We start from the raw sequence: 144179 nt of genomic DNA on the forward strand, positions 1-144179 counted from the left end.
GATATCTTTACATATTCTATCTTTTAGTAATATGGAATATATCTATTTTTGCTTTCTTTCATATTGTCCAGTGGAATTTTATAGTTTCCCTACATTTCTTGTTATGCTTATGTTTTACATTGTTGTTGTTACTGCAAATACTATTCCCTCATTGTTGCTACATAAAGAGTTATAGATTTTTGTGTATCTGTATAGGCAATCAACCAACTGAACATCCTTTTTAGTATAATTATTTCATCACAGTTTTCTTGGGCTGTCTAGATATAGATATATTATCATATTATCAGAAAATAATAACAATTTTGCCTCTTCCTTTCTTATTTCGTTTTATTGTTCCACTGAATTTATTAGTATTTTATTAATGGAGTTTGATAATAGTGGCATTAAGAGGCATCACAATTCATTTCTGGCTTCAGTAAGAAGGTTACCCATATTTTTATACACTGCTCTTTCTCTCCAACTCAGCTCCTCTCCTTCCTCTACTAATTCCTACTTCTTCAGATTTCAGTTCTTCACTTCTTCTAGTAAGACCAACCCTGATGGTCCTAACTAGACCAGGTCTCCTCATTACATTGTGCCAGTGTATCAAGTTGTAATTTTAGACTTATTTGTACGGTTATGTGACTAATGACCATCTTCCTCATCCATCTACAAACTTTGTAAAATCTGATAAGTTGTCTGATTTTGCTCACAATGGTATGTATCCAGCACTTAAGAAAGGGATGGTACTTGACACATTTGCCGAGTTATTTCTAGCATCTTATCATTAAGCATAATGCTGCTCACCTTTCTATTGTACTGCCTATTTTTCTATTGGTATTTTATTATTGAATTTTAGAAACTTTTTGAGTTTTTCAATTATTAACGGTTCATAACTGGAATGATTCCCTCCAATGCTCATATCATGGGAAGTCAGAGCTGCCAATCAAAAGTCAGATATTTGGCTTGGAAGCTTTCCCTCAATATCTGCCATCTATGACAACTTGTCATGGACTGACCCGTGGAATGGAAAGCACTCAGAGTTGAAGTTTCCATCTCTCCCTCATCTCCAATCATTGTCCCTTCGAGCTTGTTTTTCCCAGAATTTCCTCTTTTTATTTCGTGAGGAAGAGAATTCAGTGTTGATTGTTCTTGGAACATGGTCCAAATACCACTGTATCTTGAAAAGCATCCTTGAAATTTGAGGTATGTGGTTGGCACCACTTGAATTCGAGCTCTTACCGAGTATCCTTCCCCTTCCCTTTTATTTTTTTGTGCTCATCTCAGGTCATCGGAGTGATGTTAAGTTTCACTCTTAAATATCTTTCTTGGACGTTTGCTTGTGAAAGTCATCCCAAACCCTTCTGAGAATTAGTTTGAGGATAAAGAAACATTTAACTAGCCATCTGTATGGAAATAGTATATTAGTGAAAGCTAGTAATGTGTTGCCACTCTGTAAATGACTGCTAAATCAATTCGCTTTGGTGGGCTCTAGTATTCTCTTCTCTGAAGATTATTATAGTACCTCCTCATAAAACTGTTATAAAGATTAAATTAATATATAAAGAGCTTAGGACAGTGCCTGGCTATTATTATTGGAAAGATTCTATACTAAGAATCATGTTAAATGGATATTTCAGGAAATAGCTACAGTTCTACACATGGATCTTTGCACAGTAGACAAGTTTGGAGGAAGGGCCATTATAAGAGTAGTCTTACATTTTGGTGTAAGATTCTTAATTTAGAAACCCTTTTGAGAGCACTCTTTATGTTAGTCATGCAGTTTCGGTTTAAATATCTTCTCTGTAAAAAAGTTCACTACTTCTCAAAACCTTATTGGACAGTGGAAATTTAACATTAATATATCAATACTAAGTATGTTATATTTGCTCAAATAGTCTCCCCAGTCTATCATTTTTTTATTTCTATAGAGACTTTATTAAATTTTGTGGAATTGAATATTATAAACTTCTTTCCCTTGTGATTTCTTCATTGCTTTTTACATAGAAAATATGGGCAAAAATAATTAATAGACAACAGAATATGAAGTATAAATGATTAATATATATGAGAGAATGTTTAATTTCATAGTGCTCAAATATATGTGAATTAAAACTATGGATTTTTTTGTATATAGATACAGAAAATATAGGAGAAAGATGATTACTTGTTAGGGTGTGATATGATGAGCTCATATATTACAGAGGAGAATGTAAACTATTACAAATGATTTGGCAATATATATTAAGAACCTAAAACTTAATATGATGATTAATTTTATGCATTAACTTGTCTGGGCCATAAAGTAAAGCATATTATTTTCTATAATGTGAGTGGGCCTCATCCAATCAGTTGAAGGCTTTAATGAAAAAAGACTGACCTCCTTTGAAAAAGAGGAAATTTTGCCATAAGACAGACTCAAGTTACAGCATTGACTGTTCTCTGACCTACCTTGCAAATTTTGAACTTGCCAGCCTCCACTAGTACATAAGCCAATTCCTTAATATAAATCTCTCTTTGTATAAAAATTCTATTAGCTCTGCTTCTATGGAGAAGTCTGACAAATACACTTAATGATAATTTACTTATACTTAGTAATACCACTTATAGGACTTTATATGAAGGAAACAATCATAAATATAGCACAAATTTATATAGCAAAAATAGAAAAAGGAGTAAAAAAGTAAATGTCCAAAATTAAAACCTTGTAATTAAATGGGTATATTATGCCATATATACTCATAGAAGGAATGATACAATCTGAAATCACGGAAAATCATGTGTTGGAATAGTATTTGTTGATATGAAGAAATGTGAACTATCATATCCCTATCCTTATATGTATATATTTATGAATCTATGTACCTGTCTACCTATATTTGTGCTGTCCAATACAGTAGCCAGTAACCACATGTGGCTGTTGGGCACTTGAAATATGGCTAGTCAGAATAAAGAACTGAGTTTTTATTTTTACTTAATTTTAATTAAATTTAAATTAAGATTTCTTGTCAAGATGGTGGTGTACATAAATGCTATGCTCACCTCCTCCCATGACCACGTCAAAATTACAACTAAATTATAGAACAACCATCACTGAGAGCCACCTAAAGACTAGCTGAACGGAAGTTCTATAACTAAGGATATAAAGAAGAAGCCACCACAAGACTGGTAGGAGGGATGGAGATGCAGAGCGAGCAGGTTCCAGATCCATGGTGTGGCAATTAAGAATTGAGAGGTATATCTTAGTTATAAGAGGTCCCCTCTGAGAAGCAGGGATCCCAGCCCTGTACCAGGTTCCCCAGTCCAGAGCACCAGTGCCAGGATGAGGAGTCTCCATAACATCTGGCTGTGAAAACAAGTGGGAATTGCATCGAAGTGAAATGGAGGGCTGTTGAAGACTGAGACACATCATTTGAGTGGCCCACACACAGACCTGCTCTTTCAAAAACTCACTTATTCTGGGCTCTGGTGCAGGGGCAGCAGCTTAAAAAGTCACAGGGAGATACAGGGAGAAACTGAATTGACTAGCTTTAGGACAAAGGTTTGAGGGACAGGGGTCAGGGTAGCTCTCTCTGGGGATGCAAGCACTGGCAGAAGATGCCATTACATCTTTGTTGAGCAGTCCTCTCACCCAGCTGGCAGGTGTCAAAGTTGAACTCTCCATTTACCTGGCTAATACCATTCACCTAGCCCTGGTGAGTCCCTGAGACTCTGACCCATTCAGTTCATGTTTCCTGCCAGGGCCACTTCTAGAGGATTTTCACACAAGCAGCCTGCCTTGACTCAATTGCAGACTTTCCTAAGATCTTCTAAGATCCATAAACCCCAAACAAGCAGTAGATGGCCTTATCGTTCCCTATACCTCTTTCTAAACTACCCCAAGCCTGGCATCAGTGGCCACTGGTATCAATTTGCATTGTACCTCCCATCAGGTGGCTCCAAGCTTGGCATAAGCTGCGGCTAGTGTTGGCTTAGAATGTAACTTCAACTAAGCAGCCCATAAGCCTGGCACAAGTAGCAGCTCACCTCAGCTCACATCGTGGTGCACACCAAAGAGTCCCAAACTCAGCACTAGTGGTAGCCAGGCTTGGTTCACAGCATAGCCTCTTCCAGGTGCTTCCAAGCCTAGTACAAGCAGCAACCAATCACAGATGACTTGGTAGCACTCACCAAGCAACCCCAAGTGGGGCACAACTGGCAGCTAAATTTGGCTTGCACCAGAGCCCCTTCTAAGAGGTTCCAGAAACAACGCATCCTGCAGCTGGCTTCAGACCACACCAGAATGCCACCCAACAAACTCCACAAATGACATACCTGAAAAGTGGACTTAGCTGGCACCAGAGCTCCTCTAAAGTGACTCCTGTGTTGTAGGTTTAGCCCCCAGATTACAGCTTGTGTGCTGTAGTCACAGGCAGCCCTCATAGCCAGTCAGTTTGAGGGTTAACCTCACCCACTGATATGATAACAGAAACCAAGACTCAGCTATAACAGGAGGGCACATACAACTGGCACAAGGGAGACCCCAGAACACTTGGCTCAGGTGAACAGGGAGAAAGCACTACTGTGCTTCGCAGGACATCTACTACATAAGGCCACCCTGCGGAGACCAGGAGACACAGCAGAACTACTTAAATCATTAAATCAGTATTACTGGAAATGTTAGAGGGGCTTCTTTAAGTAGAGAAGATTTTTAAAAATAAAAATAAGAAAAAAATAGAGAAAAAATTGTCACTGACAAAGGCAAACTCTTAAAAGGCAGTGAATAAACCAACTACGAAGCTAGTATAATAGTGAAAAGGCAAAAGTAGGAAGATAATGTATAATTATAATAATAAACTAAGGAATACACACAAAAACACACAAATGAAGTAAAAAATAATGAGAAAAATAAACATGGAGGGGGAGAGTAAAAATTGTAGTGATTTTAGAAGGTGTTTGAACGTAGGTGACCATCAACTTAAAATAGACTGCCAATAGCATAGCTTGGTATACACAAAACATATGATAACCACAAACCAAAAATATACAAGAATACAAGAAACAAAAAGAAACAAGTCCAAACACAACACTATAGAAAGTCATCAACATACAAAAGAAGAGAGCAAGATAATAAGAAAGGAACAGAGAACTACAAAAACAATCAGAAAAAAATTAATAAAATGGCCATAACCACATGCCTATCAATAGTTACCTTAAATTTAAATGGACTAAATGCTCCAATCAAAAGACATAGGGTAGCTGAATGGATAAAATCAAGACCCATAATATGCGACCTACAAGAAACCCACTTCAGATCAAAAGACATACAGAAACTAGAAGAGAAGGAAAAATATATTTTGTGCAAATGGAAACAATATAAGCTGAAGTAGCAATATTTATATTAGACAAAATAGACTTTAAAACAAGAGCTATAACAAAAGATAAAAAAAGAGCATTTCATAATGATAAAGTGATCAAACCAACAAGAGAATATAACTCTCATTAACCTTTAAGTGCTCAGTGTAAGAGCACCTAAATATATAAAGCAAATATTGATGGACATAAAGGGGAAGATCAACAGTAATACAGTATTATACAGTATTAAAGGAGACTTTGATATCCCCATTGACATAAGGATAGATCATCCAGTCAGAAAAATCAACAAGAAAACAGTGGCCTTAAATGGCACATTAGACCAGATAGACTTAACTAATATTTTTAGGACATTTTATCCTTAAACAACAGAATATACATTCTTCTCAAGTGCACATGGCACATTTTCAAGGATAGACCACAAGTTAGGTTCAAAAAAGTCTAAATAAATTTAAGACGATTGAAATCATATAAAGTACCTTCTCTGATTATGACAATATCAATTACAAGAAGGAAATAAATATACAGAAGCACATGGAGGCTAAATAACATGTTACTAAATAATGAGATCAAGGAAGAAATCAAAAGATCCCTTGAGACAAATGAAAATAAAAACACAATAGGACACAGCCAAAGCAGATCTAAGAGGGGAGTTTATGGGAATATAGGCCTATCTCAAGAAAACACAAAAAATCTCAAATAAACAATCTAACCTTACGCCTAAAGGAATTAGAAAAAAAGAACAAACAAAACCCAAAGTGACTTGAAAGAAAGCAATAATAAAGATCAGATGGGGGCGAGGGGGAGTGTCTAAAAAAAACAATGCAAAAGATCAATAAAACCAAGAGCTAGGTCTTTGAAAGATAAAAAGAAAAAAAAATTGATAAAGCTTTACCCAGACTCATCAAGAAAAAAAGAGACAAGGCCCAAATAAATAAAATCAGAAAGGTAAGAGCAGTGACAACCAACAGCATAGAAATACAGAGTTATAAGGAAATATTATGAACAATTATATGCCAACAAATTGGACAATCTGGAAGAAGTAGATAAATTCCTAGAAACATATAATCTTTCAAGGCTGAATCAGGAAGAAACAGAAAATTCGAATAGAACAATAACTGCTAACAAAATCATATCAGTAATCAAAAAACTCCCAACACAAGCCCTGGACCAGATGGCTTCAAAGGCAAATTTAACCAAACATTCAAACGAGAATTAATACCTATCCTCTCAAAGTAGCCTAAAATGAAGAGAAGTCTCCCAAACTCATTTAGTCAAGCCAGCATTACTCTGATATCAAAACCAGACAAAAACATTACAAAAAAAAAAAAAAAGAAAAAGAAAAGAGAATTATAGGCTAATATCCCTAATGAACACAGATGCAAAAATCCTCAACAAAATATTACCAATCTGAATCCAGCAATACGTGAAAAATATTGTACAATATGATCAAATGGGATTCATTCCTGGGATGCAAGTTTGGTTCAATATATACAAATCAATGAACATAATATACCACATGAACAAATGAAGGATAAAAATAATATGAACATCCTAATAGATGCAGAAAAAGTATTAGACAAAATCCAGCATCCATTTACAATAAAAACTTTTAGCAAAGTGGGAATAGAGGAAATATAACTCAACATAATAGAGGCCATTTACGACACAGCCACAGCTAATATCATACTCACTAGTGAAAAGCTAAATACTTTTTCATTAAGATCAAAAAAAAAAAGACAAGAATGCCCACTCTTACCCCTTTCATTAAACATAGTATTGGAAGTAGCAGCCACAACAATGAGACAAGAAAAAGAGAAAAAAAAGACATTCAAATTGTAAAGGAAGAAGTAAAATTGTCATTATTTGCAAATGACATGATACTTTAAAGAGAGAACCCAAAAGATTACACACACACACACAAACTATTAGAACTAATAAATTAATTCAATAAAGTAGTAGGATACTTCAGAAATCAGTTGCATTTTTTATACACCGATAACAAACTATCAGAAGGAGAAATTAAGAAAACAATCCCATTTACGGTGCAACAAAAAGAGTTAAACACCTAGTGATAAATGTAACCAAGGAAGTAAAAGAACTCTCCACTCAGGAAACTTTAAGACACTGAAGAAGGAAATTGAAAAGGATACAAATGAATGGAAGCATATATCATGCTCATGGATAGGAAGAATTAACATCATTCAAATGTCTATACTACCCAAAACAATGTACAGATTCAGTGCAACTTGTATTAAAATACCAATGGCATTTTTTAGAGAGCTAGAACAAATAATTGGAAAATTTATACAAAACCACAAATGACCCCCAAATAGTTAAATCAATTTTGAGAAAGAATAAATTTGGTAGTATCATACTACCTGATATCAAACTATATGACAAGGTTATAGTAATCAAAACATCATGTTACTGGTATAGAAACAGACACATAGATCAATGGAACAGAATAGAAATCCCAGAAATAAATTCACACCTATATGGTCAATTAATCTAGACAAAGGAGGCAACAGTATTCAATGGGAGTAAAGATAGTCTCTTTAATAAATAATGCTGAGAGAAATGGACAGATGCATGCAAAAAAAAAAATGAAACTGAATCAGTTTCTTACACCGTTTACAAGAATAAATTCAAAATGGATTAAAAACTTAACTGTAAGACTCAAAACCACACAATTTCTAGAAGAAACATAGGTAGTAAACTCTTTGACATTTCTCTTAATAATGTTTTTTTGGATATGACTCCTCAGGCAAGGAAAACAAAAGAAAAATTTTAAAATAGGAATACATCAAATTAAAGAGTTTTTGCACAGCAAAGGAAACCATCAACAAAATGAGAAGACATTGTATTGAATGAGAGAAGATATTCGCCAATGATACATTTGATAAAGGGTTAATATCCAAAATATATAAAGAACTAATACAACTTAACACCAAAAAGAAAACAATCCGATTAAAACAGGGGTAGAGGACTTAAATAGACATTTCTCTAAAGAGGACAAACAGATGGCCAACAGACATGTGAAAAGTTGCTCAACATCACTAATCATCACAGAAATGCAAATTAAAACCACAATGAGATACCACCTCGCAACTGTCAGAATGACTGTCATCAATAAATCAACAAACAGATGTTGGCGGGGATGTGGAGAAAAGGGAACAAAGGTGCACTGTTGGTGGGATTGTCAATTGGTACAGACACTATAGAAAACGGTTTGAGGGGGTCTTCAAAAAATTAAAAGTAGAACTACCATATGACCCAGCGATCCCACTTCTGGGTATTAATTCAAAGAAATCCAAAACACTAGAAATTAGTAAAGATATATGCACCCTATGCTTATTGCGGTATTATTTACAAAAGCCAACATGTGGAAGCAACCTAAGTTTCCATCAATAAATGAGTGGGTAAAGAAGTGGTATACATACATACACACGCACACAGTGGAATATTATTTAGCCATAAAAAATAATAAAGTCTTCCTTTTTGCAACAACGTAGATGGACCTAGAGGGTATTATGCTACAGAAACAAATCAGACAGAGAAATACAAATACCGTATGATTTATCTTGCTGCAAAGCCTCCACCCTCCTGAGAAGTGAGGGGTGCCAACCCCACACTGGGTTCCCCAGCCCAGGGTTCCAATTCCAGAAAGAGAAGTCTCCACAATTTCTGGCTGTGAAAACTAGAGAAAGTTGAGGCTAAGTGAGATGGAGGGCTGGGGGAAAAGCAGACATTCCTCTTAAAGGACCCACACCCAGCCTTACTCAATAGATTCACTTGCTCTGAGCTCCCATGCTGAGGCAGCTGTTCGAGGGGTGCCAGGGACACACAAAGAGACAATGAGTTGTCAGGCCTCATGGCAAGGGCTGGAGGGGTGGCTTCCCCGGACAGAAGTGCTGGTAGTATCCACTGTTCTTCTTTTGAGCCTTTGCCCTTCCCAGCATGCTGACATAGGCACCAACATATCTGAGTCACCATCAACCTGGATCACACAGGTCATTCTGCCCACATGATTCCCTGAGACTCCGCCTCTCCCGACTTGTGGGCCCACCTAAGCTGCTTCCAGTGGTTTATTTCATACAGAGGTTCACGACTCTTGCTGTAGACTTTCTTAAAATCTCTCAAAGGCTTATAAAACTCAAAGCAGCAGCATCCGGCCTTGGTGTGCCCTGTACCTCTTGCTGAGCAGCTCCGAGCCCCACACTAGAGGCAGCCAGCCTTGGCCAACCTCGGTTTCTGGCTTGGCCTCTAGAGGCACCTATAAGATCAGTACAGGTGGCAGCCATATGGTATTGCTTCACTCTTACCAGGTGGCTCCAGAGTGCACAAGTTGCAGCTGAACTTTGCCTGCAGCTGGAAACCTCCCAGGAAGGTGCCAATGGTCCCCACAGCAAACCTACTACATAAAGCCATTCTACTAAGACTGGGAGACTTAAAAAAAAAAAAAAAAAAAAAAAAAAAAGACTGGAATATTTAGGATCCCTAGCTAATACATAGAAACACAGGGAGATAGCCAAAATGGGGAGACAAAGAAGCATGTCTCACATGAAAGAACAAAACTAAACTCCAGAAAAAGAACTCAACAAAATGGAGACAAGCAATCTACCAGATGCGGCATTCAAAACACTGGTTATAAAGATCCTTAACGAACTTAGGGAAAGAGTAGATGAACTCAGTGAGAACTTTAACAGAGATTAAAAAAATATAATCATGGAGATGGAAAACACATACGGAGTCATTCAGAAATGAAGACTACAATATCTGAGATGAGTACCTTAGAGGGAATCAACAGAGTGGGTGACGCAGAGGATCTAATCACGGATTCAGATTGGATAGCAGAGGACACGCAGCCAGGACAGCAACAGGAAAAAGGAACCACCACCACCTCTTGCCCCAAATGAAGATAGTTTAAGGAGCCTCTGGGATGCCATCAAGTGTAACACCATTTGCAATGGAGTAGATGATAGAGGCTCTGTTCATCCCTCTGGCGACCAAATCAAAGTTGTGATGGAAACAAGCAGCAGGTAGCAAGGAAAAATCGACTGGGATCTAGAGGAACAAGCCATACAACTAGGGAGAAATCCAAAAAAATCACCCTGCAATGGCAGAAGGTAGGATGGGGCGAGGACGCAGGGCTGCCTGAGTCGAGTGGCCGAGCAGAGGCTGCAGCAGTGGCAGAAGCCTCTTAAAGGGGCCACGTCCATGAGCAGATTTTCTCAGTGACAGACCTTCTTACTCTGAGTGCCGAGTCAGCTGCATGCAGGGAGGAGCAGAGACTTACAAGGAGACATTGTCAGAGTGAGGGCCAAGGTGTGAGACTTGTTCTGTACAGAAATGCCGCAGATATCCATTGTTCCTTGTTGAGCCCTGCCTTCTCCTAGTGAACGGACACAGCACCGCCATAACTGTGACGTCATCAAACTGAATAACGGAGGTTGCTCTGCTCAGAGGATTCCCTGAAACCCTGCCTCCCCCAACTTGTGGCCCCACCCAAGCCACTTCCAGGTATACCTCTAGTGATTCAGGTGGTCCTTGCTGAGCAGTGAGTGCCGAGACTCACACCGGGGGCAGCTGGCCTTGGTTTCTGGTGTGGCCTTTTGAGACAAGTATACGCACAGCATCTGTGGGTTGTTTGCTGAATCTTAACAGGTGGCCCCGGAGGGACAGAGGCTTAGGCTAAGTTTAGCCTGCAGCTGAACCCCTCTCAGGACTGTGCCCCTGGACATCTACTTCACAAATCCACACTAATAAGACTGGAGACTTAGGAGTTTTGCTTAATACATAGAAATAGACACAGAAAGGCAGCCAAAATGGGAAGAGAAAGAAGTAGAAACCATATGAGAGAACAGAGATCCAGATATAATGGAGTCAAGTAATCTAACAGATGCAGAGTTCAAAACAGTGGTCATAAACATGCTCAATGATCTAAGGGGAAGTGTAGATGAACTCAGTGAGAATTTTAACAAAGAGATAAAAAACATAAAATAGGAAATGGAAATTATAAAAGTGAACCAGTCTGAAATGAAGAACATTATCTGAGATGAGAAGTATATTAAATGGAATTTTAAAAAGGAATAAACAAAGCGAATAAAGAAAAGGATCAAATGACCTAACTAGGGGACAGGAAAACCAAGGATACTCAATCAGAATGGCAGGAAAAAAAGATGCCAAGACTATAAAAACAATTTAAGGAGCATATGGGACACTATTAAAGGTCAAAATATCCATCTAGTTGGTGTACCTGAAGGAAAACAAGATGTTGAACAACTGTTTGAAGAGATAATTATGGAAAACTTCCCTAACCTAGTGAAGGAAATGGACATAAGACCCCAGGATGTTCAGAGAATCCCAAAAACCAGAGATCCAAAGAGGCCCACACCAAGACACATCATAATTAAAATGCCAAAGGTTAAACACAAAGAAAGAATATTAAAAACAGCAAGAGAAAAGCAGATAGTTACCTGTAAGGGAGCACCCATAAGACTGGCAACTGATTTCTCAAAAGAAATTATGCAGAACAGAACAGCGTGGCACAAAATATACGATGTGATGAAGAACCAGGATCTACAACCAAGAATACTTTATCCAGCAAAGCTAACATTTAGAGTTGAAGGACAGATAAAGAGCTTCCTGGACAAAAATATGCTAAAGGAATTTATCACCACCAAGCCAGTATCACAGGAAATGTTGGAGGGACTTCTTTAAGAAGAAAAAACATGTATCAAAAACAGGAATAAAGAGTGGTAACAACTATATTCCTATCAATAAGTACCTCAAATGTAAAAGAATTAAGTGCTCCAACTAAAAGATAGAGTAGATGAATGGATAAGAAAACAAGACCTCTACATGCTGCCTACAAGAGACTCACTTCAGATTAAAAGACACACACAGACTAAAAGGAAGGGGATGGAAAGAGATATTGCTTTGATGGACTTAGAAGGTATTTAAGTCAGACAGAGAAAGATAAACTCTATATGCTTTCACTTATATAAAGAATCTAAGGAATAAAAAGAACAAACTAATCAAAAACAGACTCACAAGTATAGTGGGCACTTTGGTGAAGATAGAGGGGAGGGAGATTAGGAGGCTGGGAGAATGAGGTGAAAGGCTACTAAAGAAGTACAAATTAGTAACTGATGGATGGTCACAGGGATGGGGAGCATGGCATAGGGAATGTAGTTAGCATTAATATGTTGGCTAGGTGGAGGGTCAGGGGAGGAAGGGTGCAATTGGGGGGATCATTTTATGAACTATATAGATGTCTAACCAATGTACTGTATACTTGAAACTAATTAAAATAAATAAATTTTAAAAAATAAATTGAAAACTTATCTGAAGAACTAATGATGGAAAACTCCCCTAACTTAATGAAGGGAATAAACATACCACCCCACGAAGTTCGGAGAGTCCCAAACAAGATGAATTCAAAGAGGCCTACACCAAGACACATCATAATTTAAATGTCAAAGGTTAAAGACAAAGAATCACAAAGGCAACAAGAGAAAAGCAATTAGTTACCTACAAGTGAATGCCCATGAGACTGTCAGCCGATGTCTCAAAAAATTCTTTGGACAAAAAGGGCATGGCATGAAATATTCAAAGTGATGAAGACCCCTGACCTACAACCAAGATTACTTTACCCAGCAAAGTTATTATTTAAAATTAAAAGATAGGTAAAGAGCTTCCGAGACAAGAAAAACCTAAAGGAGTTCATCACTACCAAGCCAGTGTTACAGGAAATGTTGGAGGGACTTCATTAAGAAGTAAAAAATATGTATCAAAAATATGAATCGAGAATGGCAATGACTACATATCTATCAACAAGTGTTCCAAATGAAAAAGAATTAAATGCTCCAATCAAAAGATAGGGTGGCTAAATGGATAAGAAAACAAGACCCTTACATATGCTTCCTACAAGACACTAACTTCAGATTAAAAGACACAGAGATGGAAAGTAAAGGGATGGAAAAAGATATTTCGTGATGGACCTAGAGGATATTGTGCTGAGTAGAGTAAGTCAAATAGAAAAAGACAACCTAAAGAACAAAATAAACAAAACAAAACAGAAACAGAAACAAACTCATGGATACAGAGAACATTTTGAAGAGTGTCAGATGAGGGGTGGTTGGGGGATACATGGAAAAGGGGGGAAAGATTCAGAAGTACAAACTGGTAGTTATGAAATAATCATGGAGACATAAAGTATAGCATAAGGAATATAGTCAATAATATTGTAATAACTACGTATGGTGTCAGAGAGGAACTAAATTTATTGGGGTGATCACTTTGTGAGTTATATAATGAATAATCGCTATGTTGTAAACCTGAAACTAATATAATATTGTATGCCAACTATAATTGAAAAATAAAAATATTATTAAAAAAAACTACTTTTTTAAGAACAATTTTAGGTTCCCAGTAAAATTTAGAGGAAGGTATAGAAATTTCCCATATACCTATTCCCACTAGGCATAGCCTCCCTCATTATCAACAACCCCTAGTAGAGTGACATATTTGTTATAAGCTATGAACTCACATCAACACATTATCATCACCCAAAGTCCAGAGTTTACATTATGGTTCATTATTGATATTGTACATTCTGTAGGTTTAAACTAATGTATAATAAGTATTCATCATTATGGTATCATATGGAATATTTTCACTGTCCTAAAAAATCCTCTGTGCTCTACCTCTTCATGCACCCCACAATCTACTTTTTTAACTTTGAATTTTATGAAATCTAAATACAGGATAAGTATTCTTGATGAAAATTGAGCATCCAAATTGAGATAAGCTTTCACTAATGTCAGATTTTAATGTGAATTATTTTTGAAATTATTTTTATATATTAGTTCAAAAATTTATATATATATTAGTTCAAAAAGAAAATATAAGGTCATCTTTAGCAGCAAGAAATAATAAAAATAGTTCCAAATGTGCCTTTCATAGTACAAATATTCATATTTTCATAAATAAGAGTCTCTAAGCTATTGAAGAAATACTATTTCATTGAGCAGTACCACAGAAAATCAGGCAGTCTGGATCTATATGTAGAAATTTGGGAACATGTGTTAATGTTTCAAATACAACAATTTAACACATTTTGTGAGAACCCTTTTCTTGAGCCATGAACATTTTATTACTATCCTTATAAATTCTGGCTCTGAGTTAATGTTTTCTTATTCTTGAGCAAGTTTACAGTTAGATTTTGTAAAAGAGAAACCATCTTTGGAATCTATGTAAAAGACAACTTTTCAATCAGCCCTTCTTGTGGAGAAGTCACACTTTGACCAAAGAAGGAGAGAGTTTGCAATTTTCATCAACTTTTTTCTCCCCTTTCCTTGCAACGTAACAATGTATGAGTTATCTTTGAGGATGATCCTCCAACAGAAAATTTCTGAAATGAAATGATTCTGTTAAGGTGGTTAAATGATCACTCCCGATTGTAACTGTTTTATTCCACACCACGGGGCCAAACACTGAGGATCTAGAGAGATTGCAGAAATTAGCTTACATTATTTGTGACTTTCTTCCTACTTGTGATCCAGTTAACTCTAAGTAACCCCCAAAGTGGAAATCATGAACTCTATGCACCAGTCCTAACTGCTCATAGGTGGGTATTCCTCTATCTCTTTAAAAACAAGGAAGCTGAGTTTCAGGATCATTAAGAATGTGGTAAATATCAGAATTGGTGGCTACTCATCTCTCAAATTCCAATGCCAGTGTTCTTGTTTAACTGGAGGGTTTTCGCTAAACAAAATGATATAATAGAAACATTTGCTGTGTAATTTTACATTAGAAAATAAAGGAAACTTCTAGTTCTGGGAGAAGCACTTTACGTATAAGAAATAGAAATTAAAGTGGCATCAGACTCCTCAAACCAACAGTGGAAACTAACGCCATGGAGCGGTTCTGTCATTAATTTGAAGGCAAATTATGCTCAAGTCTATGGACTTGAATTTTATATCCAGGTAAACCACGTGTCAATTTCCTAGGGCTGCCATACCAAAGTACCGCAAACTAGGTTGCTTAAAATAGCAGTAATTTATTCCTTCATGGTTGTAGAGTACACATGTCCAAAATCAAGGTATTAGAAAGGGTTTTTTTTTTTTTTTTTTTTAAGATTCTGAGAGAGAATCTGTTCCATATTTCTCTCCTAGCCTCTGTGGCTGTCAGCAATTCTGAGCATTCCCTGGCTTGCAGAGGCCACAGTCTCTGCCTCTGTCGTCACATGGCCTTCTTTCCTCGGTGCGCCTCTGTGTCTTTACAGGACTTTCTCATAAAGACATCGATAATTGGATTTAGAGTGGGCTCTAATTTATAACCTTATCTTAACTAATTACATCTGTGAAGATTCTATTTCCAAATAAGCTCATATTTTGAGATTCCGTGGATTTGGGGGGAATATTATTCGACATAGTACAAAAACCAAGTATGAGGGCAGAAAAAAAGATATTTGAGACATGTGAGGACTGAAAAATTATATCTGCGATGTGCTGGTTCTTAGGAAAGTTACTGGAGGTTGTGCTTTTTAAAAACAAGTAAATAAACTAAGAAATAGGAAACCATGGGACCAGATTAAAGGAAATCTAACAAGGAAAGCAGAATTAAGAGTCTTCAGGGAGCAGAAGAATAGGGGGTACTCTGGGAGTGAAGTCTCCCAAAGCAAGGGAGAGAAACTGCCAAGTATCTGCTACATTTAAGTATTTGGAAAACAAAATTGACAGATATTGGCAGAGCTGAAATTTCAAGATAAAATAGAAGTTAAACAAGAAAGAGATATGTATAGTCTTTTCTTGGCTCAATACTAACCAATCTTTACACAGTTATAAAATAGCAATCCTGACTCTTGATTTAACAAAAACTTAAGGGACTATATTAAGAAGGTAAGGATGGATAATTATGTTAGATAAATTGCTAAATATTTATCAATCATTATAAGAAGGCAGTAGATAATGTCTAAAGTTAATATGATATAAAATTGCAGGATTAATACCTTATTTAGAAATGGAGAGGTAAAAACTTGAAGAAGAAAGTAGTAAAAGTTTATATGGTAACTTTCAGGAAATAAATCTGGAGAGGGGAGAGGAGATAATGGCTATCTGTTATTATGAGATTTTTAGTGTTGTTTGATTAATAACAAATTTTGAGCAATATTTTATAGCAATTTAAATTAAAAGAGAAATGTATAATACAATATGCGTAAAAATGACCTAAAGGGTGTGTTAAAATGCAGCGTCTGTGTTTACACCCAGAGATTCTAATATAGTAGGGTTGGGAGGAGGCCTGGAACCTTGCATGTTAACGAGGCTAATGAAATTTTGATGGGAGTGGTCCCTGAACCTTACTTGGAGAAACACTTGTCTGGAAAACTGCCACAACATTGCTGGGACATCAGTTCCAGCTGGTCTCTAATAAAAACTAGGCAAATTCGATTCTATGCCAGTCATGTCCATTCCGTGTTGGCACTGAAGTAAAACAATGTTGCATGTTAAAATGCTACTTAATTGAAAGTTATGTAACTCAGAATAAGGGAAGAAATAAGAGATTTATATTCCGAGGTTTGGAAACGTTTTCAGGCTGTTGGAGCGAGCCTCCCAACCAGGTAGGTTGCGAACATTGGCAGAAGCCCTGAGGTCAGTCACTCCCGTGCTCACAGGAGGATGACTTAGGTCCTGGAAGCACACGCAAGACGGAATGCCATTGATTCTACCCTGCAATGCAGTCATCCCATTGTTATGGAATAGCTGTGGGTGTGAAGGTATCTGAGGTTATAGCTCAGTTTATTTCAAGGAGAATCTTAGAAATGTATCCAGTGAAAATGCTAACGCGAAAGCTGCTGTGAAATCTGCTACTTAAACAGTGACAGAAGAGTCACAGTGACAGCGAATCTATTGTAAAATGCTTATAGAGTCATGATCAGCCCCCCTTCGCACAACCCTGTTTCTTGTTCTACCTCGAGAGTTACCACCAGCTTCCCAAATAGAGTCATTAGGGATGGATCCTAACTTTTATTGTATAGCAGCGCAAACCACACTCTGTATAGTGCACTTTATACATGCCAAGTCTCACCAACCAATTTCACGGCTGAGAAAAATGGAGGTTCCAGAAGTTAGGCCATAAGCCCAACGTTACATAACCAGTAAGTGGTAGAACAAATCTCACTCTTGCCGTGATTCTAAATTGCATCCTGGACCATCAAACAGCCTACAGGATATCAGATAAAGAATAAGATCATTAGCATCTAAGCTGTGGAGGGTGATCCGTTTATCACTGCAGATGTGTTCACCAGACAGAATCCTGTTGGACTGGCAGGAGGACTCTCATGCAGGTGCTGCAGAGGGAGCTGAGCACAGCAACACAGCATGAGAGGCCTGATGCCGATCCTGCAAGAGTCACCAGAACACCGACACAGCTCTCTGTCACAGCTATGAATGAAACCCACAGCAGGCTGGACATCCAGGGATGAAGAGGAGCAGGTGGGTTATAGGAAGGGAGTGGCTGATTTTAGGCAAAGGCCAAATTTTAAGATGAGGTCACTGGTTGAAGGGTTTCGGGGGGGGGGGGAAGCTACAGATACCAAAGAAAGTAGCAAATTCTTAATCATAAAATTTATAAACTGCGGGAATTTTAGGGAAGATCATCCCATTTCCCCTTCTCCATTTTACTGATCGTGATAATGAAAAGAAGGAAGATAATAGGATTTAACATTATCTTCCATATGCAAGGCCTGGTGCTAAGTATGCCATTTAATTCAATGAGTTAGCTGCAATTTTTATTCCCATTTTATTCATGAGGGAATTAAGGCCCAGAGATGTGGCGATTCATTCAAGGTGGCACAACTAGTTAGAGGTAGAGTTACGACTAGAATTCAAGCACCTGATGTCTAATCCTGGCTATTTTTTTCTGTACATTATAGCTGATTTCTCTTCCTATGACAATACGTGTAAAGAATATGGTCTTTGGAAGAACCAGACAAACCCGGATCTAAATCCCTTTGTATCTTGGACTGTGTGACCTTCTCTTTCTGAGTCCTGGATTACTTATTTATAAAATGGAGATAATGATATCTTACTCTTTTTTTTGCTATCAGCTTTAAGTGAAATGATGTATATAAAATACTTATTACAGCATCTGGTACACAGTAAGAACTCAGCATTTTTTTCCCCCATTTTCATTCTTCCTCCTGCCTTAGGTGTAGAAATAGTGTCTATTTGATCTTTTTAGTATCTACCCTTTTAGATAGTAATTGCTATATATCATATTGATCCAAAAAGATCAACTATATATTTGTACACATACGAGGACACACATAATAAAATATTTTAAGGGAACAAGAAAAGAATATTGAGAAATAATTTTAATAAATTTAAGAAACACCAAAATGTCTCCTTTTCCTGTGTCCCTAATATAATGAAGTGGCATTTAGCTGATATTCAACTACATAATAGAATCATCTGGAATTTTAAAAATGCCCACTATCCTGGCTGCACCCCATATCAATTCAATCAGCATCCCTGGGGAGTAGGGACAGCCATCGGTAGTTTAAAAAGCTCTTCAGTGCTCCCAATGAGCTGTCAAAAGTGAGAACCATTGAGCTATACTAGAGCAGGGGTTCTCAAAGTGTGGTCTCTGCACCAGCAGCATCAGCATCAACTGGAAATCTGTTAGAAATGCACATTCTTAGGCCTCACCTAGACCTGCCAGAGCAGAAACTCCGCAGCTGGGGTCCTCTAGAGTATTTAAATGCACACTTTAGAGCATTCTTAAGCACCACTAGTCTAGACATTGAGTCCTCTCCCTTATCCTTTCTCCAAACTAATGATCATGTCCTACTTGTTTTACCTTTTAGATATTTCCCTTATATGTTCATTCATCTCCAACCTGAGCCTCGCTGTCCATTCTTGTCTGGATAACTGATCACCCTGTGACCAGTTCTTCTCTCCTCCAATTCCCTCTTCTCTCAACAGCAAATATCAGTTACAATAAAACCACATTCCTTCTCTGGTGCCTCCAGGATAGACTCTTCGACATGGCGTACAAGGTTCTCTATGGCTGGCTGGCTTGCACTAACCTCCCTATTCGCACCTCCCAATCGCTCCTAGACTCGCTTTAGCAATACAAAATTTGTAGAGTCATTTCCCCTTCTCCATAGTGGAGTTTATGGTTTAAACAAAAACCCATTTTAAGGACAAAGAGCCAAGAGAGACAATATTTTCTGCTAAATTACTCACCCAATTTTCACCTGGCTAAATTGAATCCAGTCATTTTCATTTCTGGGTCAGTCTTCCCAGCTGGACCATAAGCTCCAGACATATGTCTCCTTTTACTTATCTCTATATTCCCTTCTCTGGCATAATGTGTGCTACACAGTAGATGCTCAATAAATGATGCCAAGCTAAACTTAAAAACCTATAAAATGCACCTACTCATCTGTAGAGCTTCAAGCGAGTGAATTCTAGGCCAGCTCCCAGGTGACTGTGATGTTGCTGGTTCATGAGCCATCAGCTACGCTTTAGGTAGCTAGGCTTGTGACCCTCCAAAGCCATGCAATCCTGGGCACGTACAGATCAATTTTATTATACTAGAAAAAACTTATTTACTTCGCAAAAGTGCTAGTAACTGAGAAGATAAAAGATGATTCATGCTGTTTATTAGACTATTCTCATAATATCCATCATCTTGGAGTCTAATATATTCTTTTGTAAGAGATTTGCAAACAGCCATCTGGTGAGCCAGGCCTCCACACAGCTGTTGTCCTCATCACAGGAGGTGAGAACTTCCTTATCAGCAATTGTGTAGAGGACAACTTCTACTTGTTACAGAACTGTTTCTCAACACAGAATCCAAATTCAGTTTGGGAGAGGGAGGCCAAAAGGATAGCAGCCAGGCTCAGCATGATAGGGCGTATTCATTCTGCACGAAGAAAAATAATTATTGAGCATCTATTAATTTCCTAGTGAACTCTAAGGTGAGAGGCACTAGGGTTGTCAAGGTGGACAGTGGGGAGCTAGAGAAGAAATTTCATCAAAAGAATATGTAAGAGTTCTGGGTCAGAGACAGAAAGGTTCCAATTTAGGGTATCCATTAGGGACTGCACATATTACCAACTATGGCTACTTAAATTCTCAACCCCACTGCTCACACTCAGATATAAGATTTAGAGATTATGGATGCATCTTGAGATAATCATGCTAAACAAAATAAGCCAGGCAGAAAAAGTTGAAAATCACATGACATCACTTATATGTGGGATATAAACCTAAAAGCAATAGAGACTCGAACATAGACAGTGGAGTTGTGGGGAGGTAGATAGAGTAAAAGGGGTCAAAAATATGGTGACAGAAGGAAATCTAACTATGAGTGGTAAACACACAATGCATATATTATATATATATATATATATGCCTTATTGTTGAATTGTACACTTGAAACTTACTGAATTTCATTAGCCAATGTCACTATAATAAATAAATATGTAAATACATAAATACATAAATAAATAAATAAATAAATAAATAAATAAATAAATAAATAGTGCTAGACGACATTTTCCAGCGATATCACAGGATTCTGAGTCATCTGTAATTCTGACCAGCTGTTCTGCAGTGCATTGTAATGCCACATGAGACTGCAGCACCTCTGTTATGGATCACACAGCACAGAACGCCTGGGAAAAATGTGCGATCGGTGCCTGATCCACGGCACCTTTTGAGGACGTGCAATTTTGCCTGCAGATCACTCCATATTCAAAGAGATTGGCCATTTTAAAATGGTTCAAAAAAAATTTTTTTTAAGTTTACTGTTTTTACTAAGTTTTAAAAAAGGGGGTTTTCAGCAACTCATCACACTTGCCATGGCCTCAGCTTCTGCTAATCCCCAGATTTCCAATCCAGTTACAATGGCCATTACAAGCGCTGCTCATGCGCTCCTTACTTACATCAGTGCAGAAATACACACATGGGTTTTGCTGGCTTTTGTTTCCTTGTCATTGCTCATGCTAGTTCCTCTCCTCCCCATCGAATGAAACTATATTTATCTTTCATGATGAGTTTGTTTATTCATTCCTCAAATCTTTATTGGGTGCCTTGTAAATGCCAGAAAACATCATGGGCACTGGGGGTACAGTGGTGAACAAATAGGGATGTTCACTTTGATGCCTCTTGGGGTTACTTTGGGAAGTTTATGGATGGGGTTCCCAAGCAGATGAGAGCCAGCTCAGAAGGATGAATAGGAGGTAGGGTAGGAACTTCTGGAAAGAAGTTCCTTGCAGTGGGAAGAGTTTAGGCTGGTAAGATGAACAAAGGTCAGATTTTGCAGGGTCTGTCAAAGCATGAATGGAGTTTGTACTGTTATCTCAAAGGAACTGAAAGGAGAGCATTAAGGATCTATAAGTAAGGACCTGGTGTGAGTCCCATTTATTCCTTGAAGACTTCTCCAATCATTTAAATTCAAAGTGATTTTCTTTTCTTTCTTTGGTTTCCAAAGCAATTACTGGTTCTACTTAATAGCCTTATTCTGAATTCGTGCACAGTATTTTTCTCATCCTATGGTCACCTTCTGCTCCTGGTTCTTAACATTTTTGTGTCCACAGCACATAATCAAGCATTGTATTTTTGACTCGAATGTCCAAAATACATAATACATTTATTAAAAGTTCCCTATATTTACAGTGTAACTGTTCCTCCAGTGAAACAGTGTCACTTAACATCACTCTCCTTGCCTGTTATATGCTCGAACTGCCATACAATCTCAGGTGACCACTGACACATAAAATTCACATCAAAGGTGAATGTACTCTCAATGTTAGGTAACATCAACTAATTTTATACATTGATTAAAATTACGTGTCTAACGCTAAAGGGAATAAGTTTCCCTGGTCCTCGGTGTTCAAGGAGAACCACTGTTCTAGAATGTCACCTAACTCTAGGTGTAATTTGAGGACATGCAAAAAAAAAAAAAAAAAAACGCATAGAAAAAACAGTAAACTTGACAATGCGAACTCCTCAAGAGAAAGGATAGTTATATAAATGTTTTTTAATTCCTCACAATTCTCAACATGGTTCTAGTTGTAGCATAAGGATTTACTTGAATTTTGTATTTATTTCATGACCTGATTTACTCTTTTTTAATTATGAAATATGTTAGGCATCTAACATAAAATGTCGTAATGACAATCGGACCGCTACTTCACCCCTCCCCGCTGTTCTGAATTTGGTGTTTATCATCTCCATATATGGTTTTACTACAGTTGTGGGTGTTCATAAACAATATATGATACTGCTTCTCAGGGTTTAAAATGTCGTTTGAGTGCAATCATAATCTATCCTTCTGTAATCCTTTTTAATTCAATGTTATCTTTGAGATTTGTCCATGTTTATGGAGGCAGCTCTCATTTATCAATTCAACTGCTGTATCGTATTCCATTGTATGAATATACTGAATTTAGGACATTTTGGTTGGTTTCAAGTTTTCACTAAAATATGCAATGCTGTGGAGAATGTGTTTACATTTGGTTCCTTATGTATATGTGTGAGTGCTTCTATAGGCATGTAGATCTACAGTGGGATTGCTGGGTTGCAGAATACGAGGACCAATCAACCTAACCGGATATTGCTAAAATGCTATTCAAGGGCGGAATAATTTATACCCCAATCAGCAGAGTGTGAGTTCCTCTAGCTTCACCTTCTTGTTAACCCATGTCACGTTCAGGTTTGCAGATCTGATACATTTTTTACGTACACATTTACACACACACAAACACAACACCAGGGTCTTTGGGGAAAAATAAAACGATAATTTATTAAATGAGTAGTGTTTGCTTTAGAACTTCCCAGAGACCAATAAACGGCTACTTTAAAATTTTTGACAGCCTAGAATTAATTGATTAGATTATTTTAAAATTATACAAACAAGAGTAAGTTAAGGGAAAATATGTGAAAAAAAAGTACAAAATTGTCTATAGTATTATCCTATTAACATAGTGGCTTTTAAAATATATAGTGATTACTCATTAACTTGGTAATTACTTGTTGCCTTAACTAGATTGAATGATTTTTAAAATGAATTTACTATTGGCTTATTTTACATTTAAGTATGTTTTCCAAATATGTTAAATCCTCTACTGGTGTTCCAATGGGCCTGAGTCAGACTAGTTAAATAAAAGTGAAGAAAATTTAAAGTTGGGTGGTGAATTCACAATGCAACATACATATGATGTATTGAATTGTACACTTGAAATCTATATAATTTTACTAACCGACGTCACCCCAACAAATTTAATTTTTTAAAAAAATTAAATTTAAAAAAAGAAGAATAATAAAATGAGAACAAGTTTCCAGGTCAGATTTGTTTTCATTTTTGAACTTATCTCTTGCTACATTATAATTTCCAAGAACAATAGCTCTGGTCATATAGAATATTCATGCTTTTCCATAATGTTTTGTTTTATTTTGTTGCAGGGAAATTAAGTACACACAAAGCAAAGCATGCTGAAATGTAAAACAAATAATCAGAGCACAAAATAGTAGTTTATCATGTTAGCCTGATTTCATTTTTCTCTCAAAAATTCCATATTTTTGCAAAGACTCTGGCAAAGAGCAAGCATTAACTATGGTGGCAGCAACCTGCCAGGTGGGTTTCATGGGGCCACCTGTGAGAGATGCGACATTGGGGTTGTAGCAGAACTGAAGATCTGGACACGGGTTTCTAGTTCCGTGAATAAACAGAAGACATTTTTAGGATATTCTAAGTCTAACTGCTTTTAACTCGAGTCCAATTTGAGATACAGATGTGATGAAAATGATGACAAAAGTCTTCTTTAGGCAGATACATCATCATAATTAATGCCTGAACTGTACAGAGTTGTCAAAGAAAAGATTCCCTTAACTCTTCCAGGTCAGTTGTCCCAGTTCTCAGGAGAAATGAAATCATTCCCAGTTTCTCAGTTCTGCTGATTGTTTCAAGAAAAAGTTCTGCCACTTATCCCTCCACCTTTAATAGATGATATATACTTTCTGGTTAGAACTACATGAAATTACACATGCCAGTGGAGAGGCCAGTCTTCTTTTCTGCTATGATCATCTTGTGTCCTCACCATCTGCAAAACATAAAAAATACGACTGTTCTTAATGTCACTGGGTTTCTTTAGAATGTTATCTCTGGAGTCTATTCCTTTATATGCCACATATGAAACAAATCTATATGGTTTTTGCCATTTTCAATAGTCAAAATAAAAGTCCGATTCAGGGTGATGTAATAATAGATATATAAATGAGTAACATATAAAAAGAACCAGTATAGATATACTTCTTCCTGGGAAAACACTAGCATATTCGTGATCTGAAATTTCATGCTCAGCACATTTAGTGGCTGGTGTCACTGAACTGAAGCTAGAAGGAATGTGCAGTAGACAACATGAGGACTCTGCCCAGAACCCCTCTGATCTTATACTTAGCATTAACTTCTAGACATCTTCACTTCTCCTGTCCCTTACACCCCCATGTAAGCTTTTGCCTTCACCATCAGCACCTACTATTATTCTTTGGAGGTCTGCTGTCCAGCCACTGAAGTGGTTTTAACCACAAGCAGTACGTGGACCTGGGGTTGGACAGCCCTCCCTAGGGCAGCCCTTGAGCAATCAGTGATCTACAAACGAGAAAGCCCAACTTTTTACAAATGTACATTATAATGACCAAACAGAAAATCTGCACATTAAGTAGATGAATAAAGTGAAAATATCAGAAAAATTGGATACAAAAAGAAAAGCCTACTTTCTTTGGGAAAAGAAAAGTTAAGCAGAGTGATATGAAGGCTGATCTTTCGTCACAATGGATTTTTAGTTTTAACTGTCAAATATATTAGATATTTGACTTAGATAATTCATACAGGGACTTGGATAATTCATGTAGGGATAGTAATATCCCTATACGAATCTCATAAACAACCCCAGCACCACTGTCTTCTGGCCTCCACGGTTTCTGATGAGAAATCTATGATCATTTGAATAGTTGTTCCCTTCTTTTGTCACATATAGTTTTTCTCTAGATGCTTCCAGCATTTTTATCTTTTGCTTTAAGCAGTTTATGATGTGCCTGAGTGGAGTCTTCTTTGAACTTTAAAATCTGTACAGTCATAGCTTTACCAATTGGGTAAGGTTTTGGCCATCATTTCCTTGAAAAACTTTTTTTTTTCTGAATAAATCTAGCTTTCTACTTTCCTTCTAGAATGCCAATGCAACCAACGTTAAACCTTTTGATGTTGTTTCACAAGTCTCTGAGGCTCTGTTCACTTTTTTAAAATCTCTTCTATCTTCAGATTATATAATTAGTCTATAAGTCAACTAACTCTTTGCCATCTTCACTTGGCTATTGAACCTATCTAGTGAATTTTTAAATTTCAGATATTGCATTTTTTTTTTTACTCTAAAATTTCCTTCGGTTCCTTCTTGCTATCTTGATTCACTGCTGAGAATGCCTATCTCTCTGTCCATTTCGGGTTGCCCGTGTTTATGTCATGGAGCACAGTCACGATAGCTGCTTTGCTGCCTTTGACGATGGCGGCACCGGAGTCGCTCGAGGCTGGCATCTGCTGATTGTCTTTTCCTTTGAGAATAGTTCACATTTCCTGGTTCACGCTGTTGCATAATTTTGGATTTTATCCTGAACATTTTGAACATTATGTTGTATAGACTCTAAGTCTTACTAGAATTTTGATTTTTTTTTTTAAAGCAGGCAATGAACCTGTTAGGTTCAGAATGCTGGTGCTGTCTCATCTTTTGCAGGCAGTGGTTTCAAACTCAGTTTAGTGTCCAAAGCCTTCACCGTTCTGTTTTGAGACTTAGGGGAGAGCCCGGGGCTTATATAGTTCCCACAATTAGAATTAGAGGATCTCCTCTGATTCTCCTCTCGCTGAGGTTATCCCTATACACTGGCCTCTCTTCCCAGTTCCTCTGACCAGAAAGACAGGGTTTCTTTTTAATTTTAGACACCTAGCCTTCCACTCAGCTCCAAACTGTAGCCGCCTTTAAAACAAAACCACAAGAGAAAAGAAAAGAAAAATGGGGATTTCTTCTACCACCTTTGACGAACAGGGGCCCCCTTTTTCTAGTTCTTCCACCTAGAAATATGGGGTTCCCACCAAGCTTTCACCATGTGCTTCACCCCTACCATGCAGCTCCAGGACTGGGACCTGCCCTCATCATAAATCTACAAAGGAAAGAGAAAGGAAAGTGGGAAACTCATGCCCCTTCGTAATATATCTATTTTTGTTTACTTTTCAGAGTTCTCAAGTAGTTGCTTTTTGCATTTTGTCCAGAGTTTTCAGTTGTAATTAATCAGTGGGAGAAATAGGCAGTTTGGGCTGACTCTATCTTGATGCTATAGCAGGCTTAGTTCACCTTGACCAGAGCCAGATACTTTATCTATATTTTATTTGCCATTTCTTACATCTTATCTTCTCTCCCCTTTCTGTCTATATTTTTCATGTTTCCTCTATCCTTATCTCTCATATTTTTCATCATTTTGCTGATTTTGCTCCATATCTATAATTATACCGATATCTAATATATATGTGTAATACATAACACATAGTATATATATTGAAGTATACATACATAGTATTTTATGTACATGCTGCATACATACACAGTGTTTTATTATTATATAACTTACCACAATTTATTTATCATATCTACTGTTGGGCATTTTTGTTCCCACTTTGGGGCCACTACATATAGTGCTGCTGTGAACATTCTAGTACCTGAATTTTCATGAATATATATTTTTATGTTGGATATATACATTGGAGTACAATCACTGGATCACAAGATATGCGTATTTTCAGCTTTAGTAGACACCCCAGAACATTTATTCTAAAATAATTTCTCACATAATTTTGGTATAGGTAAAGATTGTGAATAGCTGCTCTAGAGGCTCCTATAGCTTCCTGTTCTCCATCTCCTATTTTTCCTTTAGCCGTAGGTCCATAACCACTTCCTCAAGCAGCCTAAGAAGCTGCATTCAGCCTCCACAGAGATCTCAGAACCACAGAAACCTTGCTCTCTCCAGGCACCACTGAGGCTGGAGCTCAGCTAGGAGCCTGCATCTCAGACCAGGAAAACCCTAGGTGCTGAGGTAGAAAGAAGACCCTGAGTGTTCAAATGTGGAAGGCTTGTTGTACAGTTCCTCCTCACCCCCCTTTTGCACAAGGGTGCAGGGCTCCTCCTGCTTACGACCCGTGGTCCTTACCCTTGTCCCTCTCATGTCTCCATTCCCTGACCCCACACCAAACATTCATATCTACTTCTAGTTCTGGTTTTGTTGATACCACCGATTCTCTTTTTTGCCTTATGGAGTTTTAGCTTCCTTGATCCCTTCTCTTGAGAACCCCTTGTATCCTTAGATGCTAAAGCCCCTCTATCCTATCATCTCTACCTGTCTCAGTGAATTCTTGTTGCTCATCTTTGACCAGGGGAAAATCCAAACAAAGTACTTCATCTTCGCTTCTACTGTACTCAAGGTTACCTTTTTTATCTTGTTGTTTATCATTTGCTGGAGTTGTAATTTTTTCTGAATGTGCTTCTTCCTTGTCTTTCATCATCAGTTCCCCGGTTGAAAAGAGCTTGTATAACTTCTGGATCAAGTCAGTCACGGTTGCAGAGCCGTTACTCTGATTGCTCCCTAATACAAAGATGTGCTGCTCCTGGGAATCAAATTCACCAAACGGCTCACTGCTTCCTGCCTCTATTTCATACACTTCAGGAATAAAGCTGATATGACAGAGAAAAGAGATGAAAAATACATTAGCCGAGTCCTTTACAGGATTAAATGTAAATACAGCCAGAGAATATGACACAAATCAATTTTAGGCATGTGATTAGAATAGTCCAAATGCAGTTTGTGGATGAAATTTGACTGAGAGGTGATTTTTTTTTTTAATATTCCAAAGGAAAATTAAACATTTGTGTCAGTGTTTAGGACTCCAAACCAATATTATTTTCATTACTGAATTTTTATTGAGTACTTAGAATTGTACTTTGCAAACTCAAATTTAAAAGAATCTTTCCTGCCAGTCTTCATACAGTTTCTGTTTACTAAATGGTAAATGTTTTTGCTGCTTTTGTAACTTTTTCTTTTTCATGTTTTCTGCTGCTCTAAAATTGTTACATCTAACATTTGATATTGTAAGCGTTATGTTTTGGCAGTACCCAATATTAGAGCGGTGTTATAGAGTTACTAATAAGGTACTTTAAGGGCCTTGTTTTTATAAAAGCAACAGAAATTAAAACATGATTCTTTCTAATAGGGTCATATCTGATCTTCCATCAACACTAGATCTGCACCGTCATCACAAACCAGGAGCATTTAAAACACACATGCACATGCATGCATGTACACACACACACACACACACACACATGCATGCACACACGCACACACCTGATAACCAACGCATCTTGAAAAACTCAAACACCATTCATTTCAAATTCTTTTCTTAAGAGCTGTTTCCAGCTGTGAATTTGTCAACTCACAATGTAGTGTTTTCTGTTCTAACGTTCTTTGGGTTGGGGGCGGTGATGTTAACACACTTGGGTCTCAGCTCTGCAGGGGGATAGTTGTTCATGGCGCCTGGAAAGAGAGTGGGCTGGTTAATCTAAATTTTACCCTTCTGTATACTGAGTATCACCCAAAGTCAGTTCACATTTTCCTGTGGTTGGAGGTGTTTTCAAGAGCAAATTAATTTCACACGGGCAATCTCTGACACTGCAATACCTTGTTGGCAAAGTCGAAACTTCTGAATTTTTGCCTGAGTCAAAACTTGTCATGCATTGCTATGTCATGGCCTTGTGATATAACTCAAGGACATCTCTTAATCCCTTATATCATCATTTCTCTCCCTGTAAAAAAGAATCTTTCTAGAAGATGTGATTAACTATTGAAATTATCTGGCCTATTTATCTTGGGGTTGGAAGAAGGCACCGATATTTTGTAAGTGATAACTCTGTTACTAACTATAAATCTAAGATTCCTGAGAGTTATTTGAGCCCTGGGGCTTTATCAGGGCCAGAAAATCTGCATCCCTGAGATTCCCTGGTAAACATGTAGGAGTTACGGATAACCATTCAACATGGCCTCTGACCCACTTCTAATCCCTAGCACAGGCCAGGACTTGCCTGATGCTGCAAGCTCTTAGGTATGCTACTATACCCATGTCTAAAATTACAACACATGGAGAGAGGCTGAGGCAGCCACTTTCAAAGCCTCACTGTAAAAAGATACACTTAACTCTCTTACGTTGCTATGCCTAAGCCAGCTGTCTGAGACAGGCTCTAGAAGAGATTTGTGCCCATGACTCATAAGAATTCAATTCATAACCAGAGGTAATTTATAATGGTAAGATAAAATACAAGTCCTTGGAGTAGATGGAAGGTGGTGGTACTGGGGGATATTATTTATTAGAGCAGCGTACCTTTTTAAGAGTTTAGAAATTGAAGTTTACTTTAATGAACAAGAGCAGAGCCCTGGGGTCAGAATGCAAGGAGTTGAGTCTAGAAATTGCCAACTCTTAACTGTTAGCTTTTGAACAATTTATTTAATGTCTCTGAACCCATTTTCTCACTTGTAAAATGGGGATACTAACACTTTCCTTTGAGGGCTGTACTAAGGATACAATTCATTGAAAGAACAGTACATAGCAAAAACACACAGGGTAGGGTTAAAAGACACTTTTACCCATATTGGGAGTTTTCTGGCAAAAACTTTAACAATACAGCAGTAAAGTTCAAGGTTAATAAGACCTGAGATTTTTCTCTGTGGTTTTCTCACTGCCTCCTACTCATCTCTTAAACTCCACCACTCTTGATTGAAGTGAAGATCATGTTACTAAGTCAATTGGTGAATTGTACACAGAGACATTAGATCTATTTATTGCAAAAACATAGAAGAGAAAAGGTTTAATGACTTACGTCTGATCAAATGGACAAATGGCTTGACAAACTTGATGATATAATTCATATCTGGCTTGTGGGTTCGGCCAAGCTGGACTAAGTGATGATCCAGTGGATGGCTGGCTAATTCTTCTAATTCCTTGTAATTGTGTACAGCACCAAAGGAAAACACAAATATGGAGTAGCCCTGACACTTGGCTCTCAGAGATACATTTCTTAAGACTTCCTTGTCTAATGGGTTGGTTTCTCCGGCAGATATAACAAAAATAACTTTGTTTTTCCTCAGGTTGGGGATTCCTGCAAAGACATTGTCAATTGTCCACTGCAGAGCATGGCCAGTAAAAACATCTCCATTGAGCTGTTGAAGAGAGTCCTGGAGATGCTGTTTCATTTGATATATACTGTTATAAGTAACCAAATCAAATTCCAGGGAGACGGGGCATTCTTCAGCGTTGGGCACATAGCCTGGAGGAGAGTAGCTCAGGACGGCCACTCTATCTCCTAAAGTGGAGGTCAGTGGATTGGGGGCAATATGAAAGTAATCGAGCACTGAGGTTATAAAAGTTTTCACTTCCTGAAATTCATCATTTCCTACTCTTTGGGAAGCATCAATAAGGAAAGCCACATCCATGTAATATTCACGAAGAGAGACATCTCCAGGTTCATCAGCAAGACCTGGTCCTTCTTTTCTGCCATGGTTTTCATATCCTGCAACAGAATAATTCAAGTTACTCATTTTAGTAGAAGGATAAACTCAGAACTCCTAGCCAAGGACCACAAATACACAGCATGGGTGTTGCCATGCTTCACTCCCACACCCATGGCAGACATCATTAATCAATTGCAGCACTCGTTCCCAGATTCATTCTCCAATTACGTCTCCACACAGTACATGGAGAGCCATTAACATTCAACAGGCGTTGTCACATGAAAAAAAAACTTATTTGCTACCTCATCTCAGACTTTGTCAAAGAACCGACTGATCCTCTAGCTATTTGCATATGCAAGATAAGAAACATACAGCTATTTTTAGTATACTTCATATGGTTATAAAATTTGGAGTATACATTTGCATGAGAACTGGTTATATGTGATGATTCCAAGAGAAAAGTAGATATGTCAAAGTCACATTTATTGATGTCACAAACACATATACCATTATATACACATTCAAAAAATATACCATAGTGTTATATCATGAAAGCTATACAAATGCTGACTTTAGGATTCTATAATCATTATAAATGCTGACTTTAGAATACAAACTCTGTGCAAGCCATAATATACTCAAAGACTTTGGTATTCAAAGTGCCAAGATACAACCAGTTTATCAGCCCATAGCAAGATAAGAAGCTTGTACCATGATATAAGTCGATTATATTACAAAACACATTGATTAGTTCAGCTAACTTCATTTTTTGTGCAGCAAGACTTTCTCAATGAAAGGAACAGTGCCTTGATTTAGATTCTGATGCTAACTTTTTATCTTGTTATAGATCAGTACTTCAAGTAGCACAGCTCTAAGGCTAAGGGATCATGAAACCATGTCCACAATCATGAGGATGATGGCTGGCTGGAAAGGCCACAACAGGAAATACAAGAAGCAGGTGGCCAATGTTCTTTTATTCATGGAAGAAGAATGTTTGTGAACCAAATCAAGGAAGAAGTAGATTTCTAACTGGCAAAATTTATTAGTCCCTTTTTGTGTTCAACCCATTATTAATGCTTTACATTTATTACTTTATTTAATCCTCATAATAAAATCCTCACAAATCAATTGATTAACCTGTATTAATGTCATAAAAGCTTAAGATTTAAATAGAATGCAAAAAAAACCCCACCATGAGTAATGTTATTAAGAGGGCTAATATTCTATCAGATGTTTGAATGCTCAAAGAAATCTATATTTCTGATGTAAACATCACATTATATTTTTTACCTATTGTTTGTATTTTGACAAATAAAAATTGTATATATTTAAGGTATACAATGTGGTATTTTGATATCAACATACCTTGTATAATAATTGCTACATACTAATAATGGATATTTCATTTGCTAAAATTTATTTAGAATTTTTGCATCTATTTTCATGAGGAACATTGGTGTGTAGTTTCTTTTTCATGTAATGTCTTTGTCTGGTTTCAGTAATCATGGTAATCTGTCCTCAAAGAATGAGTTGGGAAATATTAATACTTCTTTAATTTTCTGTAAGAGTTTGCATAGAATTGATATTATTTCTTTCTTAATGTTTTGTTGAATTCACCAGTGAAGTCGTCTAGGCCCAGATTTTTTTTTATGGGAAGGTTTGTCCTACAAATTCGTTTTCTTTAATAGGCTTAGGGCTATTAAGATTACTTCTTCTTGAATGAGCTTTGGTAATTTGTGCATTGCAAGAAATGTCTATTTCATATAAGCTAATTTATAGGCAAAAATTGTTTATAATATTCCTTGATTATTCTTTTAAAATCCTTAGAACACATTTCTTATTTCCTTGCTGATATTGGTAGTGTCTTCTCTTTTTTCCTGGTGAGTTTGACTATAGGTTTATCAATTTTACTGATATTCCTTTTGTTTTTATTGATTTTTCTATTTCGAGTTCCACTTTAATTTTATTATTTCCTTTCTTCTGCTTATCTTGGGTTTATCTTGTTCTTCTTTTTCTTATTTCTTAAGGTAAAAGATGAGGTCACTGATTTGAAACCTTTCTTCTTTACCAATATAGGAATTTAATGCTATAAATGACCTCTTAAGTACTACTTAAGTGGAATCTCAAAAATTTTGGTATTGTGGTTTAATTTTCATTCACTTCAAAATACTTTCTAATTTCCCTTTTGATTTGCTCTTTGATCATGGATTATTTAGAAGTGCTGTATTCAGCTTATTAATACCTGGGATCTTTCAAAGATCTTTCTGCTATTGATTTTTAATTTAATTCTGTTTTCTATTTCATTGAGTTCCATTTTAATTTTAATACTTCCTTTCTTCTGCTTATCTTGGGTTTATTTTGTTATTTTTTCTTATTTCTTAAATCCCTTAAATCTATTAAAATTTGGAGAATTGTTTTATGGCCCACAATATGGTCTATCTTGGTAAATGTTTCATGTGTACTTGAAAATAACGTGTATTCTGTTGTTGTGTGAGGTGTTCTTTGAATAATCATTAGGTCAAGTTAGTTGATAGTGTTGTTTAAGCCTATTATATTCCTGTCGATTTTGTGTTTACATCTGCCAAATATCAAGAGAGGGTATTGAAATACACTGATGCTCTTTTCATTTTTAAAATGTATTTTTTCTCCTTGAGTTTTATTTTTGGAGAATTTCTATTGCTACATCTTTAAGTTTACCAATTCTTTCTTTTATCAAATCTAATTTATCATTGAACCCATCCAATGTATTTATTGTTCATTCTAGAAACTGCAGTTTTCATCTCTACAAATTCTATTGAATCTTTATTTTCTATCTCTACTTTTTAACATATGAAATATAATTACAAAAACTGTGTTAATATATTTGTCTGCTAATTTTAACATTTGAGTCTGTTCTGGTTTAGTTTTGAGTGCTTACACTCTAAATTATGGATTATGTCTTTCTGCTTCTTAAGCCAGACATTGTGAAATTTTCCTTTACAGATATGGGATACTTTTGAATTTCTATAAATATTCATGTGTTTTGTTTGGGGAAGCAGTTAAGTTACATGGAAACGATTTTATCTTTTGGGGTCTTGCTGTTATGATTTGTTAGGCAAGTCTGGAGCTGTGCTTAATTTAAGGCTTATTATTCCCCATTACTGAGGTAAAACCTTCCTGCGTTTTCTCCCCAATAATCTATGAATCATGAGTTTTTCCAGTCTTCCTGGTGGGAAAAAGGCACTATTCTGGCCCTGTTTGAGTGACTGGCATTATTCTCTAATCCTTTCAGAAGATTCTTCCTCTAGGCTCAGGTCATCTCCTCACAGGTATGTTATCAGTACTCTGCTCAATAATTAAGGAGGACTGTTTGCAGATCTCCAGGGCTCTCTCTTTGTGCATCCCTCTTCTCCCTGGTATTCTGTCCAGTGAACTCTTACTGTCTTGGTCTCCCTGGACACTCAGCTCTATCTCTTCACTATAAGGACTATATTGGGCTCTACGTGGATTCTCCCTTCCTGCACCATGGCAGGAAAACTTCCTCATGGCGGTAAGCTGGAGTAACATAAGTTCACCTCATTTGTTTCCTGTCTCTAAAGGATCAATGCCTTTCATTTCCTGTTGCTTTGTGCATGTGTGCATGCATACTTGTGTGTGTATGTGCCTTTGGTTATTTCACTTGGGAGGTAAATCCAGTCTCTGTTGCCCCATCTTGGTAATTTTGAATAGATAATAACTGACCATATTGTTTGGGATCTTCCTATGTTCTCTTCCTTCTCATGAGGGGCTAAGAACTGGTCATTTATCTAGTAGATTTTTCTTTTTCTTTTTTGTAATGACTGAACAGGATTTGAATTTCCTGTTCAGAAAACTGTTTTAAATGAATAGGCCTCCCATTCTACACTAGAAATCTAGTTTTAAATTCTTCTTAAAATTTTTGATAAAGATGGAGGTTCCTGATTAAACTACTAAATATGAAACTGAAAGTGCAGACAAAAGCATATATTTTATATTCTTCTTTGCTGTGGATGCTATATAATATACTTTAGGCCTAAAAGAGCACCATGAAAAAACATTTCTAGACTTTTTGGCTATAGTATGTTAGGAACTGTGAAGATTATTTAAATGGACGTTTTCATCATTTTGCAGTTTACAGTTCTGGAGTTAACTATTACCTGTTCTGCCACTAGGGTCTCTGTTTTCCAACGATAGCATTTTGGCTTCTTTAAAGAGGATGAGCTGATCAACACATTTAGTTAAAACACAAGAAAGAATATTTCATAAATATTCTAGTAGAAGATGAAAGGTTGACTTACCATGTTAGTGAAATATTTTTTCATGCATATATATCAGAAATGTTAACGTTTTTTCCAGTTTTATCTTTATAAATGAGCAAAATCTCAATCCTTTCTCAAAGTACCCAACAGAACTATTTTCTAATGAGGTGTACTTTATCTACAAAATCTCTTAGAGATATTTTTTTTACCTACTTACAGGATTAGCATAAGATTCAAAGAAGCTAAATGTAGATGATTATGCCTTGAAAACTCTAAAACTTAATTAAACTATAAGGTGTGATTATTTAACTTTGAGTTTAAATTCATCTTATTTAGAAAGATTGGGCCTTCTAAAACATTTCCTTCAAGAAAATTTGGCAGAGTGTGGATAAAATATACCCATAGTTCATAGCAATGCATATATTTTCTGAAAATATCGCCAAGCCAAACTTCTGTCTTTAACCCTAGTTAAGAATTTCCTCAGAATGGCAGAGGAAGAAGGACTGGCTCACTTTATCATGAACTAGACTTGGAAAGAATGAGAAATCCAGCTAAATTTCCAAGGAAACACCCCTAGAGATTAGCCTAACTCTGGCCAAGATTTAAGCCACAATGCCAAGTACACTCCAGTAACTGTAGAGAGAAGCGTGGGTGGAAAGGGAATTTAGGGAGAAGAGAGAATCTACAAGACTTGAGCCATTTGGACTGGGATCAAGTATGCTGCTAAGTAGCTATGCTGCCTTTCATAGTATTTGAGGGAAATCTCAAGATACGCATGAGTTATCCAGTGATTTGCCTTAGATTTTGTCCATGGGTGAAAATTATCCATGTGGTCTCAATTGGTAAGCCACATGTACAACTGAAGCTATGTTATGTGTATATTTCTGTTCAGATAAACTGTAGCAGGTGTTTTTCAAATTAACCTTTTTTATAAGACTTCTCATGAGGTTGGCAATGCTTTGTTTTTCGCTTTCCACCTTCTGAGTACTTAATTGAGCACGTAGGTCACTTCAGATCTTGTGCTCAACCTATGCATGTTTTCTTTCATTTAATCTTCCATGTAACACTATGAGGGTGAAATTATCATCATTACCATTTTACAAATGAGCAAGCCAAGGCTTGGAGAAGATAAATAACTTGGCCAAGAAATGACAACCTGTAAGTGGCAGAGGCAGGATTTGAAACTCACTCCATGTAACACCTTCAGAAGAATTGGTCATCAGCTATGAGGGTAAAGCAGACACATTAAGGGGCACATTAACCATCTCACCAAAGGCCCTGAAATCTGGTTCAAAGAATGAGGGTCTTAGTCAATTGCTGTTACTTGTGAAGCCACTAGAGTAAGTTTTTTTGTTTGTTTTTTTTTGTTTGTTTTTTACCAAAAGTAGGTAACTATAGAAATTAAATAAAATTTGTAATTTTGTCTTCTCTAGGCATTGAAGAGCAGTGGTTATGAGCAGAATTTTTGGAGTTTGAGTCTTGGCTACCTCTGGGATCCTGAGTCTCCTCCTTACTTCAGTTTCATTATCTAAAAAACAGTAGTAATAAAATACACCTTTATAAAGTTTTTGAGAGAATCAAATAAAGTTTGCACGGTGCATATCCAGTATGCTCCACAAATATAATCTTTAGAGGGAAACAAATAGTAAAGTCTCAGACATCTGAAAATCTTGCCCATGATACTATATTCTGCAAACCAAAATTTCCCAGGAAAAAATACAGTCAACTGGTATTAGTATAACACAATTAGGATAACAAATTTTGCATGCATGCTCTCAGAAATGAGAAAATGTTCTATTGTATTTATGCATGCTTAACTGCAGAGGAGTTGGCAATAATTTATACACCTCTCCATTTAACACTGCCATCTCAGGCCTGTCCTCCCTCCTGTCTGGTGAGGTCACCAGTCATGCTCTAAGCTGGAGCAGCAAGGGAAGCAGGTACACAAGTGTGTATCTGACTATGTGTCATTGATTTTATGCCAAAGGAAGTAAAGACACATCTAAAACTCACTTGTTTTGTTGTAAAATTCTCTTCTATGAGGTCCTCTTTCCCGCATTTGCCTGAACGAGTAGAAGTGACTATCTCAAAATAGATTTCATCCTTTTCCCCAAAGACTTAAAATAAATGTCTTTCTTGGCCTAGACTTTTCTAGATGACACTTAAGTCTGCAAGACTAACCCTTGCCATCTACTTTATACTCTGAAATAACAATCTGCAGAAGGTACCAGCATACTGAGAAAAAGCGATGTACATCTTGGGAGTTATTTATACCCAAACACCTGGCACTTTGGTTTTTATGGCATTGATGTGTGCTCTGGTCTCTGGATCACTTTCTAAGCAGGGTTTATTCTTAATGAAAAAATTTTAAAACAAGAATTACACTACCATAATTATTTTTAAATAACTCTCTTAAATTATTCTCAAATTTGGCAATTGGACATATTTCCTTATTTATAAATGCAGCCAATGCCATTACTAGACAACATGGCATACATAAGTAAAAGTTAGTATTTTTATGTGGATGGGCACAAGCTTGAATCTTGTCTCTGCCACACACAAAGTGACTTTGCTTGAGGTTCTTAACCTTTGTATCAGTGTCCTCATCTATAAATATAAAATGTTATAGCAATATAGTTTGGGATAAAGATGAAATGATGTCAGGTATATAAAGTGCTTATCATTGTGTCTGGCACACAGCTGCACTAAATAGCAGTTGCTTCTGTAGCTTTTGAGGTTCATGCATTGCTCAATCATCAAGTGGGACAGTGTATATAACGCTTTAAGAATTGCACTGCATGGAATAAAGCATTCTATCTGTACTTTTCATTAAACTGAACGTTTTCTGACTTGTATTGGGCATTTTTTTATACACACAGAATATACTCTTGTCAGACTACAAGTTCCTTGAAGACAGGGCCTCTGAGTCTTTTTTAAAAACAAGAACAACAAAAAACCACCAAACCTCTCCAAGCCCACCTTCCACCTCCCCCCCCCCACCCCTGCTAAAGAGACTAGATGAAAGTTTAATTCAGAACAGGAGCCAAATACATACTTGCTACATAGAAGGATGTCTAAATATTAATGGGAAAATCCATGTAAATGCTTAAGAGAATCCTTTTATGTAAGAAGCACTCCCCGAGGGCTGCCACTGCTACCTCCACCAACACCGCTATCAGCACTATTCCAGCCTCATACCTTTACTTTCACCACCACTCCCACCCCTATTACTACTGCTGTCACCACCACCGTCGCCTCCCCACCACTACCATTATCATTACCACCATCACCACCACCCTGCCCTCTTACCTCTACCTCCACCTCCACCATTCACGACATCACCAACATCTACTCCACCCGCCTCCACCCTCCTCGGCAGCAGCAAACATCTTCACTGCTGTTGTCTTTACTATTACCACAACCAGCACCAACGTTAGTATCACCATCATCTCTGCCCCCGCCACCACCACCACTGCCACCACCATCATCCAATTATTATTTCAAGTATCCAAGTTTTATCCCACTAGAAAGGGGTCTATATGATAAAAAAAAATGTCACTACAGTCTAGAAGGTTGAGCTATTAATTGCAACAAATAATTACATGGAACATAAAGAAGCAGTCTCAATGTACATTTGAATTCAAATAGTCCACATACTCTAAACTCTCAGTTCACATTAGTTTTGTCCACATGTAAAACCTTCGAGGGAGATAAACAAAATTATAACAACTATATAACACAGTCCATAAAAAATTAAAAATAGAACTACCGTGTGATGCAGCAATTCCACTTCTGGGTACTTACTTGAAGAAAACGAAAACGCTAACTCAAAAAGATATCTGTATCCCCATGTTTGTTGCAGCACTGTTTGCAATAGCCAAGATATGAAAACAACATCCATCCATCCATATCCAACCATAAAAAAGAATAACGCCTTATCATTTGCAACAACTTGGATGGACCTTGAGGGCAATCTGCTAAGTGAAATAAGTCAAATAGAGAACAAATACCATATGATCTTCTTTCTATGTGGAATTTAAAAGAAAAAAAAGGATCATGGATACAGAGAACAGAGTAGTGCCTGCCAGAGGCAGGGGTAGGGGAGGGAGAAATGGGTGTAGGAGGTCATAAAGTAAAAAGATAGATAGATAGATGATAGATAGATAGATAGATAGATAGATAGATAGATAGATAGATAGATAGATAGATGATAGATAGATAGATAAGGTATATTAATGAACAACAACAACCAAAAAAAAAAAAAAAAGAAAGAAATACCAAAAGAAACTAGCCCACACAATAAAAGACTATCAAGATGATAAAGTTTCGCTATAAGTTTTGATTTAATAAAAAAACTAACAAACCATAATCAATATTTTCAGAATGTTACGTCAAATATGAAGCCAATAAAATCTGAGGGTCATGGCAGGGGTACTAAGGGTTGGAGAGAAAGAAAGGAAGACATGGGAGTGTTTGGGGGAGAGGAAAATAAAAAATAATGAATTTTTTAGAACCTAAATTGAATTATTTCTCTGTAACAGCTACTTAGGACATTCCAAGTTTTTCATGGGTTCCCTAAGTACGGAGTCTAAGAACAAAAAATAATCTGCCTATATTTTACCACAAGGAATTCAGGAATTTAGGCAGCCACTGAAGCCCACATAAATCTAATTTTCCGGATTCCTATGATTTTAATAGCCACCTGCAGTATTAAAATTGTGTTTGCTATTAAATTATAGCTATAAATGCCATATAATCTGCACACTATCGATATGTAATAATTCTGGAATGACCACGTGACTCCAGTTGTTACAAATAAAATCAGGGCTATGAATTCTCACTATACTGAGCAATCAATTACGTCAGAGGCTCACGGTCAAGTGATTTCTTTGTACCCTTCTCTCCGAGCTAATTCTCATGTTTTTTAAAGTAAGGTAGAAAAACATATGAATGTGACAAAATGTCACTTTCATCAAAACCTTTAGCTTATTTTTATATTAGCAGACAGAGAAGTGTTCCTGGAGTGGAAACATAGAGCAAAAATCCTAAGATCCACTGCCTCCCCAAGAAAACCCAGTATAATAAATTCTCAAGCAGAAATAAATGCAACCGCCTCTATATACAGTTTAAATTGAATAGGGGACTCATTTTATTCTCCGAGGAGCATCAAGATAGTTGAGGCTGCCTGAAGAATTCATGAAACACGTCATTAAAATTTAGACATGACCACAATTCAATTATGATCTCTTTAGAATATGCAGTGATGTGAAAGTAGAGCATTCAGCTGATGGTTCATGGGTGACTCAGAAGCCACTTCTGCTGCATTTAATTCCGGTGCAGATTGAAAATTAGCTGAAGTAAAGATATATATTCAAGTTTGCTACATAATAGCAAAATTAGAAGCAAGCTAAGTGTACAAAAGGTAGTTAAGTACAATCATTCATTCAAAGTATCATTATGAAGACTCAAAAAAATCAGTATGAAGCTTGCAGAATATGTAAAATCTATGGCATAATATTATGTGAAAAGCAGGATATGCAATTGACTAAAACTATTTAAAACTATATGTCTATGGAAAAAAACAAAGAATATATTCCACACTATAAATAGTTCAACTTGCTAAATTGTTTGACTTGAGACTCTTTGTATTAAAAGTTTATATGGTACAACAGTACCTTTATAGCTTTTGAAAAATTAGCAGAATACTGAGGGTATGATGTAGAAACAATAGACGGGGTACAGGGACCATGTGTACCTCTACTGAATCTTCTAGTTCCATGATTGTGGGGGCATGAAGTTTCTTCTAACACAGGGTTTCTCTAACTATTGTCAGTTTAACTGGATCATTCTGTGTTGTGAGGAGGATGGCTTGTGCACTGTAGAATGTTTAGTAGCATCCTTAGTCTCTATCCACTAGATGCCAGTAGCATCTTCCAGCTGTGACAGCAAAAAATAATAATAATAATAATGTCTCCAGACATTGCAATGTGTCTCATAGAAAAGTATAGACTGGAATTGCCTCCAGATCAGTTTGTAAGAGGTGATCACTAAATACCTTTCCAGCTTTAATACCTTATGATTGATTCAAAATCAAATGACATATTTGCTTTAAAAAAAAAAAGAGAGACCTAATTTGTAGATCAGAAACTGAGTAAAATAAGTGCATTTAGAAAAAATACTAAATATAAAACAAAGACTGTGCATACTCCCTTGAGCTCAATTACAGCCTCATTGAAAAGGAAAGTGTTGCTTCTCATTTCTCAATGAAATTCATTTGAAAGAATATCAGGTGACATTATCCTAAGGCCTGGAACTGCCTACAGCTATGAGTGAGCCTGAGGCTGATTTTGGGTTAATATTTAACATTCATTACAAATTATCCTGTCCTTCTTTAATCTTGAAAGTAGACTAAATATATTTTAAATACTGGTTAACTTTCATGTTTGATGCAAGTGCTAGGCTTATCACTGAGTCAACAGTTGCAATTTAATTAGAGTCAAACCACCCATTTTCTATTACATAATTCCAAAGAACTATGTGTATTTCATTGGTAAGTAATTAGGAGGGATCAAATTTTTAAGGAATTCTTATATTGCAGATGTTGCAGTGAAAATACATGATAGTATCTCTAAATAATCTCTATACATTGTATTTTGATCTTAAAAAGTGTTTTCTTAGGTGTTGGCTGGCTGGCTGGATGTTCAGTGGTCTTGAACGAGTAAAATAAAATTAGAGCCCAGTTTACCTGGAACTCATTGGAAACAGGCTTTTGATACAGATTGTTCTTGAGCTGCTGTAAGAAGCGGAGAGGGCCAGGAAAGGTGATGACATTGAAAATAAACTTGAAAGTCAGAGCAGGTAAGAAGCAGAGAGAAAGGCACAGGTAGAGAAATAGTAGTTGTGTTTCTTGTGACAGAGGGTGATACATACAACTCATCGCTAGCCCACAGGACTCTGAGAACTTCTTAAATTTCTTAAATGGTTAAGATTCCTGACTTTCCCCCAACTCTCTCAGTTCAAGGGCAGAAAGATCAGCCATAAGATTCATATTATGAATGAGTAACAAGCACAGCATATGGAGGTGCTTATGAATATTATCAACCTTTTATTTGTGCAATACATCTGGAACGTATCAAAGCTCATCTCTTAGCAACTGAATAAAACGTCTGAAACACAATTTACTCTCCATGAGGATGGCACATGATACAGAAAGTTCTCAGCAGGTTTTGGCAACTGGGTAAAGAAAAAAAAAGGAATAGCACAAAGTCTCTAGACAATACTTATGATCTGAGAATCAGATTTATTTTGAAGGACAAAAAATACATATTATCCTTAGGTCTGAGACTCACTGTTTCCAGGCTATCACAACCTGACATAATCCTCCACAGGACTCCCAGCACACTTCACCCTACTCCAGGAGAAATTGGGTGGGGTAGGGTAACTAACAAGTTACACCTTTTTCCTACTACAGCCAAGATTGGACCTTACGCTAGTTACTAGCATCTTGATTCCAAGATATCTGAAAAACCAAATGAAAAGTCTATTATTACTGAAAAATGGTCATTAAAGATAGTTGCAAAGATGAGTTTTTTTCTTTCTTAAATATTCAGTCATATCTGTGTTTCCTGAAAAGAGTCATACTTTTGAATTATTAGACTTTAAAATGTTTACCTCTAACAAAATATCACGAATGACAGTTTGCTATTCTAACACTGCCCGAACAACTTCTCTTTTTCTTTTTCTTCTTTGTAAACCAAAATATAATAAATTCTTGTTCCCTGAACTATTGTTACTCCCATATCATTAAACACTCAAAATTAACCACATCCATTAAAAAGAACAAATATTGTATTCTCCTCTTTAAGCTATGTATATCTGACAATAAAAAACTGTTTTAACTAAAAATATACACATTTGGGGTAAATACCCAATAGAGGGATTGCTGGATCATGTGGTCAGCCATAAGAAGAAATGAAATACTGCCATTTGCAACAACATGGATGAACCTTGAAATAATCGTACTAAGCGAAATAAGCCAAACAGAAAAAGTTGAAAATCACATGATATCACTTATATGTGGGATTTAAACCTAAAAGCAACAAATGAATAGGACAAACAAACAAAGACTCATGGACATGGACTATAGAGTAGTGGTCACCAAAGGGTAGAGGGTGAGGAAGGAGAGGAGAGGTAGGTGGAGTAAAAGGAGTCAGATATAGGGGAGTAAGGAGAAGGTCAAGTGGGTAAAGGGAATCAAATACATAGTAGCTGAAGGAAACTGGACTTGGGGTGGTAAATACACAATAGTATATACAGATGTGAAATTATAATGTACACCTGAAAATTATATAATTGTTATCCCAATAAACAATATATATATATATACACACACACACACATTTGAATGCCTTAATGCCATGGTAAACATACTCTCAATTTTACTGCACTATCTCTTTTTAAGTCTTATTTTCAACTAATGATTGATTGACTTTTTATTCTTAATTCTAGTTTCTTTTATGGAAATTTATTCATTTATAGAAAGTTCAGCTGTTTTAAAGTTCAAATATTTATGTTATAGAAATAAGGGACTCAATGTAGGAACACAGATGTTGAATCTAAGAAAAAGAATTATCTAAGGAAGCTACAAAGAATAAATATTATTCATTTTTATGACTAATAGGCATGAAATTGGCCCCTTTTTCTTTTAAACATGTATATTCTAACAACACACATGATACTTATAACACTTTAAATGCTGGCTTTCTGGCCAAGCGAGGATTTTGGGAGACTCTAGAAGCATAGATGGAATCTCTGAGTAGTCTGTTTGGAATGTCATCTTTTTAAATGAAAATACAGACAAAAGTCTTATGTATCTGATTTGTTTGAAACTACTAAATCCTGACAAAAGTTATTACTGGTTTGCCATTCAAATGTAGAGCAGGCAGTGGGGGAGTTTATGCTTTATCATTTCCAGGTGTCTCAAAAATAACATATCTTCTCACATAATCACAAATTCTGGGACTCTGGCTAGGCCAACTTTTAAAGTCATTTTAATATCTCCTTTGCTCTGATGTTCTCTCTCCTACCTCCTTCTATGTCATACTAGCCCAAGATGTGGAATCTAGAGAAATCTCAAATTTGATAAGAATATCAGGGACATTTCTTAGAGCTTATATGAGTGATCTCTTAATGGTATTTGTCACTATTTAAATCTTCACTTTCTATTTAAAAAATCATTGTAGCTACCATCTTGAACTTGAAAAAAGTTGCTTTAGATACCAGCCTTATGTATTTGAGTCTCTATTAGTGTTACAACGAGGACCCAGTGATCTAAAAATATCTATTGTAACTTTTCATTTCCTTACCAAAAATGAGACTTGCAATTTCTTCAGAATCCTGATCTTTTTCATATTTAGTCATTAATAATGGTGGCATGAACATTTGGCTTGGAATGTAAACCAAATGTTCACTTCCATTGTCCTCCAACGTGAAAGATGAATCTCTCCCAGCATTTAATTCCTGGCTAACAAATCCGTTCTCTCCTGAAGAGATCTCCTGTGGTTCACCAGTAAATCTATAAGATAAAAAGGAAAGTTTTAGGTGAATCTAGATAGCTTTGGGAAATATAAATAAAAGATTTCAAGAACTTAATATAATTATTTCTTATAATAAAAATGAGTGTTAAAAAAACTTCATTTCAAAGAAATAATTTATGAAGATTCATTATACTTATTATTTAAAAAGTATAAGCTGATAAATTAAATTTATCCTCTCCCTTTTCCCATCTGCTTATAGCCTATGAATAAACTAAGTCTGGAATAAACTAAGTCTGATTTGCCACAGAGTTTTAGATAAACGACAAAAAACTCAATCATAGGTTTTTTGGAATAACCAAATAACGTATCTCAGATTGATATCAATCATCACAGAAAATATAGAAAATAGTCATTTAACTTACCAAGATTGCTATAAGAAAAATAAAACCATATAAAATATATTTCATTGACAATATACCTCTTAAAATGGTGTCCACATTTACATTCTTAGGCACTTGAGAATTCTCTATGATAATTTGAGAATATTGTGTTTTTATTTAGATGATGACATAAAACATATTCAATAGAAGTTTATTCTTATTTTTATTCTACTCAAGCAATTTTATGCAATTTCAATGTTCATGTTTACATTTGTATTTGACACTGGTGTTTGGCACCTGCTGGTACTACTTTAGCTGTTGAGAGTTAATGAAGAAAGGAAAAAAAGTCAAACATAATCCATAATACATTCACACCAAGTAAAAGTAAAACAATATCACGACACACAGCATGTATGATTGCTGTGCAGTAGTGCAGGTGAAGATAAGTGATAAGGAATCAAGTCATCATGCAACAAAGCAGGCAAGCTGAAAGCAGATGCACCTCTGTGGCGTGTGTCGTACTTTACATATTTTAACATTAAGTACCATATTTTTCCAGTTTTCAGGAATTCTATTTTGGTAGAGCAGAATAGCCATTACATTAAATTAGTGTTTTAAATTTGTGTCTTTCTGAGTTTGCTTGGATTTGATGCATAAATTTGTTTGGGTCTAGAGAGTTGCATAAGAACTATAAGCATATGGTATTTGCAGCTAGATTTATGTTTGCACATGTTTAAATAACATTATAATATTTTATCTGCAGTTCTGTAAGAATTGATTTTCCTTTAAATGAGTGTATAGCATTCAATGTTGAGAAAGGCTGCTGCATATGACATTAGCGTCATAATGTCTTCAGAAGGTATTGGCTGTTTGACACTTCCTTGCTAACTACCCAGTAAATGAAATCTGACATTAGAGGAACATGTACTTGCATGAATTTTGAGGAACACCGATCTTGCCATTTTGCTTCTAGATATTTGTAAGAGGGCGTTATCTGTTCTGAGAAGCTCTTTGTTTAATTGCAATCTGAGAGGATGGAATCATTATGGCCCTAAATTAGGGTTGTCACAGGGCTACAGTCAGGGAACCATGCTAGGGGAAGTACAGAGAGAAGCAGAGAGCAGTCACATGGACCATTCTCATTCTGTTTGAAGTTCAAGATTCATTTAGATTAATTATTTATATTTGTATTTAGGATACAAGGTTTAGGAAAATTATTGATATGTGCAATTATATTGAGGGGTCTTTTATGCTATGTGTTTGGGATGAAACGATGAATCGTGCAGCCCAGACTTTAGTGACACAAGACACTGAATAAATTGTAATAAGTGCCTCAGCAGAGGTATATATAAAGGAAAAAAAAAAAAAAAAAAGGAAGAACTGTAGATTTTGACTCAGAATAAAGATGGGCTTTAAAAAGGAGATAGCTTCAATCAGAGCCATGAAAGATGGGTAGGTTTTCACTGGAAAGAACTGGGTCCCAGGCAGCAAGACCAGAGGCCCAGGAGGGTGAATCAATAGTTCACACAAGGCAGACAAGAGTCCAGTATAGCCAAAACTCAGCATTTATGGTGGGGAAAAACATGAAATGAAGTTGAAGTCGGTTGAGGCTAAATTGTGGATTCTATTCTGGGAACTACTGAGGACACCATGAATTTCAAGGCAAATTGTAATAAAGCTTATGTAGATGTTTTAAAAATATCAATCCAAAAAGCATACTCAAGGTGTAACCTCTATTACAGAAAATGGAATACATGAAGAGCCATTACTTCAGAGACCTTATTAGCTTCCTCAGCCTAATAACCTGCCATTGACCAACTATACACCCATCAGTCCATTAACAATCACTTGTAAATATAAGAGCTTTCCAACTCACAGGAGATTGTAATTTTGATGATCCTCTATTTCTGAATTGATGAGTCTACAGGCATTCTCCAGCATCAGTGGTGGATACTGATTGAATCCTCCTATTGAGAGAGCGAAGTTATAGTTAGGTTTTTAAACTAGAAAATTGCATTTGCTAGGTAAAGAGAATTCCAACAGGAATCTTCTTGAAACAATAAATGTGACTAAAATATTTCAGCAAAATTTGATTGGGGTGAAAAAAGAAAATAGTAGCATTTCAAAATAGCATTCAAAACTTGATTTTAGAGTGTTTTGTGGCCAAAGAATTTCCAGGGTCAGGCAATCAGACCTCCTTGAATTGTTCATTTAAGGGTTAATTGTGAGGCGAAGAGACCCATGATTTCCATATGCTCAGGCTAACAAAATCTAAGGGAAATTTTATTGACTCTTATAAAGTTTTCTTACTCACACTTATGCTAACAAATCAGATATAGAAAAGGTAATATTTTATTGTATGATGCTATTTCTGTGTTTCTGCGCCAATTAACACTGATTTTCTAGGAGGAAAAGAATCACTGAAAGGGTTTTAGCTTCCTGATCTAAGTAAGTCCCTCCAACTCCTTCCCACTGCTGTTCTATAAGCTGTGAAATATTGAGATGTATATCATTTTATCTCTCATGCAGGAAAACAAATAGTTTTTAGCTGAAGGAAACCATTGACCAATGAATAATCCAAGACTCCATGAAAATATTTCAGAAAATATATATAGCTTTACAAAAATCATATTTCTCTGGTTCTAAGATAAGGATTTTCTTCCATTGCTCTGAAATGAGACTATGTTTTCTAATTAATTGCATATGACAGTTGCTGTTAGTGAGGCAAGAATTGTGATACAGTTGTTATCGTCTGTGTTTGTGGGAATAGCAAACAGGCCAGCAACAAAACTTGTAGAAGTGGTGCTACTAGTTTGGAAAATATCCCAGAAGTATTAGAGTTTTTTTAACCCCTAAAACCAAGTGGTTATGGGAAGGCCGTGAATTGGATGTATTTAATAACATTGCTCAGGTGAAAATCAAAAGTAAGCAAGATCTATGTGAAAAGATGCTTAACATCACTAATCATAAAAGAAATGCAAAAACCACAATGAGCTATCATCTCACTTCTGTCAGAATGGCTATTATCAATAAACAACAATCGTTGGTGAGAGTGTGGAGAAAAGGGAACCCTTGTGCATTGTTGGTGGAATTGTAGATTGATGCAACCACTGGAAAACAGAGGTTCCTTAAAAAAATTAAAACCAGAGCTATCTTATGACCCAGCAATTGCACTTCTGGGTATTTATCCAAAGAAATTAAAAACACTAATTTAAAAAGATATATGCATCCATAATGTTCATTGCAGCATTTTTTACAATAGCTAAGATATGGAAGCAACCTAAGTTCCATCAATAGATAACTGCATAAAGAAGAGATAATATAAATATAGATATTTAAATATTTATATAATGGAATATTATACTTGGACATAAAAGAGAATAAAATCTTACCATTTGTAATGACATGGATGGACCTAGAGGGACTATGCTAAGTGAAGTAAGTCAGACAGAGAAAGATAAATACCATATGATTTCACTTACATGTAGAATCTAAAGAACAAAATAAATAAATAAATGAACAAACAAGATAGAAATAGACTCATAGATACAGAGAACAAATTGACAATTGCTGGATGAGATGGAGTTTGAGGTGGGGGGCGGGGGGAGGCTAGGTGAAAAAGGCGAAGGGACTAAGAAGTACAAATTTGTAGTTACAAAATAGTCATGGAGTGTAGAGTACAACATAGAGAATATAGTCAATAACATTGTAATAACTATGTATGGTGCCAGGTAGGCACTAGACTTACTGGGGGGATCACTTTGTAAGTTATATAAAGGTCTAACCACTATGCTCTACACCTGAAAGTAATAAAATATGGAATATCAACTGTAATTGAAAAGTAAAAGTTAAAAAAAATTGAAAAATATTGTAAAAAGTGAGCTCTACATAATTGCAAAAAAAAGTTGAGAGCCTAACAGGACCAGCTTTGAGTTATTTTATAGTCTTTAAAAGAGCTTCATCATCAATCCTGACAGCACAAGGAACAATATTGTATGAAAAAAGGTGGATATCAATGACTGAGTCAAGAAGTAGCTCACAAGAGTCAAATTTTGAATAAGAAATTTTATGGATTCCTTAACCAGTCTACTTCACTGTATAAGTGATATGTGATAGTCTGTCTAAAAGAACTCTTTCTATTACTATAAAATAGTAATATAGTATAAAATGCTCTAATAGGAAAGTTGGTATCAACATTTAATTGGAAGCATTTTTTCCTAACATAATGGTGTATCATAAAATTGAAGGCATTTGGAGTTAAAAATAAAAAACACAACATGATATTCTCCAGTGAACTATTTGGTTTTTTCAATATAGCCACAGGAGAAAGGCAGAGCTCTTCCTACAATCAAGCCTCGGTGCTACTGACATTTTGAGCTGGGTTATTCGTTGCTGGATGTGTTAGGGCGGGGCAGAGGGTAGGGGTAGTCCTGTGCATTGTAGAATGTTTAACAGCATCTCTGGCCTCTACCAACTAGATACCAGTAGAATCTTCTTCAGTTATGACAACCCAAAATGTCTACAGATATTTCCAAATGTGCTTTGGGGGGCAAAACCATCCCCAGTTGAGAATCGCTGGCCTAGAAAGAGTGTTTCTCAAACCATTTGTGATGAAGGACAAGGTATTTTTTTATTTCAAATCCTTTGCAGACTGATGCTTTTGGTCAATATCTTGTTTAATGAGACAGAGTCCACTGCTTACACACTTGTATGCTGTGGCAATGTCAAATTGCTTTAAAAGTTTCTGAATGCTTACTTTCAATTTCTGTATTTCTCTCTTTACAGCTCACTTTGTAGACTAGCACCAATCCAATGGTTGACACTTTGTAGGGCAGTGGCCTAGAGTGTCATTCTCGGACCAGAAGGATTGACATTAATGGAGAGCCTGTTAGAAATGCAGAATCTCAGGCTCCATCCTAGACATACTGAATCAGAACCTGCATTTTAACAAGATTCCTATCTGATTTGTACGCTCAGACTCCTTGGGGGCAGCACAGGACTGTGCCATCCTTACATCCTCACAGTGGCCTCCAGGATGAACCAAGGTTGGAAATAAACCAGGAGTAGCAAGAAAAATTTTTATTTAAATGCTCAACCTGGGGACCATCTAAGAGAGGCTAAAACTTCTTTAGGTTGAGTGAATGTACCTCGGGAGAACTCCAGTCACTCTGTGCTTTCTAAAGTGCTGAGATTTAAGCTAAAAAATGTTCTTATCATGAAAAAGGTCTCACTGCATTATGACCAAGGTATAAACATATTTAAACCCGAATATGTCCTATCCATTTAATTCGTATGTTTGGGTTAGTTATAGATGCAAAGACATGATAGGTTATCAACACTAGTAACAAACACTAATTTATTAAAACAAAGAGGAAAAGCAAAATAATGACTTACGTCTGACTGAGTACACAAATGGCTTTAAAAACTTTACGATATAATCCAGATCTGGTTTATGAATTCTCCCAAGTTGTATCAGATGGTGATCAAGTGGGTAGCTGGCTAACTCTTCTATGTTGTCCTTATGTGTAGAACCCAGGGAAATCACAAATATGACATAGCCTTGGCACTTGGCCCTCAGAGCCATCTTCTTCAAGAATTCTTCTCTCTCACGATTTTCTCCAGCTAAGACCACAAAGATGACCTTGTGTTTTCGTAGGTTGGGTGTTCCTGGGAAGAGATTCTCCATGATCCACAGTAGGGCATGGCCAATGGTGGCTTCTCCATTTAGCTGTTGAAGGGAATTCTGAATGTGGCTCTTCATTACAGCTAGATTGTCATAAGTTGTAAACGCAAACTCTGTTTTAACCACATCTTTCTTTCTCCTGGAACTATCCCAAGGATGATAGCTCAACAAGGCAATTCTATCACCAGAGTCTGAGATTAAAGGGTCTGAAGCAATGTTGAACTTGTCCAGCATTGAGCTCACCAAGTCTTTCACAGCCTTAAACTCATCATTTGCTATATTCCGAGAATTGTCTAAGAGGAAGGCTATATCCATGTGTGAATTTTCTGGTACAAGAACCTCTTTGATGCAAACATTTGGAAAACATTTATCTGAAAATATATAGAAAGATTCATCATTGGTTCAATGTTGGCACAACCAGACAGTTTTTAGGGATCTTCTTTAAGTGATTTAGTGACTGATTACCAAGAATGAATAATCTGATCAATATCTCTTCAACCTTACATCGCTTAAATTAATGAGGAATTTTCAATGTCCCAACATTTCTGTGGCCACTAGCAGACAATATGGGAAGGTCTTTTAAAAGCAAATGTAGGTAGCATACATACTTGAAGTCTACAAGTCATGTCCAAAGTCATTTAGAAAATATATTCCATATTAATACAAACTACCAAATTGTTCCCAAGAAAAATCAGAATTGGGATAATCTTCTAAACCAATTTTCACATTCTATGGACATTCCAAACATTACAAACAGAGATTAAAACCCTGATATATGGTGTTGGAAAACTGGAAACCTTAAAATAGAATCTATAATGGAGAATACAAATCTATGATAAAACTAGATTTAGTAACTCACCCAGAAGGCATTTAATTGTTTCAGCACAATAAATTCTCCTCATTGGTCTTACCATAGCAAAGTGTACAGCGCCGAAGTCTTTCTAATGGTTCATATTCTCCATCTGAAGGCACTGGAATCACTTGAAATGTGCCAGTGTCGTCAAACTATATTGAAAAAGGAAAACATGCTCATTTGCTCATTTTTTTAAAGTCATTATCAGGAAGCCACTGTGCACCCACTTTAAGGATTAGTTGAAAAAACACCTAATGATTATTACCTTGTATTATAGCCCTTTATTCTATTCAGTGCATCTTTATACACACACACACACACACACACACACACACACACACACACACACTATCCCCCTTTTATTCTAAACATCATGCAAAGAAGGATATAAAACAGGTATTGGCATCCCTATTTTATAATGATAAAACTGTCACAAGATGCCTACCAGACTGATCCAATGGGGCAAGTATTAAAATCTCTCTTTTTTCCAAGCTTGCATTTCTGTATTGAATTTTTACATGTTTATGACTATGCGCCAGCTGATTACATACCACACATCAGCTTCTGAAGTTGGGTTCTGTAGGAATTTTACATTCACGAGTTTTTTTGGCCTCTTTAAGTAGTGACCCCAGCTATTTCCACCCCGATCACTGTATCTAGAAGGTGGCATGCCTCTAAGATGTCCAGTGGACTTCCCAATCACAAATTCCAAATAAAAGTCTATTTCAAAAAGCAGCAGACAGAGACAGTACATCTATTCAAAATTCATGGCAGTTCACTGCCTGATTTTGTCTGTTTCATTTTTTGCTTTAATACTCACTGAAATGGGCAATATAAAGCAATAATTCATTCATTCAATCATTCAGTGGGTCAATAACTGTTTATTGGGCATTACTGTGTGAGGCACTATACAAGATGGAAGCTTTTGTTACCATGAAAGAAATCTACCATTCCTGGGTAGTGATGAAGGTTTCTCTCAATCCACAAAGATGCTCATGCTTTTTCTCTTTCTCCCTTGGGAAATTAAAGGATTAGGAAAGCCACACCTGTTTTTCTGTAAAGTACTGAGTGAGCATCTGGAAATATTTATAATCATTCCAGCCTTATGCTTAGAAAGTATTTACCATATTCCTATTCACTACTTTTTATGAAATTGAGCAAATGTGGCTGCTATTATTATTGCCTACTGCTATTATGAGATATTAGATTTCATGGACCCTGGCAACGATGCAGCAGTGAAAACTGCAAAAGTGCTCAAGAGGCCACATATCTCCCCCACTCCTGGCTACTGCCACCCTTCCAGTATTACTGTCTTAAAAATGAAGAAGTCACCAAGGAAGCTTACCCCAAAAGTCTCATCAAGGAAAGCCCTTTCATTAAAAGCAAAGACTGCTGGGCTGATATCCAGGGCACTAAGCTCCATGGTGGCTGTGATGATAGATGACCTGCTGGTTGCTTGTCCATTGCTAAAAAAAACAGCAACTCTTCTCACATTGGCTCCTGCATACGTCCGCTTGAAAATGTTCCGGGCCACAAACCTCATCGCATTACCAATGTCTCGGGCTTTTGAAGGGATTTGATATTTTATTTGGGAAAGAAGCTGGAGGAGTTGCTTCTTGCTATGGTAGTCAGACCAACGGATGAGGTAGTTGGTGTCTGAGTCATAGGAAGCAACGACAACTCTTGCTCCCACAGGGCAATTATTTTCCCTGATGTTAAGGTCTTTGACAACAGAAATGATGATGTCCCTCATTTCATTAAATCTCTGCTCAGTGATACCGTAGGACTGGTCCAAGGCGAATACCAGCTCTGTCGGATACACTGGACACTTTTCTACAAAAATGAAAAGCAGAAGTATTAAGTTATTCACTGCATTGAAAACCTTCCCCACATCCCTTACTCCAGTGAGGTTGGTTCACACCAAGGTCTAGGAAAATGCAAGTGTTACATACAGCACTAGAACTAGAGGTTCCCACATGTAAAGGAAGGAAAGGAATCTGCTTTGTTGAAGGTGTTGCATAAAGATGGAGCATTAATATTTGGCTATGTAAAGTACAGACTTCACAGCCTCCCTTCCCGAGTGCCCAGCAGAGTTCCTGGTAGATTCAATTCAAATCCATCAAGTTTTATAGGGCACTTACATGGACAAAGTTGTTTTGTTTTATTCTTGTTTGTTTCAGAATTAAAGTGAAAATCTCCATCCTTTGGGATAAGCTCAAAGATTATGCAGATCTACTTCAACAAGCCTCTACGAAACCAGGAGCCCCTAGAGTTGATATGACCAACTGCAACAACAATGTCATCCAAAGGATCTAACATGCCACGCAACACCAATTACGGTCTAGACCTTGGGATGACTCTCAAGGTCAGGTTGATGAGCGGCAGGCACTTGATGAGATGAAAGGTATGAATGTGGGTCAGAAGGGGGAAAGGAAATATTGCCCATCCAAGAAACTAGTGTCCGTGGGGTCAAACAGCAGACAGAGAAACAGAATGTGGTCAGTCAGAGAGCCCTGTCACTGAATCCCTCAACAACACAGTATCTACACTGTGAAGAATTTGAGCTGTAAACTGACAAGACCTAGAAAGAATAGTGTGAAGGGGCTGGGGTTGGGAGTCACCATTTTATAATCAGGTTGAAACATGAAATTGACAGTTGTAGTTAAAATCAAAAGACAGAAGTGTCTACATAGAAGGAAGATGTCCCTTTTTTTTCCATGGGGGGTGAGACTCTCTTTCAAATTGGTCTAGTCAGAACACAGTATTCATTTCAGCAAAAAACACAGCATGCTAAGAATACTCACCTTCCCAACAAGCTGTGAAAGAGAGAGAGAGGGAGGGCGGGGGGGCGGGGGGAGAGAGAGAGAGAGGTCAGTTACATTTTTGGAACACACACTAAAAATAATTCAAAACAACAAAATTTCAACAAAGCCTAATATTTTGCTTGATTCTAAGTGCACACGAGTGTAACTGAGGCTAATGCCTAAGTTACAGGGAGCTAAGGCTCAAGGATTAAGGAAGATACACACAGAATTTTATTAATCCGAGAACCTTCCTGACCTTTTCTCCCTGCGAGTCATGGGCAGCAAACTAGCAGAATTTTGATTGAGATCTGAAACACTGATCACTTGTCTCAGAAGCAGAATAGACGAGCCTCTGATCAAATGGCAAGATAACTAAAATTCGATTTGTTTTGTCTCTCCTCTTGTAGCCTTCTGAGAGTCCTTCAGCAAGTAAGGCGAAAATATGGGGTTTTATTTTCTTCCCTGATGACTATCTCGGGAACTTCTATTTTCCTACAGAACTGTGAGGATTTCCAAATAAATTGTCTTTGCTAAAGGGTACACACAGCTCCTGCGTTTGAGTGATTTCCATATCTAGAGAGAGGAGGAAACCACCCCTCCACGCCACAAAGATTTCTCTTGAGCAAATAGCATCTGGTTTCTCTAAGAGATTTACTCTGTCAGATGAGGTAGGGGAAATGTCAGTTAATTTTTAAGAAAGCACAGGCCTGACAATTTCTATGTTCATTTTACTAAATTCCTAGGAAGCAAATAAGTCACTTCAATATAATGAAAGGTTTTATTAGCGCTGACAACAAATTGGCTTCCACCCTGCTGTCCCACAGCACATGTTCCCCTCACATCGACTCTATTAACATCTTTTGTCATTAGCCTGTCCCAGCAGGCAGCACGCACAGCACATAGCCTCCTGTGCATCTCAAGGCCTGAAACAGATCCCTTTTTGTCTGACAGAGAACTGTATTCATTAACCTCCAGCCCAGCTTTGAGGCTAGAAGTGCAGGCTCTGGAAATAGATACACATGTCTGGGTTTGACTCTAATAAAGCTGGGTGACTTTGGGGAAACTAACTGACCTCTTTCAGTATGTTTCTTCTTAAACTTATTTTTCCTAAGAATCTTCTTTACTTATGCCTCTCCCTCCAAAACACTAATCATTTGGGTCCTCCTGTTTTATTCTCGACCACCCTCCTCCCTCCCTATTCCCCCTGCAGCCTCCTAGATCTTTTATTTTACTCTAGGCGTAAGGTCCGAGCCACCAGCTCAGGATACAGGCCCTGAACTCTGTGTGGCAGAGAACTTCCGCAGGACTAAAGAGCAAAAATGTTAGACCAGGTGCAACCTTGCAGGGGCTTGGTGATGTCATCTATAAAGTGAGGCCATTTAAATTAGCACTAAAGGCCTGTCACCCAACTCTTCATCTAAGGTCTGCATTCCAGAATTCCATGCTCACTGATCAGCACCCCTTCTGGTTATAGAACCTGCCCACTCTCCCCCATCCTTTTAATTTCCTGGCTAACTCCTTGCATTCAGTGTTGGAAAACTGCTTTCAAATCCCAAATTCTACATGGGGCAAGCCATTCCCTCCCTGGCCCCTTCCACCTCCTTTGGTCTCCTTTGATGTCCCTGAGAAGACCAGCACCACCTGGAGCGCGTCTGACCACACATTCGTCTCCCCTCCAATGGCTCTCCCTTTGCCCTCTCCCTGTGGCCCCAGGCCTGGTCCTCCCCTCCTCCATGCTAGAGAGCATTTATGCCTCTCAAGTAATGTCTTTCACAAGGTTCACTCCTTTTGAATTCTCTCACCACTGGTTTCTTCTTGCTTCTTTTTAAGTTGCCCACATTTGGTGGGACTTCCTCATCTCTGCAATGCCTATACTTTGGCCACATTCTTTTTTGCTAAAGTGTCTCTCTGAGTTTAACCCTTGGGGTTCAGTTTCTGTCTCTCTGGTTTCATTCTTTGGAATTTCATCCATCCATGTGGCTCTAAGGATCAAAGCACTTGAGTGACTTCAACAGCTGAGTCCCCTTCTCCTTTATTTCAGTCCCATTTCATCGGCTGCCTGTATTTTATTTTAATTTAGGGCCTACCTCTAAAATGTTTAAAGTCACCATGTTTTCCTACCAATTGATTTCCCTTCACAAATCCTCTGCCTCCTGATCCATGGTGATAACTAAGTTATTAAGCTACGCCCCTTGCCCTCTGGACTCACAATGGTTGTAAAGTTGTTTGAGTTGTTCTGTCCTTGCCACATGCTTGCAATGACTACATTCTCAGCCAGTGCCCTTCAGTAAAGTCTTTCCAATTTTCCTATTTCGCATTCTTCTAATCGTGATTGTATAAGCATTATATAAACCACATGTAAATGAAGAAAGACTGATCACCTAAAATTCTACTACCCAAATACAATAAGTTGTTACATTTTTCTACCTTTGTCTCCAGTATATTTCTATGTATATATATGCACATATATATATTTACATGTAAAAATAATGAGGATTCAGTTTTATTTTCTGCTTTTTAATGGCAATATTTTTCATATTCTGACTTCATAAAAACCATATCTGCTTAATATTTTATTAGGTGATATACCATAACCTACTTATTCTATAAGTGTAAAGAGTCTGAATGTATAGTTATTTTGTTTTAATGAATATTTTCAAATTAAGTAAGTAAGTAATCAACTAACCTGAAACTCCCTGCTCATCCCTTTAACCTCATGCTCTCTCAGGCCTTTGTACAAAGCTGGTATAAGTGTCAGCTTATACCACGTGAGTTGGTCTCTGATTGTTTCCCATAGGCATGTTTTCTCTCGCTGTAGGAATCGCACCTTATACATTTAAGGTGAGTTAAGGTATGCATCACTTACTTACACCCCTTTCCCTCCCACCTTTGATGTGAGCTGTTCCTATAGAAGGCACATCTGTCTTCTCCATCGGCGAAGTCCAGCTCCTCATTCACACAGCCACACTGCCTTTGTCCCAACTGCCCTCGCCAATCACTGATGCACTTGTCCTATGACGCATAGATACTCACGACTATGGTCTCGCATGAACTGGATCAGATCACATTGCTGTAAATAAAAAAAGGGAGAGGGAACAGAAACATGAGCACAGTGACCTGTGACTGGCTGTATTTAGGGACCGGTGGGCTGGCTGGGTATTCTTTCATGAATAAGGAGATACTTACAGAATATACAGGTTTCCCGGGCATGCCTTTAGGGCCCTAGGAAAATAAAATCAGAGCAAGTTATTGGTATGTGAACTGAAGTCTTTAATGTCAAAACAAAAACAAAGGAAAAGATCTTCTTTCTTAAAGGCACAGCTGGCAGAGAGCAGTGAATTGGTGAATTACAATGCTCTTTCTCCACTTAAATCAAGAGGATAAACTTTTTTTCAGTGTTAGACCAATTAAACTAATATCTGCCCAGAGTGAACTGAATCATTTACCTAAGGTAAGAAGTAAAGAAAGATGAGTATTTCTTAAAGACATTTGTACTAAAGATATAACACTTAAAAGGCGTTTCTCCTTAGACAAGTTAAAACTATAAACAGCAGATTTCCCAAAGCATGGCACCAAGGAGAGGATTTACAGAGACTCCAGAGTTATAGGTACATTACAGATCAAGGTGTTTAAAATGCAAGGAGCAGTATATAACCTCTATACATGTGAAATAACCAAATACAATTATGTAGCAAAATGAGCATTACACGAAAGAAAAGCATGTACGTTAAGCTCATAAATGCTGAGAGATTACAGAACGAAGGAGTAATTGAGTGAGATTAATCAGGGAAGGTTCCTGAAAAAAGGCAGTCCTTCCTTGACATCTTAAGCTTTGCTCTTTTCTCCTTCCTTTTATCAGGAACCGGCTTCTCCTTGGCAGCCGTTCTTGCAATGTTTGTGCACGTGGATCCCTCTGGGCAACTGATGAATGCTAGGATGCTGGCTTCAAAAAATGCTATTACATGCTCATATTAGTACAATATCACTGGCTCCCCAGATGCTCAACTGTGGATAGTAGTACAAGAATCTTTTTTCTAAATGACAACAGGGTATCTGTCCATCCATTCATCTAATATTCAGTTAAATGTCTGCTGAGTGCTGAGGTGCCCCACTGTGTGCTACTGGTATTGACTAGAACTATTGTACCCAAATCTCTCTAGAGTCTAAATTTTGTGGTATTCATGATTCTACCTGTGGGGGAATATTTTCTTCCTGACCCAAATCAGGAAAGTATGCATCTCACTAAATGATGCTGAGTCATATCCTTCCCTTTACAAGTTATGGCAGAAAATAGAAAAAAAAAATGTGCACCCACATGTACAGAGAGAGAAACAGTTTCTGGTCAATGAATAAAATAGGCAGCCCACATTTTAACAGAAAATAAGAACTGTAGAGTATCTCCTAAAAGACTTAAGAGTAACTTTGTTTTTAAGCAGAGGCGGAGGATTGAGGGCCTGAGACAAAAAGAAGCCACATTCTACTGTATTGGCGAGGGCTGAACACAATATCAGGAAGATCTGGGACCCTCCAAATGAGAGCTCCAGAATCTGGACAGGACATAAATCCAGACTGGACCAAAATGACTCAGAGACTAGATTCTTACCCACACGACTAAGAATATTTACCAGTTCTTTGATGTGAAAGAAAGAAAAAATTGTATCAGAATACTCGTTATGAGTAGTTAATTCTTGTCCTACCATGAATTTAGTCGGAAGGAGATGTGCCCAACTGCCAGGGAATGCTTTCAGAGGTAACATTTCTCTTATAATGGAATCATAGTGGAAAGTTGCAGGTATATTTCCAAATCTCTCTACAGTCTAAATTTTGAAGATAGGTAGGCAATAATAATGGCTTTAGGAAACTCTAGCAGCTTGTCTAGTGTGACAGAACTTTGTCAAGACACCTTTACGAAGCTTATGCAACCCATCCCTGTTTTTAAAACTTCTGTAAAAAAACAAAACAAAACAAAAACAGTAACAGCTAATAATTGCATTTAACATTATAGTTTACAAAGAGTATTCCCTTTGGATTATCTGATCCTCATGGCTACCTTTTGAGGTGGTTAACACAGGATACATTATCCCCATTTTAGAGGTAAACTGAGAGACTCAGGAATGGGCCCAAGGACACATAGCTAGTAAGAAACAGAATCTGGACTTGAACCCAATGCTTCTAACTTTAAATTCTGTGTCTTTTCCATTAAACCTAGAAACCTAGGAATCATATCCTTTATGTGAGTTAGTACATATGGGAATACTTACTCTTCGTCCAGGAGGGCCTCGGAGTCCCTGAGATCCCGTCATACCTTTCAAGCCCGCAGTGAGCTGCAGACAGAAATATGCATTACCGTCCACCTCCTGTTCCATGGGACTACCTCAGTTTTAATGTGACTTTATAATTACAAATATATTTTTGAATAAAGCAACTATTAATTCGTTAAATAAATTAATTACTTGTAATATAAACAGTCATTTTTAATCATTGATAAACATGCATTTCCCTCTTAGCCTCTTCATTTAGTGACATACTTTGCTCTGGCACTGGCCGTACATTTAAATTTAAATTGGTCATAAGCTAGGTTGGTGCTAAAAAAAAAAAAAAAAAAAAAAAAAAAGCAATATAATAGGCACACAGAGATCTAATAAAAAATTTCCCATTTGCAAAGGATCAAATACAAAAAATAATAGCTCACATACATAAGAGAATATGGGTGGGCTGTGTCATTCCCATACCTCAAGGTGATGGGTCTGGGTGCTAATGAAATTTATCCAGCCAGATGGAAAGTATCTGTTGAACTGAATCTCTTCCACAGATAATGACTACTGACATTACACTCAAACTTTAAAATGAAAGGACGCTTGTCTCAGCATTTTGCTTTTAAATAAGTATAGCATTTCCATTCTGTACTTTGCTAATTAGATCTTAACAGCCTTCTTTAAAATGAATACCCCAGATGACCTTGGTTATAGATAGTAGAATTGTCAGAAAATCCTCAGAGACACAGCAGAAAAATGTCAGCTTCCTTTCCACTCATAGGATTAATATTCTGGGCTTTAATATGTGCCTAAGAAAAGACTGGAAGGCACTGACAATTCTTGGAACAGTCAGATATCAATTTGTAAATCTTTATAATAGTTCAGAGACATGGAACCTTAGACTTTTAGAGATGAAAATGACCTTTGGTTCATTAAGTTCAACTTTAATATTATAGAAATAGAGATTCTGAAAAGGTGTGTTGAAGATCATACATCTAGGAAATGACATTTCAGAAGCCCTTGGGTTGGATTGATAATGCTCATTTGTTATTACAACATAAAAGCTAGAGTTTTCCATAAGAGTGTGTATTACTTCTGGAATTACTTACTCTTAGTCCCCTAAATCCTTTGGGTCCAGGCCCCCCAGGAATTCCAGGATTGCCAACTTCACCCTGAAAATTCAAATATAAGAAATCAATGTTTAATTAAATGTTAAAATATTTGCTATAAAAAAAATAAAAATAGCTATCTCCAATCCAAAACCATATTGATCTTATAACTATACTATATAATAAACACTGAAAGTCATCTTCCATATTTGGTACTAAGTCATTGATACAATCGGATATTCTAAAAACTATTTTTAATTTTCTAAGAATACAAATATTTATGTATAAATAGCAATGTGTAGCTATCCACTCAGTCACTAAAAATATCTAAAGAAAAATGCTTGTAAATCAGGGAAAACATATGGAGCATTGACTATATAAAATACTAAATAATGAATTGCTTCCTAAATTTATGAATTATTTCTGAAAAAAAATTGACGGTAAAAAAATATTTACTGTGACTTCAGTGGGAAACTAATTTTAGCGCTTATTTATCCATATTCTAATTTTACATTTATTCCTAAACTGAAATATGCTAATTTTCTCCCTTTATCAGTGAATTAGGAAATCGGTCCTCTTCAATGAGAATTTTTGTCCTAACAGTTACTTATATAGTCCCTTCTTGCACACTTCTCTACCTAAGAAAAGAATCTCTTTTGGTAATTCATCAATTAATAGCACTTATTTAAAAATGCACTTTTAAAAGAGTTCAGATATTGGCTGTTTTCCTGTACTTGATTTGATTTGCCTAATTAGACACTATTTTTTTTAACCCGTATTTTGAATTTTATTTTGAGCATCAACTATGTTGAACACACTCTTCTAGACAGGACAATTTTTAAATAAGAGTAATCTTATTATAAAACAGTGTATAAAACAGATAATAATGAGAACTATTTTGATTGAAATGGAAGGCCTGTCTGGTTTTAGAGCATGAAGATGGATTTCAGTCTGGTAGGTAATGAGTAATTCTGGAAGAGTTTGGTCAGGAGAGTAACACAATTAGGCTATGCTTTGGAAGTGACGGTGCTGCTTGGGATGAACTGAAGCAGCGAGAAGTTGGAAGTAGGATAACAATGAGAAGAATATTGTCATCTTTCAAGTGACAGGAAATAAAGGCTGCAAAATATGAATGACAAATAGCAATAGCTGAAGCTAAAGGTTTTGAATGAGATCAGCGAGGAAGAGAAATCGAGAAGACAAAGGACTAAACTTGAGAGGACACCTAGAGTTAGGGTTTCAAGATAAGGTACATCAGGCAATGAAGGACAGGACAATCTTTTTCAATTTAAATGTTCTTGGGAGTTAAGGATGGTCCTCTCTTCATGAAGCCCCGGCAAAACAACTGCCCTGCTATGTTTTTTGTTTGTTTGTTTGTTTCATTGAGATCTACAAGTTTATCTCAATTCTCAAGTAGAAGTTTAAGATCATGGTAATTTCAACAGAAGGTCACGTGCACAATACCTTTTGCCCCATATCTCCAGGAAATCCTCTTGAGCCCTATAATTTTCAGCAAAGAACATAAATAAATCGACACGTCACTTCTGCCGTATGATCATTTTTACTTCTATTATTTAGGTTTGGTTCATTAATTAACAAAATAATTGCTTTCCATATTTACCTTTACTCCTTTTTGCCCCATATGACCATAGCCTGGGATGCCGTAATCTCCCTGTGAACATATCAGTTTATTTCAATATCTCAAAATTGAAAATCAATTGTAATCTATACTGCGGAAATTATAATGCCAGGAGAGAAGCACTGGGGACTTCCAGGTGGAGAGGGCCTAGTTAGTGACCTCGAACTTGAAATATGCTTGTTGTTGGGTTTCCTCACTTTCTGGTATGTGCCCTGGTACTTTTTTAGCCAGCTCCACTCTTTAAACATTGCATAAGTCATTCAGAACTTATGGAGTAGGTGGCTATTATTTGTCTGAGAAATTAGGAGCTGATCCAGAAGTCATGGGTGAGGAAATTCCCCCTAAAAAATTACAAATGGCCAACAGACATATGGAAAAACGTTATCCTCACTAGGAACCAAAGAAATACAATTCGAAATAGTAATATGATTCCTTTTTTTTTTTTGTAAATAAAATTGGTAAAGATAAAAATAAGAAAGTGACAATACCCACTGTTGGTATGGATGCCCAAAAGGAAGCACTCTCCTGCATAACACATGAGTGCATATATTGTCTAAATTTTCCTAAAGGCATTTCGCAATAGAGTTCAAGCCTTAATTGTACACATAATCTTTGACCCAGTTGTGCCACTTCTAGAAATTATTATGTAGGAATGATTATGGTTTTGTTCAAAAAAATTTAGTTAGGTACAAGAATGTTCACTTCTGCACTGCCTATGACAGTAAAAAATTAAAAACTAAATATCCAATAATAAGAGATCAGTCAAATGAACTAAAGTATATACATTCAGTAGAATATTTTGAAATTATTAAAAATGATGTTGAGGGAAAAATGTAATGACATGGGAATATGCTCTGGTACATTGTTAACGAGGAAAAATAGAGTGAATTTTTTTTTTTTTTTAGTATCTCTAGAATGTCAATGATAAATATCTCAAAATGGTGGGATTGTGGAAAATTTTTTTTTATTTCCCATTTCCCATCTTTTATGGTTGGTAAGTTTTCCATAATACCCATGCACAACAATTATGATAAACATTATTTTTAACAAGGAGTAAAAAAATTGTTCCTATATTGGCTGCTCCATGGACCAAGATCTTGGTACAGCCAGAGCCACTGGAACAGATGCCCCCTTTCTTGGCCCTACTCCTCTCTTCTTGTTGTTGCTCTAGAGCTTTCCAAGAAAGGGAGAGAATTAGGTGGAGCTGTTTTTCAACTGACATGCGTCTATATGGCCACATTGGTTGTCAATACATTGAAAAGCCCTCTATATCCTCTTTGGATGCCCCCCTTCTCTCTCACTGTTCTCCCTAACTTTAACAGACTAGCTATAGAATGAGAGTTGCAGGGGGTGAAAGAAATGTTCCAGCATCCTCCCAGAAGATTCTGAAACACCTTCACTACCCCAGGTGCTTTGACTGATGGTGTCACCTCCCATCTCTTTACCTCAGAACTTAGCACTTGGAGCTGGGGAAGGGTAAGAGTCCTAAAACCTCACACCTGTTTTCCTCGCTCTCCAGCTTGCCCCACTGGCCCAGGATCTCCAGGGATTCCAAGTTCTCCCTAGTAAATGAGATGAGAAGAGCTTTAGCTTGGTAAAATCAAACCTACTTCCCACCATAGGGGAGACTTAGGGTTCTCGGTGAGCGTTCAATGCCCAGTAAGGAGATAGGGTACTGGAAACTAATAACGGTTTCCCCAAAGGTGAGCAAAAAACATTAGCACAACTCGGGGATCGACTCAGTGTTATAGAAGAACTGAAGTACGCAAAGAGTGGAAAATGTGCTCCAGGGAAAGTTGTTAATTTGCCCATCCAACAATTATTTACTGTCATGGAAAATAAACTGTTGGACATGATAGGTATTGTCCTGGTTGGAAAGACAGAGAATTAGACAGGCAAACCTGAGTGATAAAAATTCAGGGTACTATGGCAGCAAAGAGAAGAAGAATTTAAATTAGATTTGGTGGGGCTAGAAAGCTGGCTACCTGACAAAAAGGATCGTGGATGCTGAAGCTTGAACGATGAGTTGTGTGAGCTAGAAAATGGATCAAAGGAGGAGTGAGAATGATCCAGGTGGAGGGAAAGCACTAGTTAGAAGCCTCGGGGCAAGCACGCAGGAGAAAGAGGAGCTACGAAACCTCAGAATTAAACACAGTCTGACAGGAAAGGGCACTCTAAGCTACTTCAAAGTCTGGAGATTTTCCTAAAGGCCATGGGGAAATTAAGACTAGCTACATAACTTGTGGGGTTCAGTGTAAAATGAAACCACAGGTTTCCTGCTCAAATCTTAAGCCTTAAAGGCGGTGACCGTATTAAATAAGTATGAGGCCTTTCTAAGCTAGGCCCCCTGTGTGTGACCACACAGGTCCCAGGCCCCTGAAGCTGGCTTTGGGACAGGGAGCTGCTGAAAGATTTTAAGCAAGGGGGTGGGATTCCAAATAGGCCAAGAGTTTGTTCTCTGACAATCTCTAACAGAGCCAATGCAGAGAAGGTAGTATGAGTTAGACAGGGAACTACATGCGCAAATAGATTTGGGTTCTGACACCTCCCACTCTTGGCCCAACTCTGCCACCGTGTATGTTCATGCATTCAGGAAATCAGGATGTTGAAGAGATTTTTCAGTGTTGTTTCATGATGAGCGAGATCACTGTGTCTCTCCTAGTGAAATGGGGCAATTTCATGAAGAGTTAAGCAGTTATCACCCAATGGAAGGAAAAGAATATATTAGCAGAAAGTTGGTGGGTGGGTGATGGAATCATGTGTGGAACTAACATGGAAATCAAGAAAACAATGGAAGTACATTTTCTCTCAGTATTTGAAACCTATACAAAATCTATTACTTTTTTTCCCAAACGTCCAGGTCTTCCAATATTCCCTTTCGCTCCCATTGGCCCAGGAGAACCCTGAAAGGAAACAGGAAACAGAAATGTTGGTGCTACAGCAATTCTTAGAACACTCATTAGATAAGTTCAGTTTTTCCTTCATGCCATTTCCAACAACTCCTTGATGCCTCCTTAACAAGAAACCAAGCAACCCAGGGGAGATATCTGGGCTGAAGCTAGATGATTCCTCTACAGTCCTGGTCAGAGGACCACAAGTCTTCACCCGCAGGCATGCTACTGTCTGTATGTGACTTTAGTGAGAAAGAGAAAAGGTGCCTTTGACTAGACACACAATGTTTGTGAATATGGCAAATTCGTTGCAATGCACAGATTTTGTTAGAACACAGTATTTTGCTGTCATTGGGACTTCTGTGCACTGCACCATGCACACATACAAAGTGGTGTGCAGAATGTGTTTCAGTTTCCCAACCTGAAAATGGGTGACTATGTCTTTCACAAACATGCTAGGAAGATTACTGAGCAAACACAGGCGTCCCTCGCCTTCTGAACTCTCGCCAGCTGAGCTGAAGAACTGAATAGATTCAGAACATTTTTCATATGAATCCCTCACTCTCCAAACTCTCATTACTCACTGTTAGAAATTTGGGAACCAAATAGATTCAGAGGATGAATTCAAAGTTGGACTTGGGAATTAAATAAATTTGAGTACCGAGGGATCTTTGCAGAAGCAATTTTAAATATCTGCAGTCAATGCAGATATGCATGGCACAGATTCTTTTTAAACGGTAGAAAAACCAGCCTAATGTATCAGGATCTTTGCAGAAGCAATTTTAAATATCTGCAGTCAATGCAGATATGCATGGCACAGATTCTTTTTAAACGGTAGAAAAACCAGTCTAATGTATCAGGTTTCCAAACGTTCATGAGTCAGCAATATTTGTATTCGTCCAAAAGCTTTCTTCAGGCTGATGAAATGGGTCTGCATCTTCCAAATAAAACTCCATAAAGGAGAAAGAGGAAGGCTTAAGCTATGTACAAGGAATCTGAGCTGCGCTAAAACTTTGTCCCAAATTTTTTGTCCCAAGTCAATCCAAAAGTGAAATACTTCCTATGTAGGTAATATAAAATAAACTATATACGAAGTTCTTTCTGAAGCAGGAGGGAAATAAAGGTTGGAGACAACTGACTGTAACATTTTTGAGTCACTCACCTGAGGTCCTTTGTGCCCCTCTCTTCCCATCTCTCCTTTCCTGCCAGGAATTCCGTTTAACCCCTTTTGTGGTAACAAAAGAAACATAATGTAATGAATTCAATGAGAACTTACTTTCCCCATTAGTGCTTTTGAAACAGCCCCACAGAAAAGCAATGGTCCTACCCTTCAAGCAGCCTTTTAACTCTGAGATTAAGCGTGTGTTACAAGAGGAATTGAGGGGAGACCCAGATGCAGGGGTGCAGATCTTATTATGGAATTCCCAGGCTGGGTATAAGACCTTCATCCGTCTCTGAGAAGTAGAAATGGAAAGGAGACTAAAGGGAGAAATAAAACCCATAGGAGAAGGAAGGACTACAAAACCAACTGTCAGATGGATTCTTTTGATGGGGTGTGTTCCCTGGGCCAAAGTGCTTTTGATGTGTAAAATACGGAGCAAAGTTGTTTCAAGTTAGCAGAAAGGGACATTTCAGCAGCAGACCTCATCAGGTATATTAAAGAACATATTCTGCCATATTTACCATCAAATGTATGGTTCATACATGGTTCTCTTACATAGAAGAAAAAAATAGAGGTGCTGGTAAAGTTTCTCATTACCAAAGCACCAGCTGGAAAATGGCCCTGGCTGCTCCATGCAAATGGTGGTTGGAGCCACTGGGCTAGCCTTGGTTCACTGCCTAAGCATTAAAGGGACCCTGGACTAGTGGAGGTCATGTCACTCCTCTCTCTGCAAAGCCTGGGAATGGATCCCATGGCTTTGGTCCCATGGCTAGTCAATCTAGAAGACCTACTAACTGGTGGCTTGGGTAAGGGACTCTAGAACCACTCAAGAGAATCCCAAATTCCAGTTTAGTATTACTAATCTGAAAATTCCTAAAAGAAAAATGAATTCCTGGGAAGGTCTTAGAATGGGCACATCTACACAGGCCTTTCCAGACCAGTTCAAGTTTAAAGTGGACTCCATATGGTGACTAAATACCCATATGTTATGAAGCCATGCTCCAGGAATGACTGTAGCATCTTTCTGACATGGAAGAGAGACAGAGATGTCCTGATTCTGTTGCCCACATCACTAATGATATGACCAAGAAAAAAATGCAAATGGCTCCCATAAAGCCCTATTGGTGATATACCAGAAGGACTGTCATCCTCTGTAGAGTTAGCTTTAGGTGAATTGAATAACGGTTTCTGATTCCTAACTTTCCTTCATGGCAGTCTGTGGGCAGGACCTCAGCTAAGGAAGGAAAATCAATTTGTTGATCCTGATATTGATTACTAATAAAATATTAAGGTCTTAATAATTCATTGTTACTAGCATGCAGACAAAATGCCAGGTGAGCACAAGGGCATGCCTTTCTTCAATCAGTGAGCTGCAAATGTAAGAGCAAATTTGATGGAGCAAAATCATCCAGCTGCGATGGGAAATGAGGGATTCCAGAGACAGGTGCCATGGAGGAGGGAGAGGCAGATTACAAATTCTTTCTTTCTTTCTTTTTATATAGAACTGCCTGCCATCTTCCCATCAGAATAACTCAGTATTATTTGTCAATATTTATGAAATATCCCAACATACCTGTGGGCCTTGTAATCCTTCGGCTCCCTGTGCACCTTTTGGTCCAGGATCTCCCGGCTCCCCCTGATGAATGAGAGTTTTCCATGTTAAGATTTTCTCCACATAGTTTCCATACCGATTTTCTCTTTAGAGTACCTAGTACTGCATTACATAGTATCCAGGTACTATACCCTACTTGGCTTATACCCTACTTTGCCCAGGATTTTACTCTTCTATATTGTCTGAGAAATGAAAACAAGGTTTTTGACTCTAGTAAAGAAGTTTTGTAATCAATTCCCAAGGCACGTGAAAAGCATTCAAGTGCACAACATTTGATATTACACAGGTCCTCTTGTCTATGACGTGTCTGTGAAGGAGGCTTTGCCTTAATCAGGCCTGTCTTCTTCCTGGCACCTGAACTTGTGGGCACTTATGTTCCCCTCCCTCTTCCTCATCAGTGGGGATCACCTCCAATGCCCTGCACTTCCTACAACATCTTTAGCAAATGCTCATTCATTACCAGTGCCATTTCATGTGAGAACCTCCTTGGCCTCATCTACCACAGAAAACAGGAAGTAAAGGGCACTCACCGGGGCACCATAGTGTCCCCTTTGGCCTTCTCTTCCCTGGAAGAGAAAAGGCAAAGTGTTAGTACGTGGGCATTCCTTACAGGCAAACCAGCCTGTCTCATTCCCTGACAGGCATAAGTAACAAGCAGCTCAAAGGAATGGCTTCCTCAAGGCACTTTCCGAAAATGAGTTTTCATACTCGGCACTTAATTATAGATTAACGGTTGGGGGATTGACTGCAAACCAATCTAAAAGTCATTGTAGACCCAGCTCCAGCCTGACAAACTCCTACAATTATCTAGGAGACTGTGTGGAGAATCAAACCATTCTGAAAAACCTGCCTTCTACCTTTCCTCTCTGGCAAATCCCATAAAGCACTGTCTGCTCATCAGAGCCTTCCTGCATGAGAACAACCTGCATGAAATGGCCATATCCATCTCTCTCTGTCCTGAGCCCCTGATTGTATCTTGGGAGAGAGCAAAATATTGTTAGATAGTGCTTCCTATAGGCCCACTGGGGGTTGTTTCCATGGAATTCTACAAGAAGGAAATGACTGATGGGGTCTGTTCAACTTTGTGTGGTCCAAATGGCACCTCCAGGTTCATCAGAGAAAAGCTGGGCTGATCTCTGAAGCCAAAATCTGCACCTATTCAGAAGTGGTTTCAGGTTGCTAGCTCAGGCGCTCCATCCAGTGGCTGTTTTTGCCACATGCTCTTCTTTCCAGAAGGTTAAGCAACAGGAAGATAAATCGGGCCCCTGATCCTAACTTCTTTTTCCCTAAATAGCCATGATAAAGTCCGTGCCCTCGCTTCCCAGGCTAACACACCTGCCTCTTCGAGAGAGCTGTGGCACGTTTCAACCACCAATTACTTTGTGCTGTGATGAACAACTATGATTACTTTAGGTACAAAACAAATACTTTTTACAATTCTATTCATTCATTCATTGAGTCACTCATTGATTCATTCAGAAAGGTATCTGTGGAAATCATTTCAGAAACACTGCTTTTTTCAACTGCTCACTTTCTGAAGCTTTTTAGAGTAAACTACCTGACCAAATATCACCTTCACCAGGTTGGCTGCTGATTAGAATTCCTCCACTGAGGTTGAAGTTGTGCCCCTTGATTCAGGCAACTCTTTGCTTTTAAAATGCAAATACCCTGTGGGAGAAGTCACCCATTGTAACTTGTCAGCTGTTTGTACCTTGATATAATAGAACTCTTGACATATGAAAGCAGAGAAGAAACAGTAAAGAAAGGTTGAAGTTACTGTTTCCACATTGTCATAATTCTATTCATTAAAAAACAAGGATAAAATACCATTTATTCTGTGATAAACAGTATGCACAATGTTTAGGGTTGTGTCCTTAAAAGTCAGGCAATCTCTAGCTCAACCATTCCCTTTAAAGCCTGTGTGGCAAAGAGCATTTGTACAATAAACTTTAGCCAGGCTGATTAGGAGCACAGACTCTGGAGTGCAACAGCCTGGGTTCAAACCCCAGCTCTACCATTTATTACCTATCTTGATCCTGGACAAGCTGTCCAAGACTCTTTGTTTTCTCATCCATAATCTGGATATAATAATAGTATCTACTCCATAGGTTTATGATGATGATTAAATAAATTAATATTTGAAGGTAATCTGATCAGCACCTGGCAGAATATAGAGGCTATAGAGCAGCGGTCCCAACCTCTGTGGTACCAGGGACTAGTGCTCCTTTGAGAATCTAGTGCCTGATGATCTGAGGTGGTGCTGAGGCGGTGATGCTAGCGCTGGGGAGTGGATGCAAATACAGACGAAGCTTCACTCAGCTGCTGGGCAGTCTGGTTCCTCACAGGCCACAGACTGGCACATACCCACCTGTGGCCCAGAGGTTGGGGACTCCCGCTGAAGAAGTATAAATGCTGTTATTAATAAGGATTCTTTATGTGTGACAGGAAAAAAGCAGTAGGCCTGCAATGTGATTTCAAGTACACTGATCCATTTTGGGGGGCAATAGCTAGTACAATTATTAATTTACATAAGTTGAAATTCTTTCAAACAGGAGGCGGTGTCTTAGGTTTGCTTGTGTTGTTAGAATTTATCAACCTCTGAAGATCCTCTGACCCTCATTAAGAATTCTGGCCTTCATTGGAAAGATGGGGATGAGAGTAGAAAAGCTTGGTGTTGTTTTAAATCCATACTGCCTTACTTAATTCAGGAGAAAAGAGGTTATGGAGGAGGAGATGGGCAGGAAATTTTGTGAAGATGGGGGAGGGAGAGTGAGAGCTTCCTTTCCTTGGAGTTACTTAGAGTAATGGGCTGGATTGTCCAAGCAGTAATCCCCTACCCCAGCCCTAAAAGGTCTTTTTAAAGAGTGCATGATTGATGGTGACAGTTATAAAGCTATTTTAAACTAAAAGTATTTTCCCTTGAACAAAAATACACATTTATCTTTAAAATTTATAGCATGTGTTTCATCTTGTTGCTCTCTTAATTCTTCTGATTAATTTTAATTCTCTTGTGTGGAAAAGAGGGCAAGGTCCCAAAGAATTTTATCAGAAGCACTGGGAAGTCTAAGCCATCCTATTGTAGATTCTTTTCCTTAAAACTATGATTCAAGACAAACAAAAGGAGGAGGAAATAAAACACATTTATCTACTATCTATCCCAGAGAGAAAGGCAATCAGCCATAGCCTTCTAAGTGATGAGAAGAATCCAAATGTGTAATAGAAAAGAAAGCCAAGTATTTTCCATTCCCTCTTGAACAAAATTTAGGGCCAGATCTAAGATGTACATTATTCTCATTCTATGTTCTCCATGATAAGCACATGCTAAGGGGTTTCTAACATGTTATAAGTATCTCTAACTTTAGTAGTCCACAGAGAGAAAGTGATTTTTTGGCTGTTCCTTAAAAAGAAGAGGAAATCCGATGTTACTGTTTTAGGCTTGATGTCACACTAGATGCTATAAAGTTACCCTAGGATAGCCAAAATGTCAATAGTGCCAATATATCAGCCCTGGATCAGCCAACTCTGTAGCAAAAATATTCTGAATGTCTCTATGGCATCTCCAAGTGATGGAGGGGAAATAAATATCCACGGAAATACTTACCCCACTTCCTCTGGGACTAGGACTGCCTTTTGTCCCTTTCTGTCCAGTACTCCCCTAGAAATACAACAGTTCCCCAAGATCATAAGATAAAATATTCTGAATAAACTGCAAAGGCATCAGCATCTAAACCTCAAGCATCTAAAACAGCAGAACAAGAATGTCAGGCTAAAATCTTTCTCGTATTAACACTATTGGGTATATACCCATTCAAGAGAAAAATGGTATCGTAACGCGCACTACTACAACCAGTTTTCCCATATAAATCACCTCATAGAAACTTAATAATATTGTCCATGTTATAACCTACTACAGGTAAAAGGCTCTTTTAAATGTGAATTTAAGGGTGTTTGTTCAATTTCAGAAGACTTACGTATTTTACTAAATAATTAATTTAGACTTTATGAAAGCTTCAGCTCAATAACAGAATTAATCAACTCTCATGTAAAATAGATCCAATTACTTGTCTTCCTTGTTCTCCTTTGGAGCCCTTCTGTCCTTTGATGTTATTGTTTTGTCCTGGATTACCCTAGAGAAAGATTTAAAAAGTATTTCAGAATCAAGAAATAGCATCTTTCTTTCTTTCTTTTTTTTTTTTTTTTTTGCAAAATGGTACAATTTTCCAGTAAGTACTAAAGTTATTTGGATTAAGCAATCAGGAGTGTTAAAAGATCCTCCATGTTTGAAACTCAGAGTTTTTTAACCCCTTTTCCTGTTTAGAAAAGTGCAGCTCACTGCCAGTGTTAACACCACATGTAGGAATGCTATGTTTTCTAGGATTTGACATTTCAGCAAACGAAAATCACTATAGTTTGTAAATGGAAATAGCACTACTAAAAACAGAATGCTATAAATAGAATGATGTCATTTGTTTTCAAAGACTATCAATATGCTAGAGTGATATGAAAATAATAATAAAAGTGAGATTTTTTGTGGCAAACTTTGGGAATAGGTTATAGGACTGTAATCCATGAGTTACTTCGGGGTAAATGCTGCAGCCGCAAGTGCTGCTGGCGAGTATCTCAGGGCAAACGGGAAATGGGTTAAAAAACGAAAGTAATATTTCCCCAAGTTTGAAGGGGACTTGGTGATAAATGACGAATTATAAGAGTGCATGCTGAAGCCATGATGAATTTCCTCTCTGTATTAGCAGCTTCACTAATGCACTAGTCCAAACTTGCTCATGCCACTCCCTCAAAGATGCTTCAAGAACCCCCTGTAATCAAGTCTGTAAACAGGGAATCTGCAAGATTAGAAGGCCAAACAGCAAAACTATGGGAATTTAACCCATCCCCCGACAAAGAAACTTGAAAGTCTCAACACACTATGAGGATGAGTAAGATGAAACTTTAGTTCCCAGTTCTGAATTTTTAATAAGCTTTGGTCAACCTAACTCCCTCACTCTCAAGACAAGTCTTTGCCTACAGGTTAGCAGGAGACATAAGGGAAAGGAAACAGAAACTGTGGAGCAACTAGAAATTCAGAACCAGCTGGGCCCTAGCAACTTACAGGATCCCCTGGGAAGCCCTTCTCCCCATATCCTCCAGGGGGGCCTCGGGAACCTGGGCTGCCCTGCAAACAATAAAATGATCTTCTCAGTTAGCTTGTAGGAGGGTTTTACAATGGTATTAAAATGTCAAGAGTCATGTATTGGTTTTTTAAAACTAATTAATTAATTAATTAATTTTTAAATTGTGACATTGGTTAATGAAATCCAGTAAGTTTCAGCTGTACACTTTAACAGTAAGGCGCATATATATTTACACTGTGTGTTCACCTCCTATAGTTAGATTTCTTTCTGTCACCACATATTTGACCCTCCTTACCCCATCTACCTGCCCTGCCCCCCTATCTCCTACCCTCTGGTAACTACTCCTCTATAGTCCTGTCCATGAGTAAGAGTCATGTGTTTTAGGAGGCAAGGAAATTAATTAGACAAAATGATCCACATTCCCCTACTTCAGCCAGGTTGCCTCAGACTTCTCAAGTAGGACTAAGTCTAGTTTTAAGCATATGGTTAGGATCATCTGTAGTGAGGCTGAGAAATGGGAAACCATCTCATGCTCTAGCATAATGCTATCCAACAGAACTTTTGGCAGTGATGGAAATATTTTGTATCTGCACTGTCCAATATGGTAGCCACTAGCCATATATGGCTATTGAGCATATGAAATGTGGCCAATACAACTGAAGAGCAGAATTTTTCACTTTAACTAATTTTAATTTAACAGTCACATATTGCTAGTGGGTACTGTATTGGACATCCCAGCCAGTCTAGCACCTTGTGGCATCTACAATTAAATTGTTCACTGGAAACCTCCATAGGAATGTTCCACTGTCACCTCAAACTCAACTGTTTCCAACTAAACTTGCCCAGACCAGGATGCTTACAGGCCTCTGGACTGACTCCTCATCTCATGCTCCTCTGGTCAGCTAGATCTAGAGATCTTGTGTCCTGGAGCCAGGACTAGGGTGAAATAAGCAAGTCACCTAGTGTGCAAAATTTAGGGAAGTGCTCACTCTGTGCACCACTTCCCAGATGCGTGCTTCTTTAAATTTTCCACCTTAGGAGCTCACTCCAGTCTGGGCCCTGCCGTGTGCTTAATATGTCCTATTTCTGTTCTCCCTGTCATTGCTTAACTTGAAGGCTTCATCACTTCTCACTTTGACTGTTACAGATCCACCCCTCATCTTTGCCTTGTCTCTATGTCATCTCCAATACAGCTGCCACACTACTGCCAAGTAATATTTATAAAACGCAAATGACATTGCGATCTCCTGATTAAAATCTTTCAAAATCTCCCCACAGCCTAATGGTTAAAAGCACAACCCCTCCGCATGGCTCACCAGCGCCTTGCTGATCTCTTCAACCCCACCTCTTGAACCTTACCTTCCTCTACCTCTACTCTAATGCTTGCGCCAAGCAGAACAACTTGCAGTGCCCTGAAGCCTCCATGTCTTTGCTTATGCCATTCCCTCTGTCTGGAATACCCTTCCTCCATGTTTTGCTAATTTCTATTCATCTTCAGCTCTGGGGCCATTTCCTCCAGGAAGACTTCCTGAACTCCCTTCCCACCCTACTGAGTTAGATGTCCTCTGGAAGTTGAGTTCCCATGTAGACGCTTGCAACATGGTCCCAATCACATTTGCTACTGATATGTCTGTCTCCCCAACTATACTGTGGGATCCTTGCGGACAAGGACAGTGTGGTTCATCTCTGATTCTTTAGCACATAACTCAGGGTACAAAAAACATAAACATAAAGGCAGAGCTGCTTGAAACCATATTAATGAGTGTTGAAATGTACTGAAGATTTTAAAAGTTTCACTGTGACTTGCTAAACCAAGGCCACCAAAATAATTTTGTCTCTTTCTTTTGCTTTTTTATTTTTTCTGGTGCAATAAAGAGAACATGGAAGCTGCTGACAGGCAAAAGCATTGAATTTCAGGCTTCTGAAAAACATACCCATGGAGGATCCTTGCATGCCTTGCATTTTTCTAGCGGGAAATTCCTGAAAATGACATAGTTGCCCCCTGCCTCACCTTGGAAGGCAGCATCTATTCAGTGGTATCAGGCCTTCATTACATGGTTAAGTCAACTGTCAGTTTTATGCCTCATAGCCACTGACACGCAGCAATTAAGACTGTCTCTGTCACCAAGTTCTCCTGCTCTGATGTATTGAAAAGTGTTACCTGGGATCCTGGATCACCTTTTTCTCCTTTTTTCCCAGGAGATCCACGAAAGCCCTAAAAGAAGACAAAGAAAACAAAATTCTCATTAAAAAAAAATACACACACACACACACACACACACACACACACACACACACACACACACACCAGCCTTATGCTGATCTTATGGTACCTAAAGAAAAAAATGGCTTGCCTCTTCTCCGTCGAGTCCATCGATCCCATCGTCTCCCTGTTCTCCCTGTGAGACACCAGCAGGCAGCAATCAGATCAAAGGGGATCTCTGTCGCACACTTACAGGGAAAGTAATCCCATGAGAAAATTCAGTTTGAGGAGAAACTACAGTACCTCATATCCAGAAAATCCTTTGGCTCCCTGTAAAAGAGTGAACATCTCACTGACATAGCAAAGACAGAACGTGGATCCTGTTGGAGCAGGAAGGGGCTGCTTTCCCACAGGGAGTGACTGTATTTCTTTAGTGGTTTTTGGCCTTACAATCGCAAAGAGGTTACACGTGGAATTTGATTTAATGCTCAAAACTCCTTGAGATTACTAAGAAGAGAATTAATCTGCATATGAGGAAACTAACGTGTAATTGGAGAAAGGGAAAGAGGCAGGGGGAAATGGAAATGAAAAAAATGATGGAGGGAAGAAATGAAGAACAGAGGGAGAGAATGTTGTAGGGAATTTAAAATAACATCTCCAACAGAGCCTTACCTTTTGACCCTGCTGCCCGGGACATCCTGTAATCCCTTTATCTCCTGAGGGTCCAATTTCTCCTCGGCTTCCCTGAGAAAAGGTACCCAAACAGGTATCCAAAGTGACTCTTCTGCCGGAAGCTGCCAGTAGTTTACTTTTTAAGAGTGAAGCTAGCTAGAGAGCATGGGTACTTGGAGCTTTAGACAAATTCTCCCACAAACTACTAGTTCGTTTAACTCTGTTTTTCCACTCTAGTCAAACATTTTCCCCATTAATCTTCAGGACTTCCTTTCCGATATGCAATCGCACAAAGGTGCAGGATGAGGTCAGCTGCTTCACTGCCTCAGACAGCACTGCCAAAAGTTTGGAAGTCACTTCGCTTTCTAGCCGCATTTCGAACACTCCAGAAATACACGTTGGCCCTGACATCTTGCCCAGGGCCTTAATGCTGCCCTGGAAAAGTCAGCGTGGCTGATGGTACAGAAGCAAGTCAGTGCCAGGGGACTGAAGATGCACAGAAACAGTTGATGGGGAGTGACACTATTCCAAGCCAGAGCTCACCGGGAGGCCCACCAGGTTAATGTTCTCCAAACTCAGAGAACTCAGTGACGTGTGTGCATCTCCCATAAATCCTGCTTCCCCCAGGAAATATTTAAACACAGGTAAATGCTAGAGTAAAATGAATCTCAAGAGAAGGGCAATGTTGTGTTCCTTGAGGGCAGGAACCCCCACCTGTCTCTTTCCCCATGTGTCCCTTGCGCCTGACTTAGAGCTGAATGCACAGCAGCTGCTAACGATTTGCTGTAAGGATGAGTAATTTTTTAGCAATTAGCTTAATTCTCTCCTTCCTGGTAGGTGAAGGGAGAAGTGATTTTCCTTTCCTCTGCTCTGCTTTCTTTATTCTGAGGATTATTCCCAGAAAAGCAGGAGGCCTCGCCCATGGCCACAGGTTGCTGAGAGGTACAGCAATGCTGAGGCTTCCCATTGACTGGACTCCCAGCCAGCTGTGGGCTCACAGCAAAGCAGTACCTTGACAGTAGTTCCCACACTTAAAGCCCTCACCTTGCTGGCTTAGTGGGCTCCAACACTCTTCTGCAGGTACAGGGTGAGTGACTTAAAGCACTTCCCTTAGTGGTCATTTTGTAAACTACAGTCTTAGAGGAATTTATAAATGTTTACAGATGAGGAGACCGAGGGTCAAGAAGTTGAGTATTTTGTTCAGGTTTCAAACCTAGGTCCGCCTTTGAGTGCCTGTCTAAAGTCTGTGCTTATAACCACAACTTGCTGCCCTGAGCAGACGCCGGCCCTGATTCTAAGAAAATGTTGATGCAGCCTGGATACTTCTTTAACTTTTCCCACCCCCAATGGAGCCACCCATGTGGTTTCAGTTCCTCTAAATCCGTCTGCAAAATCTGATTGATGAATGGAGTGAGAATTCTGATTTTAGGGTCAAAGACTGAAATTAAAAAACCTCTGCGTACCATGTAACCATGACGCCACACTTTAGAGGGTGCTCTGCCTGCTTCCTTTTTCATGTACTAAGCACTGGGCTTCATGTCCAAAGACAGCCCCTCGCAGATAATCCTGATTTGCCCTTCATGGGGCAGACAGAAGCATGTCCACCTCCCTGCCACTGATAAAAAATGTGCAGGAAAACATGTAGGTGAGCTTGCTCCTTCCTTCCCCTAGAAACCAGGTTTAGCAAGTGCCTTGTGATTCAGACAAGGAAAAGGGAAAAGAAAAGCGACTCATTTCCCCACAAAACTGAAAAAAAAAAAAAACCCCACCTACCTCTTCTGTAGGAAAATAAAGCTTTCTATGAAAAAGGAAATCAACGTGTGTGGGGGGGGGAGTGGGTCACAAAACTTACAGGGCTTCCGTCCTCTCCCCTGTGTCCTCTGCTGCCTTTCAGACCTAGAGAACCCTGGGAAAAAAGAGAGAAAATTAAATTTTAGCCATCTTCCATCAATTCAAACTTGTAAAACCATTGGGCAAGATGAAGCCACTCCCTTCACCTGGGAGGTAGTTTTGGCAGGTGTGGCTGTGGGTTTGGGGAGAGCCTCACAACCTCGGGAGCTGCCTTATGATCCTGCACTCACCTCTGAAGCCCTGCAGAAGGCAGCCCTCCTGATGCCTACAAGGAGGCTGACTTTCGGAACCTGCCCTGTAGCTCAGGGTGGCAGGGCCAGTGCGGTGCCTGGGGCATTTGCACCAAGGACAGCAGTGGCCACCACAACTCTTTCAGCAGGCAAATTCAATAACATTTCCAAACATCCTTTTATTTCCTTCCACTTTTTTGAGAGCTCAATGAATAAGGACTTCTCCCAATGAGTTTACATATGTTTTTATTACGATCATTTCTCCTTCTGCCATGTGTGGTTTAACTGCCTCATAGCTTATTTGTGGCAAGGATTTCAGCTGAGGTTTGCTTTCCTCTTCCTCCGAGATGGTCCTAGCTGTCTGCTCAGCGAGGGGGTGGGGGGTGGGGTCAGGGTGATCTTGAAATATAACTCTAGAACTGACCTGAGCAAAGTAATGAGAAAGGAAATTGTGCTAAACAAAACATCATAACTCTATAAAAAAGTCCAAGATAAATTATCCTTCCATGAGCATGGACAACACAAGACTCAAGAGCAAGCGTTGTACTTGATCTCTTGAAATAAAACAAACCAGACTCCTTTTAATTGTGATATCTAAAACCCATTTGAAAAAGCACTTAAAAGTAAATAAAATATAAAGATATAGCTAAATTATTATAAAGTGACTGTCTTTGTGGCCACCACCCAGGCCAAGAAATAGGACACGGCTGGTACCCAGACACAGTTGCCCACACCAATCACAAACCACTCCCCACCCCCACCCCAGGGAGCATACTACTGACTTTTAGGAGAATAATTCCTTGCCTTTTTTAATACTTCACTACTTAATTATTCATCCCTAGATACTATGAATTAGTTTTACCTGTTTTCAAATTTTTTATAAATGGAATCATATCTCATGTACTTTTCTGTGTTTTGCCTTTTTTGGCCATAACTGTGTTTGTAAAATTTATTCATGCTATTGTCGGTAGCTGCCGTTCATTCATTTTCATCACCTTAGATCATTCCATTGACTAAAAATACCACAACAGACTTATCTATGCTATTGTTGTATACTGATCTTTTATAATTTGTTTTTTTTTTAAAGGGTTACTAATCTGAAATGCTATGCCCTTTTTGCAGTTCAATCACGGTCCATTGCTGGCGAAGCACAACTTCCCCTACTATTTCTAACACCTCTTGCCACCTTTTAAAAAAAAAATTTATTAATTTATTCAGGTGACATTGCTTAATAATATGACATAAATGTCAAGTGTACAATTCTATAATACATTATCATCTATAGATTGCATTGTGTGGTCACCATCCAAAGTCAAGTCTCCTTCCATCACCATATATTTGACCCAATTTACCCTCTTCACCATCCACCCCACCCTCTTTCCCCTCTGGTAACCATATACTGTTGTTTGTGTTTACGAGTTTCTTGTTTGTTTGCTTGTTCATTTGTTGCTTTCTGCTTTATGTCCCACATAATGTGAAATCATATGGTTCTTGTAACTGAATTGTAGAAGATATTTGCAAACAATATCTCTGATGAGGGGCTAATGTCCAAAATATATAAAGAACTCATACAACTCAAAAACAACAACAAAAAAAATCCAATTAAAAAATGGACAGAAGACCTAAACAGACACCTCTTCCAACAAAACGTACAAATGGTTACCTTTCAAACTGTCTAAAGCAGGTACAAAAGTATAAATCGCAAAACCAAGAAGCAACATCACAAATAAAAGGGAGTAATTCTTAATAGCAGTCTCAAAATTGCACCCTTCTGAAAGAAAACCAATAAAATGCGACTAAACCATTAAAAAAACTAAACTGGCTGCTATACTGCATAAGTCTGCACAGTTATATCAGCATTAAATGACCAAGGCAAATTCAACTACTCAGTCTCAGTCCCACCTCCACCAAATTGAGGCCCATTGAGTAAAACATTTGCAACTGAATGACACCTTTGAGCCTGGTCGTCCTTGGGTCCCCTGAGGTCCTGGAGTCCCTGGACACTTGCAAAGTGTACAGCAGCACTTCCTCTCTGCAATGTTTCCCTGGGGGGAAAAAAGCAGACTCGAGTGAGCAACAATTGTTAAGCACTTCATTACATAAGAACTGTATTCACACAAATTATAATCTACCACCTCTCCCATCAGGGGAGTGGCTGCAGAGAATAAGAGGTGCTTTTTAACTTAACACTTTAGAGAGGATGCCAGTTAGCAACTGTGTTGGCAACATACCTTCTGCAAGGAAATGACCTCTATTTATAGGAAGGACACAGGCCACATAGCTGGCCACGGGCCAAGTTTGCCACAAGACTGGTTGGTTCCTAGTTGACAATCTCTTGTTTCCTGGAATTTCTGCAGCATGAGCAGGTCGGGGCTTTTTATTTAATTAGGGGTTGGTTGGTTTTTAGTTTCCTATGCACTCATTTGGTGAGATATCGAAGGATAGAAGGGCATAAAAAAAACAAATTAGACACTCTGCTCTTTCACACTTTTCTATATACTAAAACCATGTGCTGAACTTAGGGCAAACAAAGCAGTCTTTGGAAATACTCATCGAGATGCCAATTTTGTTCCCATGACATTTTGAATAACTGGATATTTTGTTCAAAAACTCACCAGATATTGTGACAGCATTGTGCCCAGGTCTCTATTTCCAATGGACAGGTGAGTCCTGTAATCGAATCCTTTTCCAAATTCAAAGCTGGAAAACTCATCATGAGTTGTGTTTAGAGATACTACCAGCAGAGCATCAAGTCCTGTGCAACAAAATAACACATATGAAACCAAAGGAATTAATTGTACTTAGAAAAAAAGAAAAGCTACTCAGTGAACAAGATTCAAAGAACCAGAAAGGGCAAAAAAAGGAAAGAAAATATAAGTGCAAGCAGCACTCGTGATGTATGAAGAACCCAACAGCAGGTTTGCCTAAATTTTCAACATACACACTAGGCAGTGATCCCTGACTTTAGCATGAAATCTCCCAAGAAAAACTATGCAAGAGAAACTACTTATACATCTTAAAGAAAAACACTAACAAAATTGTTTAATATCTCACCACCTATTTTAATGCAATTCTTAGGCATCTGACAGCAATTCTTAAGAAAGGGCATTGTTCTTGTTCAACCTCAGAGTTTTTCTAAATTTTACTGAATGAAAATTAATGATAGTTCTCAAGTCATCGCTACTGCCAAATACCCCTGGGAGCCCAGGCCTGAGAGCCTGAGGAAAGCCGAGGGTGATTTTGGTCTCAGCTGAACTCCTGGCCATAACCAGTTCATTTACTAATTTATTCACTCACTTATTAATTACTATATTCATCTTTTCATTAAATGAATACTTGCTTATTAGGAGCCTATCATGTACTAATCATTACACCAGGGATACAGATGAATAGGACAGGTATGCTCCTTCCCGTCACAAAGGTGTAGTCTACTGGGGTGGACAAGAATCAGAGAGTTGCTCAGAGATGTGGTAAGTACCCTGAGAGGAAATGTCGGGTTGCTATGAAACCTAAAGGAGAAGCTCCTAACTCAGCTTTGGGAGATCATGGAGGGTCCTGCGAAGAACTGATGTCTAAGCTGATACTAAAGGATGAATGGAAGCTGGTCACGAGAAAGAACCAGAGGTAGGAGGTGAAAAGAAGAACTGGAGAGTAGCTGAGAGTGGGAAGAATTCTAGGCAAAAGAAAAGAGTATGTGCAAGGACTGGGAGGATGGGGCTGTGGAGTTCGTCAGAGGAAGAATGGAAAAGACCCTGTATGCCTAGAACACAGAGTGAAGCGTAAGGCTGGAGTGGGGAGCAAGGCCAGATTCTGCAAAGCCTCACAATGGGCCGTACAGTGGGAAGCATCGAAGGGATCTGAGAAAGGAAATTGACACAACTCAGCAATAAAGCAGGACATTTTGTTGCCCCTAGGGAGGTTGCCCATGAAAGCTGAGCCACAGAAGCCAGTGTGGACCTACACTCAGGAAGTCTCAAATGATGTACCCCATCTGAAAATCAGTAGAGCCTCCTATCCCTGCATGTTACTCTCAACTTCTACATTTGGCTCTCGGCTCAGCCTGAAACTATAACATGGACAGACTATATATTGAGAAGTGCTTTTAGAAGTCTGTGTAGCTATCTTTCACATGGATAATCTGAAATAATAGTAAGTGTTTTAAGTTCTCTAGAAGCAGAATCTGAGAGGAGTTTGTGTGTATGTGCTTAACTGAGGGGGAGGGAGAAGGAGGAAAGGGAAGGGGAAGTTGTAAGCAAGGATGTGTCTCAATAACATCGTCACCCTGGCCTGATTCATGAGAGACTCTAGGGTGTAAACTATCAGAGTTGACCCTGGGCTTTTCTATCTCTATATCATTGATTTCCCCAATTCCACCCCAAGATGGGATGTGGCATAGCCCCACACCGATTCCAAGTATCAGGTCATGATTCAGGTCAGTCAAGGCACACATCTGTAGAAGGTCACAGGTGTAAGAAGTTGACCATACCAAGGACAGCATTTGGGGCATAAGTGTGAGGGCTGGTCAAGGGGGATTGCACAGGAAATCAACAGCATCTGCTGCAAATAGCCAGACAGATCCCAAGGTCTAGGGCACCTGAATAGGGTAGAGCTTTGTTGAGCACATTCCATGCTTCATTATCTAAATTTCCAACTCAGTACATACCTGCTTCTCTGAGCCTGTCCGACTGATTTTCAAGCATTGTGATGCTTTCACCTCCAAGGCCATCTGAAAAGATGAGTAGCACCTAGACAAAGAGAAAAGCAGAGAGTGGGATGTTGTGAGAACGAAATAGATAATTGGAAGGGAGACACGTAAAAGAATGTGGAGATGGGAGATAGAATGTAACATGGATACCTGTCCTCGGGATGCAGATTTATCCTCGAATGTGTCCCACAGCGACTGCAAGAACTGTGCGTTCAGATGAGTTGGCCCATTGACGGTGACTTGCAGCAGGCTGTCAAATACTGATTCCTTGTAGATTTGGAACTTGGCAGGGAATTCTTGGTCATTATTCACCTTAAAGGCCACATTCACATATGTCTGTGCGCCTGCTGCACAGCTCACACCCCTGATGGAGGTGATGTCCTCTATGATGCCTGGGAGGTATGATTTTAGCTGGGGGTGACCATGGAACAACTGCTGCCCCAGCAAGTGAGTGGAGATGTCAAACCCGACCACTATGTCCACAAAGCAATCTGGAGACCAAGGGAAATGAGGCCAAATTAATGAGTAGATTAATGAGGTACAAGGAAGGGCAGACCGGGGAGAAAAAGGAGAGCAGCCATGACCCAGGGCTAAAGGGTCTCAAGTACCCAAAAAGTGTCTGTGAAGGAAGATTTAAGCTGCTCAAGCGACATATGATGTAGATGTCTCTCTAAAACAAGTTCTAACTGCAATGTGAAGTTTCAATCATGATTTAGTCTCATTCTCGGTGGCTGGCTTTCTCTTTCTTTCTGTGTGTGTTTGAGGGAGGTGGGAGAGATTGTGCATGCACGTATACTTTCTTCTTTTAATGATGACATATTATGATCCATTAACTCATATTAAATATTTGAATTGTCCTGAGAGATTATTTAATACAGAGGTCAGAAACTCAAATGGCTGCAAAGGCCAGCTGGGTAATGTAAATAGTCAAGGCGGCAGGGAGTGAAGAAAATCAATGGAGAGCAATGGCCCATCTGTTCACTGTCGAGTTCCCGCTGAGAGTAGCCACGTGGGAAAGGGGACCCAGTATTGTCAGATCATCTGATTTTTTCAAAGAAAAGCCTAAAATCTACATTTTAAATGTAAACATCTTTCATTTGTAAAAGCTGTCAACTAACTTAACAAGTTGCCCATACTGGATAGGACAAACACAGCTCAGCCGCAAGTTGCCATTTGGTCACCTCTGACCCTGTCTACTTGTTCATTTTACACACAAGGAGATAGTGTGGTTCATGGAAATTGCTGCTGCTGACCAGAATTAGACCCCTGGCTTTCTGATTCCAGGCCCAGGGCTCTCTTTACCACTGTAATCTGCCTCCAGGGTGAAAGATCTGGAGAGCTTAGAAAGACAACACACTGTGTGAAAGAAGTGGCTTAAATCCTAAGGACTCCAGAAACAGAAGCACTCTGAGGCATGTCTACATGTGTTATGCAAATTCCACAAAATGTCATCATTTACTGCTGCTTCCTGTTGCGCGGTCCTCCCCACTCCCGGCTCGAATGCACGGAACCTGAGTCCCAGATGGCTGCTCTCAGCTGGAGCTGAACAGTGCCATCCTCACCAGACGTCTGCTCTTCGTGTATTTTATTCACTCCCTGACCCTTTGACTCATTTACATTACCTACCTGGCCTTTGCAGCCATTTGTGTTTGTGTCCTCTGGAGATTAAACAATCCCTAAGGACAATTCAAATCTTTACTATATCATGATTACATGAATCCCATCACTAAAAGAAACACATGGGCACACGCACACACACATGCTCACACAGACACACACATACACCGAGTCCCTTATGAAATGGTTTAACAAAGCTAAAATAGCAAAACTTCTTATCAGCAAATGTATATTGTACTTACTTCCTACCAGATACAAGGCATTGTTCTAAGACTTCCAGAAGTGGAGAGGTAGAAATAGGAGACTGAGTTCCAGGTGCTAAGAGGGGCATAAACATTGTATTGCAGTGAGGGGACAAGGTTGACCAGAAAACACAACCTAGGGCTTCCTCCAGTCTTTGACCCTTTTCCTTATCTCTGAGGGAGCCTGACTGATCCAAAACTCCCTGGAAACAGAAAAGAGGTCTATTCTTACTGTGCACTACTCTAAAAATATGTTTTGCTAGAGCAAGCCCATAAGACATCTTGGGAAATGGAGAACTGAAAAGATGCAATTAAATAAAAACAAAGAGGAAGGGAACACTTACTTGTCTTCCCGCATCTCTGGCAGATATCCCGGACAATTCTTTTTTTCACCTCCACATTCTTTAATTTATTAAAGTCTTGAAAAGTGATGAGTTTTTCAGAATTGCCTGCTATTGGCAGAAGCTGTTCCTTATGAACAGGTCCTATGCCCAAAACCAGGACACAAATTCCAAGGTCTCTCAGGGTTTTTACGGCATCTGCCACATTAGCCCGGGGAGCCCCAGATGTGATAACAACCAAAGTTTGAGGGACACCAGCATTTCTTCTCCCACCAGCAGATGGATGGAACATAACGCTCACTTGTTTAAGGGCCAAGTCGATTCGTGGAGGCCCTTTGCTCTTAGCGACAGTTTGAATTCGAGTCTTCCACTGGGTTTTACTCAGAGAGTTGTCCAACTCAATAATTTCTTGGTAGCGGCTCCCAAACTGAGCCATCCCGATTTTCATTCTTTGAGATTGAATGTCAAAATTATCAATTAAGTCTGATAAGAAAGTTGTCATGGTTACAAATTCTGAATCAGATACCATGTCAGAGCCATCACAAAAGAAAATCACATCAGCTTCTTGAATGTTACAGACTGCAATTGGAAAAAAAAATAATTTTCCTTATGAATCATTCTAAATTTTCCCTTTACGCAAAGACTTAAATTGCTTTACTAAATACCCACATTAGTAGCAAATTGAGATAAGTTAACAGAAGAGAAAATCACCGATTGGCCCTCAAAGAGAAGGAAATACAGCAGGAAGGAGAAAGATAATAGATTTTGTTTCTAATTTTAATTATTTATATGATTCATTTGAAAAGACAACAAAAGCTACTCCGAGAAACAAAGTTTAAAATGTTTCGGTGTACAACAGGAGTTACTGTTCACGGCCACCTTATGAGGAATTATTCTAATTGCAGATACAGAAATAGAATTCAGAGGCTAAGTGACCTGCCTAAGAACACACAATTACTGTGCAGCCAAGCTAGTATCTGGACCTCGCAATCTTTTTTATTCTAAACCCAGCATTGTTTTCTATTACAAATTTTAAAAAATAATCTCATCGGCCAAGTATTAAAACTTCAAGGGGCAAGTGCTACTGGCTGGTAAAGAGGAGCTGGGGGTCTCTCCCTGAAATTCAGTGTGAAATGTCCCCTAACCAAGGGAGATGATCTATGCTCAGTTCCAATCAAACACAATGGCTGGGATCAGGGCAGTACTGAAGTGTTTTCAAAAGGTAATTGAGACAACGGGATGCCCACTATCTCACAGTTCCTTATAAGACATAGTGATGGGTTACCCAGATAGACCTTCAAGGGAGGACTTGCTGCCTGCCTGTGGAAGTGTGAGCAGCAGACAGCCTCCAGCTGCCAGCTCTTTCAGGGTCAGTCTCACTGCAGAGGGATGCCTTGCCCAAGGCCATGCCCTTCCTAAGGCATCCCACATCTCAGAATTAAGTGAGAAGGAGGTAAAAAGACCCAGTCATTTTAGTCTGATGCTGGACAACTCCAATGGGAAACACTCACTCCAGAGCTCCCTGCTGGGTTTGAAGCTTTGTCAAGCATGCATCACTGTTTTGAGTTCTAGTCCTGCCTGTCCCACTTTCCCCCATTCTTCTACAGGTGTGGATCGCTGATAAAATTCTTGTGTCCCAAATTCCATCTCGGCATCTACCTCCAAAAGGTAGGTATGGGAGATAAGAAGAAAATAGCCTCCACATTCCTAGGAGAAGACTGTAGTCCTTGCAATTTACTAGACTTGTGGGGACCCAATGGTAAACCAGAGGTCAAGCCTTCCCCAAAAGCTCATAATATTTTGACAGATATAGATAAGAAAACAGCAAATATACGTTAAGTCCTACCATCAGAGAAACAGAAGATACAGGAGTTGGGGAAAACAGTGGGGACATTGTCAGGTATTGAGTCAGGAAACTGGCGAACAAAGGCTGAAGTGTGACAAACAAGCTCGATGTAGCCAGGGGACGTGGTTTGTGGTGGGTAGAATGGTGCATGCAAAGATGTGGAGGAATTTTTAAATGACAGGAGAGATTTTGAAGAGGGGAAGGGCAATAAAATGAAATTAGAGAGGTGGGCAGGGTCTAGATAAAGCTCAGGAGTTTAAAACATGTAAACTGCAAGCAGAGCAACGATGTAGTCCAGTGTTTACCAAAGTTGAGAATGTTGGGCTGTGACGAGATGCACAGCAGAGAGACCAGGTTTCAGGGTAGGAATCCAGGGGAAGGTCAAAACATGCAGAAGAAATGAGATGGCCCCACTCCCTTGGGAAAAGTCAATTTTTTTTTCTTAGAGATTACACCATCATTCGGTATCTGAAACTAAGAAGATGAATTTATTCCTCACTTAAAAGGTAAGGGTACAGCAGTCAGACATAGTCTCACTCAGCGCAGCAAATGCTGATCTGACGCAGGACTGGGGAGAAGGTTTTGTTTGGGGTTGGACTGCTTAAAGAGATGGGATTGGGTTAACGTCAGTCTTAGAACCATGATTGGTGCTAGATTCAAAAGTAGACTTCAAATTGGCAGAGAGTAAGGAAGAAAGGAGGAAAGGAAGAAGAGAAGGAAGTTGTAGGAAGAGAGTGAAGAAAGGAAGAGGAAAGGAAGTTAGTTGATTGATTCATTTTCCAGGTTGGAAGAACTAGGCCAATATATGGCAAAGATTCTGACCTTCCAAGGAGGCACAGTGGCCCTCCCTAGATGTCTTGTCAATCTCCACTGCTTTGAGCTCAAGTGGCAAATCTCCTCCTTTCCTCACTCAACTATGATATCTCCAGCCTAACCTAACCCAATGGCATCTAATGGAATCGGCTTAGGCCCCTTCCCTCCCTGTTTCTAGCAGCCAGTCTCCATTATCCTACTTTGAATTCCCCTATACTTCCCTCTTCACTGGTGGCCCTTATCTAGAAAAGCACACTAGACCACTTGAACTTCCTATGGCCCTACGGGATGCCTATGATCCCATTTAGAGGGCCCTGGATCTTTGAAGACAAAAGTTGATCTGTTTAAACCATAAAACACTCCACTTGAATTTGGCTTGAAACTGATGCCCAATGGTTGCACCACTGAGCAGCACAAATGCAGCAGCACACATAGCCATGAAATGGTGTAAGGTGAATATGATCTTAAAAAGAGCTCCCTTCTGCCAAGAAAAGGCAACAAGATGGCAAGACAGCAAGGAATGCTTCTGAAACCTTCCATAATCTTTTCAATGCATGCTGTGGCAGGGAGAGAGGGACCTTAGGATCTTGCTTGATCAACACATTTCTTTTAGAGATGAGAAAACATGCAGCCTGAGCAGAGAAGGTTTCAGCCCATGACAGCCAGGTAACTGGCAGCCATGACATAATTAATTTTTTGCTTAAACTTTTATTGCTACCCCCATAGAAAGTTTTAAAATCACAGCTTACCCTCTTGTGCATTGGTACACATACTTTCTTGTACAGGCAGGTAAATATCTTTCAGTTTGTCGAAATTCTCTACGTGGATAGTGTTGTCTTTATTCCCTGCCATAGCCTCAAGCTCATCTTGGTTGGCCTTTCCTACACCCACTGCGTAGATGATGATGCCTTTGTCTCTTAATTTCAATGCTGTGTCATTAAGCGCATTTCGGTCATTGGATTCCCCATCGGTAATGATGATCAGCATCTGCTTCACGTTTTGCTTGATGCGGCTGCCATGTTCCTCCGTGAACAGGCTGTGTGTGCTCTCAAGAGCCTTAGCGGTGTAGGTCGACCCTCCCGTGGCCCTGCGCCTCCTCAGATTCTCAATGACTGCTGATCTGCTTGAGTGTGTATTGAGGTAGAAAAGGACCTCAGGCTGGTCAGAGTATCTGAGAGCTCCAAATTGGACTCGATTCCTGCCAACGTCCGCTTTCTTCACCAAATGGATAGTTAGGTTAATCATACTTTCTTGCTGATCTGGGTTTATGCTGCCTGAATGGTCCAGCACAAACACAATGTCTAACAGTTTAATATTTTTACAATCTGAAAGAAGAAGAAAGCAGGCATCACAGATGTTCCACAGTGCATTCTACACAGACAGCTGAGAAGGGAAGAGAACTACCACTTGCCATGAACCTACTATGTGCCAGACCCTGCATCTTGCTTACTTCTTAGAGGTGGCTGTTGCCATCTTACAGAGAAAGAAATTGAAGCTCAGAGACGTACAACTCTCCCAGCTCATTCCAAGGATATTTGTGCCTTTATCTATGTGACTCCCCAAGCAGCGGTTCTCACGTTCTGCTATGTCTCACTAGGATGCGTAATGCCTTTGCTAGGCAGGCTTTTCACTGGAGGGAAATGTCAGAAGGTAGCTCAATGTCAACATAATGGTGAGACATGACTGGTATTTTCCAAACTTGCCTACTGTTCTAAACAGCTCAGGGCTCATTGTATAGGCTAGGATTTTCATTCTGCTCCCTCTGGCTCCAGCTTCCTTCTCAGCTTCGATAGGCAGACTTCCCCGTGTGTACCATGCCTCCCCACATTTATTTGTGCTCCTTTCCCTCATCTCCTGACTTACAAACTCAGAAAAAGGAGTGGCCCCAAGTTGGAGGACAGCTAAGGCTCCTATAACCTCATCCCTAGCCCCAAGTCCTCTTTCCTGCACATTAGAAGCCAAAGGACCATTCGAGCTAGGTCTCCAAAGTATGGACTGTCACTCCTTCCTCTCCCCTCCCGCAGTAATGTAAGCACATGCCTTCCCAAGGTTGGCTTTCCCCACTTCCTACCTGCCTACCATACCTCCAATCCTTATTTCTGACATTGAGGTCTCAAATTTTCAAGTCTAAGATACTGCGGATGAGCCCGAGCTATCTCTGTAGAACCTGGGGCAATAACCCAGGTTCCTACAGATATGGGTATGCTACAGATGGGACCTCCACAAACATTACATTTATTAAAATGAAGAAATGCTGTTGATTTCAAAGGTAGAGCTGTAGTCTTAAGGTAAGCCTGTCTTAGAATGTCTCAACATTACCAAAAGTTTTGAAATCATTGCCAGTTAAGCTGTTATGAAAGACATCTTAGCACCACTGCCTAAAACTCAGAGTTTATACTGAGACATTTTATTTGCTACCTTCCTGAAATTTTCACACACATAATTCTGAAGAATGAAGCCCAGAGGTGGTCTCTATATTGCCAGGAAACAACATACAGCAAACTTACTAATGCTTTGGTTCATTCTCGAAGTTGTATCCAAAACATAGATAACAGCACATAATAGATTTAAAGACATAGGTGTTTTTAGCCTTACATGTAGATTTACAGCAGGTTCTCATTCAAAAGCCATTAAAGTTGATGGGCTCAAACTGAAAGTTGCTCAATACATTTAGAAAAAGACTATAATTTGTGAGGTAAAAATGATGACCCCTCACGCAATCATAAAAGTAACAAAATTTTCCAAAGGGATAGATACATGAATAGGCAAATGTAAAATTCCTACCTAATAGTGGTTAAGGATAATGTGCAGTAATGAAAATACATACTATATCTTTAAAATACAGTGAGTTTTTGGGGGGAGTGGTGCTTAGGGTACTTAATTTAACTAAGAGGAAGATAAATTTGTATTTCTAATTATTTACTGCTTAACAATGGTTACAGTTAGCCAAGAAACAAATCTGAGGATTAAAAACATCTGGGGTTAAAAAATGGCTCTGGAAAATTTAGGCATACAGGTACAAAGGAGTTGGAAGTTTAATGTAAAATTCTGAGACCTTCTTGAAACATATTTGAAGTCCTCAAAGCCAGATTACTTTGTTGCCAAATTAGCTGACAAAGTTATGAATCTGGAATATCCCTGGAGGTCATGGGTGTTTTACCATAACATAGATGAGACTGAAACTTAACACCAAAGTCCAGCTAGAAACCAACCCCAGAGTACAACCCCACTGTTCACCCCTCTACAAAGTCAACAGCTCATGTTCTTGAGATTAACAGATAAGAGAGTCACTTACCATGGAGAGTACACACACGGAAGATGAGTTTACTTTCTATTGCCTTTAGATCATCAAATTTCTCAACTTGGAAGACTAGGCTGCCATCCCCACTGATCTCCTCTAGCTGAGTCCTATTGGCACCATACACCCCCACAGAGAAGATAATCACACCCTTGTCTCGAAGAGCTCTGGCAGGGTCTCTTACATCGTCCTGGGCTTCTCCATCCGTGATGAGGATAAGAAACTTTTTGACCCGAAGACGGGACCCCTTAGGGAGAGTGAAGTATTGATCTACAAAGGTTAGTGCACTTCCAGTCAAAGTGTTTTGGTTAATGAGAGACATTCTGTCTATTGCATCTGAAATTTCTTTTTGTGTAAAGTATTTATTAAGCTGGAACTCTTCCTTATTATAATCACTGAACTGAACGACACCAATTTGAGTTTTGTCTGGACCAATCTGAAGCTTAGCTAATAGATTTTTCATGAAGGTCTTCATTTTCTCAAAATTTTCAGGTCCTATACTGCTGGAACTGTCCACCAGAAACATGACATCAGCCTTCATATCTTCACATCCTGCATATTATCAAGAAGATCAGAAATTAATCAGGTTGGCATAGTTCTTAGAACATGCAGAAACAGTAAAGCAGAAATAAATGCATTAAATCAGAAAACATCAACAATTAACTCAAGGAACTGCTATTGTATTTGAAAATTGTATTTACTTCTTTAGTAAAAGCCTGCTGACTGAAACCCTAAATTAGAAATCCAGTGAAGATTATCCAAGAAGTTTTAAAGAGGAAAGGCAACTTCTCAAATTTGTATTAACTAATTAATTAATCCATTCATGTGCGTGTACATCATTTATTCATCATTCATTCATTCATTCATAATTCTTGAAATGTATAAAATGCCAAACATCAGGCTATGTGTGTTAAAGATGTAATGGTGATCAAAAAAAAAAAAAAAAAAGAAAAAAGAAAAAAGAAAAAGAAAGGAAGAAAAAAGAAAAGAAAAAGAAAAAAGAAATTGGAGAAGAAGTAATCAATTCCCTGCACTCATAGGACTAATATTCCAATGTTTTATATATATTCTTGAAAAACAAAATTCTAAGTAATCTTTACATAGAACAATTACCTGGGATAATTTAAAGTGATTTGATAAGTACTATAAGTCAGTACTAGAAACTGTGGTGAAGAGCTTTTACTAGAGATAATAAGTGTGTTAGTAAGCAGTATCCATTCAATATGAACTGTCCCTTTACTTATATATAAAATTTGTAGATATCCTACTGTTTGGAAATGGACATAATATATGCACATGTATATATGTATCTGTACATATATACACACAAAGGAAACCAATTTCTGTAAGTTATAGGGAAAAAAACATGATTAATTTGCAATAGAGATTTTGTGTGTGCATATATATATGTAAGAATACATATATAAAATATACAAATATATTATATTTATCATGAGTCCTTTCAGTCTTATCACTGCCATTCTCTTACCAGCCCCTCCCTCAATACTCAAAGAGTACCTCCCATACTATTTAAAAATGAACAATTAGCATCAGCCATAGAAGAATAAAAAGACGCTAATTATTTTTTAATTACTTGTGTTGTGTAAGGCCCACCAGAGGGGACTAAACCCATCATTTGAGACTCAAACCTCCCTGGAGCCATCTAAAAGTAACAAATAGGGAGGTCACTGAAGATATCTGTGGCCTTGGCAAAGACCAACTGCTATGAAGTACAGAAGAATCCTCTCACTTTCACTACTCCTACTTTCGAAGTAGATTTTTAAATACAGTTTAGCTGGCTCTACCTCCTTGTATCTATTTGTGACAAACTCCCTCTTGTCCTCTAATATTTGTTTCCCTGCTCTTCTATGTCAATAAAGTTTCAGCTAAACAGATGGTTGCCCAAGTAAAGACTGTATTTTCCAGTCTTCCTTGAAGCTAGATGTGGCCCTGTGGCTAAGTTTTGGCCAATAGACATAAGCAGGAGTGATTTGAATGCTTCTGGATTTTGATATTAAAATAACTAAGTATGGAATGCTCCCCTAGCCCTTTCTCCTTTCCACAAATGCAAGGTGAGAAGCGGAGTTTCACTTATGACATAAAGATGGAAGCGATGTATTGAGCATGGAAGAGTCTCTACTAGATCTGGGCTGCTTACCCTGGACTATTATGCAAGAGAGAAATAATACTCTGTATTGTATAGTTTGGGGTCTTTTTGTTATAGCCACTCCACCTGCTCCCTAACCAATATACTGTGTCTCAGTCTATCCACATTTGCTCTGAGACTTGTCAGTGTTTCTCTAGGCTCTGGAGCTTTGGTTCATTGTTTCTTGCCTCTCTGTTGACAGTCTTATGGCTCATTTCCTCGTCCACAGATTTTTCTCCTCCTTCAGGCATGCCAGTGTTCAGATACCTGAGCTGCAACTACTTGACCTGCAAGAGATGTACTGTAGCTCCTCAAATTGATGTTGGACCTTCTCCCTTGAGAGGACTTGTGATACAATCTACTTTCCATTTCCTAAGACCCTTTTACTTCTCTTGGCATCAAGCCCAGGAAACGTTGGGGAACTTTTCCTCTTGTACTCCCAACCCTGTCTATAACACTATCCATAACAGAAAGAACAATGAACAAAATTGTGACTTAAGATTTTGCTTAAGTAGCAACTTATTTGCTTGTTTATTTGTTATTTTTTTTTATTTGAGTGGCTCAGAGAAAATCCCAACACATTTTTAACTTTTGTTAAGTTCAAATAAGTGAGAATTATTTTTATTTCTTCATCACTGAACAACTTAATCAACTTCTGCGATGGCTAATTTTAAGTAGCACTTACTACGTGCTAGGCATTCCTCCACACAAGAAGGCTGCACACCAGGGACCAAGGCAGATTGACAGTAAGTAACCTATACAAGGTCCACAGCTAGTAAGTGATAAAGCTGGGGTTTGAACTTTGACTCTCACTCCAGCATCTTTCCTCTTAACTGGTAGGCTAACATGTGTCTCAGCAGACAATATTTTCATCTGCTAATACTAGCAATCAACACATACCATCTTCAGTTAGTAAATGGCTATTATTAAGATAAATAACAATCAGATACAGCAATTCCCAACTCTCTTTTTCCTAAGAATTGTTACTTAATTTTTAATCAGGACAAAAATGCAAATATGTGTTTCTGTTATAAATAAAAGTAAACAACAGTTACATATGTTCTAGATATGCATTCATAATAGAGAAACAAGAATTGGTGTTTATTATGCTAAACCTGTAAGGATTCTCTGATGTAGGTGTTGACCTCATTTTATAGATAAGGAAATTTGAAGCTCAAGTAGAAAAGTCAGTGGAACCCTAATCTACCTAAAGCCAGAGCCCATTTTCTTTCCACTATACTCACCTGCCTCAATAGTGCATGCTCGTGCATAGTCACATGCACAATTCACACACAGAATAGAGTCTCTTACTGCCACAGCAGCGAGCTTTGTCAAGGACACAACATTCTTAGCAACCTTCCTACTTTTGACTTACAAGATGATCTCAGGGCAGCTGTCTATAGAGGAATTCTCCAATCTTGGCAATTGGTTTAAAGTGAGGGGCTGAATCCTTCCACAGTGATAAGGAAATTGAGCAAAATGTTAGCCAGACAACGGGGTCACATCACTGCTTGTCTCAGCCTGGCTGTAAGACTGCCTGGAGCAACAAATTACGTGCAGGGAATGAAGCCTTTTCTTGTTTTGCTTACCTTTTTCAGTGCAGATGCTGTGAACAATGTCATTTTTGATGCTTTTTAAAGAATCAAAGTTCTGCCCAAAGTTAACCCTTTCTTCTTTCCCAGCAATTTGCTGCAGTTGTGTTTTGTTAGCCTCCCCAATGCCAACAGCATGAATGATGATTTGTTCAGCCCTTAGTCTCTCGGCAGGTTCAAGGACGCCATCCGTGGACATCCCATCAGTCAGCACAATGAGATGACATGGAACCTCGCTGGATCTACTCTTCCTTCCCTCCCTTATTATTGGCAGCATGAAATCCAGAGCTTCCCCAATATAAGTGCCGCCATGGAGTTGCTTAAGATTAGAAACAGCCTTTCTTAAGTCCACATCATTAGTATAAATATGAATATCAAATTCCACTTTCTTCTCATTTGAATACTGAGCAGCTCCAACTCGAACTTCGTCTGGGCCAATGCTAAACATGTCTATCACCGCCAACATAAATTTCTTGATTTGCTCAAAATGATTTTTCTGGATGCTGGTTGAGCCGTCGATGAGGAAATAGAGATCGGCCTCTTTTGTATCCACACAGCCTGCAAAAAAAAAGAGAGAAAATGGAAAGTGCATTCTTGGTTAATTATAGAGACTATGGAAAGAACTTGGCAAGAAGGGCTTGTAGAGGAACATGAGGCTGTGAAGGTTCTAAAGAATGAGGACCCTTCGGGTTTTCACAGACCCCGTACACTTCATCGAGCACATCCATGCCCATTTTCTCCTTCGAAATTTGCAACAACCTTGTGAGGAAATTGAAATAGAGCCAGGCCTAGTGGTTTGCTTAAAGTCAACATAGCCAGTAGATTAAAGAGTAAGTACCAGATTCCTGAGTCTCCAGGCTCTAAGTCAAATTGTTTTTGCAATATTGACACCTTCCTTTTTAGACAAATATGCCTTATTATTTCTTGAGAATTGAGGCAAGATAGGTGACTTTCTGTTCTTACTTCTCCAATAACCTCTTCTTCCCAGAACGACTAGAGTGATATTTTTAAAGCTAGAACCAGACAATATTATGCTTCTATTTAAATGATTTATCATTGCATTTAGAGTTAAAAAAAAAAAAATGGCCTGATCTTTCCCCCTGCTTTTCTCTCTGACTCCGTTTCCAGAAATTCTTCATCTATCATCTTACTGACTGTGCTCCAACCACACTGGGCGTCTTTCAGGACTTTGAATGTGCCCAGGGCTTCTGTGCTTGCCCTCCTCTCTTCCTGAGATATTCTTCCCCCAAAAATTCACATGGCTGGTTTCATCTCATCTCATCATGGATGCGCCAAATCAAGTGTCTGTTTTTCAAAAAGGCCTTCTCTTCCCTTTCAGTGAAAGCACATCAATCACTGTTCTATCCTATCAGCCTGTATGTTTTCTTTATGATACCATTCAGAAATTACTTTCTGAAATTTTCTTATCCGTTTGTTCATGAACACAGCCTGTTTCCTACCACAGAATGTCAGCTACACCAAAGCAGAGACTTCGTCTAGTTCTCTGCCCAGTTGGCTTGGTACATCACAAGATTTCAACAATTTTTTTTTTTTTTAAGTAAAAGAGCGCTCCGCATTCCTTCCTTTATTGAGCAGAATCTAGGAAAAAGTGCTTTAATTTTCCTAATGGTCTATTTACAACTCTGTCTAGTCATTTGTTGCAACTGAGTAGAAGAAAGAGCATACTCCCAAACTTTAGGTTATTTATGCAATTATCTCATTGAGTATATGAAAGATCTTTAAAATACTAGATAATTTAGTCATTTCAGAAATATTTTCTTTCTTGACAATCTTTTGGCAATTTACAGCTATTTACAGTATGTTAAGCTAGGGAAGTTGGTCCTTAAGAAATCAGAAATCCTGGAAGTAAGTTCGACTCTGAGAATTAGACTATGAAATCGACACCTAAAGTATTAGGGCAAAGATAAGCAGTTATCTGTGAAAGAAAAGGTTGATCCCAGGCCAGCAAAACTTGACAGCAATCAATGAACTGATTTACATACCTATTAAGAAAGAATAAGATGTTTTTCAGAAAGAAGATAGCAGTGGTCAGCAATGAAGAAGAAAAAAATGTGAGTCACAGTGGGTAACTGTGGCAATGTTCATTCAACCCTCCCTAGAGCTGTGCTGTCCAACGCACTAGCTACTAGTCACATGTTGCTATTAAAATGTAAATTTAGACTACTTAATTGTAAATTATTTTAAAATTAAATAAAACTTAAAAATCGGCTCTTCAGTTCCATATTGGACAGTGTAACCATAGAACATTTTCATCATTGCAAAAAAGTTTGGTTGGACTGTGTTGAAGAAGAATGTGTCCTTTGGCCCAAGGCCTCACCTGTACAGTTATATATAGAGAGAGAGATAGAGCTATATATATATATCTTAAATATAGTCATCCACCCAGTTAGATGCCGCTAAATATTTCAGTCATAAAACTAATTCCTTTGCTCTGATTTCACAATCTCCAGTAGTTTTTGATTACAATTTGGCTTCTCACTTAGCATGAGTACAGGGACAAAATGAACTTCTCAGAGAAGATGAATGTCCAGAACTCTGGGCATTGATAGTCCTCGTTACAAAGATAATTGTTATTCTTTTTTTATACATCAGTCTCTTGGTTTGGCTACTGTGAGTCTCACCTTGATTTAATGAAGTACTGTTTAATAAATTGAATACCTACTTTGTGCCAGATGTGGTGGATATAGCAGTGACTAAGTCAACATAGTTTAGTTTTCTGTGTTTGACCACTATGAAACTACAAAGCTGGCTACCACCTCTAGACCATGGCACACTCACTAAGGTAGTGGTTCTAGCACGAGTTGTTTGGGGAGTTTACTAAAATGCAAGTGCCCAGGCCTTACCCTCAGAGACTGATTCATTAGTTTAGGGGAGGGCTTGGGCCACTGAGTTAGTTACAAGATCCTCGGAAAACTGATAAATTTACAACAGACGTGGTTGGCACTCTGCTCGTAACCCCTCAAATTCTTTACCATTTTTGTGCACATTGACTCCCAGTGCTTTCATTCCAACAGCTAGTACCTATGTCTGTTTGCAGATTATTAGAATGCTTTTTACTTGGCACTTGAGTTATAAGTGTATGGAAATATACATTTTCTTCATCTGTGCTGTCACATAAATTCTCTAGCTACACTGTCCCCTGAGACAACTCTAAGTTATAACCCACACTGTCTCTAGAATGGTTCTGTGGAATTGACCTTCCATGGGGCTTTATCATCCATTTCCTAGTACCACTTCCCCTACCAATCTCCAGTTTTTCCTGGGTGTATTTCCTAATATGTCAATTTCACATAAATCCTTGTTTGGCATCTGCTTCTGAGGAACCCGACCTAAGTCAGATACCAATATTTGAGAGCACCTGAATTAATAAGAAGCCATCTACTGAGGCTTTATGGAAGATAGCCATTTCCCTTGGATGGCCCTTGCCCTAACCTTGGTCCGATATCTTCCCATTCAGATATTCTATAATGACATTAATAGGTTTGTTTTTTTGTTGTTGTTGTTGTTGCATCATTGTAAACTCCCTGAGACCCCATTATACATCCCTCCTCAGCCCTAACAGTTGGTATTAGACCAAGGTGACTGCCACTCTGAAGGAGTCCCCTATTTGTCACTCAGGAGGCAGTACAGGTCTTATTTCTTCCTGCTGCCTTGTAATGTACACAGGCCAGAGGAAATCCAGAGCTGGCCCAGGATGCATCCTTAAACCTTCAGTTGACTGGTCTGAGTTTAAAATTAGGTTTTAATATAATTGGAAGATTACCATTCTTTCCTATACAAGTGCTGCCAACTTCTAGTTCCAATTATTTGAAAGCATATATCTGCAGAGGGGATACGTGAAGACAGCGGATATCTCAGAATGAGATAAACACAGGGCCACATCAAGTATCTCTTGGCATGTACCTTTGAAAGAGCTCAGTAAAACTATTGCAGATTCACAAAGCATCACAAAAAGAATATCCTTCATTAGAATGATGGCAGAAAAAAGTAATAATAAAGACTAAAAAGTGAGAAAATAATCATGGTCTTGCATAAAGATGATCCCTGCAAGACTTTTATAAGAGCAAAGGATTGGTAAGGACTTATATATCCAACAATTTAGGATACATTAAACAAATTATGTTATATCTATATGAGGGAATATTTTTCCCAACGTAAAAAGTGTTGCGAAATAATATGTAAGGAAATGGACAAAAGTGCATGATATTGATTGATAGGAAAGTAGGAAAGGCAGATAATAATGATTATACCCAATATGCATTCTCTGTTTCTTCTAAGCTAAATGAACACCCAATTTTTACCTCGCTAAAAATTTTACCTTGGCTGCCCCAAATAAAGACTACGTTTTCGACCTCCCATTTTTACAACTAACTGTGACATGTGAATACGTTCCGGCCAATAGAATGTAAGTAAAAATGGTATATGTAATTTCTGAGAACATTCTTGAAAAAAATGAGATGGAAGCCTGCTTTTTTCCTTATCTCTCTTTTTTCTTGCTTGTTGGATGTGGCTGTGATGCGAAGAGCAGTTCTCTTGGACTATGATCCTGGAAATAAAAGCCACAAGTAGCAAAAAAATATAGCATAGAAAGAGACAGGGTCCCTGACACCGTGGTGTACCACACCAGCTTGGTCTGCCTACTTCAGGACTTATTTGTGAAACGGGAAAATACAGTTTTATTCTATTAAAATCACTGTTATTTTTCCTTCTGTTAGCCACATTTAATGTAATTATAACTGATATGACAAGTGACCCAATTGTACATTCCTGCATTGTCCAATACTACCGCCATCAGACACATGTGGCTATTAAAATAAAAAATTAAAATTAAATTAAATTTAAAATTCGGTTCTTCAGTTACACTAGCCACATTTCAAGTACTCCATAGCCACATATAACTAGTGACTGCCTTACTGGGCAGCACAGAGAACAACATTTCCACCATTACAGAAAGTTCTGTTGGACGGCACTGATATACACAATGCTATATTATTTTTTTTTTTAATATGTATGTGTGTGTCTGTGTGTGCACAAGTATAGAGAGAAAAGAGACTAAAGACAGGAGAAATAAATGTTAAGAATAGTTTTATCTAAAAGATACGATTATAGACAATTTTATTTTCTTCTCCACATTCATTAATACTCTGAAACTATTCTATAATTAACATGTTTTAGTTTTTCTACATTTTATTGAGATATGATTTATTTACATGCTAAAACATTTGCCCACTGTAATTATTCAATGACTTTTTGGTAAATTTATAAAGTTTTGCAACCATCACCAAAATCTAGTTTTAGAACATTTCCATAACTTCTAAAGTTCTTTTATGTAATTGAAGTCAGTCCTCACTCCTTCCCTAGGCCTAAGCAATTACTCAAATTACTTTTATAAGAAGAAAAGTATTTTTTTTAACATACCAGTTTTGTCAAGATCCATTTGTTCAGCACGAGTAGAAATTTGGGACCATATTTCATTCTGGAGCTTTTTCAGGAAGTTCTTACTATAAGTTTCCAATTCTGCATAGGACTTTAGCATGGTAATGGTCTGTTCTGGAGGGTAAGATACTATTTCTTCTAACTGGGTTTTGTTAGCCCCTTGGATGCTCAGGGCAAACACAGTTATGCCCTCCAGACGAAGCTTCATTGCAGCCTCACGCACCTCATCATCTGAGGGTCTCTGAGTGACCAGGACTGCTATCTGAGGCACTCCCTGTGCCCTTCTGCTGCCACTTGACTCTAAGAAGCCTTCTCTTCTCATCTTCTCAATGGCAGCCCCAGCATTGGATTTCCCAGTCTGGAGAGAAAGCTTCTGGATTTGGTCCTGAAATGCAGATTGATTTGTGCTTGATTTGAGAAAAGAAATAGTCTTGGCTGTATTGCCGTAACTCATAAGTCCGAGCCGCAGGCAGTTGTCCTCCACATCTAGGGAGGTGGTAATGTTCTTCAGGAAGCTCTGCAGGTTCCTTAAATTTTGTCTGGTCCCAAATGACTCGTCCACTAGGAACACAAGGTCAGCCAACGAGTCTTTCTGACAGGTCCCTGGGAAGGGAACTATGGAGAGAGAAAAAGGGTGAGGATTAGTATGAACCATCAGCCCACAGTGAGAAAGACACTTTACATATTATGAAAAGGCATTAGTGAAAAAAGAGGTAGTTTATTAAACCAAAGATAAATATTCCGAACAAGACTTACAAGGTCACTGACTTCGGAGGCTTTGCAAAGCTGTTCCCTTTATCTAAAGAATGCTTCTTACCAATATTAAAAATATGACACCCCCACCACCACTATGACCTTCATGACCACCACCACCATAGCCTCCACTACCACCAATAACCAGTATCACCAGTAACAACCAAGCAATCACCATCTCCTGCACCATCACCTCCAGATCCCGCCACCACCAGGACCACCACCACCACTGTCAAGCACTCTGATACAGCGATGGGTTAGCAGAAACGTTTCTGACCTCAGGGAGCTCACTTCTATGGGGAGTACAGATAACTATATTATATTATTTCAGATAGTAATACGTGCTAGCAAGGAAATAAAACAGGTAACTCAACTGAGTTACTATGCTGGGGATATAGTGTGGGGACTAACCTCACTGAAACATAAAAAAGGCTTTGAAAGGCCTTTCTGAAAGGATCACATTTGGGTGGAGATACGAACGAAGAGAAGGAATCAGCCACACGTTGTTCTGGGGGAAGAGGAACTCTGGCAAAAGAAGAGTAGAAGATGGGAACAAGCAGAAGCCCAGACTGGCTGGAGCCAGTGAGTGAAGGGAACGGTAATGAATAAGAGGGGGGAGGGGGCAAGTTATATGAGCATCACGTGATCTTATTTAAATCTTTTAAATGTCATCCCAGTGGCTGAGGAAAAATAATGAATTTGGCAATCTCAATAAGAAATAGTTGCTCTAGTCCAGGGAAAAGATAATGGTTCTTGGACAAAGAAAACAGCAGCTAAGATGAAACAGAAGAGAGAGTTTTGATACATGAATTAGAGGTAGAATAGAGAGGCCTCAATGATAAATTGAATGCTAGTGCTGAGAGACAAAGAGGAAGTGGGGAAAACTTCTAGGTTTTTTTTTTAGCATGAACAACTGAGTGGATATTGGTAGTGTCTTTTTTCCAAGATAGAGAAGATGGTGGGAAGAATAAGTTGCAGGGGGAATTCAAACATTCCATTTCAGATATGCTAAGCTGGGGCTACTTTGGAAATGCCAGGTAAGCAGCTGGTTGCATGAATCTAGAATCCAGGGGAGAGGACACCATATGCGTATAAAACTCCTACTCCAGGCACAAGTGGAGGAAAGTGTAGCCAAGAGATAAGCTCAACTTTGCCAAGAGCTGCCCATTAGGATGTGAGCTCTAGAAGCCAGATGACATATCTTACTTATCTCAATCCCTACAGGACCTGGTGCCTGGTGGGAACCTGGAATTATTTGTGGAATTAAAAATATTTCTCATAAATCTACCAATATACTTTGAACACCACACAGTTGGCAAAAACAACCCCCCAACGTTACCCATTCTGTTTGTATCTGCAAAAAACGATTACTATTAGCAACAGTAAACTCTGTGTCAAATGCCAAACAAGTCATCTCACCCATATTGAAATGTAGGCACTATGATTCATACTTTATAGATAAGAAAACTAAAGCTCAAAGGTTAAATAATTTACTCAAAGCCCTTAGCAGCCAAGCCAGGATTTAAACCCAAAGCCCTTCTCTTAACCTTGAAAGGCAAGATTGAGTCCTGTCAAGTAAAACCTGGTTGTTCTCTACAGCTATAAAGTAAATTAGGAGGAGTAAGAGATGCATAGTAGCACACAGAACCCTCTAAGAAGGTGGTAAAGTCCCATTGTACTGGAAAGCCCGGACTAAGCTACCACCTACGAAGCTGAAAAATCTCCAAGGTCTCCAGAGTAGAAGATCATAGGAGGGTTTCTTCTCCAGGAGAAGGGCATAAGCCATAAGAACTTGCTATTTTCACCAAGGCAGGTGTGAGGGATGAGGAGAGTGGAGGGAAAGGGACTCACTGGTGCCTCAGGGATAATACCAACTGTGTAGAGCCTTCTAGATACTCACAAATCTATTTCCTCTTCTTGGGCTTAGAGCTAGAACTGATTTCCTAGCCTCATTTGAAGTTAGGTATGGCCATGGGACTAAGGTCTGGCCAATAAAATGTGAGCAGAAGTAGTGTGCATCTCTTCCAAGTTTAGCCCATAAAAGCCTCCCATGAGTGACCTTCCATCTTTTTTCCCTTCTATCAGCTGCATACCAATTCCCGGGGCACCTTGGAAGTTATATTTGAATATGGAAGAGCCTGCACCAACCCAAGTATCTTAATAGAAGAAAACAACTGGTCTTGAGCACTGGCTCTATAATGTCACAGAGGAAATAAATAAGTCTATTTGTTATTAAGGTCTATCCTGGTCTGACCACAAAATCAGCCCATTGTTATAGCCATGGAATTGATGAATGGTAAAGCAGGAAGGAAGTTTCAAGATCATCTCAACTCCCATGTCTTAAATGAGGATGCTGATGCAAGGCTCAGAGAGGTGACATCTGGCAAGTTCACACAGCCAGCTAAAGACACTGTCTGGATCATCAGACCTTGTGTTCATGGCATCCAGTCCTACATAAGATGGCTTCCTCGTCAGAGAAAACGGCACAAGAAAGGCAGAAGTGAGTAAGAGTAGAGTGTGTTAGTGTGTTGTGTAGAAATTTCTAAAGCTTCTGCATGGCTAGTCATGAAAACGAGAATGGAAGTAGGAAGAGATGAGGGTGGAGAGATGGAGATCTGATCACATGGGGACTGTGCGTCCTCAATCAAAGTCTTTCTTACCTTTTATGTCAACATCAGCTGAACCTTCCTTGTACTGAGTCGCATCCTTGATGATCTGCGTCATGTTCTGGGAGAATGTGCTGAGGTCTCTGACTGTCTGAAGCTTGTAATGAAACTGAGCCGTGGCCATGGCCTTCAGGTTTTCCTCAGCAGCCTGCTGCAGCCCCACAGAGACGATTCTCACCCCATCTTTCCGCAGGGCCTGGGAAGCCTCTTCCACGTCATCCTCGGACTTGGCGGAAGCCAGCACCACCAAGATTGGGGGAAAGAGTTTCTTATCTCTTAGGTTTGCGGGTCCAGAGAAGTAGGTCCTGTGAGCCTCCCGGAGAGCGTTTCCTACCTTCAGGGAGCCGCCCAGGAATGCAAAGTTCTTCTTGAGGTGGTTCAGCATGGGATTCCTGCTCTTGAAGGTGCTCAGCTGGAATTCACTGTGGAGCTTGTCGCTGTACTGGGCCAGGGCCACGCGGTATTTGTTGGCCTCTACGGGGAGACTGTTGATCATTTTGTTGATGAACGTTTTCACCAGAGGGAAGGACTTAATTCCCAGGTGATCAGAGCTGTCCACCAGAAACACAACATCTGCATACTGGGGACCCGGCCCTATCAAAATAAAATGACAACAAACCAAAACAAGGTAATGTTTTGCTCAGCCTTTACATTTCAGACCATAGCACTCATTGGAGACTATGTCCTAGTGTTCAGGGTAACTCAGGAACCCAGAGAAAGTGTTGTCTGGATGTCACACAGAAGAAACTGTACTTGTTCTTGCTAAAATGTCAAACAAAAGGATTTAGTAAAGTTAGCCAATAAATTTTTCTTTCTCAACTCGATACTGGAGGCAATTGACATTTTTTTTTTCCTTTTTAGTTGTAGAACCCCAAACTCTGATATCGTACTAAAGAATAAACAACATGATACCAGAAAGTCCCAAAGAGGTCCGTCCCTTCCTTATTTCACATTTGTAAAAGAAAAGGAAGGCAATGGCTTAGCCACAAAAACACATAAAATTTATTTCCTATGTGGTGTTCCTTTTTTATCTTTTCTTCAATTCATTATGGCCAAGATGCAAACTGACCTACAAAACAAATGGTTTGACTCTATTCAGAGAGACAGGGAACATTGGGATATAACCAAATCAATAAATAATTAAAGTCTTTCTAGCCAGGTGTATAATTCATGACTTTTGCCCCTGGCTTTCTGTTATCTTTGAGAGATTAAATTAGTTTGATATTGTATACCTCCAACTCCAACTAAGTGCTACTTTGATTTTTTTAGTAAATAAATAAATTCTTTGCTTCTCTGTATTTATTAAAATAAAAGATTGTTGAGACATAACAAATAAAAATAAACATAAAATATACTGATACCTGGGTTCTGATCTGCCAATGTTTCAGTCCAAAGGATTAGGACAGATATAATTAGCAGGATCTTCATTTTGCTAGTGAAGGCTTCTTATTTTATTCTGTAAAAAATGTTATTTACCTTATGAAAAATCTCATTGTGTAACAAAAAATAACTACTGGAAGAGTTAGATTAGAGGACAATACACTATATACGAGTATTGTCATGCAATGTCACACGCATTAAAACATTCATAGTGATTGGAGTATTTGTTGAAAACAGATAATACTGTTTGCTAAGCCCTTACCATGGCTCAGATACTTTTCTCAGTGCTTCACGAGTATCATCTAATTTCATCCTCACGACAGCCTTACAGAGAGGTACAACAATTACTATAGCTATGTGACAGATAAAGAAATAGTTGTAGTGTCTTGATGAGTGGTGGATCCAGGATCCCAACCCCAACAAGGTGACTGCAGAGCCCAGGCTCTTAACCACTGTGCAATAAGCCTTATACAAAATTGGTGTCTTCACAAAATGTATGTGGTCACTATTCTGTATCCTCTATTTTTATGCCAAAATTGACTATTGTACATGTTCATAAGTTGCCCCCCCCCCACCAAAAAAAACAGCTATCCATGTTTCTTTTCTTCCTTAAACCCTTGTGAAAACTGTTTTCTCATTTATGGTTATAATGAGTTTTACAAATTGCTTTAATTTCAGCATTTCTCTCTACATAGCTCATAATCAATTAGAAATCTCCATGGGAAATAATTTCATAGAATTTCCATCAAATCAGAGTTTTTCTTTTTTTTTTTTTTTAAAAAAAAAAAAGGGAAATAGACCAAATGATCCATCCTCAAAAATACAGCTGCCTTAAATGAGATACGAAGGCATACGATTTTTGCTGGTTTTTACTCTAGAGTTGACTCTTCCAGTAGTTCTTCTGAAGTTGCTGATCACGCAGGAAGATTGAGAAAATCACTGGAAGTTATATTTGAAGACACCGATCGATCATTTAGACTAAATGCTTATTTTGCTAAGGAGGACCTACTAACTAGGCTCCCTGAACCATGTCAACAATGACTTTCAAATCTATACTCATCACATTTTAATATATCATGTATTTTACTTATTCATTAATTTTTATTATTGAGATATAATTCATATACTATAAAAGTTACCCTTTTAAAGTGTATAAGTCAATGTGTTTTAGTTTAGTCACAAGATTTGCGTCCATCATCACTAATTCCAGAACATTTTCATGACCCTAAAAAGAAATCCCATACCAATTAGCAATTACTTCTCTTTCTCCCTTCCCACAGGCTCTGGCAACCACTGATCTACTTTCTTCTCTATGAATTTGCCAATTCTGGACATTAATATAAATAAAATCATATAATACGTGGCCTTCTGTGTTTGGAATCTTTCCTTTAACATAATGTTTATCCATGTTGTGACATATACTAGTATGTCAATCCTTTTTATAGCTGAGTAACATTCTATTGTATGGATATACACAGTTTAAAAATCTGTTTGTCAGTTGATGGATATTTGTTTCATTTCTACTTTTAGCTATTATGAATAATATTGCTATGAGCATTCAGGTAAAATTTTTTTGTAGATATATGTTTTTCATTTCTCTTGAACAGATGCCAAGGAGTGAAATTTGGGACCTTACGGTAACTTAAACACTTTGAGAAACTGCCAAATTGTTTTCCAAAGTGGCTGCATCATTTTACATTTCTACCAGCAATGTATAAAGGTTTCAGTTTCTCCAGATCCTCAGCAACATTTGTTGTTGTTATTATTATTATTATTATTATTATATTATTATTATTATTATTATTGCCATTCCACTGGATGTAAATGGGTGTCTTGCTATGGTTTTGATTTGCATTTCCCTAATGATGAATATGTTGAACATCTTTTCATTTACTTATGGGTCATTCGTATACTTTCTCTGGAGAAATATCTATTCAAGTACTTTGCCCCTTTTTAACTGGGTTATTTGCCCTTTTACTGGTGTATTGTAAGAGTTCTTACTATACCCTAAATACTAGACTTATCATATATGATTTGTAAATATATTTCTCCCACTCTGTGGATTGTAGTTCCCCTTTCTTAATGGTGTCTTTGAGACACAAGTGATTTTAAATTTGACAAAGTCCAGTTTATCTTTTTCTTTTGTTGCTAGTGCTTTTAGTGTCACAGTGAAATCACCATTACATATGTCACAGTCATGAAGCCTTACTCTGATATTTTCTTCTAAGAGTTTTACAGTTTTAACTTTTACATTTCACTCTTTGATCCACTTTGAGTTAATTTGCATATGTGGTATGAGGTAGGGATATAATTTCATTTTTCTTTATGCAGATGTTTGGTTGTCCCAGTATCATTTGTTGAATGGATCTTTCTTTCACTACTGAATCGGCACCAATTTGGTTTGCTGGTATTTTGTTGAGAATTTTGCATACATGTTCTTCAGCCACATTGGCCTGTAGTTTTGTTTTGTTTTTCCTTATAGTGTACTTATCTGGTTTTGGTAACAGGTCAGAGTAATGCCAACCTTATAAATGACTTTGGGAGTGTTCCCTCCTCTTCAATTATTTGAAAGAGTTTGAGAAGGATTGGTGTTAATTCTTCTCTAAATGTTCCATAGAATTTACCAAAAAACTATCTCACCCTAGGCTTTTCTGTGTTAGGAGGTTTTTGACTACTGATTTGATAGCCTTCCTCATTATTGGTCTTCTATTTCTTCTTGATTCAGTCTTGGTAGGTTATTTGTTTCTAGAAATTTATCCATTTGTTTCTAGAAATTTATCCATTTATTCTAGGTTATCCAATTCATTGGCATAATTGTTCACAGTAATCTCCTGATCCTTTTACTTCTTTGGTATTAGTTATGATGTCTCCTCTTTCATTTACAACTTTACTTATTAGAGTGCTCTCTTTTTCATTATGGGTCTATCTAAAGTTTTTTCAATTTTGTCTTTTCAAAGAACCAACTCTTATTTTTGGTATTCATTTCTATCGTTTTCCTTTTCCCTGTTTCATTTAATTCTGCTCTAATCTTTATTATTTCCTTCCTTCTGCTAACTTTGGGCTAAGTTTGTTCTTTCTAGTTCCTTGAGATGTAAAGTTAGGTTGTTTATTTGAGATCTTCTTTCTTAATGCATGTATTAAGAACTATTTTTGCTATATCCTAGAAATTTGGGTATGTTTGTGTTTCCCTTTTTCTGGAGCCACTAGCTGGACTCTGTAATCACCTCTGGTCTAGCAAGGTCATAGGCTGTGTTTCCTGGCAGGGAAGTGGCAATGACTGGACTCCACAACTGGGCAGGACTATGGGCTAGGCTCTGCAATCATTCTTGGTCTGGTGAAATCTCAGGCTGTATTCCCCTAACTGGATGGTGCCACTGGCTAAACTCCATTTTTAGGCAGGACCAGTCTGGGTTTCACAGTAGGTCAGGGCTACGCTCCACAATTAGACTAGGCCTTAAAGTTGTGAGGCCACAGGCCAGGCTCCACAACCAGGTCATCTGCTGTCTGTGCTCCACAATTGGGTTATACTGCTGCATGGGTCCTCTAGTTGGCCAAGACCTCCACTGCATCCTGCAGTTGGGTGGGGCTAGAGACTGTGCTCTGAGGTTGAACAGAGTCATTGTTCAGGCTCACTGATTATGTGCCACCAGAAGCTATGTTCAACAATTGAACAGGGCTGCTGGCTTAGTTCCCTGTCAGAGCAGAGTTATAGGATGGATTCTATAGCTGCTCAGGTTCTCTGGCCATGCTTCTGATCAGGTAGGACAGGAGGCTATGCTCAGCAGTTGGGTGGGGCTGCAATTTGCTTCCTTGCTGGGGTGAGGCCACAGAATGGTCTCCATGGCTGATGTGGCCCATCAGTTGGGGACTCAAATCAGACAAAAATGCCAACTGAGCTGCCTGGCCAGGCAGGCAATGGAGCTGGATGTTCAGATGGGCAGAGCCACTGGCTGGGATCTCTTCTCGGATGCTGCTACAAGTAGAAATGTTGCCACCAAGATAGGAGCGCTGGTTGCTATAAGCCCCATTCCTCTTCTCCATCTTTATCTGATCTAAAGATTCCCCAATGATCCCCTGAGAAAATTCCGAAGTGAGCCTCCTGGGAAGTGTCCCATAATGTTGGAGGAGCTGTGTGATCACCTCGAGTTCTGTTTTCTCACTGGAGAAACCAAAGGTCCAGGGGGCGGGGGATGCCTCTCTGTGATGGCACTGTGCTCCTCTTACCCTTCTAATGTGGTCCTTTTCAGAACTCTGGGTTCTGGGATTTTCACAGGGGTGTCTTGCCTGTGGACAGCTGCTACCGTAGTGGTCTTCCTGTGAGGACAGTTGAAGTCGGGAACGACCTATGGCATCACCTTGATGATGTCACCTCTAAAGACGCCTGGACCATGGCTGAGAGGGGCTAGGGTTCATTCAGAGACCACTTTAGGGCTGTGAGGTAAGGGTGACTGTTTCCAGTCCCTTTAGTATAAGGTTCTGGTGACCGAACCAAGGCCAAAAGAGGCTGTAACTGAGCTCTCAGGGATACAGAACTGTTTCGAGGTCTGCTACCAAGACCACAGTTACCAAGTTAATTTCTTCAGTGTGAGCCTGCCTTCACAAAATAGCTCACCTCAGTCTTGAACTGCACAAGGGTTTTACAGTCTTCTACCTGGATTCCAAAGCTCCCACAAAGACATTGTTGTTCAGACGGGGATGCCAAATTATTGCTGAGGCAGGGAGATCAGTGAAGGACGTCTTATTTGGTCATCTTGTTGATGTCTCTCACTTCATTTCCTTATTTGCTTTTTTCATTACTTCTGCTTCCCTTCACATAAGTTGTTCCAATTTGCCTATCTTTCATATTGCTTGCGCCTTTGAGAGAAATCTAATTTTTGAGTATGTATAAGGGTCATTTTTAATTCCCTTGGCTAGTAATGTATTCCTGAGAAGAAGGTAAAAGCTTGTTCTCCAGATGAGATGGGGATAAAAGAGGATAGCCTCCTACAACAGAAACCTTGCAATGCTATAATCTAGGCCCACAACTCCCAATCCTCCCTTCTAAGTCCCACCTCTTACCCAAGTACTTCTACCTAGAGCCCTGTGGTTATTCTTGGGCAGCCATCTTTATTAATTATTTATGGATCTTGGTTCCTTGATGGCTCACCCTTCCTATCTCCCCTGTGGCGACTTGAAGTTTGGTAAAGGAAATCAGCAGCTAGTACTAAATTGCCAGCTTGTCCAAAACAAACAGGGGAAAACTAAAGAAAAGACTGGGGTACAGAGGTCCCAAGACATCAGAGTTGGGGCCCAGTACTCCGGAGGGGGTTGAATCACATCTCTAAGGCTCTTTCTCACCCTAAGTCTCTGATTCCTTTACGCTATTTATGAAGATCTTGAAGAACAGACTGCCATGAACAAGTGATACTTTGGGGAAGTTAATAGGCCATTTTGGAGGATCTGTACCCCAAACTAGACTTAGGGCACAGAGAAACTCCAAAGTCCAGTGCCTGTTAGGTGAACCAACTAGCCCACTCTCATACTTTCAAATGCTCAGGCTCTCAGAGGCTGAATAGGAATTCAAAGCTAGCATCATATCTGAGGAGAGAGCACCCAAGACTCACTTCAGAGGGAATCAATAGCCAAACTGCACATCTGGAGGGAAGATTCCACACACTGAATACTGAGAAGCCACCAGCTGGCCTCGCTATTTTCTGTGGGAATGTTTAGCAAATGTAGGCCAGCCACAAAGAGATGGGAAACAAAACTCCCCAGTTGTTGCCAAAAGACAAAATAGAGAGTAATAATGAAGTAATGATTAATTTTCTGCTTTCTTTTGATTACATTCCTTTGGTCATAAATGACTATGAAGACAAATCTCACGCATTCTAAATGGTGAATTGTACTTTCTGTGGAGAGGGCTATTTTATAACATAAGACATGAGTTCTAAAAGTGACTTAGTAAAGCAGGAAAACAAAAAAGCTTAACTTATGGAAATAAAAAGGTATATTACAAAACTTGTAACCTTCTGACAGGTTCAGACACTAAAAGAAAACTGTGTTATTTAGTAAGTTGTAACACATCAAAGGCATTAGTGTAAGTCTTGAGCCTGCTAGGTTGGAAATAAATATGTAAACAGTTTATTGGAGGTTTACACTGCTAACTTCTAAATCAAACACAGCACAAGTAGCATTCTAAAATGCTAATTCCTCTCTTTCTCTCCTTCTGTAGCCAAATGAGCAAGAGATCCTGGAAAACAATACAAAATAAAGGCCAGATCATTGTGCTGTCTGTACTCTACAACAGTCTGCAGCTTCTAGGGTCATTGCCACGTGAAAAAGAACCCCAAGATCAAGAGAGACATGTTTGTGGTTATATCAATACTTGGATCAGCCTGACTGACCCCTAGATTTTTTAGATATCTCAGCCAATAAGTCCTATTTTGTGCTTGAGCTTTTGCATGTGATAATTCACACAAGAAGAATCCTGCTCAATATATACTTGGTAACCTTTGACACTGCTTGGATACCAGACCTGCTGGCAAATCCAAGATTGGGGCCTCTATGATGGTTCCTTCCTACTGCAACTCTCCAGAACCAAACTCACTGGAGAGCTCTCAAATTCCAGGGGGTTTGAGGGTTGAGTGAAAAAGGTGAAGGGATGAAGAAGTACAAATTAGTAGTTACCAAATAGTCACAGGAATGTAGAGTACAGCAAAGGGAATATAGTCAATAGTATTATAATGGCTATGTGGTGCCAGATGGGTGATAGACTAATTAGGGGGATCGCTTTATAAACTATATAAATGTCTAATCAATGTACTATATACTTAAAACTAACATCAAATAAAATTTTTTTAAAAAATTCCCAATCGCTCTAGAGCTGACCAAACACCATGCTAGCCACACTGCTTTTTCTCTGCCCCAAGCATAAACAGTCCTGTGTTATGCACAAATTCAAAATCCAACTACACTTCAAGATCCACCCAGCCTGCTGCTCCCTGATTATTGCAGTCACAACCACCTTCCATGGTCCACACATCTGCTCCAAATACTCAGTTTATACCATTATTTTTTAATAGCTGAGGTGTATATTTCATTCAACTGTATTATTTATTTCTGTGTACATGTTTGGGCATCCTATGTTTAGTATATTTAATAATAAACTATGTTTTCTTCTACTTTGGGGTTCTCCTAATACAATGTAAAGCAAGTAAATCTTGCTAAATTGAATTAAATGGATACAGTAACTTAGGGGATAAATGCATAGTTGAATACGTAAGAGTATGATCCCATTTCTTTTAAATGTCAAATGCGTTTATTTCTAAGATTTAGAGTTGAGGATATTTTTAGTTTGTTTTTGAATTAAAAAATTATATTTACCTGAGTAAAGCAAGATAAAATTGAGGATAAAAAATCTCAAATATATGATGCAGTTTCCCAGAACAGTGTCAATTTACAACTTTTGTCCTAAAGTAAATATTAACAGTAGCTCTTATGAGGGTCCTAGGATTTCCAGTTTCCCATCTGGCATGTAAGGAACTTAGAAATCAACTCTCTATCTTAACATCAAGTAAAAAAGCTGAATGAACTAAAAATCATCAACGCTTCTTAGGTTCATCAGAGAAATGAGGTCAGAGGCAAACCACTGCCCAAACATTGGAGACAGACAGGCAGATACAGAAAATCACAACTTAAAGCAGCAGAAACGCACATGCAGAAACCTCTGTGGGAAGCAGTGCCCAGGTAGGGAAATTTAAACTATAACTGAAAATTGCCGGTGGCCTGATGTGAACAAATCTGAGTGTTAAAAACTCCTGGCAATGGCCCAGTGTTAAGGGTGGAACCTCTGGTAGCTCTACCAAGTCCTCACAGAAGAGATCTGAGAAAAATCCTCTTGTGCTTCTGGCAGATGGGGAGAGGAACAATTTTGAAATATTTCAAAGAGTTCTATTCTTTTTAATAAGACCAGCCCTCAGGAGAAACTATTTTATCAGAACCTAACCTATCGGAATTTTACTAGAACACAGCCAGCCTGGGGAAAGGGATATACCCAACTCCAGCCCCCTTTAGCCAATCTGTCCCACCTAAGAAGGCGGGAAATATAAAACTGAGCACCTGTGAAGTTTACAGCCCAAAAGCACAGGCTCACTGAAAGACTAAGACCTAATCACAGGACTATAGAATGCTTCCCCTCCCTCCACACCTCACCACCACATCACTACATATTTATTTACTGCAGTTCCTTTTACTCACTACATCATGTCTGGCTTCTGACAAAAAAATTATGAAACATGTAAAAGGCAAAACCACAGTTTGAAGAGACAGATAAAGCATCAGAACCAGACTCAGATATGGCAAGAATGTTGAAATTATCAGACCAGGAATTTAAAATAACCATGATTAATATGTTAATGATTTCAATGAAAAAAGTAAACAACATGTAAGAACAGATGGGTAATGTAAGCAACTAATTCAAGACATCAAAAAACACTGTAATAGAAATGAAGAATGCCTTTAATGGGCTCATTAGTAGACCGGACATGGCTGAGGGAAGAATCTCTGAGCTTGAGTATATGTCAATAAAAACTTCCAAAACTGAAAAGCAAAGAAAAAACATGAAACAATAGACAAGAACTGTGGGACAACTACAAAAGGTGTAATATATGTGTAATGGTAATACCAGAAGGAGAAGAAAGAAAGAAACAGAAGAAATATTTGAAATGCTGACTGAGAATTAATGTCAAACACCAAATCCCAGATCCAAGAAGCTCAGGGAATATCAAGCAAAATAAATACAAAAAAATAATAATAATACCTTATTTATAGAGGATCAAAGATAAGAATTACATCTGACTTCTCAGAGACTATGCAAGCAAGAAGAGAGTAAAGTTTGGAATAATTAAAGTGTTGAAAGAAAAAAACTCACTATTCTGGAATTCTGCACCCTGTGAAACTACCTTTAAGACTGAAGTAAAAATAAAATTGAGAGAATCTTTTTCTAGTATACCTGTCTTGAAAGAAATGTTAAAAGAAGTTCTTCAGACAGAAGAAAATAATATAGGCCAGAAACTCAGATCTACATAAAGATTCAAGTTTTAACAGTACCCAGAATTTGTTGCAATCAGGTATAATAAAATACAGCAGACACAAAAATGATTGTTATGAAGGAAGAAGTTTTTATTTTATTCGCAGTCCCCTAGAAACTGGAGCCATGGCACACCATGCAGGGCCACACAGGGAAGAACTGAGGTAGAGAGAGAGAGGAACTATGGGAGGGAGACTTCATTGTGGTTTTCTTGGAAGACATGGGTAAAGCAAAGTAAGCAAGTTAAGCAGACTTAGAATTATTTGAGTAAGATCAGTGGGACCTGGACTAAAGGAGTGATTTCTAGTTGTCTAGAACCTGGTCCTAAGACAATTGGAAAAAGGAGGCAGTGTCCCAGAGTTCAAGAGGCCAATAAGATGAGGCAGGTGAAGGTATGGACTCGCAACTTACTGGTTTGTATATCAAAGGAGTGCATGCAAGCAAATCCTTTACTACCTCTAGGAATTAGCTAATCCTGGGCAAAGGCAGTCCCTTCCTGGTCAGCAAGGCTCCGATGCCAGAGCATCGAGAATACAGAAAATAAAAAAATATAGTTAAGGCCATAGCATTAGAGTGGGAACAAGTGAAATTAAAATAAAAACTTCTATTTTTCTTATTCTTAATTGATCTAACAGATAATAGTTTGTTCAAAATAATAACAACAATGTATTTAATGATTATAGCTAATATATGTGAAATGAATGACAACAATGATACAAAGAGCAGGAAGGGGAAATTAGGGGTCTTTGGTTATTATAAGGTACTTGCAGTAGCCATGAAATGATACAGTGTTATTTGAAAGTGAACTTGGATTAGCTGTAAATGTGCATTGCAAATTTTAGGGCAACCCCTAAAAAAGCTTTTTTTTTTTTTTTTTAAAAGGATAATTGATATGCTAAGAAAGGAGATAAAATAGAATTTCAATTAAATTCTCAATTAAAACACAAAAAGGCAGAAAAAGGAGAAGATAAAAATACAAACAACAAGTAGAAAACTAATAAATATTGTAGACATATTAACCCAACTAGATCAGTAATCGTTTTAAATGTCAATAGTCTAACTATACCCATTAAAAGATAGAGATTATTAGTGTATTAAAAAAGACTCACTATATATATTTAAACAGTGAATAGAAAAAGATATACCATGCTAATACTAATCAAAACAAAATTATAGTAGCTATATTAATTTCAGAAGAGCTGACTTTAGAGCAAGGAAAATTTATCCGTGATAAAGAGGGGTATTATGTAATGATAAAGGGTGACTTCTCCAAGATAACACAGCAATCCTTAATGTGCATGCCTCTAATAACAGAGCATCAAAATAAGTGAGCCAAAAATCAATAGAACTGCAAGGAGAAATAGATGAATCCACTAATGTAGTTGGAGATTTCAACATCCTTCTATCAAAAATGGGCGGATCCAGCAGGCAAAATCAGTAAGAACATAGTTGAATTCAACAACATCAGTCAACTGGATATAACTGACATCTATGGAATACCTTATCAAAAAATAGGAAACTATACATTCTTCCCAAGCTTACTTGGAACATTCACCAAAATACACCACATTCTGGGCCATAAACATATGTTAATAAATTTAAAGGAATAGGGATCATATGATGTCTGCTTTCATACTGCAATGTGTTGGATATTGATAACAGAATGGTGAGTAGAAAATCCCCAAATACTTAGAGATTAAACAACACACTTCTAAATAACACGTGGGTCAAAGAAGAAATCTCAGGAGAAATTTTTAAATATTTCTAACTAAACGGGGGGGAAAAAATGACTTACCAAAATTTGTGGAATATTGTACTAAGAGGGAAATCTATATTATTGAATGCATGTATCAGAAAAGAAGAAAGTCCTAAAATCAATTATCTAAGCATCTTATAAGCATCCACCTTAAGGGGGAGGGGAATTAAATCCAGAGTGAGCAGAATAAAAGAAATAATTAAAAATGAAGCAGAAATCAATGACTTTGAAAATAGGAAATCGATAGAGAAAATTAACAAAACCAAAGCTGATTCTTTGAAAAGATCAACAAAATCTCTAAGCCTCTAGCTAAGCTAAGAGAAAAAGAGAGAGAACACAAATTACTAATATCAGAAATTAAAGAAAAGACATCACTATAGATCTCATGGACATTAAAATAATAATTAAGGAATAGTAAGGACAATTCTATGCTCATAAATTTGATAACCGAGATTAAATGGACCAATTTTTTTGAAAAATACAATCTGCAAAACCTCACACAAGAAGATAGAGATAATCTGACTAGATTTATATCTATAAAAGAAATTGCATTAATAATTAATAACCTTGCAGAACAGAAAGAACGCACCAGACCCGGATAGGTTCACTGGTGATTACATCAAACACTTAAAGAAATTATACCAATTCTCTACATTCTTTTCCAGAAGATGGAAGCAGAGGCAATACTTTTTAAATCATTCTATGAGGCCAGAATTACCCTAATATCAAATCCAGATAAAGACATTACAGAAAATAAAATTACAGACCAGTATCTTTCATGAATATAGATTTTTTAAATCCTCAAAAAATGTAAGCAAACTGAATACAAGAATGTATGAAAAGAATTATACACCATGATGAAGTGGGATTTATTCCAAGTATGTAGGGCTGATTCAATATTCAAAAATCAATTTATGTAATCCATTACATTAACAGTCTAAAGAAAAAAAGTTACATGATCAGAGGTAGAAAAAACATGTCAAAATTCAACACTTATTTATAAAAAAAAAAATACTGAGCAAACTAGGATTGGAGGGGAACTTCCTCAACATGCTAAAGAACTGTAGGGTTTTTTTTCATACTTAATGCTGAGAACTAGACACTCTCTCACTAAGATCAGGAACAATGCAAGGATGTTGCCTCTCACCACTCCTTTTCAACAGTGTACCGGAAGTCCTACTTAACGCAATAAAACAAGAACACAAAATAATCATGTTAACAAGACATATTTGTGAACCTTCTACTTTGTTAAAGAAGGATGCTAAGTATATGTTCTTTTAATACTTATGAACGAGCTCTGTGTGCACTCATGATTCAGGATGCAGAATATGTACAGGGGCAAATTTTATTTTCACATGTTCATGACATTCCTAGAAATGGCTTGCAATTTTACCAACATTTCCAAAGTTGTTTTCATCAGTAGTTAGCCTTTGAAATCTGTGAACAAGCCTTTTAAATGTTTTAACTTAAAACATGTACACATAATTAAATATCTGATTATTGTATTAAATATTTTCTCTCCTTCAACATGTAAATAAAGAGTCAACATTGTAACCATGCAGCCTGTAGAAACTGTGGAATAATGTGGGCAAGTGCTACATCAAAACCATACATCTTGCTTCCACTGCATCCACTGAGAGGGGAAAACCGAGAAGTATTTACAGAGGTTTGCTCCAGTCTCAGAATAAGACTTAATATTTAGACTTATTATTTAAGTTAAGCCACTGAAGGAGAAGAATAATAATGAATAAAACCACACAACTTACAGCAAACCATTCATAGAAACCTCATCATCAAATATTTCATGGGTAAGGTTCTCAGCAGTGATAAAGAACCTGCCTCATCTGCAGGAATGGTTCAGAACCTGGGAGAACAGGGAAAAGCATAATTTGGGTCTACCTGGTATCAATATTTGTTTCTAAGGGGCTTTCCCATAGCAACTCTTCTCAGAGTTTGTATGAGGTAGCTAGCTCTGGCACTGGACTCCTCAGAAAGGGTGATAAATTGTCTTTCTCACTTTTAATTCGTAAGAAATTTAAGGGTCCCCGTTTACTCTACTTGTAAAATGTATCATGTAAGCTTTAATACAAATATCCAGAAAAAAAATGTCTACCAATGTGAAGTTCTCTTAAGGATTTTTGTTCAGAATTCACAAAGTAACTATATCTTTTCAACAACAAAAATTAACTTCAGAAGGAGCACTTAAATACCAAAAAAATAAAAATAATAATAAATGTAAGGTATGAAGCACTATACCAAATTACAAAAATCCTGGTTAAAGAAAAAGTATGCCACCAGTATGGAAGTTTAAGAGTACTTAACTCCCTCCTTCACTTTGAAGGAACCTTGTTTGGCATCTTGCACATACTAAACTCTGGCAATGTCATGAGAGCTGTTTTGAGGAAATCTCCAAGGTCACAGTTCACACTTTGAAACAGAATAGCAATTCCCACAAACCACGAGTGTTTCAAAGTTCGTTTTATATACAAATAGACCAGTATCGAATGCCTTTTGGTTCATTGGCTGTGCACTTATTGTCTGTATCTTTTTTTTTGAGGGTTCCTGCATGGGGTGAGGGGCCCAAGTGTTAGATTCAGTGACCTATAAGTCATTGGTTATCAAACTTTATCTGCAGAAGAATCTCCTGAAACGCTTGTTAAAACACACATTCCAGGGCCCCAAACCCAGAAATTCTGTTTCAGCAGTTCTGTTGTGGAGCCCATGAATCTGCATTTCTAACAAGGTTCCAGGGTAGGAGATGCTGTCAGTCCTGTACCACACTTTGAATATCCTACCCCTAAGCTGTTAAGATCCTTTCCAACTCTGAGTCTAGCTGGTAAGTACCTAGTCTCAACCATTTACAAAATTTAGAGTCTGGGATTTTAGGATATCCTACCGGCGCAAAATCACCAGAAAAGGTAATTTTTAAACACGCCTACATATAGGTCCTCCGACGGCCTCAGCCTGCAAGCCTCCGCTCCGCCATACTCACCGAACTTTCCCGGGGTCTAGGGCCACTCAGAGCCCTAGAGATGGCCCGCAGCTCCCCAGAGAGCTGCACGGCGCGCCTGCGCACGGTAACCTCTCCGCGCCCCGGCGCGCAGGAAGGAGCGCGCGGGAAGCCCTGGTCCGCACCGCGCAGCGAAGCGGCAGGTGGGTCCCGAGCGAACGCTGCGTGCGCTGGGAGGCTCTTTTAAGCCACCGCTGACCTTTGACCTTGGCCTGGCTCTCTCCCCACGGGCCGGGACCTTAAACTCTTCGCGTTTTTCCTGTGAGTGTCCAGAGACGCTCCAGCTGCCTGTTGGCTTTGTCCACCGCGGCGGGCGGCAGTTGGCTGTTCGGGAGAAGCCGCGCGCGGCCTGCCAAAAGAGATTGAGAAGCCAGAGTTCTTCAGAAACTCAGGGCAACATTTATCGGCCAGACACTGAGCTGAGGTCACTGCTACTACTTGGGCTGAGGCTCCGCCATTGAGCGCCAATGGTTTACTCAGGTTCCTCAGAACCCACCTGCAGAGAACCAGAGAAAATTCCACAGAGGGGCAATGTCCGGGGGAAGCTGGGATCGCTCTCCAGCAGCTTCCAAGAAAGGCAGGGCTGGGAAATAGAGCAGGCAACAAAAATTAACGTGATTTAGCACAGAACACAATAAAAACTTGGAAAGCATTGACTTTTATTGGATGAATGGCTTATTTTCTATGTTTACTGGTTTGTTCGTTTGTTTCTCATGGACATGTACTCACAGTTGAAATTATATTTGCAAACATGTTCCTGGCTTGTGTAGTTGAATTCAGCCTGCCCATGAAGAGACATGCTAAAATTACTTACACTGATGAAAGTTTATTAAAAGACCAGGAAGAAATGGGAGCTCTCTCGTGCTCAGCAAGGATCTGTGAGGCACCAAGCCTCTTGATTCTGTCACTGCTTCCGAAGTTAGAAAGTTTCCAAGTATGTCCCAGAAGGAATGGGGTTGGAAAGATAGAAGGAAGCTGAATGAGGGCTGTCAGGGCTTTTTCATTTTACAAGTTTTCTTTTTAAACAAAGAGAATATAACTGTGTACATAAATAACTAATTTTCCCTTTTGTTTGTAATTAATAAGAGAACAAATGGTTTTCCTCAGAAGAGAGCATATTTACTCTAAGCCAAAGGTGTCCTGAACTTCTGGAGTCCACTTAGCACAGTCAGGATTATGGACTATTCTGCACAGAACAGAACACAATTCTGTTCGATTTAGGGAGGAGGTCTCAGCCTGGACCACAGGGATAAGGGCCCTGAAACCAGGTTCCTCTCTCTATAACCTTTCCATAACGTGTGTGTGTGTGTGTGTGTGTGTGTGTGTGTGTGTGTGTGTGTGTGTGTGTGTGTGTTGAGGGGTTGGGGGTGGGGGGATAATGCTGTGAGTATTCACTGCCCCCGGCACCACCCACCAGACCTGTTCTGACTGTCAAACATGACTTCCTTCAACATTCCCCCGAGAGAGGGAATGAGAACCACCAACATAATCCAATAAGCACAAGGCGGGAGGGGATGGGACACCATGTTCTTTGTATACCACCACCTAGCATTGTTTCTAGAACATAATCAAAAAACGAAAGAGAGAGAGAGAGAGAAACAGACAGAGACAGAGAGACAGAGACAGAGAGACAGAGAGAGAAAGAAGAAAGAAAGAAGAAAGAAAGAAAGAAAGAGAAGAAAGAAAAACTCAAGATGCCAAAGAATGATATCTCTAGTTGAGATGCACCTCCACCCCAAAGTCCTCTTTTAGTTTCAATGAGTCTCAGATCCTGTTCAGGCTTTAATGGTGAAAGTGCCTTTAGTTACCAGAGTGAATCATGGAAAAGTGACATTTGAGGACTGGACGGTTAGGAAGTTGGAGTCTCAGGGACAAAACATATTCTAGTTCACATTCATGCCAGGTCCCAGCAGAAGCTTTGCTCATGCTGTGTCCATATACCTCAATGTGCAAAGATTTATTAATTGAAACATTCTTCCCCAACCAAGAGTAAAATCCCAAGGGAAGAAAGGAGGCCTATTTTACTTCAAGAGAAGGGTGGAGTTCTTCATAATTAGGGAAGTAGTATTCAAATAGCATTGGAGTCGACAGGAAGCTGGTTTTTTGAGTAATTTTTCCAGAAAATATTATTGTAGGAATGTTTTCACTTGCAACACAATTACAATTTAGGCTTTACACTTTCAAGTTCACAATTGTTGGAGATCAATAATATTTTCCATAGAATTCAACATTTTCTTTTCCCTTCTTTCGTTTGTAAAATTGAAATGTTTTTTTCCCTAAAAAAATTATAATGCAAAATTTGTTCTCTATTGAAAATTACGTTTATTCTACTAAGGATCCATTAATCTAATTCGCTTCAGTAGGAGTTTTAAGCTAAACATTTGAAAGAATTCAAGCACTGAAATCACCAAGTTTTCAATTTCCTAACACAGAAAATAGCCTAAGTGGACTAACATTACATTTATATGCTTTGGTTTCACTTACCATTTTTTCTTGAAAAAGAAAAGATATTGAATAAAAGAAATGAAATCCAGAATTCCAAAATCGTGGATTTTATTCTCTTAGAATTCATTATTAGTTATATTTGCTTTTCATTACGCCAACCTCTACATCTGGGTTTTCTGCTACTGTATTAGAGTGAGTGATATCAAATTGTGTTCTACTCTGCGCTCCTTAATTCCCACTGAGAAATCTTGATGGTATTTCCAAAAGTGTGAAACACACACTTCCAGAAATATGCAAGATGATTTTGGATGGGAGATGTTTTAAATGAACATCATTGAATTTCTCCTTGATGCAATCAGGATTATTAAAAGAAAGGAGGGAAAAGAAACAATTCTCTCACCAAGTGACTCAATATTACTCTGCATGCCTGTATACCAATAGGTAAAAAAGTTAATATATATAAAATGCAATATCAAGAACTAAAGCCAACACAACTTCCTATGAAACAGTATTGGAATCTGGTAGACTTTTTTCTCTATGTTAAGCCATACTGAGAACAAGCAAAAATGCTGTAGCTACTTTCTCCAGGAAATACTTGCTCCTGAAAGACAAGGTTATGACTAATCAAAACAGCTTATTTGTCAATACTAAGCTTGCTCAACAAGACTTGCTTCAACTCCTTTATCTCTTGGTATCTACCAATCCAAAGCTATTATATTATAAATCCTGCCAAACTCGACCAGTCTCTAGCTGGCAAACCCACCTAAAATTCATTCAGCCAAGGACCTAAAACCGATAAACATCCTGCCTTGACTTCCTTTCTGAGACACTGCTAAGATTCTGTCAATACGGTGTTCATTGTCTTTCCTGTAAAAATCTAATTTACTAGCTTCGACTGATCAACAGGTTTTTCTGATGGTCTTCTAGGGGGACTCAACAGTTTAGAAGCACACTGTAATCAAGTTTCGTTTCATGTTACAGCATCAGAGAGGAAGACAAAGGCAACAGTGTGGGGGTGGTTGAGATGAGAGTGTGACATTAGAGATAGGTCTTAAAGAGTCCCTGAGTCCAACTCTGCAATGCTGGGGACCCTATCTCATTAGGAGAAACCCCTCACTCCCAAACAAAGAGAACATAACTATGTGTATATGGACAGTTCAAAGGAGAACTCAAGAGTTCCTGAGAAAAATAAGTGGCAACCTCCTACCTTCCTATATGGTTAAGAAAATCTCAGATATGGAAAAAAAATATGAGAAGAAACTTCATATATCCTGGATGGAAAGGTGAATGTGAAGATAACAGGAGAGGGGTCTCCAGGGTGGGCAGAAGCCTAAAACCTCAAAGTCTGAGTTCCCTTGATTTAGTCAGCAAAGATAACAGCTAAGAACCTTTCTAAACAACTCAAAGCCAATTTCAGTTTTGTTTCTCCACCTTGATTTTAAAGGTAATAAAAATAAGGTAAAATATCTTTTTTAAAACCTGTTGAACAAGAATAACAATTCCATTATATATTTTTAAGCTATTGTAGGAAATATGCTATCCCTGTTAATGCAACATCATTTGAACTAGAATATGAATTTTGATAATGAGATGAATTAAAAGGATGGAGAGAATTGTGTTTGCCACACAACACTGTCATAAAGATTAAATGAAATACTGTATTTGTGTGTCTTAACATTGTGGTGAAAGCTTAATCTTTGGAACATGAGCAACCTAGATTTGAAACCCAGCTCTGTGTTTTATGGGGTGTGTAATTTGGGCAAGTTAATCTCTCTCTAAGTCTCAGAATCCCCATCTACTAATCATGGATAATATTTATGCTACAGATTCTTATGAAAAGAAGATAATGTTAGGGAAAATAGAAAGCAGCAAGAAAAAAGATTAAATATGAGATGGATTGACTCTATAAAGAAGCCATAGGCATGAGCCTAAAGGAGCTGAACAGGGCTATTGAGGACCGAACATTGTGGAGCATCATTCATTCATAGGGTCACCAGGAGTTGGAGTCAACTCAATGGCAAATACACACAAATTCCATCCAAATTTCAAAAACCATGCACGTAATGCTATAGGAATATTAAAATTGGTAATGTTAATTTACTGGTACAGGTTAAATCTTAGAGGAGCTGTTGTATCTTGGTGATTACTGGACCTCAGTTTTCCTACTATTATTTTATCAGGTTATTGGAGAGATCAAGCTCTAGATCATATTTTCTCAAATCAAGAGTATATAAATATCAATAGAAAGCTTTAAAAATACATGTGCACAGGCCTCATCAAAGGCCCGTGGAATTAGAATCCCTGGGTTTGGTGCCAGAAATTTGGGTATTTTAAGGCTCCAGAGTTGGTTCTTTTGACCAGGTGGCTTTGAGCACTGCTAGTCCAAAGAATTGATTCACACACTCAAATGCATAATATGCTGATTTACAAATTATGACGTCCATTGAATTTGCCCTTGCTATTTGTAGGATTTAAGAAAGGCTTAAATTTGCATGACCTCTATCCACCCTCCCTAACAACTAGGTTTTGGAGAAGCCAAGTTATAAAATATGGTTCTTGAAGGAATAAAACAAGAACAAATAAAATTGTTGTATGGTCTATGTAGTAACAACTAAGCCTTAGGCAACTCTTGCCCAGAAGGAGCTCATAATTTAGTGGAGTGAGGAACAAAGAAGAAAAGGATCTAGACAAACAACAGTAATATATAACTATACAAGTTGATAGAGTAAATATCAAAATTCTACAAGATTACAGTGGAGTCGCTATTCATATCACTTGTGGAGGTCAAGAAAGGCTAAAGTGGGGAGATAACCAAGGTCAGGGCTTTAGAGAATATGCAGAAGTTCACCAGATGAAGGAAGAAATAATCTATATGGAGGCTCATAAAGCACTCCAGTTTCACTGTGGTAACTTAGAATGGGCAAATAACTTCATTCTTTTAGATCTCAGTATCATCACCCAACGGGTGAGGTAATTCCAGCAATAGGATTCATTTATCTAAGCTTATGACTATTCAATATGGTATCTTTCTCATAAATGACGGTGGATATAAAAATTGCCAAAGCCCACTGGCAAGATCTGTGTTGTGTACTCCCCAATAACTCCCTCCCTTCTATTTTCTATTTGCCCTTATTAACATCTTTCTTCATTTTAGCATGTGCTCATAATAAATTCAATTTCTTAAGTTTGTAGAATGTTTGTCAATAATGAAATCTGAGGTCAATTAGTTCCATTTTTAGAAAGTGCTTTATTCTCATTAGATGTGTCCATACTCTGGTAGGACACATCTGGTAGACATCTAGAGGCTTGCAACAAACCGCCCATGTTTCTAACTGTTATATAGAAACAGAATTGTAGCATCATCTTTTAATTTAAAATGGTAAGTTATATATCCAGGGCTTCATTTTGGGGGGGTTTTTTGTTTGTTTGTTTTACATACATAGGAAGTTAAATACTGAATACTATTTAGCTCAGTATCAGACCTTCACCACACTGCACGTTCATAAAGTCAAGGGCCATGTTTATCTTGTTTACTGTTGTATCCCCAGAAACCCAGATGATTACCCAGGTCAGGCAGTACTGGATAAATATTTTTAATGTAAAATTATAATGAAATTATTTAGAGAAACTTAAAGATTCCCTGTGTACAAAGGCGGCTATATAATTACCCATCCACATTTTATTTCATCTATCTTTTACATCTGGGTTATTCCTACTTTGGGATTTGATTTGAAACCTCTATCCAGTTTACAGGCTAATTGCCACTTTTATGGCTCATGGCTTGTGCATCTATTACTGTAATAATTATGCATAAAAAACCACTACAAGACCCAGAGGCTCTTAACATTAAGCCTTTATTTTTCTCATGCATGAGTCCTTGGGTTATCTAAAGTGTCTCTTGAGTAAGGTGGGCTTGACTCCAAGCTTTGGATTGGTATTAGGTCTTCTTTACATGTCTCCGTATTCTTCTTGGACCAATGGTCATGTTACATGGACCAACCCATTAATGGAGTAGAGAAATATATCCTTCCCACTGTAGTGAAAGGACTCAGTGAGTCATATGGCAAAGGGCATGGATAGAAAGAGAGAGAGAAAAGAGCACTAGTCCAAATCTGCTGTTAGATGACTAAACTGAAGATTACCCTTTAACCCATTTCCTGTTTGTCCTGAGAATAATAGCCAGTGGCTTTTGTGGTTTCAGTGTTTACCCCAAGATATCTCACGGATTACAGTCCTAACCTTATCCCCAAAGTTTACTGCAAAATATCTCACTTTTATTATTATTTTTGCATCACTCTAGTATATAGATAGTCTTTGGAAACAAATGCCATCATTCTATTTATAGAATTCCGTTTTTAGTTTTTAGAAGTGGTATTTTCATTTACAAAATATAGTAATTCTAAATTGCTGAAAATAGCTAATCCTAGAAACTGTAGCATTCCTATGTGTGATGTTAACATCGTTCTTGAATAGTTGTTAGCCGAAGATTCATTTGATGAATCTGATTTATGTTTACATTTCTGTTATATTAGGATTAGAGACAAGTTCTATTTAAAAATAATTCCAAAAACAGTTTTTTATATTTTATTTTCACATTGAAAACCAATCAGATTTGCTTCAGCCTCAAAGAACATGTTTTCATAAAATTAAAATAATGCTGGCGGTGAGCTGCACTTTTTTTTTTTTTTTTTACAAATAAGAACTGGATCAAGTAGAAGAGACATATGTCATGAACTTCTGGCTTCATGATTAAAGTTGATACAACAACAAATAGGAAGACTGTTTCTTTATACCCTTGGCTACAACTGATACCAGGAAAGTTTGTTTGTGTTGATTTTGGTTTTTTGCCAGTCTTATAGATGAAAAATAATATCAGTTGTTTAATTGCACTTCCATAAATAATAGTGAGATTTAACATATTTTTTAATGTTTTATGGCCATTTATACTTCCTCTTGTTTGAATTGTCTGTTCCTGCTTATTACTTATTTTTTTAATTAGATATTTTTCTAATTTATTTGTAAGAATTATTTATCTATTCTAGATGTGAATCTATTATGATATGTAGATATCTACTATATATTGCAAATATCTGCTTTCATTTTATCAGTTATCATTTTCTTTGCAAATTTAACTTTTTCATATAGAAATTTCACATTTTCATTTGGTCAAAAGCATTCAGAACATTTACCAAGATAGACCATATGGTAGGCCATTAAACAGATCTCGATATGTTTAAAGGAGTCCGAATTATACAAAGTTTGTTCTCTGAACACATAGGAGCTAAGTTAGAACTCAACAAGAGAATACTGCTATTCTTCTCTTTTTAATTAAAGTACATCTGTTTTCTAGCATTGCACTATCCTTGCATTCCTGGATAAACATTATTAGATCATATTACATTATTCTATTTTTTAAAATTCTTTTCTTGTTTTATTCTTGGTATCAGTGTTCTCTTAGCTGAGTAAATGTGTTGCATAGTTTATAATCTTTTCTATGTTCTACGATATTTGACATTAGATAGGAATAACTAATTCCTTCACAATTTGGCAAAGCTTTCCTATAAAACTATTTGAACATGGCCAGATTTTATTTAGGAGTGTTGGTGGTTAGATCTTTAACTTCTTTTTAAATTTTCTTACTTTTCGGGCAATTTTTATATTTTGTATTTTTCTACAAATTTTTAACTTTAATCTAATTTTTAGAATAATTGGGATAAGGTTTTACATAACGTTCTCATTAATGTCCTCTAATATTTACACAATACCAACAACGATAATAACAGTTATCATTTATATGGTCACTACCCTAAGCAGTTTTGTACATATTCTTCATGTAAGTTATATGTGTCTTCTCATGTCTTCCTTCTATAGACTTTTCAAAGTTTTGTCTATTCACACTAATGTTTTTAAAGAAATAGATATAATCTATTGATCAGATGACATTTTTATATTTTAGTATTTTCTGCATTAGCTTTGTTATTTCTACTTTACTGGTTTTAGTTTTGTTTATATAAATACATATTTTCCCATATCTTAAAAATGAATCTGTCTAAGGCTACAAACACTTCCTCCAACTGCTGCATCAGTTGCAACAAAGTTTTTTGTGTAGTCTTCTCATTTTTATTCATTTCTAAATATGTATTAACTTCCCTTTACATTTTTTTTAACCTGCATTATTCTAAAGTATTGTTCCCATTTCTCCATGTATATTTTCTAGTTTTATAACATGAACTCATTGAGCATGTCCTGTTTGGTAAGAATGCTTTAGTATTCATCAAGATTTGTCACTGTGATGACATTGTCTCCGAAATATCTATTCCGCTTCTTCCTCACTGTGTAGCAGTCATGAGGTTTGGGTGAAATTGACCTCACCTCCACATCCAGGAATAAGCCTTGATTGGTCGGTCTATAACAATCAGGGTAATCTCCCCTTTGTCACTATATTGGTTCAGGTAATCCTAGGCTAATCCAGTCAATGTCTGATATTCCTATGAACACAAAATTGGTTCAAGAGTAGTCCAGGCAGTTGGCCTCTCTCTAATGTTTTCTGGAAATTTTTGGATACAGATATTCTCTTTCTCTAGATAATGTGGTGTGCAGGTCTAAGGCCTGTAATTCCCACTCTTGGGCCAATTTGCTTCCATGACAGAAGTCAGTCTGAAGACAAAAATAGGATTGCTGGAAGAATTACACGGAATCAGAGTCTGATTAAACCCTACATGAGTCCTTATTTCTCTAATAACTTTATTTCCTTAATTGGAAGTTCTACCTTTTGTTAAGCTTGATTTCTCCTTAAATTATATTAGATTTATTTAAATGTTTAGTTGATTTTAATTGTATGGTCATCTTTGCAGTTGAGATTTCCTGCTGTGTGGTCCACTTAGCGGGGAAGAATAAGCAGGAGCAGCTGCTTTCAGTAGGTATCGATGAGGAATAGAGCATTCCTCTGTGTCATGCTTCAGAAACTGGTCTTCTAAGAGTATTGTAGTGTATGTCCCAAAATTCAAGACCCTTTTTCCTACAATATAAGCTTCCATTCTCATTGCTTCTACTTAGAGCAGCGATATTCTCCTTTGCTACTGCCCAGCCCAAGATAGATAAGAATCATAGATATGTTTCTCCCTAGATTTACCCTTAAATCACCCAACTAATCACCCTGTTATTTATTCCTGAGCCTTTTTCTGCTTACAGTTTCTACTGTCTCTCTCAGCATGGATTATTCTTGTTTTTTTTTTAAATTTTATTAACTTTATTGAGGTGACATTAGTTAATAAAATTATATAGCTTTCAAGTATACAGTTCTACAATACATCATCTGTATATTGCATTTTGTGTTCACCACCCAAAGTCAAATCTTCCATCACCATATATTTGACCCCCACACACACACCTCTTTCCCTCTGGTAACCACCATACTATTGTCTGTCTATGAGATTTTGTTTGTTTGTCTTGTTCATTTGTTTTTTAGCTTTCCATTTTGTATCCTACATATGAGTGAAATCATAGGGTTCTTGACTTTTTTCATCTTGACTTATTTTGCTTAGCACGATAGTCTCAGGATCTATTCATGCTGTTGAAAATTGCAGTATTTAATCTTTTATGATGGCTGACTCTTGATCCTTCTGTCTTTCACAAAATATTGTAATATTTTCCCATGAATGGTCTGGGCTGTGGTTTTTCTCCTTTACCTGAGAATATCTAATTTCCATCTTTAGGAAAATTTTCATGGTTTCTGATCCTTTGATAGTTTCCACCTCTGTTTGCAAGTGTACATACTTGTTGATTGGTTTGTTTATTTATTTAGTGTCCTATAATTTTTAGGGCTTTTGTGTAAAAGATACTGCAGCATGAGCTCATTCCACCATCTCAAAATGGCTTCCATTATGTGAATCTTATAAATAATACTTCTACCTTTAATGATATAAAAATATCCTGAGTTTTTATTGTTATTGCTGCCTCACAAATAAACACTGGTCTGGATGGCAAGAATCAAAAGAAACTAGTAAAGACCTAAGGGAAATCAAGTGTAAGGCTTAAAAGAATGCCAGATGCTCTGGGTCTTTTTCTGCTCATTTTACTTGGTTCTCTTTATGAACTTATTCCTTGTCTGATTTGAGTACCTTAAGTCTGTGTTTACATATCTGAATTCTTAATTATTTATTACTGGGCCACCAAACAGCTAAGAAGCTTAAACATGATATTTCAGTAAACATGTCCCTGAAGAATAATGAGAAGTTTCACAATCAAGTTCCAAGTCATATATTGGCAGGAGGAACTGAGTTGGTGCTCACTGTAATTATTCCAGCTAAAATTTCTGCCCTGTGTTGCCTTAGTTCCTAAAAGGAAAATAATGTAATTGATTGAGGCAAGAAACAATTAGAAGGGAACATGTGTGCACATGAATGAATCTTTGTGTTCTGGCCATCATATAAGTCTGTGATGTCTTCAGTCCAATGATTAGGACTTCATCATTATTACTTTTGTTGTTAGAAAAGATTTTTCAGAAGGATTCCAAACGCTACCCAGTATTTGGTGTAAAAAATATAACAAATGAAACTTATGCTCACACCATCTGATATTCCTGACATATTCCCAGCCAAAAAACTTGGGAAAGAATTTATAAATAGCAAGAAAATCTCTTTTCTTTAAAGTCAAGGTTCATAGTTTACATTTCCAAATAGGTGAAGGCTTCCTGAGTTTAATATAATTTCCAACAGCCCAGGAAGACAATTCTGAAACACTGTTTTACACTACTAATTGGAGAGCAGAATTCTCTGCTGGGCAGGTACATCTTGACCACCACCTCCACAAAATAAGGGAATTTACTTAAAGTAAGGGACACCTATTTTTGCTTACACAGTAACCATACAGTGAGAAACTCAAGGACATTATGACTGCCGATAATATCTCTTCAGAGGAAAGCCATCTTTTAGAAAATGCTCATTCATCACGATTATGTGAGGTTCGATAATGCACTCATTTATTTACTTTTTTGCTACATTGTGCTTGCAGTATTCAGGAATCTTCTGATTTCTAATCAGTAAGATAACGAACTAAGTTAATTTGTGAATCAAGACAGATAGGGTTGTATCCAAGCCCTCTTAACTGAACAAACAACATATAATTTTATGGGCACTAGGGAAAGCTCCATTGCCCCTGAATTTTCCCCAAACTTGTGTCAAAAACTTCAATGACTACGATTCTTATAAATATAAGTGGCTTGAATATCATTCAATATCTTAAAACTTTGCTGATTAAATCTTCTGAGCAATGCTAACTTCAATAGGCCTTCACTGCCATGTGGCAAGCATTGATTGTATTTATTCCATTTTGATTCCACTGAATTTACCACAAATCTATTTCAAACTTTTCCTCTCCAACCCTTTAACCCCTACATGCTCATGATAGTCTATTTCCCAGAGATAATAGTAGCAGATGATATTGGTTTCCTACTTGAAATCCATTATGCCACTCTTCATCAGCAGTGTCCAAGTTTTGTTCAAGTATCTATCTATTCCTTCTATGTGACATTATACTTAGGGAAATTGACCAACTCAGTTTAAGCCGATTATGTCCTATTCTTCTTGCCAGTTGGCATGTGACCTTCTTGCTGATGACACATAAGGGAAGGTCTAAATGTTCTCATTCTTTCAAAAAGATACACTTTCTTTTCTTTAACATTATTACATTCAAATGAGATGGCTGGTGCTACAGCAGTCATCTTGTGACTAGCTTGAAGATAACAGAGCAGAGTAATAAAAATGACCTAGGACTTTGACAATGTCACTGAGCAGCCATAGCTTGTAGCCTGTGGCTGCTGTTTCCAGAACCTCTTATTATCTGAGAGAATAAATTTCCTTATTGAACCAGTCGGCTAGGTCAGAGTTTTCCATGACTTGCTACTGAGAACATCCTAACTAAAACAATTACTTTGCCACTTGCTTTACTCAAACTGCTAAATCTCAAGCTTCATTCTTCTGAATTTTTGCCGTCTTAAGTTCTGTTGACCTCACCATTGAAAGTTTTCTCATTTGTCTCATTTACAGAAACCATACACTCTAGGTGTTCTTCCCACAGTTCATGACATTTCTTCTTTGACTCTATGTCCCCCTCCAGTCTCCTACCTGTAGCCATATCAAATAAAGCTTAATCTTTGACCTTCTGCTCTGCTTCCCCTGTGTGCTCATTCATTCTCATGGAATCATCTCTTAACTCTGAGCATGGAAACACTAACACCACAATCCAGGATTCTTCTGCCCAGTTTTGATCCACAACTCTCACATTCTGCAGGACAGTCCTCTCTGGGTGTTCCAAGACCATTTCAATACTGACATTTTCACAAACAAGCTTACAATCTTTTTCCAAAGCCTGGCAATACTGCAAGATTCTGTATCTCTCTCAGTGCTACTATTTTTCTCCCAGAGTCAAATCTTAAAGTTACTCTCCATTTTGCCATCCTCCATTCCCTATAAAGATAGGCAGTCACCAAACATGAAGAGCCCACTCAGACTATCTGTCTGTCATCCCTTTTTGGCTGCCTTCCTGCCACCCCACACAGTGTTGCTACTTGAGTTGCACTGTTTATTCAAGGTCTGCCTCCTGTCCATTGTTCACTGGCCCAAAGGTGGGAACTTGACCCAAGCTGTGGTCCCAAACATGGTTCAGCCATAGGAAATAGGAACTTAGGTCACTTCTTTTCTGGGCGCCTAGACTGAAATTCAAGAGTTGTCAGTAACCAAATTTTCTACCATATGAGCAAGAGAAGTTAAAGAATCCTGACTGAAGAAAGAAAAAAAAAAGAATTAACAAACATAGAAAGAGGAGGAGAAATCTAAACTAGAAAAAACATGTGGCAGAGTTCAGAACTCGGTCCCAGTTGTTCCTGAGACCTCACTCCAGTCCTGTAAGATATCGTCAAATCTTCACAATGAAATCCTTTTTTAATAAGTTATTCTGAATCAGGTTTCAATACCCTCAATAAAAAAGGCATACTCTGTAGAATATTTTATTGATATTTTCTTGGAAATAATTGGTTATTTTATTTCCATTCTCTAAACTTCTGTTCCAGGCACTCATCCCCTAAACTTCTATAACAGTTGGTTCTTCTGAGGTTCGCTGCCTCCAATATCTTTCCTACTCAATATGTCTTCTGGTCCAAATAAAGATCAACCTGCTAGAATGTTACTTAGCATATGCTATCTTCTTTCTCAAAAATCTTCCGTGGGTCTCTGTTGCCTATGTAATTCGATACAACTTGGTGTTACTAGAGCTTTGCATAACTAGCAAGGTATTAGACAATGTAGTCCATACTACTTTTAAACTTCTTTTTTTATAAATGTGAATCTTCTGGTTCAGCTAATTTCGTCTTCTAACTTTTTCCTAAATATGCTATAAAGAATTTGATAATTGTACATTTACTTACATTGCTTTTCCTACCAAAAAGGCTTTTGTCCCTCCATTCAGCTATTCTATGAGCATCTTTTCTTTAATGTAAAATTTAGAATACACTTCTTTTGGGAGACCTTCTTTGGAATGGTAGAGCACAATGTTGTTCATGATTTTTCCTCTGTCCTTCCACAACTTTGTTAAGTTCACTTTAAAATAAGTATATTTCCCTACTCCATTTATTTTAGGCTTAGCCTTGTGACATAGATTGGCCAATGGAATATGAGCAAACATGACAGTATTTGTTCTTAAACTTTTAAGAGGATAGCATTTACACCAAAGTTTCAGATCTTTGCCATGAGAAGAACATAAATCAGGCAGCCAAATGAAAATCCATGGAGCAGACCTGACTCCAAATTGAAGCCTGAAATCCAGCTCAATCCAGCTGAGTCTAGCCAAAATCCTCTGGTCCATAGTTTGAGTTAAAATTCACTAACTAGAACTAAATATTTGTCGTTTTGAGTCACTGAGATTTTGGGGGCTCCTTGTTATACAACACTATCAGAGAAAATAATCTAACAAATATTTACGTTCATTCCTTCTTTGAATTTTAGAATATTAATTGTCTTTGTTACTGGTTTTTTACTTAGAAAATGTTGTCTCTTTTTTTAGGGAATCTTTTAATGTTCATTATAATAATTAATATTTATCAAGCATATCCTTTTGTATGAGAGACTACACTAGATAATTTAAATAGTTTATGTCATTTAATTCTCCCCGAAAACCTAGGAAGTGGGCATGGGTATTCCCCGAATGTGCTGTGGTTTAAAGATTAGGTAACTTCCACCAAACCACACAGAGGATTAATGACAGAAGCAGGGTTCAAATGCAGAACTGTCTAAATCCAAAATCCATGTTCTATGTGTCTTTTCAACTTGGGAGCTTTTGCTAGTTTGTCAAAAAGGGTAAGATCATAGCTTCTCAAATTTATGCAACCAAGAGAGACCACCAAAAGCATACTGAACTTGCAACCTTGTTAAATAAGTGAACATTGCTTGACCTGGGCGGGGTGGAGGTGGGTGAAATATTTTTAGCTTTTACCTCAACCTATGATCATCCATGATCTACTTCTTTCTAGAAGTAGGTGTCTGTTCAAAATACTAATAGCACAAGCCATGGAGTATTAACTTGGGTAAACTTCAAAGAGTGATCTCTCTCGGTTAAGAAGATTCTCAATATAAAAAAGCCTTACTTTTGGAGAAGTAGCAAAAACCATTTTCTTCAAGATCTGAAGCACACAAAAGAGCCTATTCTCATGGCCTCTGCCTTCCATCGATAGAAGAACTGCAGATTTAAACAGTTTATTTTGTCACAGAATTAAATTACTTATGAAATATAAGAGACAGATTGCAATTTATGAGCCTCACTCTCCATCCACCTCTTCGTTTCCTCTCTCTCTTCCCCCCAACCCCTTCTTTCTCTAATCCCTACAGTAGTGACACAACTAGTAGGGTAAATAACCAGTGTGGTTGCATAGGAATGGATAAATAAAAAGCTTCATCAACACATGCTTTAAAAAAACAAAAGGATTTAATAAAATCCATTAGTTGTTTTTGATAAAACCTCTAATTAAAATTGAAATATAAGTAAATTTGTAAACCAGAATAGAGTGTTTATCAAGAAAAAGGAACAACTCTCTTAACAAATGATAAAAAAAAATGTAAAAAAATCCCCTCGTAGTAAGAAAGAACACAAGGATGTCTTCCTCTGCAATTTGAACATGCAAGTGATTTGTGAATATTTTCTCTCAGGCTGTTTCTTTTCTTCTCATTCTCTAACAGTACCTTCCAAAGTTCTTGATTTTGATAAAGCCCAATTTATTGAATAGTTTTTTGTATTGTGTTTATAGTGTTCAGCCTAAATCTTTGCCTAACCCAAAATCACTAAGATTTTCTTCTATTTTATTCTAGAAGTTATACAGTTTTAGGGTTTACACTTATGCCTATGGTCTATTTTGCATTAATTATTGAATATGATCTGAAATATGGATCAGTATTCACCTTTTGCATACAGATATACACATAGTCTAGCACAATTTGTTAAAAAGACTGTTCTTTCTCAAATGAGTGAGTTGCCTTTTCTCCTTTGCTAAAATCAATTCATCATATATGTTGGTTTATTTATGAATTCTTTATTCTATTCCATTGATTTATTTGTCTATCTTTGTGCCAAAACCACAGTGTCTTGATTTTTGGAGCTTTATAGTAAGTCTTAAAGTCAGTTAGTGTAAGTCTTTTAACTTTCTTCTTTTCAAAGTTATTTTGGCTATTCTAGATTCTTTGCATTTCCATGAAAATTTTAGAATCAGCTTGTCAATTTCCATTTAAAAATTACTGGAGTTTTTATTGAAATTCTGTTAAATCTATAGGTTAATTTGGGGAGAATTGCTATCTTAGTAATTGATAAATGGTCATGGGGATGGGGAGCATAGCATAGGGAATGTAGTCAGCAATAAGGTAATGGTTATGTGTAGAGCCAGAGAGAAGTTAGAATAATCAGGGGGATTGTTTCATAAACCATATAAATGTCAAACCATTTACTGTTTACTCGAAACTAAAAATAAAAAAAATATCAAATCTTTCAATCTGTAAACACAGTTATCTCATCTTTTAACTTATTTAGAGCTTTAAATTCTCTTAGCCATGTTTTGTAGCTTTTGGTGTCCAAGCCTTGCATAACTTCTGTGAGATTTACCCAAAACTAGTTCCTATTTTTGAAACTATAATTTTGTAAATTATATTTTTAATTTAATTTCTACTCGTTAGTCAAGGTATAATTTGTTTACTGAGGTATAATTTACATAAAAGTTGCAAAATTTACATATACAATTCGATTAGTTTTAAAATCAATAGTATAATTATCAACGATGTAAAATGTTACCATTTCGTCCACAAGTTCCTTCCTTCATGTCCTTTTGTAATCTCTTACCCTTACCTCAGGTTTCTGGCAACCACTGATTTGTTTTCTATCATTATAGTTTTGTCTTTCTTAAGAGTATCATGTAAGTAGAATCAGATAGCACGGGTCTTCTATGTCTGGTCTATTTAATTGGCTTTTGGAATTCATTGTTGGTATATTAGGTATAATTTAATAATCATGTGTTTTATTTCATTACACCTTAATAGTAGTCCATGAATGGATAGATCACAATTATTCATTTCCTTGTTTATGAACTTTCAAGTTGTTTCCAGTTTGGGGTTATTATGAATAAAGCTGTGGTGAGCATTTGTGCACAAGTCCTTGTGGGAACATATGCTTCTATTTCTCTTGGGTAAACTCCTAAGAGTGGATGCTAGGTCTCTACCAATTATTTTATCAGAGAAAAGTTAGTGTGAAAATTATTAACTAGTAATGAAAAAGGTAAAAATTGAGCACCGTGAGACTTCTCTTTCAAGATCTATATGTAAGAAGATTCCAAGTCTCCACTCTATCTTAACAACAAGTACAAAGCTTTTAAGCTGAAGAATAACTCCTCTACTATTCTGTATCGAAGGTGAGGACACAAAGCAAACTGCTGCCCCCAAAATTGGAGAGACAGATAGATGAATACAGAGAGTCACAGCTCACCAGAGACTCACAAGTGGAAACCACGTAAGGGAACAGGTGCCAGGGTAGGAAAACCTGAACTGTACTGAGAAACTGCTGGAGTCTCAGTGTGGGCAACTCTGAAAGTTAAAAACTCCAGGAGGACTCGTCGATATTGTGAGACTTATCTCCAGGAACTTGAATATATTCCCACAGGAAATATCAGAGAAAAATTCCCTCAGCTTATGGCAGGGGAAAGAGAAAAGGAATTATTATTATTTTTTTTAATGCTAGACCACTCTGTGCTTAACAAGATCTGTCCTTAGGCAAATGTAAACAGCCTAACCTGCTGGGGTATTATCAGAGCCTAACTGGCCTGGGGGAAGGGAAACACTGAACTCCAGACCTTCAGAGCCACCCTGTCCCACCTAAAAGAGGAGAAAAAAAAAAAAAAAAAAAGAACTGAAAAGCACTTGTGAAGTTCAAAGTCCAGAGGCATAGATTCACTGAAAAACAGAGACCTAATCACAGGACTATAGGATGCTTTTTCTCCACCCACACCTCATCACCACATTACCAAAAGCCTTTTACACACTATATCATGTCTGGCTACTGAGAAAAAATTACAAGACATATTAAAAGGCAAAAAAACACAATTTTAAGAGTCAGAGTGAGCATCAGAACCAGACATCAGGGATGTTGGAATTATCACATTAGGAATTTAAAATAACCACAATTAACATGCTAAGGGCATACTCCAATGCTGTAATATAGCAGTGTGTTAGTCACTTAACTCTAGTATAAAGATTATAGGACAGAAGTATTAAAATTAACTGTAGCTACAATAATTTTTTATGTATATACAATATAAAAAGATATAAATCGTGATATCAAAAACATAAAATGTGTTGGACAGGAGCAAAGGGGGAGAGTTTGTATATGCAATCGAAAGTTAAGGTGTTAGCATAAAGAACACAGTATACATCTTCCGGAGGATTCAATGAGTTAATAAATGTAAAATTCTTAGAACAGAAACCTATATAGAGTAAGTTCTTAAAATGTTACTAAGAGTTATATTTTAAAAATTAACAATTTTTATTTGCTTGTTTATACATAATATATTTCTGAAAGAGTCACAATTTGCTAATGAAAGTGATTGCATGCAAGGAATGGGGGAGAGACACATTACTATGGTGTATACCTTCTGTTCCTTTCGATTTTTGATCCGTGTACATATTTAGTTAATGTGGAAATATATAAAAATTATACACATTTTAAAAGTTTATTTTTTTAAGAATGCTAAATTAATTTTATTATATACTTATAATTCATTTTTCTATGACTTACAATGTGATATATATAATAAAGTTAAAAACCATTTCATAGTTTTATTTTTACATTTAAAAATATTTTATTTTTATTTATGATTTTATTTTATTTTTATTATGGTAACATTGGTTAATAAAATCCAGTAAGTTTCAGGTGTACAATTCGACAGTAAGGCATACATATATTGTATTGCGTATTCACTCCCCATAGTTAGATTTCTTTCCATCACCACATATTTGACCCTTTTTACCCCATTTACCTCCCCGCTACTCTCTGGTAACCACTAGTCTGTTGTCCATGTCCATGAGTCTTTGTTTGTCCAGTTTGTTTCTTAAAATACATTTTAGATAAATTATAAAATTTAGAAGATCACTTATGTCTTAGAATAGGCTAACTGCTATGACAAATAGACCCAAACTCAACAGAAATGTCTATATTGTTCCAATGCCCTTAAAGTGCCATATCATTCTTTCCTGCTTTTTTTCAACCCTACCTATATAGTCTTTTTATTAAACTCTCTTCAGCTTACCTAGTTTGAGTCTGCCATCTAAGACTAAGAAAAGCAAAAACTATTGAATTGAGGGGTGATCGATGTGCCTAATCAGATGTGTCCTTTTAAACCATTTCTTTCACACACATTCCAAACTCTGAGGTGGTTAAAAGGACACACAGATCAGGTTTTTTGGCATAGTTACGACTGACAGCTTTTCCCAGTTGTTTTTCCCTTCAAAATGTAACATTGAACAATAATTCAGAAAATTTTAAGATTAAGATTGAAGAAGGTCAATATTTATTTATATATCTGACACACTTCCATGGTGATTAAGGCAGAAATAAGACATTTTGTATGGTATGTTTACATATGATATATGCTTTGCCTGTGTGATACATTTTATAGATGCAGCACAAAAATGCAGAAAAAATACGTGCATGAATCTTCAAAAAACTAAAGGTAGTTGACACTTTGGAAGAGGTACGGAACAGTTTCAAGTTGAATTGGGAAAGACATCTCTTCAGTAGTTAAACTAATGTTTCATATTTACATAAGGTAAAATGCTTTAGTGAAGAAACTTCAAAATCCCGATACAGTATAGTTAAGTATCAACTATTAGAAAATTCTACAAGCTAAGGCTATAGACTAAGCTTTGGTAAGTCTGCAAATGCTATTTATCCCAATACAATTGAATGAGGTAAGAGATTTAGTGAACAAAATCATTGGGGGAAAATAGCACAAAATGTATTAGAGAGATAAGCAGGATTGTTTTGTAAGCATGTTATGGAGTTTGGATTTTATCAAAGACATTGAGAAATCATTGGGCAGGAAAGTGATGATTCCATTTATCCTTTAAGTAGAACGCTGTTCCTGTCTTATGAAAATTAATGGAGAGAATGGAAACAAAGAAGCCAGTCTGGAGCTTATTGCAGTGGACCAGGTAAGAGGTGATGGTGACCTGGACTAGACTGATGAAATGAAAGGGAGGGAAGTAGCCAGAATCGAGCCATAGTTTGAAAATAAAATTACTTTGCTTTGGCAATAGATCTGATGTGGGATATGAAAGAAAGAGAAGTGTTAGAGCTGGCCCCTAGATTTTGGACTTGAGTGCCTGGGTGGATGACAAACTTTTAGTGAGATGGATGGGATGAGAAAAAAACATTGTTGATTGATCGCAATCTTAATAATCTAAGAAAGTGGATGCTTATAATTGGAGGATGTTTCTGTTTTCTTAAACCAAATAAAATCATCATCTTCAGTATAAAAGTTCTCACATACTTGGAAAAGAATATTAAGTGCAGATGTGAACATACTAGATCAAGATAGCTGAGTCCAAGCTAAATGGTTCTACTTAAAATTATGAGAAACGGAGAAAAAACAAGCTCTACACTTGGGGAAATTGAGAGACCCTTAGTCTTTGTATAAGTAGTAGCTGAAGACCCCTCTGGCTAGGGGAAGTACTCAGGTTTGTGGGGGAACTCAGAGAAATGGAACACCCTGCAGGGGAAAGGCTAAGGAGAACTCCAGAGGGGTTGGCAAGGGATGAAGGGACTTAGGAAAATACGTCTAACGAGAATTTTTATTAGTTTGATTTGTGGTGCGTGATATAAGTCCTATTCTACTGCCCATACAAAAATCTTCAACAAAATCTGCATTAATGTTTTTCATATGAGTAAATTTTCTTTGAGGAATAAATGCAACTCCTGTTAAGTTTTGGGTGATCAAGCATATTAGAGGGCAAAAACAGAGACTTCATTTGGGGACATCTGACCTCTGGGCTTCATAAATCTTAAAGACTGTTTATCTAAAATTATTTCCACAGAAATAGTGACTCCAGGCTGTCTTCCAGCTTTTTTAAGGCCAAAATAGAGACAATTGTTTAATAGAAAGTACTTCAGAGATTATTCAATTTAAGAATTTCCCAGCAATGGTACTGCTGAACATTGGTATTATTTCTAAAAAGGTATTCAATAATCTAACAGGGTTGGAAAAGTTCTCATCTTTTTCTCTAGATTTAAGTCTCCTTTTCAAGACCCATTTACATTTGACAAGGGGATTGGAATTATGGCCTCTTAATCCTGGACAAGGCCTGCATCCTGGCCTTTTTTCCTCATCCTCAGCATTTTAATGGAACTAACCAAAAAGACTATGTGAGTTTGTAAGGGAAAATGAAAATTAAAAAAATAAGCAAAAACAAACTCAAAACTGTCCTTAGTATAAGAAAGAAAGAAAGAAAGAAAGAAAGAAAGAAAGAAAGAAAGAAAGAAAGAAAGAAAGAAAGAAAGAAAGAAAGAAGGAAGAAAGGAAGGAAAGAAGGAGGAAGGAAGGAGGGAGGGAGGGGAGGAGGGAGGAACGAACAAAGGAACGAACGAAGGAAAGAAAGGAGACTCCCCACCTCTTTTCTTGGAGCATTTATTTTAGAACGTTTGTATTTGTATTTTTTTATACTTCTTTGAGATGTGTATACAAAATTTTAAAAACTAAGTAAGACTTTTGCCAGATTTACAGCTCAGGAAAGTTTTTCTCAAGAATCTGGAGCCCATCATTTTTCAAAGTTATCATCAAGCAAGGACGGCACCCCTACTTCCCAGGTTCCGTGGAAGGGAAGGATCCTACCTTTGGCAGGGCACCTGGCTCCAAGCTGCAAATCTACCTTTCACGGTCAAGACACACACAAAACATTTTCCTTTGGATAAAAGCAACTAGCCAACAGATGGCCACCCCAATTACCAGTGAATTTAAGATGAACTGTGTGTGACAAATGGTGCTGTCTCATCTTCTTATTTGAGGACTAATTATCATTTATCTTCAGAATATGTATGTTATGGATGATATCCACTTGGCTGCACAAAAGGGTAAGATTTATGTCTGTCTCTGCAATGTCTATATCAGATTGCCTGTGATGCACCATCACAGTCTGGTTTGATGTTTATATGATAATAAAACTGTTTTCTTTCTTTTCTATACTGTGTGGAGAGCAATTTCTGGATCGGCAGGAGATCTTACTCTTAATTATATTTCCCCTATATTTCAGAGTAGGGAAATAACATTTCTAACAAGGTAAATGTCAGATGAGAGGTCTCCTAAAGGGAAGGCCTTGCAAATGAGGTGGGATGTTGATTGAAAAGAGAGAAGGAAGCATTTTAGAAATAAAAGATGACTCAAGTGAAAACTAACTTGGTGTATTCAGGGAAGAGGAAATCAACTTAGCTAGAATGGAGGACTGCTCAATTGACTAGCAAAAGACTTAGGAGAGGGGATCCCAATGCATTTGTCTTGCCTTCGGCTTGTGATCAAAGCACACATTCTTAACAGGACTCTCCAAAAGCAGCCAAGTGTCAAGTGAAGATAAATGATTCAATACAAACTTCATCTAAAAAAAAAAAAAAAAATTAAGGTACTTTTCAGTAGGAATGGCTCAGTTTGGGGATTTCATTAAAAAACAAAAACAGAAACAAAACTAAACAATCTTTAAGATCCCTTTAATCAATGTTTTAATCCCAATAATTAGCAAATTTTTTCCACACTACCTGCTATGTGCCAAGAACCAAACTAAGGACCAAAGATATAAAAGTACACAAAAGAGAAATAATTTCTGCAGAGAGCTTAGTCTATTGGGTAGGTACAAATGTAATTCTTATGTCGTTAATTAAGCCTCTTCTCTATGTGAAGCATTGTGTCAGACATTTATCCAAGTCCCAAAGTAAGCATTATTATAATCATTTCATAGATACAGAAACTGAGACTCAAAGAGTCTCATAACTCTTTAAGTCTGTAAACTGCTCAAGCTTATGTAGTTGAAGTTGCAATGTAAGATTACAAATGCAGTTCTGTTGAGATCTGACCACCACACTCTTTGTATTGCAAAAAGTGGTAAAAGTACATATTCTTGAAAAAAACAAATAAATTCAATGCCATGTGGTCACTTCAAGTTTTAACCACTGCTCTAAAATCGGCTTCCTTTTGTTTAACTTTGATTTCAAATTGTTTTTTTGTATTTTGTCCAGATTGTGTTCATTGTAAACACTAGAGAAATGAGTTATGAAAGGTATATACCACCAGAGCAGGATCAGAATTCTTTCTTTAATTTTTGATTCATTGAATTAACTGAAATATACATTGAGAAATGTTCTTAAGGAAGAAAGAATAATTATTACTTTTCTGAGTTCTTGCATATTTCAGGATGTCTCTGACTTTTGGGTACCCATAATATTTAATAAAGTATAGAATTGTTGAGTCATTTTTCCCCCTTTAAAAAACTGTTAGTACTATTTTATTTTCTTTGGTATTAAATATTGTGTGTGGGGGGAAGGGGAATGATCTGAGGACTGCCCAATGTTTTCATTTTTACAAATAACTTCTTTCTCATACTGAGTCCTTATAAAATATTTTTCTCCCCCTTTTGACTAAGAGGCACAAACTTCCAGTTATAAAAATAAGTCATGGGGATTTAGTGTACAACACAGGGAATAGAGTCAGTAATAACATAATAACTGTACAGTGACAGATGGTTACTAGAGTTATCATGGTGATCATATCATTAGGTATATAAATGTCAAATCACAATGTTATACACCAAAAATTAATATAATATTGTGTCAGCTATACTTTAATAAAACAAAAATTTTTCCATAAGAATATTCTTATGTGTTGAATCTATTTTGCTAATTTTACCAAGAACAAAATAGAGATTCTTCGAATTTTAAATTCAAAATTTTATTTTAATTCTAGATGTTTTTTCCTCATGACCAGTGTTATGTCCTTATTTTTCTCATTTAATTTATTGAAACAAAATCTCTACTACCTTTTTCCCATATCTATAATCTTCCTGATCATTTCCTTCTCTTTATATTTCCTCTCTGTATTGTGGAAGTGTTCTGCATTTGTTCTCTATATCACAACAGTTTTTTGCCTTAGACCATCACCGCTGTACTCTATCGTATTTTAGGTTTTCTTGCATTATTTCCTTACATAAACCAGCACACTTTGCATTTCTACTTTCACCTTAACTTCTTTCCTCATATATCTACCTTTGTGTTATAGAGGTTTTATCTTTTTCATCTTTTGGGGGGGGGGAATGCTACTTTCTTCTAAAATGTTCTTTTTTGTGAAAAAAAAAGTTATTTTCAGATAGTTGCTCTTCTCAGTCTTCAGGAAATCATTTCCTTGCCTCTGTTTCTTGTTAATCTTAGCAGAGTCCCCATGGGGGTTTTTGTTTACTTAACTTTGAATAGAGAGAAAGAGAGAGAGAGATACCCAGTATTTGGTAACAACATGAAATGTCCTTAGCTTCTTTTGCTGTCTTCTTGAGTGCTGACAGCCTCCTCATCTCAGTCCTACTTATGACTGTCTGTTCAATACAATATATTAAACAGCCACTGATTTAATTAGTAAAGCCTAACAGCATTCATTTAGCATGAGTCTGCTGGCTGGGGACTAGGTGTCCTCTTGATCTGACAGTTGGAGATCTCTAATTCAAAGTCAGATGTTTACAGCTTTTGTTTTAATGAACTATGTTGCATGGAATATTAAACCCTATGTAGGCACTGCTTCAGAACTCTTCCTGTCTCTGCAACTGTTTAGTGAGCTTTTTCTTAATGTTAAAGAATGATAGGACCCATTGAATCTCTTCCCATCTGCTACTCCTGCCATGTTTGTTGCTAGGTGTATTAATCTCGGAATGAATATAAAAAGAAAGGTGTTAGTGGGGCAAGGGGAGGATGGGAGTCTGCATTTGGGAGCGAGGTTCACTGTTTTTCAGTCGGTGTTCTAACGCCTGTGTCAGGTATTTAGGAATGCATCACTCAAATCCTTTGAGGGGCTCTGAATTGTCTCTTTGCAAAAGGTGGACAGGAGGTGAATGATCTAAGATGATGCTCTTTGATCATTCTAAAATATTGTATTCAGAAGAAATTCCACTCTAATTCTGACATCTCATATCTTCATTTTCTAGTATTCTTGCCAGTTTTTAGCTGTTCTGTTTCTTTTCTTTCTTTCTTTCTTTCTTTTTTTTTGATTGTTGTTGTTCTATTTCTTTTGAA

General features: G+C 37.9%; 1 protein-coding gene across 1 annotated transcript; it reads right to left on the reverse strand.

Annotated features, from left to right (window-relative positions):
• Positions 1–23626: 23626 nt before the first annotated feature.
• COL6A5 (collagen type VI alpha 5 chain) lies at positions 23627–119296 on the reverse strand. The gene is made up of 41 exons (XM_016140261.2): positions 118884–119296; positions 105050–105144; positions 103683–104282; positions 100252–100884; positions 94810–95370; positions 91072–91626; positions 88526–89101; positions 85121–85696; positions 83068–83408; positions 82876–82957; positions 80828–80967; positions 80165–80257; positions 77984–78037; positions 76132–76203; positions 75763–75789; positions 75611–75655; positions 75418–75471; positions 73235–73297; positions 72189–72254; positions 71729–71782; positions 68658–68693; positions 68089–68151; positions 66516–66578; positions 65303–65365; positions 63962–64024; positions 62445–62495; positions 62288–62323; positions 60824–60886; positions 59721–59783; positions 57646–57681; positions 57493–57529; positions 54460–54471; positions 53001–53488; positions 51714–51807; positions 50514–51173; positions 46996–47086; positions 44569–44777; positions 30317–31006; positions 28883–28979; positions 27876–28120; positions 23627–24451 (listed from the first exon to the last, which is right to left on the reverse strand). The coding sequence occupies exons 2-41, from the start codon at positions 105114–105116 to the stop codon at positions 24432–24434; spliced, it is 7839 nt and encodes a 2612-aa protein (XP_015995747.2). The 5' UTR covers positions 105117–105144; positions 118884–119296; the 3' UTR covers positions 23627–24431.
• Between the last annotated feature and the right edge of the window lie 24883 nt (positions 119297–144179).

Source organism: Rousettus aegyptiacus, unplaced genomic scaffold (assembly GCF_014176215.1).
Source record: "Rousettus aegyptiacus isolate mRouAeg1 unplaced genomic scaffold, mRouAeg1.p scaffold_m13_p_4, whole genome shotgun sequence".
Taxonomy (NCBI): Eukaryota; Metazoa; Chordata; class Mammalia; order Chiroptera; family Pteropodidae; genus Rousettus; species Rousettus aegyptiacus.

Bases quoted from the DNA above. Each gene is read 5' to 3' on its own strand.
- COL6A5 (XM_016140261.2), bottom strand. From the start codon at position 105,116: ATGAAGATCCTGCTAATTATATCTGTCCTAATCCTTTGGACTGAAACA. The intron at 85,697-88,525 runs GTAAGCTGTGAT...TTCCAATTGCAG, and splicing joins GTGTACCAATGCACAAGAGG to TCTGTAACATTCAAGAAGCT. The intron at 80,968-82,875 runs GTATGTACTGAG...TTTGTTGCACAG, and splicing joins GGACAGGCTCAGAGAAGCAG to GACTTGATGCTCTGCTGGTA.